The sequence below is a fragment of the Pelobates fuscus genome, chromosome 6 (assembly GCF_036172605.1).
Source record: "Pelobates fuscus isolate aPelFus1 chromosome 6, aPelFus1.pri, whole genome shotgun sequence".
Lineage (NCBI taxonomy): Eukaryota > Metazoa > Chordata > Amphibia > Anura > Pelobatidae > Pelobates > Pelobates fuscus.
In genome coordinates this window covers 244815412-244959590 of record NC_086322.1, presented here as the reverse complement: position 1 = coordinate 244959590, position 144179 = coordinate 244815412, and the positions used below count along the sequence as shown (strand labels likewise).

Genomic DNA, 144179 nt, shown 5'->3' with positions numbered 1-144179 from the left:
GTGTAATAGCGCGACAGGGCCCCTTGAAGAAAAAATAAATGCAGCCGCAATGCAAGTGCTGCTCGGAGGAAGTGACGGCCGGTCACTTCCTCCCAGCTCACTCTGCGCAGGAGGAGAGGCAGCGTGGAGGCCTTGGAGAGGGAGAGCCACGCTGACTCCAATCAGCCCCAGTCACCCTCCTGCAAAGAAATGGTAAGAAACAGGAGGGTGGCTGACAAATGAGCTGTCTGTGTCAGTGTGTATGTCTGTCAGTATGTATGTACGTCTGTCAGTATGTGTATATATGTAGGTCTGTCAGTATGTATATATGTATGTATGAGTATCAATGTATGTCTGTATGAATATATGTTTGTGTGTATGTATGGATGTCAGTGTCTGTATGCATGCATGTCAGTGTCTGTATGCATGCATGTCAGTATGCATATATGTATGTATACCAGTACCAATGTATGTCATTATGAATGTATGTCTGTGTGTGTGTGTATGGATATCAGTGTCTGTATGCATGTATGTCAGTATGCATGTATCTATGTCTGTCAGTATGTATGCATGCCAGTGTCAATGTATGCCAGTATGAATGTATGTATGTCAGTGTCTGTATGTCCTTATGCATGTGTGTCTGTATGTGTCACGATTCGGGGAACCTAACACGCTAACACACACACAGAAAGGGTGCCGTACCGGACCTTAGAGTGGCCGGGCTAAGCACACACAGAATAGTCAGGAGACAAGCCGAGTAAGGGGAACCAGAAGACAGGATAACGAGAAACAAGCCGAGGTCAAAGGGTAGGAGAAAGTCACAAAGTCAGTTTAACAAGCCAGAGAGTACGTAACCAGAAACACATGTTCAGTATCAATACTAGTAAGCAAAGACCACAACAGGGCAGGGAGGAACAGGAAAGGTAAGTATTTAAACCCTGTGGTTAATTCTGATTGGATAACTTCCAATCAGAATTAACAATCACACGTGGGAGATATCTATGTCCCCCACTGTGATTGTCGTACTGTGTCTTTAACGCCGGGTCAGGTGGCTGACCGCGGTGTGTACAAGAGTGGGCGGTCCCCCAGCGTTCAGCGTCATGCATGTGCCGCTGGGGGACGGAGAGGAGGACGCGGGCGGCATCCGAGGCTGGGAGGATGCCGCCCAGCGAGCGTATGCCGGGAAAGGACCCGCGGACGGCTGGAGGGTGAGTGCCGCGAGCGGACTGCAGCCTCCCCTCGCAGCCGCCCGCGGGATCCTGACAGTATGTCTGTTATTATGTGTCTGTCTGTCAATATGTATGCCTGTGTGTCTGTATATGTGTGTCAGTATGTATGCCTATATGCGTGTATGTCTATTTCAGTATGCGTGTCTGTTAGTATGTATCTTTGTGTGTATCTGTGTCCTTTTGTATCAGTGCGTGTGTTTGTGTCTGTGTGTGTATTCCTGTGGGCGGGCTTGGATGCGGGCTCCCAGGGGCCCAGACACGCAGCTAAGTTAGGGGCCTTAAAATTTATGATGGCGGCCCTGTATACAACCTAGAAATTTTGACTTGGGGTGCCCTGGGAAAATACTGAAATATTAAGGGCACCTTTAACCTAAAATGTTTGGGAACAACTGGATTAGCCAATGGAAACAAAACATAGCTCACATAGCTAAACAGCAATGTAACCAAACCACTTATTATTGGTATTTATATAGCTCCAACTTATTTCACAGCGCTTTACAATATTAGAAAAGAAGGAAATTTAATTAAATGAGACAATTATAAAGTCTTACATGAACAATAGGTTGATGAGGATCCTGCTCAGACAAGCTTACAATATAGAGACACTTAAAACAGATGAAGTGATCTGGTTGTCTATAGCAGGCCCGGACTGGCCATCGGGCACACCGGGCAAATGCCCGGTGGGCCGCGATGGCCGTGGGGCCGAGGCCGGCAGGGGAAATCTCCCCTGCCAGCCCCTGCAGGGCCAGCGCTATCCAAGCGCCAACCCTGCTGTGTGTCTCCATGGACCGGTGGGGAGATCAAAGATCTCCCTCACCGGCCCAGAGACACTGAGATGCGGCCGCGGGCTGGGGAGGGAAGGAGGGAGGCAGGAGAGAGTACCGGCGGAGCTCTAGCCAGCATACCCGCCGGGTCCTATCGCGAGGTCTGAGCGTTGCCGCGGTTACCGCAGCAACGCTCAGATCTCGCGAGAGTGAACTCTAGCATGCACGTTAGAGTTCGCACTCTCAACTGTACCACCAGGGAAGGAAGCATGGCTCCCCACCCCCATGGAAGAACGGATCCCCACGCACACAGCACCCCCGAGACGCACACAGCACCCCCAGACGCACACAGCGCCCCCAGACACACACAGCGCCCCCAGACACACACAGCGCACCCTCAGACACACAGCACCCTCGCTCACACACACAGCACACTCCCACACATATATATATATATATATAAAATAACCCTCAGTGAGTTAACAAAGAAAATTAGAAACCTAGAATGTGACTCGCAGAGTATGCCTGCAAAAGATTTACTTGATATGTTTTACGGTTCAGATTCCAAGTCTCATATTGCTTCCCATTATACTCAATGGGCATTCCATTGTATCATTTACCTGTCATTCCATAGAAAAAAAGCTATAATCCCAGTTACTTTTAATTTTACAATCTACTGCTGTACTTGGGGAACACCTGTGGTAAAGATGAATTTGCTACATAACACAGATTTACCTGCAAATGAGTTTATATGTTGCCTCCCATTATACTCTATGGGCATTCCATTGCATCATTTACCTGTCATTCCATAGAAAAAAAGCTATAATCCCAGTTACTTTTAATTTTACAATCTACTGATGTACTTGGGGAACACCTGTGGTAAAGATGAATTTGCTACATTACACAGATTTACCTGCAAATGAGTTTGTGTTGCCTCCCATTATAGTCTATGGGCATTCTCTTTAGTCATTCACCATTGTCATTCCATAGAAAACAATGATAATCCCACTTAATCTCAATTTTAAAAATTGCCACTGATCTCGCAGAGTATGCCTGCAAAATATTTACTTGATATGTTTCACGGTTCAGATTCCAAGTAACATATTGCTTCCCATTATAGTCTATGGGCATTCCATTGTTTCATTTACCTGTCATTCCATAGAAAAGAGCTATAATCCCAGTTACTTTTAATTTTACAATCTACTGCTGTACTTGGGGAACACCTGTGCTAAAGATGAATTTGCTACATTACACAGATTTACCTGCAAATGAGTTAATGTGTTGCCTCCCATTATAGTCTATGGGCATTCTCTTTAGTCATTCACCATTGTCATTCCATAGAAAACAATGATAATCCCACTTAATCTCAATTTCAAAAATTGACACTGAATCTGGAGAGTATTATGGCAAAAGATTTATTTCATATGTGTAATAGTTTTGTCTCTAATTGAAATCTTTTGTTTCCATTATTCTCTATGGGCATTCCTTTTATGTCCACTATTCTCTATGGGCATTCCACTGCCTTGTTAAAGTCTATGGGCATTCCAATCTGTCATTCCTTTTAGTATGTCCCACAAATAACTGCAGATTAATTTCGACCGAATGGTCTGCTTCCAAGTGCATATTGCCAAATAAAACTAGCAACTCTTTAAACCCCTTTAAACTATACAGTACAATAGGACTATTTTGCGTGATTTATGTGATTCTTTTTCCATTTTATTCACTGACCTGCTTATTGGCATCAGTTCTGGTGCTGACTGTCATGATACCTGTCCCTTGTAGTGCAGTGCAATCACAAAAATAATGTCTCTTCTGTGTTCCTATGCACACAAGACATTCCCCACTGGCTTCCTGGTGCCTCATTATGACATCATATATGACATGGAACCCTTTCATTGGTCTCCTTTTATAATGTCAGTTTATGTGGTGCTTTTTAATTATAGGGTACTTCCTGGTTGTCCTTGTTTCCTTGTCCTGTCGTGGTTTCCGGTTACCTAAAAGTATGCTTATACTGTGTATTGGATTTACTGTTTTCTGACCTCCGCTTGTTTGATCATTCTTGCTCTCTGTTATCCTGACCTTGGCCTGACTATTGGTTCGGTGTATCTCTGTTATTCTCTGTCTGTTTGCAGACATTTCATTTATCTGTCTAAGGCAAAACTCTGGCCACAATAAGGACCTGTATGTGTTCCTATAATGTTTCCTCTAGGTTTGCATATTAGGGTATATCCATACCTGACAATAGCGCGCTATTGGGAACCAAAATAGCTATTTATAGTGTGGCTCCTTAATCAGATGGCCAAACGAAATGCAGACGCTAATGTTGCGTCACATCATTGGCTTCAAGACACAGCGATTAGGAAAAGCCAATAGTCAATGATATCAGAAGTCAGGGAAGTTGAAACAAAGCCAAAGTAAAAAAACAGAAATACACGATCAGGAACACACTATCGGATAACCATCTATGGGAAACCACGACAGGGCACTGATCAAAAGGTAATTTGGGTTTTAATAACCCTCCAGGGGGGCGGGGCCGGACCGCCAAGCTGAACGGTCGCACAACAAAGCTGCTCCTACAACCCTGGCTAATTATAGCTCCGAAAAACAACTTAAAACCTACCTGACGACCGACAGCGGTGACCCAGTGCAAGCAGACAGCCTGGTTCCGAGGTGAGGCTTGCTGTTAAGGTTTTAGTCCCTCGGGAGGGTGCCCTCTGACAACCAAGGAGGAGACCGTGCAGGCGGTGAGTGGGGCAGACGGCCGTTGCCCTGCTATCCTGCCTCCCAGTGACATGCCAGCAGCACAGGATTAGGTGGTTCTTGCCCTGTTCCCCCCCCTATGGACCGGCGGGGGTGATCCCGGTCCACTCCAGGGAGGCAAACCTGCTCCACGAGAATGAGCTCCATCCAGCCATAGAGAAGAGGAAAATGGCGGACGCCACGTGCTCTCATATAAGCTGGGACCTCGAAGCTAAAGTAAACAGCCTGTTCGCTGCCTTCTGGAAAAACTGGAACTTGGACAACAACAGGTCCAGATGCCAGACACGACAGAACACCCACCTCGCAAGCCAACTCCACGATCCAGTGGCAAACCCACGGTCCAGTGGCAAACCCACGGTGCGGTACAGAGGGCCCGAAAATGGTGGACCACACGACTCTGCCCGCAACGTTCACACGCTGCCCGACATCCCAGCACGAGAAAGGCGGCAAGCAACACAACAACTAACCTGCCACAACCCGACCGGGCCGCCCCAAAGAGCCTACCTCACAACTCAAGCTGTATTCTGAGACCACACAGGAGAGGCTTCAGCGCCTCCATAGCAAGACCTTACCTTCGACTCATGTATGCGGGTCCCTACCCAGGAAGGCACCAGGGTTCAACAGCGAGACTCTCTGGACAGGGAAGCAGAGTACCCCAGCACGGCATTGGATGACCTCAGGACTGAGCACAAATACCACAGTACCCCAGCAGTGCACCATCGGTACCCACACCATGTGCTTAGATTAACCCATGTTTAACCCACTGCATTAGCATGTCCCCTTTCCTCTCTTACCACAGCGGGACTCAAAACCTGATTTACCTGGGGGGACCTCCCGGGAGAAACACTTCTCAATCACAGTGCCTATAGTTCTCATGCTCATGTCGCAATAGTCAACCCCTCGCTAGCACTGTCCTCATGCTTAAGCTTACACATCATGCTACAATATAAAAATGTGCATTGTATTTTCATTGCTATGCCCTGCTAAGTTACTGTCTGTTATTATGCAAAAGCAAATGTGACTGTTTATTTTCTTTATGCACGCAAAAATAAAGAATATAAAAAAAAAGAAAAAAAATAATAACCCTCCTAAAGTTGTAATTGGCTGTATGTGGCCTTTGACCCCAAAACATGCGTGTACGTCTATGACGTGACGTCGCACGCACGTAAGCGCCATCTTTCATATGGGCAAAGGCTATTGCCCTATTTAAAAAGGAAACGCAGCGGCCAGCGTCTCTAATAACACCGCACACGCTGGGGACCGGGATGGAAGGAGGTCGGGTTGTGATTTGCCACGGGTAAGATAAGTATTTGTTATTTCTGTCGGCGTGACCGCTGTGTGGCCACGCCGACAGAAACCAGCGGCACCGTCACAGTACCCCCCCCTTGAAGACCACTCACCGGGTGTGCAGGACCAGGTTTGAGAGGAAACTTGGTGTGAAAAGAACAAATCTTGTGGCCAGCATGTATGTTGGAAGCCGGAACCAAAGAACGATCGGCAAGCTCATACCCCCTCCAATCAACTAAATACTGTAAGGAACCATGAGAAAACCTGGAATCAATTATGGAGGAAACTTCGTACTCCTCCTGTCCGGAAATTATCAAAGGAGGAGAGGGAACAACGGGGACAGTATACCCTATTGCAAAAAAGTGGTTTGAGTAAGGAAACATTAAATTTATTAGGAATAAGGAAGGAGGCAGGAAGCGCCAGAGAATAGGAAACAGAATTTATTCTCGGAAAAATACGAAATGGACCAAGAAAACTCTGGGCAAACTTCATGCTAGGAACTTTACTTTGATGTTGCACGATGATAACCACACCCTCTCAATTACCTGGTAAACAGTGTTGGCACCCCAACGTTTATCAGCATGAAATTTGAAACGAGCAGCTGCAGTCTCAAGAGCAGAGTGAACTTTGGACCAAGTCTCACGAACAGAAGTAAGGTGATCATCCAGAGCAGGGATACCAGTGTCAGACAATAGAGCCGGTAGAACAGTAGGTAGGCATGGGCATGGGAAAAAAATTCGGTTTGGCTCAGCACTTCAGAAATTCAGTAATTTCAGAACTTCAGGACCTCGACAATTCGGCACTTCGGAACTTCGGCAACTTCGGAACGTCTCTTGCAGCCGCTTGGTAGATAACTCCCTAATTCCCATGGTATTAGGGAGTGTGACAGATCCATCTGTATAGACTTGTATTGCTGGTTCGTCTGTTTGCCTTCATTTCGCTGGATTTCCTGTCCGTATGCCCCTGCTCGTGTGTTTCCCCAAATACCGTTTGAAACTACCGAACGGACGGGCACCCAGGAGAGGAGTGTGCTGCTAGTTAACCTATTGGCCTCAATTAGAATGTTGCGGTTAACCGCAGACACCTCTCCATTCCATTCGTACGGGTGGACGTCGTTCGTATGCTGACCACGAGGCGGCGGCCATTTTGGGACACGAGGAGAATCATCGGTGTTCGGTGCAAATCCTATGGAACTAAAAACGGATACTTTATCTGCCGAACACCGCTGGAAGTCGCCGCCCGCCTTCTATTTCGTCGAGGCGTACGAACACCGGGCAGTTCGGGAGTTTCTAACATTCGTATGGACTTTACCCAGATAGCCGTCCCATGGAGTCATTCGTATACGAAGGACTTGTGAAAGACTTTGACTCCATGGCGATTGAACTATGTACATCGGATCTGAGCGCTATTCGGTAGAAATATACACTCAGATCCAGGCTATCTGGGGATACGTTACACGAACCATATGCATTCGGTATTTCTGAAATTATGTATTTTATTGTATTTTTCCTATTGTATTTTAAAATGGCGATTGTCTCTATCCTGGGAGATAATTAGGTTTCTTCCTAATTATCTCCGGGATAGAGAAGAAGGATTTATGGGTAAGATGGGAAGGGCTTATATTGAAGCCATCGCGATTGGCTACTGTCCAATATGTTGTACAGTCTTCCACAAGGTCCCCTAGGGGAGTGTCCACCTTGTGGAGACCCGCATAAATACCGGGCAGGTAGCCCCCATTAAACACATTCCTGTTTGACCCTCAAGACGGAGCTTGGTCTCGTTTGTGGAGGGATTTATTATTGGGACAGTACTTTCGTTATTTCTAGCTGTGGAAGGAGTTTGACTAAATTGCTGATCGGGAGTTGCCGCGTTCGTATGCTCCGTTCGGGAGTTTGACGATCGGCTGGATTAAAACTGCATTTCTGGAGAAGGGGATTATTCAGTAAACGGCGGCTTTATCTACCTGGCGGTGAGTGTCGTAACAATTGGTGGCAAGCGATGGGATGAATCCCACCGCCCAGAAGGCCAGCTACAAATCCCAGGTTGGAAATGCAGTATGAAGAATTAAGGCATGCTACCCTTAAAGATATATTGGAACGCAGAGGACGATCAGCGAGTAATCTCAAGAAAAGAGAGATTATTGCCATATTATTGGAGATGGATGCAGCACAGGGAATGGAGAGAGCTAATGTGCCTGGCATACTGGATTTAACACCCGAGGAGATACAATTTAACCGGGCAGTCCAGATAAGGCTGGCACACTTTGGCCCCAACCCTGCAGCAGATATTGTGGTTCAAGTGCAAGCCGCAGTAGCAGCACAACAGGCGCTCCAGGGAAGAGGAGCTGCAGCAGCAGAGGTACCCCATAATAATATTGGTCGGAGAAAGGTACCATTTTCTGCTTTTAGAAATTTTGTTGAAACAGAGGGTGAGATAGACGGGTTCCTGGCTGATTTTGAAAGGCAGTGTGCCTTACACCAGGTACCCGCAGAGGAATGGGTCACCATCCTCTCTGGGAAGTTATCCGGCCGGGCCAGTGAGGCATTTCGGGCCATCCCAGAGGAGGAAATTACAAGTTACCGGGCAGTGAAGGATGCCCTTTTGGCCAGATACGCTGTCACCCTTGAGGCGTTTCCGGGACACTAACAAGCAGGCTGGCGATTCCTATGTGGAGTGGGCATGCAGGGTACACCGCACCGCAGCCCACTGGATGGCAGGGTGCCAAGCGGTAACTGGGGAAGAGGTCCTGCAAGTGTTTTTGTTAGAGCACTGCTTTGATCGTTTACCTGCAGGAGTCAGAGAGTGGGTTAGGGACCGCAAACCCGCTACCTTACCTGAAGCTGCTCGTCTGGCCGATGAGTACACAGATGCACGGAAGCTCGACCAGACAGCAGCCAAGGTCCCTACCCGAGTGGAGTACAAACCGACATGACCCTATGTAGGGGGAACAGTCCCTATTCTGCTCTGTGTCAGTGTGTATCATGGTCTCTGTGGACGGTGAACAGTCTCTATTCTGCTCTGTGTCAGTGTGTATCATGGTCTCTGTGGACAGGGAACAGTCTCTATTCTGCTCTGTGTCAGTGTGTATCAGGGGTTTTGAGGACAGGTGTCAATCCATATCTGCCAAGTGACCCTATGTAGGGGTAACAGTCCCTATTCTGCTCTGTGTCAGTGTGTATCAGGGGTTTTGAGGACAGGTGTCAATCCATATCTGCCAAGTGACCCTATGTAGGGGGAACAGTCCCTATTCTGCTCTGTGTCAGTGTGTATCATGGTCTCTGTGGACGGTGAACAGTCTCTATTCTGCTCTGTGTCAGTGTGTATCATGGTCTCTGTGGACAGGGAACAGTCTCTATTCTGCTCTGTGTCAGTGTGTATCAGGGGTTTTGAGGACAGGTGTCAATCCATATCTGCCAAGTGACCCTATGTAGGGGGAACAGTCCCTATTCTGCTCTGTGTCAGTGTGTATCAGCGGTTTTGAGGACAGGTGTCAATCCATATCTGCCAAGTGACCCTATGTAGGGGTAACAGTCCCTATTCTGCTCTGTGTCAGTGTGTATCAGGGGTTTTGAGGACAGGTGTCAATCCATATCTGCCAAGTGACCCTATGTAGGGGGAACAGTCCCTATTCTGCTCTGTGTCAGTGTGTATCATGGTCTCTGTGGACGGTGAACAGTCTCTATTCTGCTCTGTGTCAGTGTGTATCATGGTCTCTGTGGACAGGGAACAGTCTCTATTCTGCTCTGTGTCAGTGTGTATCAGGGGTTTTGAGGACAGGTGTCAATCCATATCTGCCAAGTGACCCTATGTAGGGGGAACAGTCCCTCTTCTGCTCTGTGTCAGTGTGTATCAGGGGTTTTGAGGACAGGTGTCAATCATATCTACCAAGTGACCCTATGTAGGGGGAACAGTCTCTATTCTGCTCTGTGTCAGTGTGTATCAGGGCTGGGCTTTGAGGACAGGTGTCAATGTTAGGTGATTTCTGCCCTTTATGGATTAAAAGCAGACTCTGCATCAACTGTGCAATTTTCCATGGGAGTTTTGCCATGGATCCCCCTCTGGCATGCCACAGTCCAGGTGTTAGTCCCCTTGAAACAACTTTTCCATCACTATTGTGGCCAGAAAGAGTCCCTGTTGTTTTTAAAATTCAATGAAGTCAATGGCGGTTCGCGCGGTTCGCGCGGTTCGCGCGGTTCGCCGGTTCGCGAACATTTGCGGAAGTTCGCGGTCGCCGTTCGCGAACCGAAAATTTCGGGTTCGCGACAACACTACCCATAGAGAAAAATGGAAACAAAAGATTTCAATTAGAGACAAAACTATTACACATTTAAAATAAATCTTTTGCCACAATACTCTCCAGATTCAGTGTCAATTTTTGAAATTGAGATTAAGTGGGATTATCATTGTTTTCTATGGAATGACAATGGTGAATGACTAAAGAGAATGCCCATAGACTATAATGGGAGGCAACACATAAACTCATTTGCAGGTAAATCTGTGTAATGTAGCAAATTCATCTTTAGCACAGGTGTTCCCCAAGTACAAGTACAGCAGTAGATTGTAAAATTAAAAGTAACTGGGATTATAGCTCTTTTCTATGGAATGACAGGTAAATGATACAATGGAATGCCCATAGAGTATAATGGGAAGCAATATGTGACTTGGAATCTGAACCGTGAAACATATCAAGTAAATCTTTTGCAGGCATACTCTGCGAGATCAGTGGCAATTTTTGAAATTGAGATTAAGTGGGATTATCATTGTTTTCTATGGAATGACAATGGTGAATGACTAAAGAGAATGCCCATAGAGTATAATGGGAGGCAACACATAAACTCATTTGCAGGTAAATCTGGGTAATGTAGCAAATTCATCTTTAGCACAGGTGTTCCCCAAGTACAGCAGTAGATTGTAAAATTAAAAGTAACTGGGATTATAGCTCTTTTCTATGGAATGACAGGTAAATGATACAATGGAATGCCCATAGAGTATAATGAGAAGCAATATGTGACTTGGACTCTGAACCGTGAAGGTTCAGTGTAAATTCTTGAAATTGCCCAAGCCACACGTGTAGCGACGGAACTGCCGCCGGTGCAGTTGTACCGGGGCCCGCACGCTAATGGGGCCCATTGGGTGGCCCATGCACTTAGTGCCACCCGATGGGCCCTATATCTTCAGGGGCACTGTCAGCACTGTGACCGTGTAATAGCGCGACAGGGCCCCTTGAAGAAAAAATAAATGCAGCCGCAATGCAAGTGCTGCTCGGAGGAAGTGACGGCCGGTCACTTCCTCCCAGCTCACTCTGCGCAGGAGGAGAGGCAGCGTGGAGGCCTTGGAGAGGGAGAGCCACGCTGACTCCAATCAGCCCCAGTCACCCTCCTGCAAAGAAATGGTAAGAAACAGGAGGGTGGCTGACAAATGAGCTGTCTGTGTCAGTGTGTATGTCTGTCAGTATGTATGTACGTCTGTCAGTATGTGTATATATGTAGGTCTGTCAGTATGTATATATGTATGTATGAGTATCAATGTATGTCTGTATGAATATATGTTTGTGTGTATGTATGGATGTCAGTGTCTGTATGCATGCATGTCAGTGTCTGTATGCATGCATGTCAGTATGCATATATGTATGTATACCAGTACCAATGTATGTCATTATGAATGTATGTCTGTGTGTGTGTGTATGGATATCAGTGTCTGTATGCATGTATGTCAGTATGCATGTATCTATGTCTGTCAGTATGTATGCATGCCAGTGTCAATGTATGCCAGTATGAATGTATGTATGTCAGTGTCTGTATGTCCTTATGCATGTGTGTCTGTATGTGTCACGATTCGGGGAACCTAACACGCTAACACACACACAGAAAGGGTGCCGTACCGGACCTTAGAGTGGCCGGGCTAAGCACACACAGAATAGTCAGGAGACAAGCCGAGTAAGGGGAACCAGAAGACAGGATAACGAGAAACAAGCCGAGGTCAAAGGGTAGGAGAAAGTCACAAAGTCAGTTTAACAAGCCAGAGAGTACGTAACCAGAAACACATGTTCAGTATCAATACTAGTAAGCAAAGACCACAACAGGGCAGGGAGGAACAGGAAAGGTAAGTATTTAAACCCTGTGGTTAATTCTGATTGGATAACTTCCAATCAGAATTAACAATCACACGTGGGAGATATCTATGTCCCCCACTGTGATTGTCGTACTGTGTCTTTAACGCCGGGTCAGGTGGCTGACCGCGGTGTGTACAAGAGTGGGCGGTCCCCCAGCGTTCAGCGTCATGCATGTGCCGCTGGGGGACGGAGAGGAGGACGCGGGCGGCATCCGAGGCTGGGAGGATGCCGCCCAGCGAGCGTATGCCGGGAAAGGACCCGCGGACGGCTGGAGGGTGAGTGCCGCGAGCGGACTGCAGCCTCCCCTCGCAGCCGCCCGCGGGATCCTGACAGTATGTCTGTTATTATGTGTCTGTCTGTCAATATGTATGCCTGTGTGTCTGTATATGTGTGTCAGTATGTATGCCTATATGCGTGTATGTCTATTTCAGTATGCGTGTCTGTTAGTATGTATCTTTGTGTGTATCTGTGTCCTTTTGTATCAGTGCGTGTGTTTGTGTCTGTGTGTGTATTCCTGTGGGCGGGCTTGGATGCGGGCTCCCAGGGGCCCAGACACGCAGCTAAGTTAGGGGCCTTAAAATTTATGATGGCGGCCCTGTATACAACCTAGAAATTTTGACTTGGGGTGCCCTGGGAAAATACTGAAATATTAAGGGCACCTTTAACCTAAAATGTTTGGGAACAACTGGATTAGCCAATGGAAACAAAACATAGCTCACATAGCTAAACAGCAATGTAACCAAACCACTTATTATTGGTATTTATATAGCTCCAACTTATTTCACAGCGCTTTACAATATTAGAAAAGAAGGAAATTTAATTAAATGAGACAATTATAAAGTCTTACATGAACAATAGGTTGATGAGGATCCTGCTCAGACAAGCTTACAATATAGAGACACTTAAAACAGATGAAGTGATCTGGTTGTCTATAGCAGGCCCGGACTGGCCATCGGGCACACCGGGCAAATGCCCGGTGGGCCGCGATGGCCGTGGGGCCGAGGCCGGCAGGGGAAATCTCCCCTGCCAGCCCCTGCAGGGCCAGCGCTATCCAAGCGCCAACCCTGCTGTGTGTCTCCATGGACCGGTGGGGAGATCAAAGATCTCCCTCACCGGCCCAGAGACACTGAGATGCGGCCGCGGGCTGGGGAGGGAAGGAGGGAGGCAGGAGAGAGTACCGGCGGAGCTCTAGCCAGCATACCCGCCGGGTCCTATCGCGAGGTCTGAGCGTTGCCGCGGTTACCGCAGCAACGCTCAGATCTCGCGAGAGTGAACTCTAGCATGCACGTTAGAGTTCGCACTCTCAACTGTACCACCAGGGAAGGAAGCATGGCTCCCCACCCCCATGGAAGAACGGATCCCCACGCACACAGCACCCCCGAGACGCACACAGCACCCCCAGACGCACACAGCGCCCCCAGACACACACAGCGCCCCCAGACACACACAGCGCACCCTCAGACACACAGCACCCTCGCTCACACACACAGCACACTCCCACACATATATATATATATATATAAAATAACCCTCAGTGAGTTAACAAAGAAAATTAGAAACCTAGAATGTGACTCGCAGAGTATGCCTGCAAAAGATTTACTTGATATGTTTTACGGTTCAGATTCCAAGTCTCATATTGCTTCCCATTATACTCAATGGGCATTCCATTGTATCATTTACCTGTCATTCCATAGAAAAAAAGCTATAATCCCAGTTACTTTTAATTTTACAATCTACTGCTGTACTTGGGGAACACCTGTGGTAAAGATGAATTTGCTACATAACACAGATTTACCTGCAAATGAGTTTATATGTTGCCTCCCATTATACTCTATGGGCATTCCATTGCATCATTTACCTGTCATTCCATAGAAAAAAAGCTATAATCCCAGTTACTTTTAATTTTACAATCTACTGATGTACTTGGGGAACACCTGTGGTAAAGATGAATTTGCTACATTACACAGATTTACCTGCAAATGAGTTTGTGTTGCCTCCCATTATAGTCTATGGGCATTCTCTTTAGTCATTCACCATTGTCATTCCATAGAAAACAATGATAATCCCACTTAATCTCAATTTTAAAAATTGCCACTGATCTCGCAGAGTATGCCTGCAAAATATTTACTTGATATGTTTCACGGTTCAGATTCCAAGTAACATATTGCTTCCCATTATAGTCTATGGGCATTCCATTGTTTCATTTACCTGTCATTCCATAGAAAAGAGCTATAATCCCAGTTACTTTTAATTTTACAATCTACTGCTGTACTTGGGGAACACCTGTGCTAAAGATGAATTTGCTACATTACACAGATTTACCTGCAAATGAGTTAATGTGTTGCCTCCCATTATAGTCTATGGGCATTCTCTTTAGTCATTCACCATTGTCATTCCATAGAAAACAATGATAATCCCACTTAATCTCAATTTCAAAAATTGACACTGAATCTGGAGAGTATTATGGCAAAAGATTTATTTCATATGTGTAATAGTTTTGTCTCTAATTGAAATCTTTTGTTTCCATTATTCTCTATGGGCATTCCTTTTATGTCCACTATTCTCTATGGGCATTCCACTGCCTTGTTAAAGTCTATGGGCATTCCAATCTGTCATTCCTTTTAGTATGTCCCACAAATAACTGCAGATTAATTTCGACCGAATGGTCTGCTTCCAAGTGCATATTGCCAAATAAAACTAGCAACTCTTTAAACCCCTTTAAACTATACAGTACAATAGGACTATTTTGCGTGATTTATGTGATTCTTTTTCCATTTTATTCACTGACCTGCTTATTGGCATCAGTTCTGGTGCTGACTGTCATGATACCTGTCCCTTGTAGTGCAGTGCAATCACAAAAATAATGTCTCTTCTGTGTTCCTATGCACACAAGACATTCCCCACTGGCTTCCTGGTGCCTCATTATGACATCATATATGACATGGAACCCTTTCATTGGTCTCCTTTTATAATGTCAGTTTATGTGGTGCTTTTTAATTATAGGGTACTTCCTGGTTGTCCTTGTTTCCTTGTCCTGTCGTGGTTTCCGGTTACCTAAAAGTATGCTTATACTGTGTATTGGATTTACTGTTTTCTGACCTCCGCTTGTTTGATCATTCTTGCTCTCTGTTATCCTGACCTTGGCCTGACTATTGGTTCGGTGTATCTCTGTTATTCTCTGTCTGTTTGCAGACATTTCATTTATCTGTCTAAGGCAAAACTCTGGCCACAATAAGGACCTGTATGTGTTCCTATAATGTTTCCTCTAGGTTTGCATATTAGGGTATATCCATACCTGACAATAGCGCGCTATTGGGAACCAAAATAGCTATTTATAGTGTGGCTCCTTAATCAGATGGCCAAACGAAATGCAGACGCTAATGTTGCGTCACATCATTGGCTTCAAGACACAGCGATTAGGAAAAGCCAATAGTCAATGATATCAGAAGTCAGGGAAGTTGAAACAAAGCCAAAGTAAAAAAACAGAAATACACGATCAGGAACACACTATCGGATAACCATCTATGGGAAACCACGACAGGGCACTGATCAAAAGGTAATTTGGGTTTTAATAACCCTCCAGGGGGGCGGGGCCGGACCGCCAAGCTGAACGGTCGCACAACAAAGCTGCTCCTACAACCCTGGCTAATTATAGCTCCGAAAAACAACTTAAAACCTACCTGACGACCGACAGCGGTGACCCAGTGCAAGCAGACAGCCTGGTTCCGAGGTGAGGCTTGCTGTTAAGGTTTTAGTCCCTCGGGAGGGTGCCCTCTGACAACCAAGGAGGAGACCGTGCAGGCGGTGAGTGGGGCAGACGGCCGTTGCCCTGCTATCCTGCCTCCCAGTGACATGCCAGCAGCACAGGATTAGGTGGTTCTTGCCCTGTTCCCCCCCCTATGGACCGGCGGGGGTGATCCCGGTCCACTCCAGGGAGGCAAACCTGCTCCACGAGAATGAGCTCCATCCAGCCATAGAGAAGAGGAAAATGGCGGACGCCACGTGCTCTCATATAAGCTGGGACCTCGAAGCTAAAGTAAACAGCCTGTTCGCTGCCTTCTGGAAAAACTGGAACTTGGACAACAACAGGTCCAGATGCCAGACACGACAGAACACCCACCTCGCAAGCCAACTCCACGATCCAGTGGCAAACCCACGGTCCAGTGGCAAACCCACGGTGCGGTACAGAGGGCCCGAAAATGGTGGACCACACGACTCTGCCCGCAACGTTCACACGCTGCCCGACATCCCAGCACGAGAAAGGCGGCAAGCAACACAACAACTAACCTGCCACAACCCGACCGGGCCGCCCCAAAGAGCCTACCTCACAACTCAAGCTGTATTCTGAGACCACACAGGAGAGGCTTCAGCGCCTCCATAGCAAGACCTTACCTTCGACTCATGTATGCGGGTCCCTACCCAGGAAGGCACCAGGGTTCAACAGCGAGACTCTCTGGACAGGGAAGCAGAGTACCCCAGCACGGCATTGGATGACCTCAGGACTGAGCACAAATACCACAGTACCCCAGCAGTGCACCATCGGTACCCACACCATGTGCTTAGATTAACCCATGTTTAACCCACTGCATTAGCATGTCCCCTTTCCTCTCTTACCACAGCGGGACTCAAAACCTGATTTACCTGGGGGGACCTCCCGGGAGAAACACTTCTCAATCACAGTGCCTATAGTTCTCATGCTCATGTCGCAATAGTCAACCCCTCGCTAGCACTGTCCTCATGCTTAAGCTTACACATCATGCTACAATATAAAAATGTGCATTGTATTTTCATTGCTATGCCCTGCTAAGTTACTGTCTGTTATTATGCAAAAGCAAATGTGACTGTTTATTTTCTTTATGCACGCAAAAATAAAGAATATAAAAAAAAAGAAAAAAAATAATAACCCTCCTAAAGTTGTAATTGGCTGTATGTGGCCTTTGACCCCAAAACATGCGTGTACGTCTATGACGTGACGTCGCACGCACGTAAGCGCCATCTTTCATATGGGCAAAGGCTATTGCCCTATTTAAAAAGGAAACGCAGCGGCCAGCGTCTCTAATAACACCGCACACGCTGGGGACCGGGATGGAAGGAGGTCGGGTTGTGATTTGCCACGGGTAAGATAAGTATTTGTTATTTCTGTCGGCGTGACCGCTGTGTGGCCACGCCGACAGAAACCAGCGGCACCGTCACAGTACCCCCCCCTTGAAGACCACTCACCGGGTGTGCAGGACCAGGTTTGAGAGGAAACTTGGTGTGAAAAGAACAAATCTTGTGGCCAGCATGTATGTTGGAAGCCGGAACCAAAGAACGATCGGCAAGCTCATACCCCCTCCAATCAACTAAATACTGTAAGGAACCATGAGAAAACCTGGAATCAATTATGGAGGAAACTTCGTACTCCTCCTGTCCGGAAATTATCAAAGGAGGAGAGGGAACAACGGGGACAGTATACCCTATTGCAAAAAAGTGGTTTGAGTAAGGAAACATTAAATTTATTAGGAATAAGGAAGGAGGCAGGAAGCGCCAGAGAATAGGAAACAGAATTTATTCTCGGAAAAATACGAAATGGACCAAGAAAACTCTGGGCAAACTTCATGCTAGGAACTTTACTTTGATGTTGCACGATGATAACCACACCCTCTCAATTACCTGGTAAACAGTGTTGGCACCCCAACGTTTATCAGCATGAAATTTGAAACGAGCAGCTGCAGTCTCAAGAGCAGAGTGAACTTTGGACCAAGTCTCACGAACAGAAGTAAGGTGATCATCCAGAGCAGGGATACCAGTGTCAGACAATAGAGCCGGTAGAACAGTAGGTAGGCATGGGCATGGGAAAAAAATTCGGTTTGGCTCAGCACTTCAGAAATTCAGTAATTTCAGAACTTCAGGACCTCGACAATTCGGCACTTCGGAACTTCGGCAACTTCGGAACGTCTCTTGCAGCCGCTTGGTAGATAACTCCCTAATTCCCATGGTATTAGGGAGTGTGACAGATCCATCTGTATAGACTTGTATTGCTGGTTCGTCTGTTTGCCTTCATTTCGCTGGATTTCCTGTCCGTATGCCCCTGCTCGTGTGTTTCCCCAAATACCGTTTGAAACTACCGAACGGACGGGCACCCAGGAGAGGAGTGTGCTGCTAGTTAACCTATTGGCCTCAATTAGAATGTTGCGGTTAACCGCAGACACCTCTCCATTCCATTCGTACGGGTGGACGTCGTTCGTATGCTGACCACGAGGCGGCGGCCATTTTGGGACACGAGGAGAATCATCGGTGTTCGGTGCAAATCCTATGGAACTAAAAACGGATACTTTATCTGCCGAACACCGCTGGAAGTCGCCGCCCGCCTTCTATTTCGTCGAGGCGTACGAACACCGGGCAGTTCGGGAGTTTCTAACATTCGTATGGACTTTACCCAGATAGCCGTCCCATGGAGTCATTCGTATACGAAGGACTTGTGAAAGACTTTGACTCCATGGCGATTGAACTATGTACATCGGATCTGAGCGCTATTCGGTAGAAATATACACTCAGATCCAGGCTATCTGGGGATACGTTACACGAACCATATGCATTCGGTATTTCTGAAATTATGTATTTTATTGTATTTTTCCTATTGTATTTTAAAATGGCGATTGTCTCTATCCTGGGAGATAATTAGGTTTCTTCCTAATTATCTCCGGGATAGAGAAGAAGGATTTATGGGTAAGATGGGAAGGGCTTATATTGAAGCCATCGCGATTGGCTACTGTCCAATATGTTGTACAGTCTTCCACAAGGTCCCCTAGGGGAGTGTCCACCTTGTGGAGACCCGCATAAATACCGGGCAGGTAGCCCCCATTAAACACATTCCTGTTTGACCCTCAAGACGGAGCTTGGTCTCGTTTGTGGAGGGATTTATTATTGGGACAGTACTTTCGTTATTTCTAGCTGTGGAAGGAGTTTGACTAAATTGCTGATCGGGAGTTGCCGCGTTCGTATGCTCCGTTCGGGAGTTTGACGATCGGCTGGATTAAAACTGCATTTCTGGAGAAGGGGATTATTCAGTAAACGGCGGCTTTATCTACCTGGCGGTGAGTGTCGTAACAATTGGTGGCAAGCGATGGGATGAATCCCACCGCCCAGAAGGCCAGCTACAAATCCCAGGTTGGAAATGCAGTATGAAGAATTAAGGCATGCTACCCTTAAAGATATATTGGAACGCAGAGGACGATCAGCGAGTAATCTCAAGAAAAGAGAGATTATTGCCATATTATTGGAGATGGATGCAGCACAGGGAATGGAGAGAGCTAATGTGCCTGGCATACTGGATTTAACACCCGAGGAGATACAATTTAACCGGGCAGTCCAGATAAGGCTGGCACACTTTGGCCCCAACCCTGCAGCAGATATTGTGGTTCAAGTGCAAGCCGCAGTAGCAGCACAACAGGCGCTCCAGGGAAGAGGAGCTGCAGCAGCAGAGGTACCCCATAATAATATTGGTCGGAGAAAGGTACCATTTTCTGCTTTTAGAAATTTTGTTGAAACAGAGGGTGAGATAGACGGGTTCCTGGCTGATTTTGAAAGGCAGTGTGCCTTACACCAGGTACCCGCAGAGGAATGGGTCACCATCCTCTCTGGGAAGTTATCCGGCCGGGCCAGTGAGGCATTTCGGGCCATCCCAGAGGAGGAAATTACAAGTTACCGGGCAGTGAAGGATGCCCTTTTGGCCAGATACGCTGTCACCCTTGAGGCGTTTCCGGGACACTAACAAGCAGGCTGGCGATTCCTATGTGGAGTGGGCATGCAGGGTACACCGCACCGCAGCCCACTGGATGGCAGGGTGCCAAGCGGTAACTGGGGAAGAGGTCCTGCAAGTGTTTTTGTTAGAGCACTGCTTTGATCGTTTACCTGCAGGAGTCAGAGAGTGGGTTAGGGACCGCAAACCCGCTACCTTACCTGAAGCTGCTCGTCTGGCCGATGAGTACACAGATGCACGGAAGCTCGACCAGACAGCAGCCAAGGTCCCTACCCGAGTGGAGTACAAACCGGCAGCACCTCCAACCACTACTGTATATCACCCCCCAGTGCAACGCACCTCCACCATACCACCAGCGAACAATTATGTTCAGCCAGCCTGGTTCAACACCCGGGATTACTCCCAGCCTATCCGGTGCTATGGGTGCAAACAATTGGGGCACAAGAGACTGGAGTGCCCATTGAACAATGCCAACCAAGCTCAGTCGTGGAGAAGACCAGTCGGCGGAAATCAGCCTTCCGCTCACTGTTTTGAGCAGGAGGAATTTTGGGGTATACTACATGAGGCGGATCCAGTACCAGCAGGATAACCGGCAACAGCACAGGCAGACCGTTAAACTAAATGGCAAAGTGGTCACTGGTCTGAGGGACACCGGAGCCACTATGACCCTGCTCCAAAAGAACCTTGTTTCCGAACACCAGCATACTGGAAATACTGTGGCAGTGAGGGTAGCAGGAGGCGCCGTGTTCTGTCTACCTGTTGCCCGGGTTCATTTCGATTGGGGAGTGGGCTCTGGACATGTGAATGTGGGGGTTATGAAAGACTTGCCTGCTGATGTTTTGCTCGGGAATGACCTGGCCCCTTTGGTTTCTGCTTATGCTCCAATGGGACCTGCTGATGTCAACCCAGTGACTACCCGGGCTCAGACCCGTGCTGCTGGAACCAGCCCACCTGCTGCTGAGACCCAGGTAAGACCCGATTCCCCGACTGATACCCTAGGGCAGACCTTTATTAGCTGGGATTCCCCAGAGGAGTTTGGGAGGGAAACCCAGATAGATCCGACCCTCCAGAAATATAGAGACAGGGCAGATACTGGAGAGGAAGGAGTAGATGGGGAGCGGTATGAGTGGGTGGGGGACAGGTTATATAGGATCCCTAAACCGTCCCAGAAAAGTGTTGCCCATCCGCCGAATCGACAGCTGGTGGTGCCCGCAAAATACCGGCAGGAGATTCTGCGGATAGGGCATGATGTTCCGCTAGCTGGACATCTAGGGTCCCGCCGCACAGCCTATAGGATCATGCAGAACCTCTTTTGGCCAAATTTTAATCAGGCTGTGCGGATATATTGTAGTACGTGTGACACTTGTCAACGGTAGGAAAGCGGGGGGACCACCCAAGAGCTAGGCTTATGTCTTTGCCTATCATTGGGGAGCCCTTTGCCCGCATAGCCGTTGACATTGTGGGTCCACTGGCCAGGGCTAGTCCATCCGGTATGAAATATATTCTCATCGTGGTGGACTATCCCACTCGCTATCCAGAGGCAGTAGCGCTGTCTAACATAGAGGCAGAGACAGTTGCTGATGCCCTGGTTAGGATTTTTACCAGGGTCGGGTTCCCTAAGGAGATCCTCTCTGACCAGGGAACCCAATTTACCGCTGTGCTCACCCAGCAACTGTGGAGGGTATGCGGCATTAAACCGATACTTAGCTCCCCGTACCATTCACAGACTAACGGTCTTTGCGAGCGATTTAATGGCACCCTCAAACAGATGTTGAGGACCTTTTCTGACACTTGCAGAGACTGGGAGCGATTCCTGCCTCATCTGTTGTTTTCTTACAGAGAGGTGCCCCAGGAATCTACTGGGTTATCCCCCTTTGAGTTGCTTTATGGGAGAAGGGTTCGCGGACCCCTAGATCTCATTAGAGGCCACTGGGAGGGGGAGACAGACCAAGAAGCTGACCCCCATAGTACCGTATGTCCTGGAACTCCGGGACCGCATGGAGAAACTGTCTCTGATGGTAAGAGAGAACCTCCAGGTGGCCCAGGGGAGACAGAGGAGATGGTACGATTCATTGGTACGGGGTGGTACGGGGTGCCCGGCAGCGGGTCTTCCAGGTTGGGCAGAAAGTGTTAGTGCTCAAACCTGTGAAGGCGAACAAGATGCAAGCATCTTGGCAGTGTGGTGGAATCTCGGTAAAAATAAATTTAGTAGGGCGAGATTACCACGTGGCATGTGTACGTGCATATACTGGTGTATCGGTCGGTTGGTTGCACGTGGCAAAGATACAATCAGTAGTGTACGGAGCATGTGCGAGAATACAGGATGTAGTATTCCCCTCCTCCATTGTGCTGGGCAAGCCATGTGGTCAAACAGGAAGTTAGTTCTTATTCGATTGATTGGGTAAGAGTATGTGTGGGTGGAGCTTATTATGGGAGGAGTTACATGCCTATGTAAGGAGCCTACACTATTGTTCGGGGCTCAGATCTTGTTGTATTTTGGTGACATTAGTCCCTCTGAGTCCCGGTCGGTGAATCGAATAAAGAATATCTTCCTTCCTGAAGAAACCTGTGTCCATCTCTCTGTGCTTGGCTTCCGTCAGTTTCTCAGGTATCATTTGGTGCATTGGCCACGCTCTCTACGGCTGCACCCCTGAACTTCTGCGTGGACCTCCCTTCGTCTCGGCGCCACTGGTCTGTTGTCCAGGAGATCATCGGCCTCTACGTAGTAAGTGCTGGGGTGTCCCCGTCGATGAGTGTGAACTCAGGTTCAGGAACGAGGAGGTAAGACGACCGCTGTTTTAGACGGTGGACCCACTAGGGGTATTGAATATTGGATGACCCTGTAGTCAGCCCGTTTAATTTTGGTTTGGAGTCAGGCGGGGTTCTGGTGTAAATAGCCCAAGCCGGACACCGGTGTCTTGTCTAGACTAGCGTTCTAGGGTGTATATTTCGTTCGCTAGGTCGGAGGGACCGGGAGACTAAGCGGCGTCTGTGTATATTCGGTCCGCTAGATCTCAACCTATCTTGGCTAAGTGGGAAGGCGTGTAAATTTGGAACCCACTAGATTTTTGATAGAGTAAATAGACTAAAAGGGTGCTGTTGTAAATTCCGCCCTCTAGTTCGCTATATGTGGTTGTATCGGGTAGGCCTGAACTTTACGGCCAGTTTCCATATATTGACTGTTGGAAGCAGGCCGTAAATGACTCGCCAAAATGGATCCGAGTATGCCACGAGGAACACGACCTTTACGGCCAGTTTCCATATATTGTCGCCCCCTTACTCCTCCTCCACCAGAAGAGGAAGAGGAGGTGCTGTTGGAAACGCTCCTCCCCTTGCCCCGTTGTCCCCACCTACCCCTTCCTCTAGCTCAGAGCCCAACCCCCTTGTTTTAAACCCTCCCCTTCCGGTACCTACCTCCGTTAACTCCACCTACCCAGATTTGGCGCCATATCTAGTTTCCGGTCAGGCTCCTCCTAGCCCGGCCCGGAATATTTTACTCACTGACCTCCCCCTCAGTAAAGCTTCCCCATTCCCTTGTCTTACTACCCCTCGACCGGAACCCCTAATGGACGCATCTCTACGAAGCCCCATACTAACCCAACAACTGACCGGTACCCTCCAACCCCGACATTATCAAATGCCTCTTCGATTGACTCCTGGCCCGACACACATTAACGATGACGGCCAGATACAATATGCTGATCCAGTCTACGTCTATGTCCCTTTCACAACCACCGATCTCTTTAATTGGAAGACCCATAACTCCTCTTACACCGAAAAGCCTCAAGCCATGACGGATTTGTTTACCTCAATAGTCCAGACACACAATCCCACTTGGGCTGATTGCCAGCAATTATTAATGACATTGTTTAATAATGAGGAAAGGACTAGGATAAATCAAGCAGCAATTAAAGCGCTGGAAGAAGAGGCACGTACACAAAATCAGGCAAACCCAGCAGCATGCGTCGCAGCCCATTATCCAAACACCGATCCAAATTGGAATGTCAATGGCGCAGACATGGTCCATTTAAAAGCTTAAAAGCTGGAGGAAAGAAGGCGATTAACATGTCTAAGACGGCTGAGGTATTACAGAAATGTGATGAATCGCCCAGTGTCTTTTATGACCGATTATTGGAGGCATACCGTTTGTATACCCCCTTTAATCCAGAGGCTCCTGAGAATTCCCGGATGGTTAACTGCGCCTTTGTCAGCCAAGCCTATGGAGATATAAAGCGCAAGCTACAAAAGTTAGAAGGGTTTGTAGGGATGTCTATAACCCAACTCATGGAGATAGCCAATAAAGTATACATGAATAGGGAGACAGAGACAAAGAAGGAGGAAGAGCGTAAAATGCGTAGGAAAGCAGATATGCTAGCGTTAGCTATCGCAGGCGTAGATAGAAGGGAAAAGGAAGTGTATAGGGGAATGGATAAAGGCGATAGTAAAGGCGAGAGTAAATGGAATGCGGAACCTTTGAGTAGGAATCAATGCGCGTACTGTAGGGAAGAAGGGCATTGGAGAAGTGAGTGTCCGCGAAGGGAACAGTATGAGAGAGACAGACCTAGGGCAGGATATAGTAATTATAGAGGCAGAGCGAGAGGTAGAGGAGGTCCTGGAGGGAATAGTGGTAATAATAGAGGAAGTGTTAGTGGAGATAGGTACTATCCAGCAGCGCAGAGACCCCGCGATAGAGAAGATAGGGACTTTGTAGGTTTGGCGGACACAGTCATGGAGGACTATTGATACCGACCGGGCTCCATCCCCCTAGCCTATGGTCGATGTAGCAATAGGGGGAAAAAGGAGTGCTTTCATGATTGATACTGGTGCTGAACATTCGGTGGTGACTGACCTAGTTGCTCCTCCATCTGGAAGAACTATCACCGTAATAGGAGCAACTGGAAGGAGTGCTGCTAAACCGGTTCTTAAAAGTCGACTCTGTACATTGGGAGGCCACGTAGTGAAACATCAATTCCTTTATATGCCTGAATGTCCAGTCCAACTGCTAGGACATGATTTGTTGTCAAAATTACAAGCACAGATAATGTTTCTACCTAATGGAACAACATCTTTAAAGTTCAATGGACCTTCAGGTATAATGACAATATCTGTACCAAAGGAAGAAGAGTGACGACTTTATACAGTGTTGACCAGCCAAAACCCTAAGAGTGATGAATCCTTGTTCAATATACCAGGAGTGTGGGCAGAGAACAACCCACCAGGACTTGCTCGCAATATTCCACCAATTCGAATTGAACTAAAACTTGGGGTCTATCCAGTGAGCTTAAGACACATCCCACATCCCACAAAAGGCCAAGAAAAATATACAATCCTATCTGGATAAGTTCATAAGGTATGGTATCCTAATGATACCGGAGAAACTGACGGAAGCCAAGCACAGAGAGATGGACACAGGTTTCTTCAGGAAGGAAGAGATTCTTTATTGGATCACCGATCGGGACTCAGAGGGACTAGCGTCACCAAAATACAGCAAAGTCTGAGTACTGAATACATAGAGTACATTCCTTATATAGCACTGTAGCTCCTCCCACAATTAACTACACCCACACATACCCTTAACCTATTTAATAAATAGAGTCTAAACTCATCCATCCGGTCTAACCACGTGGCTCATCTGATACAAAGGAGAGGGACGCGTAATTCCAGTTCTTACATTCCTGCACCTGGTCAGTACAGTGATAACAGTATCTTAGCTACGTGTAATTAACTAACTGATACTACAAACACATATACATACATATGCCTTGTGGCAATCTTAGCCTGCTAAACTTGTATTTTACTGGAATTACATCACATTCCCCCCTTTGATGCCTCTGATATTTCACAATTACTTGAGGCATCACTTAACCTTGGTTTGCATATACCTCAGGTTACCATGAACCAGACCAGACTTATCTTATGATGTGAATCTTTTAACACTCATCTTCCTGCATTGGTTCTCCTTGATCTAGAGCCTTATACTTATATATCGCCATTATCTGTGCAGCAGCCTTCCTCTCTGCTATACTTCCTATCAGGCTTTGCACAGACCTAACTACTAAGGGTATAAGACACGGTAGGAGTAGACACAACAGTAAAATCAGTAGGACTCCACCTACCACTGCCTTAAGCCCTCCAAACCACTCATACCAGCTACCAAACCAACTACTTGGATTGTACCCTTTCCATACCTGAGTAGGCACATGCACTAGTTTAACCATATGGCTAGTAAGCTCAGCTATTGCTTGCCCTTCGTCATCTATTTGAAGACAGCAATTGCTCAGGTTAAACTTCCCACATACACCTCCCTCTACTGCCAAAAGGTAATCCAAGGCTAATCTATTTTGGTACACTGCTGTCCTCATCCTGGTATTATGCTTCGCTAGAAGATTGAGTGCTTGTGAGGTCTCATTAGTAATAATCTCAACCACCGCCTGTAATCTTATAATACGGTTGAGCATATAAATTGGGGTTCTATAACCAAAGGTACCATCTTCTGCCCACGTGGCTGGCCCATAATAATCTATGATACGCTGGGGAGGCCATTCATTATCTTCCCAGGTGCCTATCTCTAAGGGTCCCCTTTTCTTCCTATGATTCACATCATACACTTTAACACCTAAAGTCTCACCTGTTTCAATCGGTAACAAGAAGAAGGATGGTTTGAGCATACCCAACACACATGCCCCTTCCCAGTCCTGTGGCAACTCCGAATAGGCTTTCTTACCACAGATCCAGTACAAATTTGCTGGGGCTCTCCAGGTAGATGTGATGGATAAATCAAACCACACATCCTTTAAACTGGCATATCTAGCAAACGGGTTAGATGGTTCTGAGACATTTGAAGCCGACCACCAAGTTGTATTTTTAGTATCATCATCATAAGCTTTTTGCCCTAGACAAGTTAATTCTCCTACAGAAGTATTATACATTATTCCTTTCCTTGCTATGCAAACATAACCTATGATGGAGGTCTTTAATCTCCACTCAGATTTACCTCTAACACTCAAATGATAATCGGCTTGTGTAGATATTAGTTGGTCAACTGCCTCAGAACCGGACATTACCTCCTTTGCTTCCCAAGGCCATTGGTCTCCCATGTTAGTACCTCCACACACATAGCAGTTGGTAACATTAAGACTACCGGCAATACTTTCAGCTAGGTCAATGAACAGGTTTTTAGCGTTATGGGGGATCTTATTATCTATACTCATCTCTTCATAAAAGGAATGGTATACTTGATGAGTCTGGGAGGATACCGTATCAGTCTCTATTCCTATAAACAATAATGTCCCAGGATCTAAACCCGTCCCGTATATCTGAAACCCAAATAAATTTCCATACTTATCTAGGAACTTGTCGGGGTTATTAATAAGTATATGGACTGGGTTGCATTCCATAGACTTACAATAAGGGCTAGTCGGCAACTTAGTCACTATCATGTCTTTATCTACTGTCTGTCCCCAAGTCGCCCACCCCACACAAGACCAATATGGACAAAAGTTATAGTCTTTATTTGGGCATCTAGGACTCACATATTTATTTTTACTACTGGGACAAATATATTTATCATTAGACCCATACGTCCTCTCCCATCTAAGATCCCCACATACATTCCACGGTTTTCTACCACTTGATATCGCCTTACATGCATCAAATAGCAGAACACCCGAAGAATGTACGGATTCTAACACCGTCTTATTAATTAGGGTCCCCTGAGGATCTCCATTCCTGAGAGTCAACCAAATTGTACGAGGTTGATACTCTGGACTGAAGCACTTAGGTTCTCCTACTCCTAAATGGCACACACTATAGTCTATATTTAGGTATCTACATCTTGATACCTCTCCTTTACATTCGTATTGTGAATGCCAAATTAGGGTTTGGGAAATATGGTTACCTGTTCTCGTAGTCTTAATGCATACCTCACAGCTAGGAGTGTCGGTGCCTCTACCTTCCTGAATATAAAAACACATATAAATAAACACAATCAAAAGCACATCTTTCGCCGTCATCCTCAGTCTTCGTCCGTGCGATGGAACCTCAGCTTCCAGGATGTGAGGGCTGCAGGGAATGGAGTTCTGCTCGTCTTCACAGGTGTCCCTTCGAGACTTTCCTGGCTTATACACTATGTGTTGGTAAGCGGACAGGCTTTATTATGGCCTTCTCACTCACACCTGTAACAATAAAATTTGTAATCCACAATAATTCCTCGTTACTCCGACTGAGTAGTGCGTTTCAACCGGATCTTGCAGGGATTCTCTGGATCTGCTGTAATTTGCCAAGAATCGACTGCTGCTGGTTTAACCCTGGAGTGATGTATCCACGGAGTTACTTCGGCTACTTTTATCGCTGTAGGGGTAGACAAAAGAACAACATAAGGACCTCTCCACTTGGGCCCTAACGGTACATTATTCCACTCTTTAATCCACACTTGGTCTCCTGGATGATAACTATGAACAGGGGGATAAATATTCACAGGTAATCTATCTTGTACCCATTTCTGTACCTCCTCCATAGTCTTACCCAACTCTACAACCTGCTGCCGGGTAATTCCTTCTCCCAACTGACTCAAGTCCCCCCTTAAGTTACCAAGTACGGGAGGTGGTCGCCCATACATGATTTCAAAAGGAGAGAGGCCCATCCTTCTGGTAGGGGTACTGCGGATTCGCAATAAAGCTATGGGTAAGAGAACGTTCCACTTAAGTTGGGTTTCCTGACACATTTTAGCCAACTGGTTCTTTATAGTTCTATTCATTCTCTCTACCTTACCAGAACTCTGGGGTCTATATGCAGTATGAAGCCTCCACTTTATACCAAGCATATGAGTCAGTTGTTGTAGGCACTGATGAACAAAAGCTGGACCATTGTCCGATCCTATAGAACAGGGTAGTCCATATCGGGGTATTATTTCTCGTAGCAGGAATCTTACAACTTCTCCTGCTTTCTCTGTACGAGTAGGACATGCTTCTACCCAGCCTGAATAGGTGCACACAATTACCAACAGGTAACGATGTCCACCCGATTTAGGCATTACTGTAAAGTCTATTTGTAGATCGGACATGGGGAGTCCCCCCATAAACTGGACTCCTGGTGGCTTTACTGGTCCTTGTCTTGCATTATTCTTAGCACACGTTACACATCTGCGTACAATGGCCTGAGTCAAGTTGGACAATCTTGGTATGTAGAAATGTTTCCTGAGAGATTCTTCAGTACTGTCTCTCCCAGAATGTGTCCCGTTGTGATAATTTTGGACAATTTCTACCGCTAGTGATGCTGGTATGACTATTCTTCCATCTTCTAGCTGATACCACTTGTTCTCCAAATACTTTCCCGGTTCAGTCTTTAACCACTCCTCTTCTTGAGCTGTATAAACTGGAGTCCATTGGGACAGTGGAGTTGGTATAAGAGCAGCTATATGCCCCACATACTCCTGTCTTCCTGATTCAGCAGCACGCTTAGCTGCACTATCTGCCATCCGATTTCCCTTGGTTACATCACCATCTCCTCTCAGATGCGCTCGACAATGTATGATACCGACTTCTTTCGGCTCCCACACTGCTTCCAATAGTTGTAGGATTTCAGCTGCGTACTTGATTTCTTTGCCTTCTGAATTCAGTAGTCCTCTTTCTTTATACAAAGCTCCGTGGGCATGAGTGGTTAAAAACGCATACTTAGAGTCCGTATAGATATTTACTCTTAAACCTTCAGCCAATTGTAACGCTCGTGTTAGTGCTATTAATTCTGCCTTTTGTGCTGATGTTCCTTTCGCCAGTGGCCGAGCTTCTATCACCTTGTCTATTGTTGTCACTGCATATCCTGCATAGCGGATCCCTTCTTTCACATAACTACTGCCGTCGGTGTAATATTGAACATCGGGGTTCTGGATGGGAAAATCACGAAGATCTGGTCTACTTGAAAATACTTCATCCATTACTTCCAAACAATCATGTTGACTTTCAGTAGGTTGCGGCAAAAGGGTAGCTGGATTTAAGGTGTTTACAGTCTCTAAATGCACTCTTGGGTTTTCACACAACATTGCTTGATACTTGGTCATACGGCTGTTACTAAACCAATGATTTCCTTTGTAATCCAACAACGTCTGTACTGCATGTGGGACTCGTACATAAAGTTCTTGACCCAGAGTGAGTTTATCGGCTTCAGCTACTAGCAGGGCGGCTGCAGCTACGGCTCTTAGACAAGGTGGAAGTCCGCTGGCCACTGCATCCAGTTGCTTAGACATGTAGGCAACAGGTCTTTGCCATGATCCCAAGTACTGTGTCAATACTCCCACAGCCATTCTTCTTTGCTCGTGTACATATAAGTAGAATGGTCGTGTGTGATCAGGTAGACCTAATGCTGGGGCACTCATCAAAGCCTTCTTCACATCTTCAAATGCCGTTTGCTGTTCTTGGGTCCATAAGAAGGGGTCGTGCTCTGTACCTTTGATGGCTGCGTACAGAGGTTTTGCCAGTATCGCATAGCTGGGAATCCATATCCTACAGAAGCCTGCTGCCCCCAAGAATTCTCGCACTTGTCTTCTATTCTTGGGTATTGGTATTTGGCAGACAGCTTCTTTTCTCTCTGGCCCCATAATCCTTTGACCTTCAGAGATATGGAATCCCAGATACTTGACAGTTGGCAAACACAACTGAGCCTTCTTCCTGGACACCTTGTATCCTGCCTTCCAGAGAATATGTAGTAGATCGTGCGTTGCTTGCTGACATTTTTCTTTTGTAACTGCTGCTATCAACAAGTCATCTACATATTGTAACAATACACATTCTCCTGGGATAGACTCGAAATCCAGTAGATCTTGACTTAGAGCTGAACCAAATAGGGTAGGTGAATTTTTAAACCCTTGGGGCAGTCTTGTCCAAGTCATTTGGCGTTTTGAGCCCGTTACAGCGTTCTCCCATTGGAAAGCGAAAATACATTGGCTTTCTGCGGCAATTCGGAGGCAAAAGAAGGCATCTTTGAGATCTAAGACTGTGAAGTAAGTAGCCCCGCCCGGAATTAAAGCAAGCAGGTTATATGGATTGGGTACAACTGGATGTATGCTAACAACCGCATCATTGACTGCTCTTAAGTCCTGTACAGGTCGATACTCATCTGTACCGGGCTTTTGAACAGGCAGCAATGGGGTGTTCCAGGGGGAAGTACAGAATTTTAGGATACCATACCGTATGAACTTATCCAGATAGGATTGGATGTTCTTCTTAGCCTTCTGCGGAATGTGATATTGTCTTAGGCTCACTGGATAAACCCCATGTTTCAGTTCAATTTTTATTGGTGGAATATTGCGGGCCAGTCCTGGTGGGTTGTTCTCTGCCCAAACTCCTGGTATGTTAAACAATGTCTCATCACTCCTAGGGTTTTGGCTAGTCAACACTGTATAAAGTCGCCACTCTTCTTCCTTTGGTACGGATAAAGTCATAATACCTGAAGGTCCATTAAACTTTAAGGATGTTGTTCCATTTGGTAGGAACGTAATCTGCGCTTGTAATTTTGATAGCATATCACGTCCCAGCAATTGGACTGGACATTCAGGCATATAAAGGAATTGGTGTTTTACTACGTGGCCTCCCAATGTACAGAGTCGACTTTTAAGAACCGGTTTTTCAGCACTTCTTCCAGTTGCTCCTATCACAGTAATAGTCCTTCCAGATGGAGGAGCAACTAGATTAGTCACCACTGAATGTTCAGCACCAGTGTCGATCATGAACGCACTCCTTTTCCCCCCTATTGATACATCGACCATAGGCTCCGCTCGACCAAGGGGGATGGAGCCCGGTCGGTATCAATAGTCCTCCATGACAGTGTCAGCCAATCCTACAAAGTCCCTACCTTCTCTATCGCGGGACCTTTGCGCTGCTGGAATATACCTGTCTTCCCTAACACTTCCTCTGTTCCCATTACTCCCTCTATAACCATTACTCCCTCCGGGGCCTCCTCTACCTCTCGCTCTACCTCTAAAGTTTCTGTAGCCTGCCCTGGGTTGGTCTCTCTCGTACTGCTCTCTTTGCGGACATTCGTTCCTCCAATGCCCTTCTTCCTTGCAATACGCGCATTGATCCCTACTCAAAGGCTCCCTACTCCATCTATTATTGCCTCTATCTGGGCCCCGTTTATCTACGCCTGCGATCGCTACCGCTAGCATATCAGCCTTTTTACGCATCTTGCGCTCTTCCTCTTTCTTACTTTCTGTATCCCTGTTCATATAGACCTTATTTGCTACCTCCATTAGTTGGGTGATGGACATACCTGCAAACCCTTCTAACTTTTGTAGCTTGCGCTTAATATCTCCGTATGCTTGGCTGACAAAGGCGGAGTTAACCATTCGGGAATTGTCTGCGTCTTCCGGATTAAAGGGGGTATACAAGCGGTATGCCTCCAATAATCGGTCATAAAAGACACTGGGCGCTTCATCGCTTTTCTGGATCACCTCAACTGTCTTCGACATGTTAATGGCTTTCTTTCCTCCGGCTTTCATGCCAGCAATTATAGCGTCTCTATAGGCTCTGAGTTGAACCATATCAGCACCATTTACGTTCCAATCGGGATCGGTGTTGGGATAGTGTGTCGCGGCCCATGCTGCTGGATTGGCTTGGTTCAAAGCACGGGCTCTATCCTCTAATGCTTTAATGGCTGCTTGATTTATTCTTGTCCTTTCCTCATTGTTAAATAAAGTCATTAGTAACTTCTGGCAATCAGCCCATGTCGGATTATGCGTCTGTACTATTGAGGTGAACAGATCAGTCATAGCTTGTGGTTTCTCAGTATACGAGGAATTATGGGTCTTCCAGTTTAAAAGATCGGTTGTGGTAAATGGGACATATACGAAGACTGGGTCAGCGTGTGCCATTTGACCTGCGGCATCGATATAAGCTGACCCGGGATTCAGACGAAGAGGCATCTGATAGTGCTTTAATTGTTGGGCACCAGTCAACTGTCGGGTTTGGATGGGGCTACGTAGAGAGGCGTCAGTCATGGGTTCCGGTCGGGGAGAGATAGGGTATGGGGATGTGGGAGGTCGGTTTTGGGAAAAGGTCGTAAATAAAACACTTCGAGCCGAGCTAGATGAAGCTTGACCGGAAGTCTGAAGTGGCGCCAAATCAGGATATTCGTTTCTAATGGGGGTGGATTCTGGTTCCGGAAGGGGAGATTTAGTACGAGGGGGGGTGGATCCTGTACTGGAGGAGGAAGCGGAAGTGGATGAGGGTAATGAGGGGAGGGGTGCAGGACTTCCTGCGTTTGCGTCACTTCTTCTTAACGGAAAGTAAGGGGGCGGCAAAGGGATCTCGGACTCAGGGGGCGTGTCCAAAATGGGCCTAACACCAGTCCTAGTGGACGAGCAAGTCCTAGCTACCATGAGGCGACACTGCTCCTCGTGGCATGTCTGGAGCCATTTTGGCGAGTCATTTACGGCCTGTCTCCAACAGTCAATATAAGGAAACTGGTCGTAAAGTTCAGGCCTACCCGATACAGCCACGTGTAAGCGCTGTACCAGAGTTGGATCCAAACTGCCACGTGGCGGCCATGCCGCAACCAAAGTAGGCCACTCCCTAGTACACAAAGTGACCAAACGTACAGGAGACATCTTTACCCCAAAATCACAAACTTTGAATCCCTTTTTAAAATTCTTAACCATACATCCTAAGGGATCCGGAATCGTTGACTGCGACGCACCCATACTTAACAATGGAACGTCGTCGACAACGAATACTATACACGCGTACTATTCAACAGTCACACCCGTTTCCTCTGGCAACAGCACCACGTGGTACGGTTACCAAGTGAAACGTACACAATAACAATAAACACTCAGGGAATTCCCGTACACACACAGCTGTTACACCAGTCACTATATAATCAATATTATGCCCTTTGGCGTAACTATACAGTCACCCACGCTATAATTCTCTATATACGAATTACCCGTCTATAACACACCCCAGTAACATCGTCTTTTACAAATAGCGGTTACAGTACGGTTAGCATAGGTCAAAGCACAAGTTAAGGTCACAATACAATTATTAGTGGTTATGGTGTTAAACATGCAATGGACGACAATGATTAGTACTTATTATATAATGTCAGTAAATATACAGGGTTATGGTACCGTGCACTATAATACAGCAACACACTATTAACACTCTCGCTAGACGGCTGAGCTCGCGCTATCTAACAAGATATACACTTTACTAAAACAATCGTTAACACATTTACAATTCCCAACTAAACTATTGGCCAGTACCTTGAATGGACTACCTAAAACTATATACACCCGTTTTGGTTAGCCACACTGCCCAATCACCACATATATAGCGAGCTAGAGAACCGAATTTACACAGGCGCCTCTTAGTCGCACTATCAAAAGTCTAGTGGGTTCCAAATTTACACGCCTTCCCACTTAGCCCAGATAGGATGAGAACTAGCGAACCGAATTTACACAGGCGCCGCTTAGTCTCCCGGTCCCTCCGACCTAGCGAACGTAATATACACCCTAGAACGCTAGTCTAGACAAGACACCGGTGTCCGGCTAGGGCTATTTACACCAGGACCCCGCCTGACTAACCAAATCAAACGGTCTGACTAAAGAGCGTTCGATCGAGCGGTGCGCCTTCGCTCCTTCCCTCCGACAGAGGGGGCAGATACACAGATTCAAAACCCCTTTGGGCCTACCGCACAATCGGTATACCCCTAGTGGGTCCTGCCGTCTAAAACAGCAGTTGTCTTACCTCCTCGTTCCTGAACCTGAGTTCACACTCATCGACGGGGACACCCCAGCACTTCTCACGTAGAGGCCGATGATCTCCTGGACAACAGACCAGTGGCGCCGAGACGAAGGGAGGTCCACGCAGAAGTTCAGGGGTGCAGCCGTAGAGAACGTGGGCAAAGATAGACCGTCTCACGCCTCTGCCTCTCAGCTACCGTTGAACGATGAGTTTCCCGGCCAATGCACCAAATGATACCGGAGAAACTGACGGAAGCCAAGCACAGAGAGATGGACACAGGTTTCTTCAGGAAGGAAGAGATTCTTTATTGGATCACCGATCGGGACTCAGAGGGACTAGCGTCACCAAAATACAGCAAAGTCTGAGTACTGAATACATAGAGTACATTCCTTATATAGCACTGTAGCTCCTCCCACAATTAACTACACCCACACATACCCTTAACCTATTTAATAAATAGAGTCTAAACTCATCCATCCGGTCTAACCACGTGGCTCATCTGATACAAAGGAGAGGGACGCGTAATTCCAGTTCTTACATTCCTGCACCTGGTCAGTACAGTGATAACAGTATCTTAGCTACGTGTAATTAACTAACTGATACTACAAACACATATACATACATATGCCTTGTGGCAATCTTAGCCTGCTAAACTTGTATTTTACTGGAATTACATCACACTAAAATTCTGTACTTCCCCCTGGAACACCCCATTACTGCCTGTTCAAAAGCCCGGTACAGATGAGTATCGCCCTGTGCAGGACTTGAGAGCAGTCAATGATGCGGTCGTAAGTATACACCCAGTTGTGCCCAATCCATATAACCTGCTTGCTTTAATTCCGGGCGGGGCTACCTATTTTACTGTCCTAGATCTCAAAGATGCCTTCTTTTGCCTTCGAATTGCTGCGAAAAGTCAGTGTATCTTTGCATTCCAATGGGAAAATGCTGTAACGGGCTCGAAACGCCAGATGACTTGGACAAGACTGCCCCAAGGGTTTAAAAATTCACCTACCCTATTTGGATCAGCTTTAAGTCAAGACTTACTGGATTTCAAGTCCATCCCAGGAGAGTGTGTACTATTACAATACGTAGATCATTTGTTGATAGCGGCAGTTACAAGAGAAATATGTCAGCAAGCAACACATGATTTACTACACATTCTTTGGAAGGCAAGATACAAGGTGTCCAGGAAGAAAGCTCAGTTGTGTCAGCCAACTGTCAAGTATCTGGGATTCCATATCTCTGAAGGTCAAATGATAATGGGGCCAGAGAGAAAAGAAGCTGTAGGCCAAATACCAATACCCAAGAATAGAAGACAAGTGCGGGATTTCTTGGGGGCAGCAGGCTTCTGTAGGATATGGATTCCCAGTTATGCGATATTGGCGAAACCTCTTTATGCAGCTATAAAAGGTACAGAGCACGATCCCTTCCTGTGGACCCCTGAACAGCAAAAGGCATTTGAAGATGTGAAGAAGGCTTTGATGAGTGCCCCAGCATTAGGTCTACCTGATCATACACGCCCATTCTACTTATATGTACACGAGCAAAGAAGAATGGCTGTGGGAGTATTGACACAGTACTTGGGATCATGGCAACGACCTGTTGCATATATGTCCAAACAACTGGATGCAGTGGCCAGTGGTCTTCCACCTTGTCTAAGAGCCGTAGCTGCCACCGCCCTGCTGGTAGCTGAAGCTGATAAACTCACTCTGGGTCAGGAACTCTATGTGCGAGTCCCGCACGCAGTACAAACGTTGCTAGACTATAAAGGCAATCATTGGTTTAGTAACAGCCGCATGACTAAGTATCAAGCTATGTTGTGTGAAAACACAAGAGTGCATCTAGAGACTGTTAATAAATCCAGCTACCCTTTTGCCACAACCTACTGAGAGTCAACATGATTGCCTGGAGGTGATGGATGAAGTGTTCTCAAGTAGACCAGATCTTCGTGATTTTTCCATCCAGAACCCTGATGTCCAGTACTATACGGACGGCAGTAGTTATGTGAAAGAAGGGATTCGCTATGCAGGATATGCAGTAACTACCATAGACAAGGTGATAGAAGCTCGGCCATTGTCAAAAGGAACATCGGCACAGAAGGCAGAACTAATTGCACTCACACGAGCGTTACAATTGGCTGAAGGTTTAAGAGTGAACATCTACACGGACTCCAAGTATGCGTTTTTAACCACTCATGCCCACGGAGCTTTGTATAAAGAAAGAGGACTACTGAATTCAGAGGGTAAAGAAATCAAGTACGCAGCTGAGATATTACAACTACTGGAAGCCGTATGGGAATCGAAAGAAGTTGGTATCATACATTGTCGGGCGTATCTGAAAGGTGATGGTGATGTAACCAAAGGAAATCGAATGGCAGATAATGCAGCTAAGCGTGCCGCTGAATCAGGAAAACAGGAGTATGTGGAACATATAGCTGCTCTTATACCGACCCCACTGTCTCAATGGACTCCAGTTTATACAGCTCAAGAAGAAGAGTGGTTAAAGACTGAAGCTGTGAAGTACCTGGAGAACTATTGGTATCAGTTAGAAGATGGAAGAATAGTCATTCCAGCATCACTAGCTGTAGAAATTGTCCAGAATTATCATAACGGGATACATTCTGGAAGAGATAGTATGGAAGAATCTCTCAGGAAACATTTCTACATACCAAGATTGTCCAACTTGACTCAAGCCATTGTACGAAGATGTGTGATATGTGCTAAGAATAACGCAAGGCAAGGACCAGTGAAACCACCTGGAGTCCAGTATATGGGGGGACTCCCTATGTCCGATCTTCAAATAGACTATACGGTAATGCCTAAATCCGGTGGACATCGCTACCTACTAGTAGTTGTGTGTACCTACTCAGGTTGGGTAGAAGCATGTCCTACTCGTACCGAGAAAGCAGGAGAAGTTGTGCGATTCCTGTTGCGAGAAATAATACCCCGATATGGACTACTATGCTCTATAGGATCGGATAATGGTTCACCAGTGCCTACAACAACTGACTCATATGCTTGGTATTAAGTGGAAGCTTCATACGGCATATAGACCTCAGAGCTCTGGGAAAGTAGAAAGGATGAACAGAACTATTAAAAACCAATTGGCAAAGATGTGTCAAGAGACTCAACTTAAGTGGAATGTTCTTTTGCCCATAGCTCTGTTGCGTATTCGTAGTACACCTACCAGAAGGATGGGTCTCTCACCTTTTGAAATCATGTATGGGCGTCCACCTCCCGTACTTGGTAACTTAAGGGGGGATTTGAGTCAGTTGGGAGAAGGAATTGCCCGGCAGCAGGTTGTAGAGTTGGGTAAAACTATGGAGGAGGTACAGAAATGGGTACAAGATAGATTACCTGTGAATATTTATCCCCCTGTTCATAGTTATCATCCAGGAGATCAAGTATGGATAAAAGAGTGGAACAGTGTACCGTTGGGGCCTAAGTGGAGGGGTCCTTATGTTGTTCTTTTGTCTACCCCTACAGCTATAAAGGTGGCTGAAGTGACTCCGTGGATTCATCACTCCAGGGTTAAACCAGCATCAGTAGTTTCTTGGCAAGCTACACCAGATCCAGAGAATCCCTGCAAGATCCGGTTAAAGCGCACAACTCAGTCGGAGTGACGAGGAGATATTGGGGTTTCAAGTGTAATTAAAGAGATCAGCAAGTAAGTGTTTTGACGGCCATAATAAAGCCTGACCACTTACCCACGTGACATAGCCAGAGTGTCTTGAAGGGACCTCTGTGAAGGGAAGAGAGGACTTGAAGAACTCCATTCCTTGCAGCCCTTACATCCTGGAAGCTGAGGTGCCATCACACGGACGAAGAATGAGGATGAAGACGAGAAATGCACTTGATAATGTATATATTTGTGTTTTTAATTATTCAGGAAGGTAGAGGTACCGACACACCTGGCTGAGAGGTTTGCATTAAGGCTACTAAAACAGGTAATCATATTTCCCAGACCCTTATTTGGCATTCACAATATGAGTGTAAAGGATATGTATCTAGGTGTAGATACTTAGGTATAGATTATAGTGCATGCCATTTAGGAGTAGAAGAACCTAAGTGCTTCAATCCAGAGTATCAACCCCGTACAATTTGGTTGACCCTCCGGAATGGAGACTCACAGGGGACCCTAATAAATAAGACAGTAATAGAAACCGTACATTCTTCGGGTGTTCTGCTATTTGATGCATGTAAGGCGATATCAAGTGGTAGAAAACCGTGGAATGTATGTGGGGATCTTAAGTGGGAGAGAACGTATGGGTCTAATGATAAGTGTATTTGCCCCAGTAGTAAAAACAAGTATGTAAATCCAAAATGCCCAAATAAGGATTATAATTATTGTCCATATTGGTCTTGTGTAGGGTGGGCAACTTGGGGACAGACAGTAGATAAGGATATGATTGTTACTAAGTTGCCTACCAGACCATATTGTAAGTCTATGGAATGTAATCCAGTCCATATACTTATCAATAATCCTGAACAATTTATAGATAGGTTCGGAAACTTATTTGGGTTCCAGATATTTGGGACGGGTTTGGATCCTGGGACAATATTATTTATAGGGATAGAGACCGATACCGTAGCATCCCAAACTCATCAGGTTTTCCATTCTTTTTATGAAGAGATGAGTGTAGAAAATAAGATCCCCCATAATGCTAAGAACCTGTTTATTGATTTAGCTGAAAGTATTGCTGGTAGTCTTAATGTGACCAACTGCTATGTGTGTGGAGGTACTAATATGGGAGACCAATGGCCCTGGGAAGCAAAGGAGGTAATGTATTCTGGTACTGAGACAATTGAACAAATAATATCTTCTCAAGCCGATTATCAAATGAGTGTTAGAGGTAAATCTGAGTGGCGATTAAAGACCTCCATTATAGGTTATGTTTGCATAGCAAGGAAAGGAATAATGTTTAACACATCTGTAGAAGAATTGACTTGTCTAGGGCAAAAAGCTTATGATGATAATACAAAGAATACAACTTGGTGGTCGGCTTCAAATGTCTCAGAACCACCTAACCCGTTTGCAAGTTATACCAATTTAAAGGACGTGTGGTTTGATCTATCTATTACATCTAGTTGAAAAGCCCCAGCAAGTTTTTACTGGATCTGTGGTAAGAAAGCCTATTCGGAGTTACCACAGGACTGGGAAGGGGCATGTGTGTTAGGTATGCTCAAACCATCCTTCTTCTTGTTGCCTATTGAAACAGGAGAGACTTTGGGAGTTAAGGTATATGATGTGAATCATAGGATAAATTTAGTAGGCCGAGATTACCACGTGGCATGTGTACGTGCATATACTGGTGTATCGGTCGGTTGGTTGCACGTGACAAAGATACAATCAGTAGTGTACGGAGCATGTGCGAGAATACAGGATGTAGTATTCCCCTCCTCCATTGTGCTGGGCAAGCCATGTGGTCAAACAGGAAGTTAGTTCTTGTTCGATTGATTCGGTAAGAGTATGTGTGGGTGGAGCTTATTATGGGAGGAGTTACATGCCTATATAAGGAGCCTACACTATTGTTCGGGGCTCAGATCTTGTTGTATTTTGGTGACATTAGTCCCTCTGAGTCCCGGTCGGTGAATCGAATAAAGAATCTCTTCCTTCCTGAAGAAACCTGTGTCCATCTCTCTGTGCTTGGCTTCCGTCAGTTTCTCCGGTATCAGCAGGGCCCGTAGAAGGTGTTAGCTCAGGTGTGCGATACTACCTACCTCATAGCCAGCTGTTCAGATGAAAGGATCCAGCGATCCTTTCATGTGAACATGCTAAAGGAGTATCAGGAGAGACCAGAGAATGTAGCTGCAGTGTGTGCCCCGGCTGCAGACGATACAGAGAGTTTACCCTTGCCTGATTTGTTAGAGAGGGACTCCCAGACTGACCTTACTAGCCTTGTACAGCTAAGGGACAGGTTGAGCCCCACAGAGAAGGGACAGGCAAGACAGCTTCTGTGGGAGAAGCAGGCAACATTCTCCCAAGAGCCCGGCTACACTACCCTAGCTGTACATAAGGTAGAGACCCCTGGACAGAACCCTCTGCGACAGCCCCCTTACCGTATCCCTGAAGCAGTCCGAGAAGGAATGCAGAAGGAGATACAGGAAATGATCCAGCTTGGGGTCATCGAACACTCAGATAGCCCTTGGGCTTAGCCTGTAGTCCTGGTGCCTAAGAAAGATGGGACCACCCGGTTCTGTGTGGACAACAGGCGGCTCAACGAGCGGACCACCACTGACGCCTACCCGATGCCCCGGGTAGACGAATTACTAGACCGCATTGCCAGGGGACGCTATCTGACCACCATAGACCTGTGTAAGGGCTACTGGCAGATTCCCCTGGCCGAGGATGCTATCCGCAAGTCGGCTTTCGTCACCCCATTTGGCTTGTACCAATTTAAGGTCATGCCATTTGGGATGAAGAATGCCCCGGCTACCTTTCAGCGTATGGTGGATAGACTTCTCGATGGATTCCAGGAATTTGCTTGTGCATACCTGGATGACATTGCGATCTACAGTGGGTCCTGGGAGGAACACCTGGTGCATATAGGGGTAGTTTTGGACAAGATTTGGGCCGCTGACCTGACATTGAAGCCAGAGAAGTGCCATCTAGGCATGGCTGAAGTGCAATACCTGGGTCACAGAGTGGGGTGTGGGAGCCAGAGACCGGAGCCAGCCAAGATAGAGACAGTAGCTAACTGGCCCACACCTATCACTAAGACCCAGGTGTTAGCCTTCCTAGGGACTGCAGGGTATTACAGACGCTTTGTCCCAGACTACAGCACTATTGCTAAACCCCTGACTGACTTGACAAAGAAAAATCTCCCTAAGCAGGTCCTGTGGTCTCCAGCTTGTGAAGCTGCGTTTCAAGCCCTTAAACAAGCTCTGGTGAATGTCCCTGTCCTGGCTGCCCCAGTCCCTAACAAACGTTTTCTCGTACACACAGATGCTTCCATGTATGGACTACAGGTATGAGCCAGGTCGGGGAAGATGGAGGAGAACACCCTGTCGCAAATCTCAGTAGAAAGCTGTTACCCCGAGAGGTGAGTTATGCGGCAGTGGAGAAGGAATGCTTGGCCCTGGTCTGGGCATTGAAAAAGTTAAGCCCTTATTTGTATGGACAGGAATTTTCCCTTGTGACGGACCACAATCCCCTTGTCTGGCTTAACCGGGTCTCAGGAGACAATGGTAGACTGCTACGGTGGAGTTTAGCCTTACAACCATATAACTTCACCATCAGCTACCGACCCGGTAAGCAGAATGGGAATGCAGATGGATTGTCTCGGCAAACCGACGTTCTTGCTACCTCCTAGTCCGATCATCCCCAAGTTGACCCGCCAAAGGGTCAAGCCGGGTCTGCCGGAGTGTCCCACAAGGGGGGAGCCGTGTGACAGATCCATCTGTATAGACTTGTATTGCTGGTTTGTCTGTTTGCCTTAATTTCGCTGGATTTCCTGTCCATATGCCCCTGTTCGTGTGTTTCCCCAAATACCAATTGAAACTACCGAAAGGACGGCCACCCAGGAGAGGAGTGTGCTGCTAGTTAACCTATTGGCCTCAATTAGAACATTGCGGTTAACCGCAGACACCTCTCCATTCCATTCGTACAGGTGGTCGTCGTTCGTATGCCGACCACGAGGCGGCGGCCATTTTGGGACACGAGGAGAATCATCGGTGTTCGGTGCAAATCCTATGGAACTAAAAACGGATACTTTATCTGCCGAACACCGCTGGAAGTCGCCTTCTATTTCGTCGAGGCGTACGAACACCGGGCAGTTCAGGAGTTTTTAACATTTGTATGGACTTTACCCAGATAGCCGTCCCATGGAGTCATTCGTATACCGAAGGACTTGTGAAAGACTTTGACTCCATGGCGATTGAACTATGTACATCGGATCTGAGCGCTATTCGGCTATCTGGGGATACGTTACACGAACCATATGCATTCGGTATGTCTGAAATGATGTATTTTATTGTATTTTTCCTATTGTATTTTAAAATGGCGATTGTCTCTATCCTGGGAGATAATTAGGTTTCTTCCTAATTATCTCCGGGATAGAGAAGAAGGATTTATGGGTAAGATGGGAAGGGCTTATATTGAAGCCACTGGCTACTGTCCAATATGTTGTCCAATATGTTATACAGTCTTCCACAAGGTCCCCTAGGGACCAATATGTTGTACAGTCTTCCACAAGGTCACCTTGTGGAGACCCGCATAAATACCGGGCAGGTAGTCCCCATTAAACACATTCCTGTTTGACCTTCAAGATGGAGCTTGGTGCCGTTTGTGGAGGGATTTATTATTGGGACAGTACTTTCGTTATTTCTAGCTGTGGAAGGAGTTCGACTGAATTGCTGATCGGGAGTTGCCGCGTTCGTATGCTCCGTTCAGGAGTTTGACGATCGGCTGGATTAAAACTGCATTTCTGGAGAAGGGGATTATTCACTAAACGGCGGCTTTATCTACCTGGCGGTGAGTGTCGTAACAGGGAGTTATCTACCAAAAGGCTGAAAGACCTAAATTAGTGTTTCAGCCAAATTTACTAATACTAAGTAAAAATTACTTAGTGTTATTAAATTGTGCCCCTAATTGTGCCCCTGAGTGGCGGGTGGGGGCCCTAAAGTAAAATAATGGGGGGGACCTATTGTACCCCCCTCAGCCCCCACCCCTGAGCAGCGGGTGGGGGCCCTAAAGAAAAATAATGGGGGGGACCTATTGTCCTCCCCTCCAGCCCCCACCCCTGAGCGGTGGGGGCCCTAAAGTAAAATAATGGGGTGAGGACCTAATGTCCTCCCCCCTGGCCCCCACCCCTGAGCGGTGGGTGGGGGCCCTAAATACTAATTAGGGGGGGGACCTAATTCCTAAATAAAAAAATACCCCCCTCCCCCGGGTGACTAGGGGTCCGCACAACCCTAGTCACCCCCCTCCCCCAAAAAATTAACCCCTACCTACCCCCCTTACTTGAAAAATAATGAGGGGGGACCATTTTACTAAGTACCTGGGGGAAAAAAAAACCTTACCATTTGATGTTTTCTTTCTTCTAAAATCTTATTTTTTCAGCCCCAAAAAAGGCCAAATAAAAAGCCATAATAACTGACGCACTTATAAAGCCTTGCCCCGCCCTGCAATTAGGCTCAGAGCACTCTGATTGGTGGGTGTAACGGACCGTTTCACTTACAAGAGGATACAAACCGTTTAGGCGATAATCCCCTTTTCCATATACCAGCAGCTACTGCAAGCACCAATCTCCCGAACTGCAAACTGTATGAATTCACCAACTCCCGAACTGGAAACACACGAACCCTGGAATCAGCCGAACAGGAAAAGCATACAATCCGCTTACACTCCTGGCAGTCAGCATACAATCCAATTCCCCCAAAAACGAGACGGCACATCGGTTTGAGGGTCAAGCAGAATCTGAGGTGCTGGCACACCCAGCCTGGTTTTTATTACAGTTGTTGCAAATACAGGTCCGCCCACAGGGAGGTATAAAACAACCAATCACATCACAGTTACATCCCACATATTCCCTCCCCTTATCCTGAGAGGAAACTCAATTACACATACAGTTAAAACATACTTTCTACCCAACTTTCATAACTCTAAAACCATACATCACATTCACATAAAAATACATATCCACAATAAATCCATTCAGGGGAACAACATATAAAAAAATGGCATCAGACCAGGGGTTCAAAAGTTAGTAAAGTATCTTTTAAAACCCCTGCCAGCATGGCTTTCCGGCTCAGACCGGTTTTACAGAGCCCTCTCTCCTGGAGAAGTAATCCAATTACCTCCCAGGACAGAGACAGACTCCATTGAGCACATGGCTGCAAAAAGACATAAAATACAATAAAATACACACGGTTACATTTACTACATAAATTAAAGACATGCAACATATCCCCAGATAGCTTAGGTCTGAGCGCATATTATTGAATGGCGCTCAGACCACACACAGTTCAATTGCCATGGAGCCGAAGTCTTTAACTACACGAATGGGCTCCATGGCATAGCTATCTGGGTTAACACATTCACATAAAGTCGGGTCCATAGTCCAAAGGCAAGAGGCGGGCAAGCAGCCCCCTCCAAGGACACATGGCGGTTTCGCCACACTTCTCCCCTTTACCCCCCAGACTAACAGGGTATCTGACCTCCTGCCGGTCAGTGCCCTGGTTAGTCCAGCAACCCACCCACGAAGCACAAACAGCAGTACCTCCCACCCACAATAAATGTTTACTCCACCTGGATAAAGTAGCAGCTTCCTCACCACGGCTGTGCGGGGAGCTGGTAGACTGCCTTGGTGGGTTGCTGAGTGGGCAGAGACCAGCGGTACTCTGCCCTGGTGCCAGTGCTACCACTGAAGTAGCCTGATTGGAGCCTGGTTGTGGGAGGGGGAGACCGACCGTCTCCCCTCTGGGTACACAGCTCTGGGGCTGGGGGACAGGACCGACCGTCCCTACCCCTTGTGCTGCAAGTGCAGAGACTACGGTCCCATCTGCACTGTTGGGGGGTGTAACATCTCCCCTTGGTGGGTTAGGCTGCCGCTGGAGAGAGGGTGTAACAAGCTTCTGTCTCTGAACTGTAACCTGCCGCTGGGGAGAGGGGGTAGCAGGCTCATCTCCCTGACACTCTCTCTGCTGGTGGAGAGGGGGACCAGCTGTCTCCCCTTTCAATATTTTGTCCTGCTGCTGGGGTGCGAGACTGACGTTCTCTGCTCCCTGCAGGACACTCTGCCGCTGGGGAGGAAGGACGGCACCTTCTGCTCCCTGGGGTACACACTGCCGCTGGGGAGGAAGGACAGCTCCTTCTTCTCCCTGGGGTACACACTGCCGCTGGGGAGGAAGGACGGCACCTTCTGCTCCCTGGGGAACACACTGCCGCTGGGGAGGAGGGACGACACCTTCAGCTCCCTGGGATACACACTGCCACTGGGGAGGAAGGACGGCACCTTCTGCTCCCTGGGGTACACACTGCTGCTGGGGAGGAAGGACGGCACCTTCTGCACCCTGGGGCACTGTCAGGGTACCTGTAGTCTCTACCTCTGAGAGGGGTAGAGACTTAGACATTTCTCCTTCCAGAGGGTCTGGTTCTCCCGTTCCTCGCGGTTCCCTCGGTCGTTTACACGCCGGCCGCGAGGGAGCTACTTCCTTTTATGACGCGACGCTCAATAGCCGACGTCATGACGCTAATCCAGTCCGACCTGCCACTCAAGTCCGGAACACGAATCAGGACTCGTCGGAGGCGTGATTACTCTCTAGAGCCAGGGTATTTAATGGAGCTTTCTGCATTTGCTCATTGCCCTGTCGTGGTTCTAGCCAGTCTAGTCACACAGTGCTCTTGTATCCTGATTGTCTTTTGGTTCTGACCCGGCTTTGTTATTTCTCTCCTGCTTCTCTGTTATCCTTTGACCTCGGCTTGTCTCTCGCTTACCTGTCTTCTCGTTCCCTCGACCTCGGCTTGTCTCTGACCATTCTATACGTAGTTCTTACGTTAAGTCCGGCCATTCTAAGGTCCGGTATACGTATCTCTCTACTCTTTGTACTCTGCGTGTTGGATCCCTGTCCCGATCCTGACATTACGACAGGGCCAATGGATCCTGCAGGTACAAACAGTCAGCTTGGTTCTTCTGATCCTAGGTTTGACGCCATGGAGCACAGAATGGATCAGATGGCACTAGCGCTACAGGCGTTGTTATCTCGTCCTAATAATCCACCAGAGGAGATGCGTAATACTTCTATTTCTCCTGTGGGTTCAGGTCTAGAGGTAGCTACTGTAGGGGCTTCTTCCCGAATTACCCCACCTGTACGTTATGCTGGATCTCCTGAGAGGTGTTGTGGTTTTTTAAACCAAATAAGTATCCACTTCGAATTACAACCCCGCTCCTATCCTACAGATAGAGCGAAAGTGGGATTTATTATCACCTTACTCGTTGAGAAAGCTCTGAGATGGGCTAATCCGTTGTGGGAGAATGATAATCCATTAGTATACAATTATAATGCCTTTGTAGCTGTTTTTAAAAGAACTTTTGACCCTCCTGGCAGAAAGGTCAATGCAGCTAGATTACTGTTGCGCCTTAGACAGGATAACCGAACACTTGTGGATTTCGCACTAGAGTTCAGGTCTTTGGCGGCAGAGGTTAAGTGGAATGAACAGGCTTATATAGACGTGTTTCTAAACGGACTATCTGATATAATACTTGACGAGGTAGCTACTAGAGAGCTTCCTGAGAATTTGGAGGATTTAATTTCGTTTATCTCTCGCATTGATGAACGTCTAAGAGAAAGGCAGAACACTCGAGATAGAACCTGTAGATCTTCTTTTAGACTAGCTCCATCTTTTCAAAGTCCTGAGGTCAAAACACCACCTTTTCCAGGAGCCGGTTTTGTCTTCTATAGTACCCAAGTGTAATATTATCGCTAACACAACTCTCAAAATCCATTCTCCGCTGCTTGCCAAGATCATGAAGTTGCAGCATCTGGCACCTAGACAGACTCCTGCGTTAAGACACTTCGTTCCTCCTGAACTCCAACTGGAGCTCTTACAGTGTCTTCACGAGAGTAAGGTAGCTGGTCATCCGGGCATTCGCAAAACATATTCCTTGATCTCTAAGGATTTCTGGTGGCCTTCTTTACGGAGGGATGTTAAGGATTTCATCGGAGCTTGTGAGGTCTGTACTAAGACCAAACTACTGCATTCGCTTCCATATGGTCTTTTACATTCCTTGGAGATTCCAGACAAACCTTGGACCTGTTTGGCTATGGACTTTATTGTAGATTTGCCTGCTTCTAAAAGACAGACTGTTATCCTCACGGTGGTTGATAGGTTTACCAAGATGGCACATTTCGTACCTTTACCTAAACTTCCGACTTCTCCTGAATTGGCGGAAATATTTGCAAGAGAAATTTTTCGCTTACATGGGATTCCTTCTGAAATTACTTCTGATAGAGGCTCCCAATTTGTTTCACGTTTCTGGAGATCATTCTGTTCTCAACTAGGCATCAAATTGAATTTTTCTTCTGCCTATCATCCTCAGTCTAACGGAGCTGCTGAACGTACCAATCAAAAAATTGAGCAATATCTGCGTTGTTTTGTTTCTGAACACCAGGACGATTGGGTTGGTCTGATTCCTTGGGCAGAGTTCGCACATAATAATCTCGTTTGCGATTCAACTCACTCTAGCCCTTTCTTCATGAATTATGGCTTTCATCCTTCCATTCTTCCTTTGGTCCCCTCTTCCCAGGGGTTACCGTCGGTTGATGTTCATGTTGCCAATCTGAGGAAATTGTGGGATCAGACTCGACAAATTCTCCTACATAATTCCTTACTGTACAAAAAACACGCTGATAAACGCAGAAGGGCGGCTCCAAGTTTTGTGCCTGGGGATAGGGTATGGTTGAGCACTAGAAACATTCGTTTGAAGGTACCTTCTATGAAATTCGCTCCTCGCTACATTGGGCCCTACAGGATTCTGACTCGAATTAATCCAGTTGCGTATCGCTTAGCACTTCCTCCTGCTTTGCGTATCCCTAATTCTTTTCATGTTTCATTGCTGAGGGCCAGGAGGAGTACGAGATCAACTCCATCGTCGATTCTCGTATCTCCCGCGGGAGGGTTCAATACCTGGTGGACTGGAAAGGATATGGTCCTGAGGAGAGGACTTGGGTACCTCAGGAGGATGTCCATGCTCCTCGTCTTCGCAGGGCTTTTCACTCCCGCTTTCCGTCTCGTCCCGGTTCCTTCCGCCCGGTGGGCGTTTCTGAGAGGGGGAGTACTGTCAGGGTACCTGTAGTCTCTACCTCTGAGAGGGGTAGAGACTTAGACGTTTCTCCTTCCAGAGGGTCTGGTTCTCCCGTTCCTCGCGGTTCCCTCGGTCGTTTACACGCCGGCCGCGAGGGAGCTACTTCCTTTTATGACGCGACGCTCAATAGCCGACGTCATGACGCTAATCCAGTCCGACCTGCCACTCAAGTCCGGAACACGAATCAGGACTCGTCGGAGGCGTGATTACTCTCTAGAGCCAGGGTATTTAATGGAGCTTTCTGCATTTGCTCATTGCCCTGTCGTGGTTCTAGCCAGTCTAGTCACACAGTGCTCTTGTATCCTGATTGTCTTTTGGTTCTGACCCGGCTTTGTTATTTCTCTCCTGCTTCTCTGTTATCCTTTGACCTCGGCTTGTCTCTCGCTTACCTGTCTTCTCGTTCCCTCGACCTCGGCTTGTCTCTGACCATTCTATACGTAGTTCTTACGTTAAGTCCGGCCATTCTAAGGTCCGGTATACGTATCTCTCTACTCTTTGTACTCTGCGTGTTGGATCCCTGTCCCGATCCTGACAGGTACACACTGCTGCTGGGGAGGAAGGACAACACCTTCAGCTCCCTGGGATACACACTGCCGCTGGGGAGGAAGGACGGCACCTTCTGCTCCCTGGGGTACACACTGCCGCTGGGAAGGGAGGACGGCACCTTCTGCTCCCTGGGACACACACTGCCGCTGGGGAGGAAGGACGGCACCTTCCGCTCCCTGGGATACACACTGCCGCTGGGGAGGAAGGACGGCACCTTCAGCTCCCTGGGACTTACTCTGCCGCTGGGGAGGAAGGACGGCGCCTTCAACTCCCTGGGGTACACACTGCCGCTGGGGAGGAAGGACGGTACCTTTGGCTCCCTGGGACTCACACTGCCACTGGGGAGGAAGGCCGGCACCTTCAGCTCCCTGGGATACAATCTGCCGCTGGGGAGGAAGGACTGTACCTTCAGCTCCCTGGGGTACACACTGCCACTGGGGAGGAAGGACGGTACCTTTGGCTCCCTGTAACTCACTCTGCTGCTGGGGATCTGGGCCTGCTGCCCACCATCCCGTTGGGCCCGGTGAAGAGACCTCGGTCCCATCTCCACCTGCCTGTTGTGGTTCCTCACAGGACCAATCTATGAGGACCCCTACTTCGGGTTCTTCCTGCCGCCTCAGGGGGAGACAGCTAACCTCCTCGGATGCAGCCTCTACTCTGCTGCTGTAACACTCTTTCCGCTGAGCATACTCTCCGTCCATCCTTGAGTTTCGCTCAGCCATGACCTGGTTCCAGATCACCTGCAATATCTCCATGGATACATCACCCCCATACTGGGCCACTCGCTGCCTCACCTCGGCCAGCCAATCATCTTCAGCGTCAGAGCCTTCCATACTTGTCTGCTCCAAGTCGCTGGATACCACTGCTGCCAGGGGCGCTGCACGAGTGCTAGCGTTGCCCTCAATTTGTAACTCCAAGGAATGGTGTTGCCCTGTAGCTGCCCTCCTGGGCTGTGGGAATGATCCCGCCGCTTGCCACCAATTGTAACGGACCGTTTCACTTACAAGAGGATAAAAACCGTTTAGGCGATAATCTTCTTTTCCATAGACCAGCAGCTACTGCAAGCACCAATCTCCCGAACTGCAAACTGTACGAATTCACCAACTCCCGAACTGGAAACACACGAACCCTGGAATCAGCCGAACAGGAAAAGCATACAATCCGCTTACACTCCTGGCAGTCAGCATACAATCCAATTCCCCCAAAAACGAGACGACACATCGGTTTGAGGGTCAAGCAGAATCTGAGGTGCTGGCACACCCAGCCTGGTTTTTATTACAGTTGTTGCAAATACAGGTCCGCCCACAGGGAGGTATAAAACAACCAATCACATCACAGTTACATCCCACATATTCCCTCCCCTTATCCTGAGAGGAAACTCAATTACACATACAGTTAAAAGATACTTTCTACCCAACTTTCATAACTCTAAAACCATACATCACATTCACATAAAAATACATATCCACAATAAATCCATTCAGGGGAACAACATATAAAAAAATGGCATCAGACCAGGGGTTCAAAAGTTAGTAAAGTATCTTTTAAAACCCCTGCCAGCATGGCTTTCCGGCTCAGACCGGTTTTAGAGAGCTCTGTGCCATTTTACACAGCGAGGGAAAGTTCTTTGGAATTTTCCCACGCTGTGTAATTTGACTCATAACACTCTGATTGGTGGATTAAATAACCAATCAGAGAGTTATGAGTCAAATTACACAGCGTGGGAAAATTCCAAAGAACCTTCCCACGCTGTGTAAAAAGACACAGAGCACTCTGATTGGTGTATTTCAAGCCAACCAATCAGAGTGCTGTTACAGATAAATGTAGAGACTTACCTGTCAGTCTCTTCATTTACCTGTCAGAGCACTCTGATTGGATGGCTTAAACCTGTCATGGGTGGCGGTACAGAAACCTGGACCCCTGAGTGCCTGATGATAAGTGGGAGTCTTCGGCGTGGAAGTGGATTATCTGGGCCTGGTGCAGGGTAACCACACGCCCTCTGGTGTTGAGCACCAGCGTTTGTGCGGCCAAATACCAGAACCCTGGGCAGGGCCGGACTGGGGATTCCAAAGCAGCCCTGGAAAAAAAATCTATGCCAGCCCCATAAGTCATTGCGCCATATATTGTCGCATGTAATATGTAAGGCTATGTCTTGCCACCCTAGATGATTGATATACATATATATATATATATATATATATATATATATTGCTTTTTCCAATATAAAATATTGTTCCTTTCTGTCATGCCTTAACTATGGTATCCTCTTACTTCCTGGTTCCACGGAGCCTAGCCACACCCCTTTATGACACAGTCTCCTTATTTAATCCGACCGCACCAGCTGATCGACGCTGGATTATTGAACTACGTTCCGTACTCACGAACCGGCTACAACATCGTTGTGAAAGCCCTCTGTTACCGGACCGGACTGGAAGACTTCAGGTTCCCTTCACCTCTCCTCATCCACGACTAAAGCTGAACTCTCTTCACTCCTGATAACCGCCTCTGAAGAGATCTCGGGAACCAGTGTTCTATGTGCCGGAAGCTAAGTAAAACCTCTGTGATAAGCGTTGCATCTCAAAGCTGTTATTTCCTGTCTCCAAAGTCCTTCGATAAAACAAACCAGTTACAGCTAACTTCATCTCATACTCTATATCAGTTAGCTGCATCTGTCTTGCTTCAGTTAAATCCTATGGAACAGCTATTGTAACTTCTTATCACCTAATACTACTAAGAGACTCTTTCTGATTCAGTGTCTGCTAATTACTACCGTTTACTACTTAAAGCTACAGTGCCTGTAATTGTGGATTTCAGTTATTGTTTACTACTTAAAGCTACAGTGCCTGTAATTGTGGACTTCAGTTATCGTTTACTACTTAAAGCTACAGTGCCTGTAATTGTGGACTTCAGTTATCGTTTACTACTTAAAGCTACAGTGCCTGTAATTGTGGACTTCAGTTATCGTTTACTACTTAAAGCTACAGTGCCTGTAATTGTGGATTTCAGTTATCGTTTACTACTTAAAGCTACAGTGCCTGTAATTGTGGACTTCAGTTATCGTTTACTACTTAAAGCTACAGTGCCTGTAATTGTGGACTTCAGTTATCGTTTACTACTTAAAGCTACAGTTCCTGTAATTGTGGACTTCAGTTATCGTTTACTACTTAAAGCTACAGTGCCTGTAATTGTGGACTTCAGTTATCGTTTACTACTTAAAGCTACAGTGCCTGTAATTGTGGACTTCAGTTATCGTTTACTAATTAAAGCTACAGTACCTGTAAATTGGACTTAAAGTCAATACCTTTTACTTTTACTTTTACTTTTTATAATAAATATTCAAACTATAAGAAATCTGCAGTAGTTAGACGTGACAGAATAATCCAGCCCTTGTAATGGATCCAGCAGATTTTGATTCTACGATAACTACGCTGAATCAAAGAGTTGATACACTAGCCCAAGGTGTGCAAGACCTGCAAGTTACTAACGAAAGAATTATCCTACAGGGGAAAAAGAATTATTAAGTATCAAAGTGGCTTTAGAAACCTGGAGACACCTTCTTGAAGGTGCTCAGACCCCTTTAATCGTATATACTGACCATAAAAATCTCGAATATCTTCACTCCAATAAAACACTGTCTGCTCGATAAGTAAGATGGAATCTCTTTTTTTCCCGATTCAATTTCCAAATCGTCTTTAGACCTGGGTCTAGAAACAAAAAGGCTGATGCCCTTTCCAGGATCCATAAAGACACTAAAATTGAACCTCCTTCGCCTACAGTCATTGGAATCTTATCTTCTCTTATTGACGACATTAAAGATCTCAGTGAAGATGCTCTTGAACTTCCTAAATCAATTAAATTATCCAAGAAAAACGGTCTCTACTATTTTAAAGACCGGATTTATGTACCTCCTTCTTTCAGAATTAAAGTACTTGAATTTATTCATGATTCTCCTCTGGCAGGTCATCCAGGTATAAAAAAGACCCTTGAATTGTCTAAAAGATACTATTGGTGGCCTCGTCAAGACCAAACTATTGAATCTTATGTCAAATCTTGTTCTATATGTCAAAGATCCAAACATGTCCATCATCAACCATTCGGTCAATTATTGAATTTACCGATTCCTGAACGACCTTGGCAATCCATTTCTATGGACTTCTTGGTGGAACTACCTCCTTCTCACCATCATACCACCATTTTAGTGGTAGTAGACCGCTTCACGAAAATGTCTCATTTTATTCCTTTAAAGAAGTTACCCTCATCCTCTGAACTTTCAAAAATATTCCTTGACAACATAGTTAAACTTCATGGACTGCCAGACGAAATCATTTCAGACCGAGGAACTCAATTTACCTCCAAATTCTGGAATGCATTATGTGCTACTCTTCATATCCAACGTAAACTATCATCTGCATATCATCCTCAAACAGATGGACAAACTGAAAGAGTCAACCAATGCTTAGAGCAATATCTACGATGTTATTGTTCTCACTTACAAGACGATTGGATAACATGGTTACCCATGGCAGAATTCGCATACAATAACTCTTTTCATACCAGCAGCAAAATGACTCAATTTTTATCCAATTATGGATTTCATCCCTCCTCATTTCCTGCTCAGACAGTTTCTTCATCTAACCTCTCCGATTCGAATCAAATCTCTCATATGTCCTCTTTATTCAAGAAATTGCATGAAAATCTAGAATTGGCCTCCTCCAATCAAAAGAAGTTTTTTGATACAAAAAGACAACCTTCACCCTCTTATGAAATCGGTGATCTTGTCTGGCTTTCCTCAAAGAACATCTCTACAAACCGTCCATCAAAGAAGTTAAGTTCCCTTTTTCTTGGTCCTTTTCCAATAATATCGGTTATCAACCGTAATGTTGTTAAATTGAAACTTCCACCTACTTTGAAGCTACATCCTGTTTTTCATGTGTCCTTGCTAAAGCCTCATCATCCTGACCCTTTCCAAAGAAATGTCACTACTTCTCCTGATCCCATATTGGTCCAGGGTGAAGAAGAATACGAAATTCAAAGTATACTGGATTCAAGGATCCATCGTGGCTCTTTACAATACCTCATCAGATGGAAAGGATATGGAATTGATGAAGATACATGGGAAGACTCCTCTGTCGTTCATGCTGACAAATTGATTTCCAAATTTCACAAGCGTTACCCTTCTAAACCCAGTCAATAGCACCCAGAGGTTGCTCATTAAGGAGGGGGTACTGTCATGCCTTAACTATGGTATCCTCTTACTTCCTGGTTCCACGGAGCCTAGCCACACCCCTTTATGACACGGTCTCCTTATTTAATCCGACCGCACCAGCTGATCGACGCCGGATTATTGAACTACGTTCCGTACTCACGAACCGGCTACAACATCGTTGTGAAAGCTCTCTGTTACCGGACCGGACTGGAAGACTTCAGGTTCCCTTCACCTCTCCTCATCCACGACTAAAGCTGAACTCTCTTCACTCCTGATAACCGCCTCTGAGGAGATCTCGGGAACCAGTGTTCTATGTGCCGGAAGCTAAGTAAAACCTCTGTGATAAGCGTTGCCTCTCAAAGCTGTTATTTCCTGTCTCCAAAGTCCTTCGATAAAACAAACCAGTTACAGCTAACTTCAACTCATACTCTATATCAGTTAGCTGCATCTGTCTTGCTTCAGTTAAATCCTATGGAACAGCTATTGTAACTTCTTATCACCTAATACTACTAAGAGACTCTTTCTGATTCAGTGTCTGCTAATTACTACCGTTTACTACTTAAAGCTACAGTGCCTGTAATTGTGGATTTCAGTTATCGTTTACTACTTAAAGCTACAGTGCCTGTAATTGTGGACTTCAGTTATCGTTTACTACTTAAAGCTACAGTGCCTGTAATTGTGGACTTCAGTTATCGTTTACTACTTAAAGCTACAGTGCCTGTAATTGTGGACTTCAGTTATCGTTTACTACTTAAAGCTACAGTGCCTGTAATTGTGGATTTCAGTTATCGTTTACTACTTAAAGCTACAGTGCCTGTAATTGTGGACTTCAGTTATCGTTTACTACTTAAAGCTACAGTGCCTGTAATTGTGGACTTCAGTTATCGTTTACTACTTAAAGCTACAGTGCCTGTAATTGTGGACTTCAGTTATCGTTTACTACTTAAAGCTACAGTGCCTGTAATTGTGGACTACAGTTATCGTTTATTAATTAAAGCTACAGTACCTGTAAATTGGACTTAAAGTCAATACCTTTTACTTTTTATAATAAATATTCAAACTATAAGAAATCTGCAGTTGTGTTCCTTCATAACAAATGTTTAGACGTGACACTTTCAGAGTAAAATTTTTAATTATACAGTAAGCATACTCACATGCAGACACAGACAATCTCACTGACACAAGTTGATTGATACACAGCCTCACAGACAAACAATCTCACTGACATACATATGGTCATTGACATAAAAACACAAGCTCGCTCAGTAGAAGGCACACACACACACACACACACACACACACAAGCAAGCCCACTCACTAGCAGGCGCGCACACACACACACACACAGAGCTTAATGTAGTGGTTCTGGTGTCTATAGCCTGGCTTTTCAATATAAACACTGACTTTTTATAGAAAAGGCAGTGTTCACATTGCTTCCTAGTGACAGACACTCAGACGGTCACTAGAGGTGCTTCCTGTGTCAGTGCGGATTGGCTGAGATCATCAAGCTTGATGATCTCAGCCATAGAGGCAGGGCCAGTCGAGGGGAGGCCAGCGCCACGTGGGGAAAAAAAGGTGAGTAAAAACACACATACACACACACACATACCATGACAGACACACAGCATGACACAGACAGACCGTGACACAGACACACACACACACCATGACACAGACAGAATCACACACACACCGTGACACAGACAGAAACACATACATACCATGACAGACAGACACACCATGACACAGACAGACACACACACCATGACAGAGACACACATACCATGACAGACACACACCTTAAAAAAGACACACACACACCATAACACAGACAGACCGTGACACAAACACACACACACTGTGACACAAACACACATTGCATGACACAGACAGACACACACACCATGACACACAGACACACACACACCGCGACACAGAGAGACCGTGACACAGACACACACACACACACCGTGACACAGACACACATTACATGACACAGATTAGACACACACACCATGACAAACACACACACACCATGACACAGGCAGACCGTGACACAGACAGACCGTGACACACAAGACACAGACACACATTGCATGACACAGACAGGCACACACACCATGACAGATAGAGACACACCATGACAGACAGACAGACACACACACACACCATGACACAGAGACACACACACACACACATCATGACAGACAGAGACACACACACACAGACCGTGACACAAACACACACACACTGTGACACAGACACACATTAAATGACACAGACAGACACACACACCATGACACACAGACACACACACACCACGACACAGAGAGACCGTGACACAGACAAACACACACCGTGACACAGACAGACACACACACACCATGACAAACACACACACACCATGACACAGGCAGACCGTGACACAGACAGACACACACACAATGACACAGACACACATTGCATGACACAGACAGGCACACACACCATGACAGATAGAGACACACACACACCATGACAGACAGACAGACACACACACCATGACACAGAGACACACACACACCATAACAGACAGAGACACACACACACCATGACACAGACAGACACACACAATGACACAGTCAGAAACACACACACCATGACACAGACAGACACACACCATGACACAGACAGACACACACACCATGACACAGACAGACACACACACACAATGTCACAGACAGACACACACACACCATGACACAGACAGACACAAACAATGACACAGACAGACCGTGACACAAACACACACACACTGTGACACAGACACACATTACATGACACAGACAGACACACACACCATGACACACAGACACACACACACCACGACACAGAGAGACCGTGACACAGACAGACACAAACAATGACACAGACAAACCGTGACACAAACACACACACACTGTGACACAGACACACATTACATGACACAGACAGACCCACACACCATGACACACAGACACACACACACCATGACACAGACAGACACACACAATGACACAGACAGACCGTGACACAAACACACACACACTGTGACACAGACACACATTACATGACACAGACAGACACACACACCATGACACACAGACACACACACCACGACACAGAGAGACCGTGACACAGACAAACACACACCGTGACACAGACAGACACACACACACACACACCATGACAGACAGACAGACACACACACCATGACACAGAGACACACACACACCATAACAGACAGAGACACACACACACCATGACACAGACAGACACACACAATGACACAGACAGAAACACACACACCATGACACAGACAGACACACACCATGACACAGACAGACACACACACCATGACACAGACAGACACACACACACAATGTCACAGACAGACAGACACACACCATGACACAGACAGACACAAACAATGACACAGACAGACCGTGACACAAACACACACACACTGTGACACAGACACACATTACATGACACAGACAGACACACACACCATGACACACATACACACACACACCACGACACAGAGAGACCGTGACACAGACAGACACAAACAATGACACAGACAGACCGTGACACAAACACACACACACTGTGACACAGACACACATTACATGACACAGACAGACACACACACCATGACACAGACAGACACACACACCATGACACACAGACACACACACCACGACACAGAGAGACCGTGACACAGACAAACACACACCGTGACACAGACAGACACACACACACACACCATGACAAACACACACACACCATGACACAGGCAGACCGTGACACAGACAGACACACACACAATGACACAGACACACATTGCATGACACAGACAGGCACACACACCATGACAGATAGAGACACACACACCATGACAGACAGACACACACACACACCATGACACAGAGACACACACACACCATAACAGACAGAGACACACACACCATGACACAGACAGACACACACAATGACACAGACAGAAACACACACACCATGACACAGACACACACACACCATAACAGACAGAGACACACACACACCATGACACAGACAGACACACACAATAACACAGATAGAAACACACACACCATGACACAGACAGACACACACCATGACACAGACAGACACACACACCATGACACAGACAGACACACACACACACAATGTCACAGACAGACACACACACACCATGACACAGACAGACACACACAATGACACAGACAGACACACACAATGACACAGACAGACACACACACACCATGACACAGACACACACACTCACACTGACACACAATTTCTACCTGTGTGCTGGCAGCCGCATGGGGGAGCTCAGTCTGATGGTGGCCATGGGGGAGCTGGCTCTTCTGGCGGCCGCTGGGGGAGCAGGCTGTTCTGTCTCTGCTCCCCCTCCCTGGCATGCAGCTTAATGAGACCGGGCCGAAATATGACGTCATATTCCGGCCCCGGTCTCTTTCTAGTGCGCGAGGGAGGGGGAGCAGAGACAGAACAGCCTGCTCCCCCAGCGGCCGCCAGAAGAGCTTCCCCAGCCAGCGGCCGCCAGAAGGGCTCCCTCTACGGCCGCAGGTGAGCCAGCTGCCTACCCGGCCCCAGGTGCCGACGGCCCACCGGGAAATTTCCCGGTATCCCGGTGGGCCAGTCCGGCCCTGACCCTGGGAGACATGGGGACAGTTGTGGACATAGACATGGGGACACTGGGACATATAGGGACACTGGGACACATGGGGATACTAGGCACACTGAGAGACATGTGACACTGACACTGGGAGACTTGGGGACACTGAGACACTAGCGACACTGGATGGGGGACATGGGGATACTGGGAGAAATGTGGACATAGTGTCTCCGTGTCCAAATGTCTCGGTATCTCTCAATGTCCCTATGTCTCACAGCATCCCCATGTGTCTCAGCATCCCCATGTGTCCCAGTGTCCCCTAGTGTCTCAGTGTCCCCATGTTTTCCAGTGTCCCCAAGTGTCTCAGTGTTTCCAGGTCTCCCAGTGTCTGTGTCCCCATGTGTCCTAGTGTCTCAGTCCCCTAGTGTCTGTGTCCCCATGTGTCCACTAGTGTCTCAGTGTCCCCATATGTCCCCTAGTGTCTCAGTGTCCCCTAGTGTCGCAGTGTCCCCATGTGTGTCCCCATCCTTCACTTCCCTGAGCTGTAGTCTGTCTCTGCAGGCTGGGAGCTGCTGTCTGGACTCTGTGCTGTGTAGCTGCTCCCCCACGGATCAGTGAGTAGTAGAGAGAGGCAGGGAGGGATATGTTGTAACTTCCTACCCCTGCCTCTCTCCACACACAGTGACCCCTACTGGCCGGTGCTGGTATTGCATTTTATTTTTTTGAAAATGGGCCTGTTCCATGGGCCTGGTGCTGCAGCTCCATCAGCCCCTATGTTAATCCGGCCCTGGTGAAGAGTAGTTGTTTTTTTTTTTTAGCAATGGGCCTATTTCATGGGCATGGGCCTGGAGCTACAGCTCCATCAGCCCCTGTGTGTGTGTCATTGAGATTATAAATATTTTTTTAATGGTATATTATATATATATATCTATATATTTCCTTTTCCTTGTTTCAGTTCACTATCAAATAGGCTTACATGGGCGTCCGCGTCCCCCCCTCTGGATTTTTGTACTTTCTTTTTTAAAAAAAAGGCAAACTGAGCTGGCTCTCTAATTAAGGTAAGATAAGCGGCCTCGCACCCTCTTTGCTCACCTAAGGGCAGAATAACATGTCGGGCTCTCGGTCTACGACCGAGAGACGGACACCAGGAGGGGGCCCAACGGCTTGCCCTGTATGCCACTGGGTGCGTGTCCCCTCCACTCACTCTTCCCATGTGAAGTGAGTACTGCGCCTCAAGTCTGCAGCTCAGCCAGAGCCAGAGCCAGAGCTGCAGACTGAAGCTAGTGTCTCGCGATCTCAGCCAATCACAGAGTTGCCGCGGGTAACAACGCTCTGACATTTCCAAAGCTTGCGAGACACCTTTCCTGTGGTCCACAGCTCTTCACCTGGTGGAGCTGCAAACCAGATAGCTATGCCACTGGACCACCAGAGAAGTTAGTGCTGGAAAAAAAAAGGAACACTGACCCCTCCACAAAGCCCCGTCTCCATATGCTGCCCCCTCTACAGTGTCATCCCTGCACACACTGCCCCCCCACACTGTCACCCCTCCACACTGTCCCCCTACACTGCTCCCTCTCCAAAGAGTCCCCTCTCCACACACTACCCCCACACTGCTCCCACTCCACACACTGCTCCCTCTCCACACACTGCCCCTGACACTGCTCACTCTCCACAGAACCCCTTCTCCACACACTGCCCTCCCCACACTGCACCCTCTCCACATACTGCCCCCCACATTGTCACTCCTCCACACACTGCCTCCCCACACTGCCCCCTCTCCACACAGCCCCCTCACACTGCCCCCCTGCACACACTTCCCTCCTTTTTAAACATTGCCTTTATTCCACGCACTGCCCCCCCACACTGTCACCCTGCCACACAATTATGACCCCCCCCCCTTGGAAATATTTCTGCAAACTCCCATGTAGGCTTAGTATCAGATTGGCTGTGAATGATAGGTGTAATCTTACTGAGCCCTCTTCTTACTTATACCCTGTTTCAGGTTATACCTCCCTTATTTTAGTTCTATTTAGTTGCAATTATGTTTATCGGTGCACTGTAGCCTGTAGGCAAGGTTGATTAAAGGCTGGATTGTACACCTAAATTTCTCCTTATACTGGTTTGATACATTGTTTTGTGGTGGAATCTCGGTAAAAATAAATTTAGTAGGCCGAGATTACCACGTGGCATGTGTACGTGCATATGCTGACGTATCGATCAGTTGGTTGCACGAGGCAAGATACGATCAGTAGTGTACGGAGCATGTGCAAAAATACAGGATATAGTATTCCCCTCCTCCATTGTGCTGGACAGGCCATGCGGTCAAGCTGGAAGTTAATTCTTATTTTGTATTGATTGGTCAAGAGAATGTGCGGGTGGAGCTTAATATGGGAGGAGTTATGTGCCTATATAAGGAGCCTGCACTATTGTCCGGGGCTCAGAACTTGCTGTATTTTGGTGACACTAGTCCCTCTGAGTCCCGATCGGTGATCCAATAAAGAATCTCTTCCTTCCTGAAGAAACCTGTGTCCATCTCTCTGTGCTTTGCTTCCGTCAGTTTCTCCGGTATCATTTGGCGCATTGGCCGGGAAGCTCATCGTTCAACGGTAGCTGAGAGGCAGAGGCGTGAGACGGTCTATCTTTGCCCACGTTCTCTACGGCTGCACCCCTGAACTTCTGCGTGGACCTCCCTTCGTCTCGGCGCCACTGGTCTGTTGTCCAGGAGATCATCGGCCTCTACGTAAGAAGTGCTGGGGTGTCCCCGTCGATGAGTGTGAACTCAGGTTCAGGAACGAGGAGGTAAGACAACTGCTGTTTTAGACGGCAGACCCACTAGGGGTATACCGATTGTGCGGTAGGCCCAAAAGGGGTTTAAATCTGTGTATGGAATCTGCCCCCTCTGTCGGAGGGAAGGAGCGAAGGCGCACCGCTCAATCGAACGCTCTTTAGTAAGACCGTTTGATTTGGTTTGGAGTCAGGCGGGGTCCTGTGTAAATAGCCCTAGACGGACACCGGTGTCTTGTCTAGACTAGCGTTCTAGGGTGTATATTACGTTCGCTAGGTCGGAGGGACCGGGAGACTAAGCGGCGCCTGTGTAAATTCGGTTCGCTAGCTCTCAACCTATCTTGGCTAAGTGGGAAGGCGTGTAAATTTGGAACCCACTAGATTTTTGATAGAGTAATAGACTAAGCGGCGTCTGTGTAAATTCGGTCCTCTAGTTCGCTATATGTGGTGCTTGGGCAGTGTGGCTAACCAAAACGGGTGTATATAGTTTTAGGTAGTCCATTCAAGGTACTGGCCAATAGTTTAGTTGGGATTGTAAATGTGTTAAAGATTGTTAGTAAAGTGTATATCTTGTTAGATAGCGCGAGCTCAGCCGTCTAGCGAGAGTGTTAATAGTGTGTTGCTGTATCATAGTGCACGGTACCATAACCCTGTATATTTACTGACACTGTATATAAGTACTAATCATTGTCGTCAATTGCATGTTTAACACCATAACCACTAATAATTGTATTGTGACCTTAAATTGTGCTTTGACCTATGCTAACCGTACTGTAACCACTATTTGTAAAAGACGATGTTACTGGGGTGTGTTATAGACGGGTAATTCATATATAGAGAATTATAGCGTGGGTGACTGTATAGTTTCGCCAAAGGGCATAATATTGATTATTTAGTGACTGGTGTAACAGCTGTGTGTGTTCGGGAATTCCCTGAGTGTTTATTGCGTTATTGTGTACGTTTCACTTGGTAACCGTACCACGTGGTGCTGTTGCCAGAGGAAACAGGTGTGACTGTTGAATAGAACGCGTGCATAGTATTCGTTGTCAACGACGTTCCATTGATAAGTATGGCGCGTCGGAGTCAACGATTCCGGATCCCTTAGGTTGTATGGTAAAGAATTTTAAAAAGGGATTCAAAACATGTGATTTTGGGGTTAAAATGTCTCCTGTACGTTTGGTCACTTTGTGCACTAGGGAGTGGCCTACTTTGGTTGTGGCATGGCCGCCACGTGGCAGTTTGGATCCAACTCTGGTACAGCGTGTACACGTGGCTGTATCAGGTAGGCCTGAACTTTACGGGCAGTTTCCATATATTGATTGTTGGAGACAGGCCGTAAACGACTCGCCAAAATGGATTCAGATATGCCACGAGGAGCAATGTCGCCTCATGGTGGCCAGGACTTGTTTGTCCACTAGGACTGTGGTTAGGCCCATTTTGGACAGTCCGAGATCCCTTTGCCGCCCCCTTACTTTCCCTTAAGAGGAAGTGACGCGAATGCAGGAAGTTCTGCACCCCTTCCCCCATTGCCCCCATCCACTTCCGCTTCCTCCTCTAGTACAGAATCCACCCCCTCTCGTATTAAATCTCCCCTTCCGGAACCAGAACCCACCCCCGTTAGATCTGAATATCCTGATTTGGCGCCACTTCAAACTTCCGGTCAAGCTTCTTCTAGCTCGGCTCGGAGTATTCTATTTACCAACTTTTCCCAAAGTCAAGCCCCCACATCCTCATGCTCTATTACCCCCCGACCGGAACCTCTAACTGACGCCCCTTCACGTAGCCCCATACTAACCCGACAACTGACCGGTACCCAACAATTAAAACATTACCAGATGCCTCTTCGTCTGAATCCTGGGTCAGCCTATATCGATGCCGCAGGTCAAATGGCACATGCTGACCCAGTCTTCGTATATGTCCCGTTCATGACTACCGATCTCTTGAATTGGAAGACCCACAACTCCTCGTACACTGAGAAACCACAAGCTATGACCGATCTGTTCACCTCGATAGTTCAGACACATAACCCGATATGGGCTGATTGCCAGCAGTTATTAATGACATTGTTCAATAATGAGGAAAGGACAAGGATTAACCAAGCGGCCATTAAAGCGCTAGAGGATAGAGCCCGTGCTTTGAATCAAGCCAATCCGGCAGCATGGGCCGCAACACATTACCCTAATACCGATCCCGATTGGAATGTTAATGGCGCAGATATGGTTCAACTTAAAGCCTATAGAGACGCTATAATTGCTGGCATGAAAGCCGGAGGAAAGAAAGCTATTAATATGTCGAAGACAGTTGAGGTGATTCAGAAAAGAGATGAAGCTGCCCATTGTCTTTTATGACCGATTATTGGAGGCATACCGCTTGTATACCCCCTTTAATCCGGAAGACGTGATAACTCCCGAATGGTGAACTCCACCTTTGTCAGCCAAGCTTACGGAGATATTAAGCGCAAGCTACAGAAGTTAGAAGGGTTTGCAGGTATGTCTATCACCCAACTAATGGAGGTAGCGAATAAAGTATATATGAACAGGGAAACAGAAAGTAAGAAAGAGGAAGAGCGCAAGATGCGTAAAAAGGCAGATATGCTAGCGGTAGCGATCGCAGGCGTAGATAGACGGGTCCCAGATAGAGGCGATAGTAGATGGAATAGGGAGCCTTTGAGTAGGAATCAGTGCGCGTATTGCAAGGAAGAAGGGCATTGGAGGAACGAGTGTCCGCAAAGAGAGCAGTACGAGAGAGACCAACCCAGGGCAGGTTACGGAAACTTTAGAGGCAGAGCGAGAGGTAGAGGAGGCCCCGGAGGGAGTAATGGTAATAGAGGGAGCAATGGGAACAGAGGAAGTGTTAGGGAAGATAGGTATTATCCAGCAGCGCAAAGGTCCCGCGATAGAGAAGGTAGGGACTTTGTAGGATTGGCTGACACGGTCATGGAGGACTATTGATACCGACCGGGCTCCATCCCCCTTGGTCGAGCGGAGCCTATGGTCGATGTATCAATAGGGGGGAAAAGGAGTGCGTTCATGATCGACACTGGTGCTGAACATTCGGTGGTGACTAACCTAGTTGCTCCTCCATCTGGAAGAACTATTACTGTAATAGGAGCAACTGGGAGAAGTGCTGAAAAACCGGTTCTTAAAAGTCGACTCTGCACATTGGGAGGCCACGTAGTAAAACATCAATTCCTTTATATGCCTGAATGTCCAGTCCAATTGCTGGGACGTGATATGCTATCCAAATTACAAGCGCAGATTACGTTCCTCCCAAATGGAACAACATCCCTAAAGTTTAATGGACCTTCAGGTATTATGACATTATCCGTACCAAAGGAAGAAGAGTGGCGACTTTATACAGCGTTGACTAGCCAAAACCCTAGGAGTGATGAATCCTTATTCAACATACCAGGAGTTTGGGCAGAGAACAACCCACCAGGACTGGCCCGCAATATTCCACCTATTAAAATCGAACTAAAACTTGGGGTTTATCCAGTGAGCCTTAGACAATATCACATCCCGCAGAAGGCTAAGAAGAACATCCAATCTTATCTGGATAAGTTCATACGGTATGGTATCCTAAAATTCTGTACTTCCCCCTGGAACACCCCATTGCTACCTGTTCAAAAGCCCGGTACAGATGAGTATCGACCTGTGCAGGACTTGAGAGCAGTCAATGATGCGGTTGTTAGTATCATCCAGTTGTGCCCAATCCATATAACCTGCTTGCTTTAATTCCGGGCGGGGCTACTTATTTTACAGTTTTAGATCTCAAAGATGCCTTCTGTGACGGTAGTAGAAAATATCCCCGTCAAGCATTCCCTTCTTCCCATAAACCAGGGGTTCAAAAGTTAGTACAAATGTGCATTTGACCTTCTGGAAGCATGGTTTAAGCAGATTTTATAGAGGCCTCTATCCTGGAGACAAAGGGGAAAGTAATTCAATTATCCAGGGCTAGAGGCAGACTCCATTAACCACATGGTTACAAAAAGACATAAAACACTTTAAAATACATTCATTCTTGACATTTGGAACCGAACAATATAGACCTTAAAATAGCAGGGAGAGAATTAAACTGAAGCATATAGGCAATTGCATAAAAGTCCTTCACAATGGCCCCCCTTTTTCTCCCTGCTCCGGCAACTCGGTGACTGGACCAGGCACCTTACCGTGCCTGGTCCAGTAGGGTTGACGGGTTCAGAGCTTTTAGTCCGAGGTTAAATCAGTTTGGCGTGACAATCCATCGGCATTCCCGTTTTGCTTGCCTGGGCGATAATGAATCGTAAAGTCATAGGGCTGTAAGGCCAAGCTCCAGCGTAGCAACCGGGCGTTGTCCCCTGAAACCCGGTTAAGCCACACCAAGGGGTTGTGATCGGTGATGAGAGTGAAAGCCCGGCCATAAAGGTAAGGTGTGAGTTTTTTGAGTGCCCATACTAAGGCCAAACACTCTTTTTCAATGGTGGCATAACTGACCTCCCTTGGTAACAGCTTCCGACTCAGGTATGCCACCGGGTGCTCTCCTCCATCCTCCCCGATCTGGCTTAGTACTGCCCCCAGTCCAAACATTGAAGCGTCTGTGTGGACAATAAATCTTTTGTTAGGATCTGGGGTAACCAACACCGGAGCATTAACCAGAGCAGTCTTTAGTGCTTGGAAAGCCACCTCGCATTCCGGGGACCACAGGACTTGTCGGGGTAGCTTCTTTTTGGTCAAGTCGGTCAGGGGTTTGGCCAGGGTGCTATAGTCGGGTACAAAGCGTCTGTAATAGCCGGCTGTGCCCAGGAAAGCCATGACTTGTGTCTTGGTGTGGGGAGTGGGCCAATTGGCAACGGCCTCGATCTTAGCCGGCTCCGGCCGTTGCTTACCACATCCTACTCGATGGCCCAAATATTGTACCTCCGCCATACCCAAATGACATTTGTTGGGTTTCAGGGTCAGCCCGGCCCCCCTGATCCTATCTAATACTACCCCTACGTGCTCTAAGTGCGCTTCCCATGTATCGCTGTGGATGGCGATGTCATCCAGGTAAGCGCATGCAAAGCTCTGGAGACCCCCAAGTAACTGATCCACCATCCGTTGGAAGGTGGCCGGGCGTTCTTCATCCCGAACGGCATAACCCGGAATTGGTATAGACCGAACGGGGTGATGAAGGCTGACTTGGGTATGGCATCTTCTGCTAGGGGAATCTGCCAATATCCCTTGCATAGGTCTATTGTGGTCAGATACTTCCCTGCAGAGATACGGTCAAGCAGCTCGTCCATCCGTGGCATCGGATAGGCGTCCGTAACTGTCTTGTCGTTGAGGCGCCGGTAGTCTACACAGAAGCGGGTTGTCCCATCCTTCTTTGGCACTAAGACTACCGGCGAGGCCCAAGGACTTTCTGAGGGTTCGATTACGCCTAGCCGAAGCATCTCATCTATTTCCTTCCGCATCCCTTCCCGGACTGCTTCGGGGATACGGTAGGGAGGCTGTCTCAGGGGTGCCTGTCCCTGGAGTCTCTACCTTGTGTATGGCTAGGAGTGTGTATCCAGGCTCCTGAGAGAATGTGACCTGTTTTGTTTTTAGTAAGCGGACAGCTTGAGCCCGCTCTTGCGGCTCCAGCTGTTCACCTAGTTGGACTTTCTCTATCTGGGTCATCCCTTCGTTACTGCCCAATAGGTCGGGGAGGGGTAGGGTCTCTGTGTCTTCTCCTGCTGGTGCACAGATAGCGGCTACCTCCTCTGCCCGTTCCCGATAGGCCTTGAGCATGTTGATGTGAAAGGTTCGTTTCACATCTTCATCCTCGCAGCTGGCTATCGTGTAGGTAGTGTCGCATATCTGCCCTATAACTTTATAGGGGCCCTGCCAGGCAGCCTGGAGCTTGTCTGTTCGGACCGGCCTTAATACCATGACCTTTTGGCCTATCTGAAAGCTCCGGTGCCTAGCCCGTCGGTCATACCATACCTTCTGGCGCTGTTGGGCCGCCTGGAGGTTCTCTCGCACTGTCTGGGCTAATTCCTCCATGCGGTCCCTCAGCTCCAGGACATAAGGTACAACCGGGGTCCCCTCAATCTCTGTCTGCCCCTCCCAGTGATCCTTGATGAGATCTAAGGGCCCCCTCACCCGCCTCCCATAGAGAAGTTCGAAGGGTGAGAATCTGGTCGATTCCTGCGGCACCTCTCGGTAGGCAAAGAGAAGGTGTGGCAGGAATCGCTCCCAATCCTTGTACGCCCCCGTGAACGACTTCAACATTTGCTTTAGCGTTCCGTTGAAGCGCTCGCACAGGCCATTAGTCTGGGGGTGGTATGGGGAGCTAGTCAGGGATTTAACTCCACAGGTTTTCCATATCTGCTGGGTTATCTCGGCCGTGAATTGGGTACCTTGGTCGGACAGAACCTCCTTGGGAAAGCCTACTCGGGAAAATACTTTAACTAGGGCCTCTGCTACGGTCTCAGCCTGTATGTTCGAGAGAGCTACCGCTTCGGGGTAACGGGTGGCGTAGTCTACTATGGTGAGTATATACCGCTTGCCGGAACGGCTAGGTTGGGCCAGAGGCCCTATAATGTCCACGGCTACCCTTGTGAACGGTTCTTCAATAATGGGCATGGAAACTAGTTTAGCCTTTGGGTGGTCTCCCTTTTTACCTATACGTTGGCATACCTCGCACGTTTGACAATACGCCCTGACGTCGTCGGATACGCCAGGCCAGAAGAAGTTCTGGGTTATCCGATACCCTGTCTTGCGTATTCCCAAATGGCCTGCCAAGGGTACGTCGTGCCCAATCCTCAACAACTCCTGCCGGTATTTCCGGGGAACTACCAGCTGGCGTTTTTGCTTAGGCCCTGGTGCATTATCCCGGGTCTCGGTGAGCCTGTACAAGCGGCCTTTCTCCCAGATAAATTGCTCCTTCTCCAACCCCCCTTGGCCCCTCCTTGCTTTCTCTCGATACTTTCTGAGGGAAGGGTCTCTGGTCACCTCCCGCCCAAAGTCTTCTGGGGTGTCCCAGGGTAGGGGTTCTACAGTCAAGGGTAGGTTGGGTTGGCTTACCTGGGTCTCAGTAGGAAGCGAATGGCTCTCGGCAGCGCGACTTTGTGCTCTGGTGGTTACTGCGTGGGCCTCCTGAGCGGGGGTAGAGGCAAACGTCGAAGTCAGGGGGCCAATGTCGTTGCCCAAGATGACTTCAGAAGGTAAGTCTTTCATGACGCCCACATGAACATTGCCAGCTCCCGCACCCCAGTCTAGGTGTACCAGTGCAGTAGGAATACGGTATACTGCCACCCCTGCCACTCTCACAGCAATTGATTTCCCCGGTCTCTCTGATGCCTTAATAAGGTGTCTTTGTACCAACGTGATGGTCGCCCCACTGTCTCTTAATCCCCGGGCGGTTTTTCCGTTAACCATGACCAGCTGACAATGGTGTTTCCTGTTGTCCGTAATAACAGATTGTACCATGAGGGCTTCATAAAGGGTGCCCAATGGTTCTTCCTGACCCAGCTCCTGGGGATCCCAAGCCGAGTCTACACAATGGGCTGCTGCTGGTGGGCGGTAACCAGGTCGAGACCAATTTGACCTGGTGTTGTTGTCCATGGGGCAATTCTGCTTGATGTGACCCAGCTTTTCGCACCGGAAGCAGCGTTGTTCCTTGTCCTCCTTGCGTGGATAGCGAGGGTTAGATGTCACCGGTCTGTTAGGAGGTCGGTATCTAGCGGCTGGTGGGTGGTAGGGCACCGTTGGTCGTGGAGGTTGTACCCGTGGCGTGACTGGGTTTGTCTTGCGGGTATCCGCATATTCATCCACCAACTTAGCGGCCTCTGGTAGAGTCATGGGCCTGCGATCTCTCACCCAGTCTTTGACATCCGTCTGGATGTTATCGTAAAATTGCTCCAGGAGCATTAGTTGCAAAATGTCCTCTGCAGTGGTGGCCTGGCTGCTGTTAACCCAGTTAGAGGCCCACAGGGATAACTGGCATGCCCATTCCACGTAAGAGTCTTTCGTGGTTTTCGTGAGTCCCTGAACTTTTGTCGGTAGGACTCTGGGGTTACTGCATAACGAGCCAGGAGCACTTCTTTAACCCTGGCGTAGCTATGGATCTCCTGCTCTGGCACGGTCCGGAAAGCATCAGAAGCTTTGCCTGACAGTTTGCCGGCCAATATTGAAACCCACTCTCCTCTATCTATTCGGTGCAGGTTACATTGTCGCTCAAAATCTGCCAGGTAATTATCAATTTCACAGTCTTCTTCATTAAAAGCTTTAAAAGCGCTAAACGGAATCTTCCTTGTGTCTGCTGTGCTGTACTCACTGTTTGGAGAACGTGTGGCTGCTTGTTGGACTGCTGCCAGTTCTAACTGTAGCTTTGCGTCTCTTATTTGTTTAGCCTCCTCCGCTAACAGGTTCATCACTTTCAGCACCACATCCGCCGTTGGGTTCGGACCGAACCATGCTAGCTTCTCTCTCATTGCCTTGTTGGCTGGTGATTCCTCCTCCTGAATCACTGGTGTCTCCATCTCTTGTACTGCTGGCGTTGCTGCAACCAAGTTCTCCTGGTCTAGCTCCATTAATTCTGCTATGATGACTTCCAGTAGTTCTTTCAGTGTATTTCTTTTAAGCAGGGTGTACAAGCCTTCCATTCACTGTTCCCAGTGTCTGCTTGGAATCCTGGTGTAAAGGAAAGTAGAAGGGAAAATCCCGCCGCTGCCAACCAGTTGTGACGGTAGTAGAAAATATCCCCGTCAAGCATTCCCTTCTTCCCATAAAAGTAAAATCACCCAATATTCCACAAGTAGAAATATCCCTGGAATCGCCGAATAATCCACACATGAGCCAAAACTTAATGCTGGAACAAGACTAATTTACTGGCACACAGAACTCACAATTTATGCAACACAAAACTCCTCCTCTGGGCCAGGCTAGATAATTGAGTTTTAGCAATATACATAGCTCAATTATCTGCTGGCCAGAACATTTACAGTTTAACATACTTTTTACCTAACATTCATAACTATAAAACCATACATCACATTCACATAAAAATTACATATTCACAATCAATCCATTCGGGGGAACAACATACTCAAAAATCATACGAATTGGACCAGGGGTTCAAAAGTTAGTACAAATGTGCATTTGGTAAAAACCAAAGAAAAGAAAATGTTACTTGCGCTTTCTCCTTTAATCCCTATGTATATTTGGACAAATGGAGGTCATTTAGTTGTCAATGTGCATTTGACCTTCTGGAAGCATGGTTTAAGCAGATTTTATAGAGGCCTCTATCCTGGAGACAAAGGGGAAAGTAATTCAATTATCCAGGGCTAGAGGCAGACTCCATTAACCACATGGTTACAAAAAGACATAAAACACTTTAAAATACATTCATTCTTGACATTTGGAACCGAACAATATAGACCTTAAAATAGCAGGGAGAGAATTAAACTGAAGCATATAGGCAATTGCATAAAAGTCCTTCACACCTTCTTTTGCCTCCGAATTGCCGCAGGAAGCCAATGTATCTTCGCTTTCCAATGGGAAAACGCTGTGACGGGCTCAAAACGCCAAATGACCTGGACAAGACTGCCCCAAGGGTTTAAAAATTCACCTACCCTATTTAGTTCAGCTCTAAGTCAAGATCTACTGGATTTTGAGTCTATCCCAGGAGAGTGTGTATTGTTACAATATGTAGATGACTTGTTGATAGCAGCAGTTACAAAGGAAATATGTCAGCAAGCAACGCACGATCTACTACACATTCTCTGGAAGGCAGGATACAAGGTGTCCAGAAAGAAGGCTCAGTTGTGTTTGCCAACTGTCAAATATCTGGGATTCCATATCTCTGAAGGTCAAAGAATTATGGGGCCAGAGAGAAAAGAAGCTGTGTGCCAAATACCGATACCCAAGAATAGAAGACAAGTGCGAGAATTCTTGGGGGCAGCAGGCTTCTGTAGGATATGGATTCCCAGCTACGCGATACTGGCAAAACCTCTGTATGCAGCTATCAAAGGTACAGAGCACGACCCCTTCTTATGGACTCAAGAACAGCAAACGGCATTTGAAGATGTGAAGAAGGCTTTGATGAGTGCCCCAGCATTAGGTCTACCTGATCACACACGACCATTCTACCTGTATGTACATGAGCAAAGAAGAATGGCTGTGGGAGTATTGACACAGTACTTGGGATCATGGCAAAGACCTGTTGCCTACATGTCTAAGCAACTGGATGCAGTGGCCAGCGGACTTCCACCTTGTCTAAGAGCCGTAGCTGCAGCCGCCCTGCTAGTAGCTGAAGCCGATAAACTCACTCTGGGTCAAGAACTTTATGTACGAGTCCCACATGCAGTACAGACGTTGTTGGATTACAAAGGAAATCATTGGTTTAGTAACAGCCGTATGACCAAGTATCAAGCAATGTTGTGTGAAAACCCAAGAGTGCATTTAGAGACTGTAAACACCTTAAATCCAGCTACCCTTTTGCCACAACCTACTGAAAGTCAACATGATTGTTTGGAAGTAATGGATGAAGTATTTTCAAGTAGGCCAGATCTTCGTGATTTTCCCATCCAGAACCCTGATGTTCAATATTACACCGACGGCAGTTGTTATGTGAAAGAAGGGATCCGCTATGCAGGATATGCAGTAACAACGATAGACAAGGTGATAGAAGCTCGGCCACTGGCAAAAGGAACATCAGCACAAAAGGCAGAATTGATAGCACTGACACGAGCGTTACAATTGGCTGAAGGTTTAAGAGTGAACATCTACACGGACTCCAAGTATGCGTTTTTAACCACTCATGCCCACGGAGCTTTGTATAAAGAAAGGGGACTATTGAATTCAGAAGGCAAAGAAATCAAGTACGCAGCTGAAATCCTACAACTATTGGAAGCAGTGTGGGAGCCGAAAGAAGTCGGTATTATACATTGTCGAGCGCATCTGAGAGGAGATGGTGATGTAACCAAAGGAAATCGGATGGCAGACAGTGCGGCTAAGCGTGCCGCTGAATCAGGAAGACAGGAATATGTGGAGCATATAGCTGCTCTTATACCAACTCTACTGTCTCAATGGACTCCAGTTTATACAACTCAAGAAGAGGAGTGGTTAAAGACTGAACATGGAAAGTATTTGGAGAACAAATGGTATCAGTTAGAAGATGGAAGAATAGTCATTCCAGCATCACTAGCGGTAGAAATTGTCCAGAACTATCACAACGGGACACATTCTGGGAGAGAGAGTACAGAAGAATCTCTCAGAAAACATTTCTACATACCAAGATTGTCCAACTTGACTCAGGCCATTGTACGAAGATGTGTAACGTGTGCTAAAAATAATGCAAGGCAAGGACCAGTAAAGCCACCAGGAGTCCAGTTTACGGGGGGACTCCCCATGTCCGATTTACAAATTGACTATACAGTGATGCCTAAATCTGGTGGACATCGCTACCTATGGACTACCCTGCTCTATAGGATCGGACAATGGTCCAGCTTTTGTGCATCAGTGCCTACAACAACTGACTCATATGCTTGGTATAAAGTGGAGGCTTCATACGGCATATAGACCCCAGAGTTCTGGTAAGGTAGAGAGAATGAATAGAACTATTAAGAATCAGTTGGCTAAAATGTGTCAGGAAACCCAACTTAAGTGGAACGTTCTCTTGCCCATAGCTCTATTGCGAATCCGCAGTACACCTACCAGAAGGATGGGCCTCTCTCCTTTTGAAATCATGTATGGGCGACCACCTCCCGTACTTGGTAACTTAAGGGGGGATTTGAGTCAGTTGGGAGAAGGAATTACCCGGCAGCAGGTTGTAGAGTTGGGTAAGACTATGGAGGAGGTACAGAAATGGGTACAAGATAGATTACCTGTGAATATTTATCCCCCAGTTCATAGTTACCACCCAGGAGACCAAGTGTGGATGAAAGAGTGGAATAATGTACCGTTAGGGCCCAAGTGGAGAGGTCCTTATGTTGTTCTTTTGTCTACTCCTACAGCGATAAAAGTAGCCGAAGTGACTCCGTGGATACATCACTCCAGGGTTAAACCAGCAGCAGTCGATTCTTGCCAAGTTACAGCAGATCCAGAGAATCCCTGCAAGATCCGGTTAAAGCGCACGACTCAGTCGGAGTGACGAGGAACCTTGTGGATTACAAATTTTATTGTTTCAGAGATTTGGTAAGTGAGTGAGAAGGCCATAATAAAGCCTGTCCACTCACCAACGAGTGTATAAGTGAGGAAAAGTCTCGAAGGGACCCCTGTGAAGACGAGCAGAACTCCATTCCCTGCAGCCCTTACATCCTGGAAGCTGAGGTGCCTTCGCAAGGACGAAGACTGAGGATGACGACGAAAGATGTGTTTATGATAATGTTTATTTATGTGTATTTTTATATTCAGGAAGGTAGAGGTACCGACACTCCTAGCTGTGAGGTATGCATTAAGACTACAAGAACAGGTAACCATATATCCCAGACCCTAATTTGGCATTCGCAATATGAGTGTAAAGGAGATGTATCAAGATGTAGATACCTAAATATAGAATATAGTGTGTGCCATTTAGGAGTAGGAGAAACTAAGTGCTTCAGTCCAGAGTATCAACCCCGTACAATTTGGTTGACTCTCAGGAATGGAGATCCTCAGGGGACCCTAATTAATAAGACGGTATTAGAATCCGTATATTCTTCAGGTGTTCTGCTATTTGATGCGTGTAAGGCGATATCAAGTGGTAGAAAGCCGTGGAATGTATGTGGGGATCTTAGATGGGAGAGAACGTATGGGTCAAACGATAAATATATTTGTCCCAGTAGTAAAAATAAATATGTGAGTCCTAGATGCCCAAATAGAGATTATAACTTTTGCCCATATTGGTCTTGTGTGGGGTGGGCAACTTGGGGACAGACAGCAGACAAGGACATGATTGTGACTAAGTTGCCTACCAATCCATATTGTAAGTCTATGGAATGCAATCCAATCCATATATTTATAAATAACCCCGACAAGTTCTTAGATAAATATGGTAATTTATTTGGGTTTCAAATATATGGGACGGGTTTAGATCCTGGGACAATATTGTTTATAGGAATAGAGACTGATACGGTAACTTCCCAAACTCATCAAGTATACCATTCCTTTTATGAAGAGATGAGCATAGATAATAAGATCCCCCATAATGCTAAAAACCTGTTCATAGATTTAGCCGAAAGTATTGCCGGTAGTCTTAATGTTACCAACTGCTATGTGTGTGGAGGTACTAACATGGGAGACCAATGGCCTTGGGAAGCAAAGGAGGTAATGTCCGGTTCTGAGGCAGTTGACCAATTAATATCTACACAAGCCGATTATCATATGAGTGTTAGAGGTAAATCTGAGTGGAGATTAAAGACCTCCATCATAGGTTATGTTTGCATAGCGAGGAAAGGAATGATGTATAATACTTCTGTAGGAGAATTAACTTGTCTAGGGCAAAAAGCTTATGATGATGATACAAAGAATACAACTTGGTGGTCAGCTTCAAATGTCTCAGAACCATCTAACCCGTTTGCTAGATACGCCAATTTAAAGGATGTGTGGTTTGATTTATCCATCACATCTAACAGGAGAGCCCCAGCAAATTTGTACTGGATCTGTGGTAAGAAAGCCTATTCGGAGTTGCCACAGGACTGGGAAGGGGCATGTGTGTTGGGTATGCTCAAACCATCCTTCTTCTTGTTACCTATCGAAACAGGTGAGACTTTAGGTGTTAAAGTGTATGATGTGAATCATAGGAAGAAAAGGGGACCCACAGAGATAGGTACCTGGGAAGATAATGAATGGCCTCCCCAGCGTATTATAGATTATTATGGGCCAGCCACGTGGGCAGAGGATGGTACCTTTGGTTATAGAACCCCAATTTATATGCTCAACCGTATTATAAGATTACAGGCAGTGGTTGAGATCATTACTAACGAGACATCACAAGCGCTCAATCTTCTAGCGAAGCACAATACCAGGATGAGGACACCAGTCTACCAAAATAGATTAGCTTTGGATTACCTTTTGGCAGTAGAGGGAGGTGTATGTGGGAAGTTTAACCTGAGCAATTGCTGTCTTCAAATAGATGACGAAGGGCAAGCAATAGCTGAGCTTACTAGCCATATGGTTAAACTAGCGCATGTGCCTACTCAGGTATGGAAAGGGTACAATCCAAGTAGTTGGTTTGGTAGCTGGTATGAGTGGTTTGGAGGGCTTAAGGCAGTGGTAGGTGGAGTCCTACTGATTTTAATGTTGTGTCTACTCCTGCCGTGTCTTATACCCTTAGTAGGTTAGGTCTGTGCAAAGCCTGATAGAAAATATAGCAGAGAGGAAGGCTGCTGCACAGATAATGGCAATTTATAAATATAAGGCTCTAGATCAGGGAGAACCAATGCAGGAAGATGAGTGTTGAAGATTCACATCATAAGATAAGTCTGGTCTGGTTCAAGGTAACTTGCGGTGTATGCAAACCAAGGTTAAGTGATGCCTCAAGTAATTGTGAAATATCAAGAGGCATCAAAGGGGGGAATGTGGTGGAATCTCGGTAAAAATAAATTTAGTAGGCCGAGATTACCACGTGGCATGTGTACGTGCATATGCTGACGTATCGATCAGTTGGTTGCACGAGGCAAGATACGATCAGTAGTGTACGGAGCATGTGCAAGAATACAGGATATAGTATTCCCCTCCTCCATTGTGCTGGACAGGCCATGCGGTCAAGCAGGAAGTTAATTCTTATTTTGTATTGATTGGTCAAGAGAATGTGCGGGTGGAGCTTAATATGGGAGGAGTTATGTGCCTATATAAGGAGCCTGCACTATTGTCCGGGGCTCAGAACTTGCTGTATTTTGGTGACACTAGTCCCTCTGAGTCCCGATCGGTGATCCAATAAAGAATCTCTTCCTTCCTGAAGAAACCTGTGTCCATCTCTCTGTGCTTTGCTTCCGTCAGTTTCTCCGGTATCAGTTTCACACTGTTTTGATACATTGTTTCACACTGTTTTGATACATTGTTTCACACTGTTTTGCGTCAATTTTGTACCTATTCCTATTGTACATCTATACTGATTTAGTGTAAAAAATGTTTTAGTGTGGTATTTTTCTCTTCAAAATTGGAAATCTTTTCCAGGGGATCGCCCTCTTGTTTGCTGGTTAATATTATTAGGGTTCATGCCCAGAAAAGCCTGGTACTATCCGAACTGACATTTGGCCATATCTGGTCCTATTGATCTCATGGTTATTTTCTTCTTTTGTTTTTTTTCACAGTAGTAGCATACATGAGGTTTATGAAATACACATTACAAAAAACCTTGTTCTATATGTATTAAAAATCAGACTTATTATATACTGTGTAAATCAGGACAAATAAATTAATTAATTTAGAATTACTTTTCGTAAGCTGCACTAAATATGCACACATTATAATTGCCAAACCTGTGAAGAAAAAAAACATTTATTTTATGTTTTTGTGTAATTGTTCTATATGTGTATGTCACATCAAATGAAAGCCCCTTCTGTACGTGAAGAGAAACCGTTAAATTACGGTGAAACAAACCTATAGCTTGAATTCAGAACGTGGACAATTACCGCAGGCCTAAAGAAGGGGTATTGAGAGGTCACTACTGTACTTTATTATTGAGATATATACATATCCATACAGTATTATGCTATGATCTTTTTTCTTTTTCATATGCTTCTTCAATATTCAATATCTACCTGGTATTTTTGATCTACAATTGCTTCTGTACTCTTCTTCTGGCTCATATATCGGCTTTGTTTTAGATATTAGGAAATTGTTTTTTTAAGCCTGAGGAATTCCTATCCTTGTAGCTGCTGCTGCCTTTTATGTACTATTTTACACAGTAATCATGTCACCCTGTGTAGTGCTAGCTAATCAGAATGTAATATCTAGTATAGTGAGCAGCCCTGTTAAAGATTGACATGTTTTAGTGTTTAACAGCAGCCCTACCCTCTTACTATAACCATTCACTAGAGATGGATATACAATCACATGGGCCTGTGGAAGCATCCCCTCCCAGTATAATAGAGCCTTTCTACCAAGCTGGCTGTTGGGCAGTGAGGACTCTGCCCACAGGCTGACACTTGTCTGTGGTTCCCGCCCAGTCATGCTGCCTCCCCACCCCCTCAGCCTCAAGAGCCGCTCCCCTGTCCAGCTCGCTGACGTCACCTCCTGGTTGCCATGGTGAAACTGAGGTCACCGTCTCCCTCCCCCCCTCCTTCTCCTCATCCTTTCCCTTGGAGGGAAGCCATTAGGTCCCACTTCTAACAAGCTGAGGAGGTGGGCGGGGCTTGAGGGAAGCGGAAGTGGCGGCTAGAACGGAAGTCGAACGGCGCAGTGAATCCGCAGGAGAGGGGGCAGTGAGGAAGCAGAGCTTGCCCGAATCTTTAATCTCAAGAGTCATCGTCGGATCGCGGCTATTTCAGGTGAGGATGGCCGGCACGGCACGTCGGTCAGTGGAGAAGGACAGCGAGGCCGGTGTGGGCGGGCGGTGTGCTGTTAGACAGTCCGTGGCCGCTTGGCTGCAAGGCCACCTGGGGCTTGTGCTTGGCAAGGGCGGGGATCCCAGCCGTGCGGCCTCGGCTCCGAACCGTTAGCATAGGATCCCACGCCCGTCTTAACGGCGATCTATCTACCTGACATCGTGCGATGGATCCTCAACCACCGAGCCCAACCCCCTCCCCCATATCTCTCCAGCATTACAGGCCTCAAATGTCCTCCGTGCAGGGCGACAGAGACCGTGTTATAATCACATCGCCATCCATCTACACTGCCGTCAGCGAGCAGATTATAATCGGCACCACAGCCCTGAGAGCGACATGCCAGTGTAATGGCCGGCTCCACGGTTTATTGCACTGCAGCTATGGCGGACTAGGTTTTCTCAGATAAGAGACTGTTAACCTTGGCACCTGTAGGTGTTTCAGAACTACATTTCCCAGGGTGCATCACGAGCCATGGTACCATCCACGGTGACGGTGTTGGCCATCCCTGCCCTATATGCATGGCTGGGGAGCTTTTATGTAGGTCAATTACTGCCCCATTTCACGTTTAATTCGCATTACTGTGCTGATGAATGGAGGAGTGGGGCTTGGATTGGCCATGTGTGAGGCTAAGCTGCATGTGCATCACCTTGTATCCTCGGTATGTGTCCTGATGCTTCTTAGAGAAACCCAGATTCCTATCACACTGCATTTAAACCGCATTATGATGTATAGGAACTGTAACAGGCCTTGCCACACAGCAGAGCACCTCTCTATTTAGACTCCCATCTCTTAATATGAATATTTCATGAGGACAATGAAGAGGGTGCTTTTATCTTTTTAAAACAGTCCTGCTGCACACATTTGTGGTGAGATCATGTCTCGAAAAGGTATTGTTTCAAGTATGTACCATGTGTTACATAAACCTTGAAAAATGTGCTAAAGCAAATTGAGCTTATTTCAGAATGGTGACATGTCACACAGAGATGAGCAACGTTTTAATTATGGACGGGTTGAAAAGCAAAATGACAACTTAGAAAATTAAATCACACTTTTTTTATTATTATTATTTTGGCCAGAGCTGCACGACGGTCAACCTTTTATTAGTTTCTAAATTGTAGGTTAATTTTTTGAAATAAATAACATGCGAGTATAATTGGCATATGGATGCTCTTCTGGTAAACAAACCTAATTTCTGCATATTTATAAAATATGCAGATCTAATGATATTATTGAAAACTGTGGCTTGTCCAGTAATTTGGCCTGCATGTCAAACTAGCATACTCCTGAAGGAACCCTATCCCCTTAAGGACATGATTCCCTTTTTTTTTTTTCAGAAGTTGTCCTCTTAAGGGGCTATAGGGTCAAAAATACAAAGGTGTATTCTTGACACTATAGTGTGAAAAGCACCCCCGCCCCTCTCATTAAATAGAAAATGTACCTTAAAGCGCTATGAAGGTCTCTGAAATTGCAGCAAAAGGCCTGCAGGGACTGACTATACTCATCAGAGCAAACACATAAAGCTGTAGTTGTATATGTGTCCCTTTAATACACTTATTTTCAGCAGTTTTATGTAATTTATTTAACACATTTCCTCAAATTCAAACCTCGAAAATTGACATAGCACATAGTTACATAGGCTGAAAAGAGACGTGTCCAAGTTTAGCCTTCCCCACATTTAGTATTTTGCCGTTGATCCAAAAGAAGGCAAAATAAAACCAATTTACAAAAAAATTCCTTCTTGACCCCAGAATGGCAATCAGATTAATCCTGGGATCTATACGCCTAATAACAGAAATGTAAACTTCTGTTTTAATATAAAGCCTTAAAGACACACTATAGTCACCAGAACAACTACCCCTTATTGTATTTGTTCTAGTGAGTATAATAAGTCCCTTCAGGCTTTTTGCAATAAACAGTCTCTTAAAAAAAAGTGTTTACATTGCAGCCTAGGGATACCTCCAGTGGCTCCTCCTCATATGGCTACTAGAGGTGCTTCCTGGGGCAGTTCTGTGACATTCAGTGTCTCCACCCTCAGCATAGAGAAACTGAACTTTCCTCATAGAGGTGCATTGATTCAATTCATCGCTATGAGGAGATGCTAATTGGCCAGAGCCGTGTTTGGCTTGTGTCTGCCTCCTTGGCAATCTCAGCCAATCCAACTCGAAAGCATTGTGATTGGCTCAGCTCAGGACTTATGATGTTAGCCAAGGAGGCAGAGCCAACAGTAGCAGATTGGAATAAATGTAAGCTTTTACTATATTCAGGGGGGCCAGGTGGTTTTTTTTAAACACTATATAGGGTCAGGAATACATGTTTGTGTTCCTTTAGTCTTCAAAAATAAATAGCTGCTTATTAAGTGATTGATCTTAGACATGAACACCGATAACTAGTCCTTCCTACATTATTTGCAGTGATATCACATTCCTTTTGTATGGAGGTAGTATCCCACAATTTTGAATTGGGTTTTATATATAATTATGCAAAATAAAGGAGAAAATACATGTATTTAAAGTAATTGGCCAGGTAAGTGCAGCAGCAGGCATAATCTTCAAGACCAGGAAATTATTCCACAAGTTGAGAGCCCTATAACTACATTGAGATAGATATATATTTTTTTCCCCTCTTCTCTTTCAAAAATGAATACTTTGATGCAGTGATAGGAAAAAGAATGCAATATAATTGCAATCAGAGTAATAAAGTTTCAAGCACTCCATGTGGTCTTCATCAAATCTTAGATTGTCAACCACATCCCATTCTGGACTGTGATTTCTAGCAATGGTTTATAGTATAGGTTGCAGCTAATGAATAACATGGTTGTATACTAAGACTATCAGTTTGATAACCTTGTTCAGTTTAGTAATGCAGTCTGTGCACTCCACATTCTCTCAACCTCTCAAGTGTGCCTCCTCTGTTTGTGTGGAAGGGACTCGCACAATATCCTCCTTTAATGCGAATCTGTCCTGTCATGATCCAATAAGAGTTCTGACTGCTCTTCTGTTTTTCCTAGTTTGATGTGAAATTAGGAGGGTTCTTGTGTTTTGTCTTCTTTTGGATCACCAGCAAAAACAGATGTGAGAGGCTGAACTTGATGGAAGCATGTTTCTTTCCAGCCTATGTAACCTCCCCTTTTTTTATTTCTTTTTTTTATACCTAAGGAAAGGTTGGGACTATTTTTCCTTATGTAGTATGTGAATAAGGGAGTTTTAGTGAAGCTCAACTGCATTTGGCTTCTTCCTGCATTGTCAATTTCGGGAGTGGCTGGCAAGGGCGTGTTAACTCTTGTGCAATCATGAGTCTACACTGGTCCATTGGTGACCTTCGGCACACGCCCAAAGAAAAGCAGAGTGTAGAATTTCTGGTGCTGCCATTTTGGGAACACAGGCGGCGGCACCGTGAGAGAAGACCTGGTGGAACCAGTCCCAGGGCCTGAGTTGGTTGGGGTGGCTATAGGGAGGCTGTGAACTAGAATTATGACAGAACGCTTTAATGTTAGATGGGAAAAAGGGCAGCCCTTTTAAAATCTATACAGTTGTAAGCAACTGTGTTCATAGACTCCATCATAGAGGAGAGGGCAGCTCTCCTTTGTTTTCAGTGGTCCGACATTCATTACCACAAATCCAGCAATCAATAAGGAGACTTATAAGAGCTTTTCACTAAGCAGTGTAAATCTGAATGCGGTCCTATGTCAAACAATTTACTGCAGTAAAGGATTAAATAAAGACCCTCAATAAAGTTGAGATTTTAGTGACTATTAACCCCTTAACCCCTTAAGGACCAAACTTCGGGAATAAAAGGGAATCATGACCTGTGTCCTTAAGGGGTTAAGGACGGCGGACATACTATGCCGTCCTTGAGGACACTGCTCTAAACGCTGGCGGGCGGCATAGTACGTTCTCGAGGACTTACATGCTCGCTGGCGATTGTGATGGGGGGGGGACTTGCCTGGTGAGAACCTCACGATCACATGGAACAAATAGCTGTCCATAGCAGTGCCATTTAGGGGGAGTGCCTGGAATGAAAGGTAGTCACCCTGCTGCCTGAAATAAAGTTTAATATAAATGTTTAAAATATATATATATATATATATATATATATATATATATATATATATATATATATATATATATATATATATATATATATATATATAAAATCAAACCAGGAATAATTGGGTTGCACTCACGGACTTGGATAAAAAGTTATAAATTTATTCCATAAATTGATGCAAAATCGACGTTTCGGTCCTCTCAGGGACCTTCCTCAGGATCAAATGTCATTTGATCCTGAGGAAGGTCCCTGAGAGGACCGAAACGTCGATTTTGCATCAATTTATGGAATAAATTTATAACTTTTTATCCAAGTCCGTGAGTGCAACCCAATTATTCCTGGTTTGATTCTATCTACAACCCCATGGGAAGTGGCACCCGGCAAGTAACATTTATACTATTTATCTTTTGAGCAAGAGTGCATGGACTATTCCATTTTTTGTGTATATATATATATATATATATATATATATATATATATATACCAGGTGCCAGTCCTGGGATTTGCTGATCCAAAATAAATGAACATATGGGCTGCACTCACGGTCTTCCATATAAAGTTTCCTTAATTCCATAGAACAAATCAACAGATCCTTTCTCAAGATCACTATGCCATTTGATCTTGAGAAAGGTCCCAGAGAGGACCGAAACGTCGATCTGTTGATTTGTTGTATGGAATAAAGGAAACTTTATATGGAAGACAGTGAGTGCAGCCCATATGTTTATATGTGTATATATATATGTGTATATGTGTATATGTGTGTATGTATATATGTGTATATGTGTGTATGTATATATGTGTATATGTGTGTATGTATATATGTGTATATGTGTGTGTATATATATATATATATATATGTGTATGTATATATGTGTATATGTGTGTGTGTATATATATATATATATATATATATATATGTGTATGTATATGTATGTGTGTGTGTGTGTTTATGTATATATATATATATAGTGTGTATTTTAATATTAATTTATATATATTAATATCAAAATACACGTAGAATGATATAAATTAAATATATAAATACTTTAAAGGGACACTCCAGGCACCCAGACCACTTCAGCTCATTGGAGTGGTCTGGGTGCCAACTCCCACTACTCTTAACCCTGCAAGTGTAATTATTGCAGTTTTTCATGAACTGCAATAATTACCTTTCAGGGTTAATTCCACCTCTAGTGGCTGTCTATTAGACAGCCACTAGAGGTCACTTTCTGGGTTCTAGCACAGGTTTCCTGTGCTAGAGCGTCGCTGGACGTCCTCACGCTGTGTGAGGACCTCCAGCGTCGCTCAAAACCCCATAGGAAAGCATTGAAATGATTTTTCAATGCTTTCCTATGGGGAGACGTAATGCGCATGCGCATTAGGTCTCCTCGGCCGGTGGGCGGGATCAGTCTCGCCCACCGGCCGACGCAATGGACAGGAGGAGCGTCGAGGGACATCGCCGCTGCCTCAGGTAAGTGACTGAAGGGGTTTTCACCCCTTCAGTAACCGGGGGTGGGAGGGGGAGGGAGAGGGACGTTTTCCTGGCACTGGAGTTTCCCTTTAAAAATGAAAAATAATTAAAAAAATAAATGTGTAATTTCGTTCTAACTATATTTTGATATATATATCTATATCTAATATATATATAATAAAAATATAATATAAATAAAAATATATAGTACCTTGCACACAAAAGCTGTCCTTTAATCCTTGCAAAAACCGGGTGCATTACCAGGGCTAAAGATATCCAAAATTCAAATAGAATGGCTGCACTCACGGGTATATTCCAGTTAAAATATAACTTTTAATGAGGTTGCATAAAAATCAACGTTTCAGTCCATCATGTGGACTTTCATCAGGACTATCCTGATGAAAGTCCACATGATGGACTGAAACGTCGATTTTTATGCAACCTCATTAAAAGTTATATTTTAACTGGAATATACCCGTGAGTGCAGCCATTCTATTTGAATTTTATATATATATATCTCCTCAAAATACATTTAGAACTATATATATCTATTTACATAAATATATGTGTATATATATTTATGTAATATTTTTACATAATTAAGTGATTTTATTAATTACAATTTGCGGGACCTGCCTGATAACCCAGGCAGAAAGTCCAGAGAATTTAAATTGCTAGCACTCTATTTAACCCTGTAACTTTCCAATACACCAAAAAACATTTACACGGGGGGTATTGTTTTACTCTGGAGACTTCGCTGAGCATAAATATTATTGTTTCAAAATGGTTAAATGTACTACGATGCTATCATCAGTGAAAGGGAAGTTTTTTTAAAATTTGTCACACACAAATGGCACGAACACTGACAATATTGTTGTGATACGTTTTACGGTTTTGAAACACTAATATTTGTGTTCAGCGAAGTCTCCTGGGTAATACAGTACCCCTCATGTACAGGTTTTATGGTATTTTCAAAAGTCAGAGTCAAATATATATGACTTGTTTCAGTTTTTCAACATTAAAATTCGCCAGATTGGTTACGTTGCCTTTGAGACCGTAAGGAAGCTTAGGAATTTGCAATAGTACACAACCCAAGGTATTGCAAATATGATATGTACTGTCTTGTTTAGTAGCCACTTGGTCACAAACACTGGCCAAAGTTAGTGTTAATATTTGTTTGTGTATGAAAAATGCAAAAAACTAATTTGAACGCCAATTTTGACCAGTGTTTGTGACTTAGTGGTCCAGGGGGACCGAAGAGGACGGAGGGGGGACTCCCTGGGCTCCGTGTGATCGCTGGCGACCGGGTAAGTAGAAAGGTCGGTTAGGGTGTTCTATGCCGCTCTCTGGCGTTTAGAGCCGGTTCCCTAAGGACGGCATAGAACACCCACCGTCCTTAAGGGGTTAATTTGATGTGACACATACATAGATAAATTCTCATTATAAAAAATAAAATAAAATGAGAAACCGTTTTTTTTTTCAGTTTTGGCATAAATAAATTGTGCATTATATGTCCAGCTTATAAAAAGTAATTCAAAATAAATAAATTTATGTGTCCTAATTTATAGAGTACATAATATGTATAGGATTCCAGCTTATTTTGAAAGTTACAGGTCACAAAATAAAAGGACTAAAATGTAATTTCAGTTTGGAAAAATTTTAGACGTTGGCATGTTTGTCTTATAGGTTTAGTAGCCATCACAGAAAACAAAATTGCCATACAAAAGTATATATTTATATGAAGTAGACATCACAGGTTATTTTGACCCTTTTTACGAGGCCATTTTATTGCCAGTCTCTGCTAAATATTTGAGTAAAATTGTGTTTTATTCTCTATTTTTGGCATATACACATATAACAAGGTTTTTGTAAAGCTGGTGTGTGCTATTCCTGCACAGAACCCCATATTGTATTCAGCTACATCTGCTGAGTATAACGATACCCCCATTGTATACCGTTTGGCACTATTCTGTGATGCTACAATGCCATATAAGAGACGAGGCTATTTCTGTTTCTATAGTTAGAATTTTGATAGATGGATTTGACAAGCCTGTGTCTTATTTTGGGGTGTTTATATCAGTGTGAGTATTCAAGTAACCTCACAAAGGGCTTCCAGTTGATAAAGCAGACACCCAGGGGTATATCATATGGCGTATATTGTGCCTTAACTTGTCACCATTTGTTTACCAATTTCTCTTTTTGTGTGGGGGGGAGCATTTTTTACATACATGTTGCATTTTTGCTGAGTATTTCTTATCATGATATGTACCATTGTCATAAAATCCCCTAAATTATGCTCAGTTTCATCTTCTGAGTAAAAAAAATATGCCCAATGTATGACCTAGACACTGTTTTGTGAAGTTACAGTGCTGTAAAAGAGACGTGACAAGTTTAGGTTTTAAGTGTGAATTTTCATGGAGGGTTTTTGATGCTTCCTTGTCCCGTTTTGGAGCACTTGAGCAGGCTACATATTCCAGCTACACTATAAAGGCATACCATGTCTTAAAGCCGACATCCCTGGGTGTTTCAAAAGACCTAGTGTGGGATCATTTTTCCGCTAGCTTGTACAAAGTGTAGTGGTAAAAAATTTTCTGCCTTTTTGATACACACTGAGTTTGCACAGTATATTTTGCAAACCTTGTGTGCTACGACTGTATAATACATATGTTGCTCAGCTATGCCGTCTGAGTACAGCAATATCCCGTATGTATCTTTGCCAGGTATATGTGGATATGAAGGGGCACATTTGAGACACAGCCATTCCGTTTTTTTCTAACTCAGTTTTACGTAGTGTCCATGTTTCATTAGCTGGTTGGTTATTCATACTACCCCACAAAAAAAAACTAGTTAAGAACACAACCCGGGGTATTTCAAAAGGTATATTTTGAACCTTGGATCTTTTTTTGCTAGTATGTTTCAGGTGTAGTGGTAATGAGCATTTTTTTTATGTATTTTTACTTTTTTTTACTTTTTAAAACTTGTTTTTAAACTTTTGTTTACTTATTAAAAATGTTTTACCGTACTTTTTAAAACTTTCTTAAAATTTCTTTTACACTTTTAAAATTTTTATTAACTTAAATTAAATTATCAGATCACAAAATGTAGTCCCTGCCAATTGATCACTGTAGTCTGTGATCAATTGGCAGGGAAGGGATTAATTTTATTAGAGCAGGGGAAAAAGGGGGTGGGATTTAACTTTAATTTTAACTTTAATTTTTTTTTTTTTACACTGTGAAGAGGATCATCACTGATCCGTCTCCCTGCATTTCACACGAAAAGAGCAGGTAGGTAGGTGGTTCAGAAGTCCCTGCCTTCCTAAACACTTCTTGTAAAGAGAGATCTAATATTTAGGCTTCCTTTATTGCACATTTTGTTTATCTCCTGCTCTGTTAACAGCCTTCTGGATTCTGCAGGATCCACCTGTGTGTAATTAAAGTTCTATTTACAGAGCAGAAGATAAAAACTTAAAAAGAAAGTTCATATTGGAATGAAAACGATATCATGTTTTTTCATGGGGTCACAGCCAGGAAGGTCTGACTAGGGCTGCATAAGCAAATACAAAAGTTATTTAATTACTTAATAGCAGGAAACTGAAAGTGCATGGACATGATCTATACACTTAAACTGCTTCATTAAGCTAAAGTTATTTCAGTGCATATAGTGTCCATTTTAACTTATGTCCCCTCTAATACAGCACTGGTATATCTGCAGGTTTGTGAGCATTAAACTATTGTAATACCCAATACTGGTCGGCTCAGTCAATGTTTACATTTCGAGACACTTCCCCAAGCATACCTCCTGCATGACGCACACACCGGTGTCACTGCCAGCATATCGACATCGGAACAGAGTGACATCAAACTGTTCCTATACTCCCTATATAACAAGAAGTGCTGTGGTTGCGATGCCTGGAGAGAAGCAGGACTTGCCTCTAGGAGATCTCTCTTGTTCTTGTCTGTCAATTTTTGGCATAGAGGAGTCTGAGAAATTGACAGGTTGTAGGAGGCTGGCTATAATTAAAGATTACTTTTTCAGCACTATATGTTGGCTTGCAAAGCAGGACCATACGTACAAGTGTGGTTTGCAATACAGTGGCTGTAAAAGTTTGACTGACCTTTCCATTGCCATTTTGGTTGCTACTTTTTGAGCACTGTATGTTGGCTTGCAAAGCAGGACTATACGTACAAGTATGATTTGCCATACAGTGGCTGTAAAAGTTTGACTGACCTTTCCATTGCCCTTTTGGTTGCTTTGAATAGTCAAAACAAAGGTGGATGTCAAAATCACAGCAGATGGTTTACAGCTCATGTCCAGTATTTACATGTATATATTTGTTGTCGGAGGGAATAAAAAGCATAGGTTGTTTTTGTGGATGAAGCCAGCACATCAAGCTATAGTCTTAGTGGCATTTGAGTGAAACAGAGGCAAGTTCAAGCACTTCAAACGTCACATCCATTTTTTTTTTTTTTAAATAAAGTTCATGCCATTCCTGTGTTTTTTTTACAGTGGTAAAGATCTTTATTTGTAAATTAAACAGAAATCTGAACCGTACCTTGCTTGTTATATATCTTGTGTTACTTAGTAGCTACTTGCAAAATATGTCCCACAAGCTACACTTCACTCTGTGTTCAAGATCTTGTATCGGGTCTAATGCTTGTATGTAAATGCGTTTCATACACCATGATTACTTTCATTATCTTTCAGGATTCACTATGGACAAGGCTGAATTAATTCAGAAGGCCAAACTGTCAGAACAGGCTGAGCGTTATGATGATATGGCTGCCGCAATGAAGGCCGTGACAGAGCAAGGAGGAGAACTAAGTAATGAAGAAAGGAACCTGCTCTCTGTTGCCTACAAAAATGTGGTTGGTGCCCGCCGCTCTTCCTGGCGTGTGATTTCTAGTATTGAACAAAAAACAGAGGGCAATGAGAAGAAGCAACAGATGGCAAAAGAATACCGTGAAAAAATCGAGGCAGAGCTGTATGATATCTGCATGGATGTTCTGGTAATATATATTTATTTTGTAACCTTTTAAACTTTCTTTTACCCAGCGTAGAGTGCTCAGTCATTGGAGAGTTACTAAATTGGTTCCATTCAGTTAGGGAATCTCTGAACCAGGGGCAAAAATTGTAAACCTGTCTTTATATTTTAATGGGATTTTACAAATTATTTTCTCTTTTTCCGTGTGTGCTTTTGAAGTCAAAGCTGTTCTGGTACTCACAGCTCTTTAACCCCTTAAGGACCAAACTTCTGGAATAAAAGGGAATCATGACATGTCACGCATGTCATGTGTCCTTAAGGGGTTAAAGGTCTAAATAAAGTGTTTATTAGCACCAAGACAGCAACATTTTAGTCCTAAAAAAGAGGGACTTTTTCAAAAGAAACAAACCACATTTAAATTCCTAAAGCGAAAGGTGTACAGAGCAAGTGTGAAACATGATTTAAATAAATAAAAATGGAAGTTTACCAAGTTTCCACCATCATGGAGCAAATGTTGCAACCATGATCGGTACCATGTATATTTTATACATAGAATCCAGTGTTGTGTGGCAACCAGATGAAAAAGAAACAAACTGTTGAAATTAAGTTACACGTTGGATTTTTATTCTTGAATTCTTAGCTTTAGCCAATGCTGTGTTCCAACTAAATTGTGTTGAATACTGCTCACTAATAAAATCTTGTTTTTTTTTTTTTGTTTTTTTTTAACCCCTTAAGAACGCAGGACGTTCTATGCAGTCCTTATTTAGATGGCTCTAAAATCCGCAGGGCGGCATAGAACGTCCTGCGATCTTATGTACTTACCCGGTCGCCGGCGATCCCACGCCGGCGATCGCGGTATGGGGGACTTACCTGGGAGCCCAGGGAGTCCCCCTCCGTCCTCTTCAGCCCCCCAGGGCCATGTGATCGCGAGGTCCTTGCGTGGACCCCGCGATCACATGGACGGCATAGCCGTCCAAGGCAGTGCCAGCAGGGGGAGTGCCTGTAATGACAGGTACTCCCCCTGCTGTCTGAAATTCAAATAAAATCAGTTAAAACAGTGTAAAAATAAGATTATATATACTTAGATCATATATATATTTATTATATATATGATCTAAGTATATATATACACATATACACATAAATATACATACACTGTCTACATGTATTTTAATATTAATATATACATAATTATATATATATATATATTAATATCAAAATACACGTACAATGATATTGATTAAATATATATATAATTTTTATTATATATATATTTATATTATAATAAAAATAAATAAATATATAAATACATAAAAAAAATATAATACAAAATAAATATATAAACATGCGTAATTTCGTTCTAACTGTATTTTAAAATTAATATATATATATATATATATATATATATATATATATATATATATATATATATATAGAGAGAGAGAGAGATATAGATATCAAAATACATGTAGAACGAAATAATATATATATCTATATACATAAGTAGATACGTATATATCACTAAATATATACCTATATATAAATAAAAATAATAAAAAAATTATATACATATATATGCACACATATATATATATATATATAATAATTCTACGCATATATTTATGTAATAATTTTACATAATTAGGTCATTTTATTAATTACAATTAGCGGGACCTGCCTGACAACCCATGCTGAAACCATAGGGAATTTAATTTGCTAGCACTATATTTAACCCTGTAACTTTCCAAGACACCATAAAACCTGTACATGGGGGGTACTGTTTTACTCGGAAGACTTCGCTGAACACAAATATTAGTGTTTCAAAACAGTAAAATATATTACAACGACGATATCGTCAGTGACAGTGACATTTTTTTGCATTTTTCACACACAAATGGCACTTACACTGACGATATAATTGTTGTGATACGTTTTACTGTTTTGAAACACTAATATTTGTGTTCAGCGAAGTCTCCTGAGTATAACAGTACCCCTCATGTACAGGTTTTATGGTGTTTTCAAAAGTTAGTCAAATATAAGGTTTGCGTTTCAGTTTTTTCACATTAAAAAATGTGAGCCCAGGAATGAAAATTATCTCCATGATGGCATACCATTTGCAATAGTAGACAACCCAGGGTATTGCAAATAGGGTATGTTTTTTTTTTTTTTTTTTTTAGTAGCCACTTAGTCACAAACACTGGCCAAAATTTGCGTTCAAATTAGTTTTTTGCATTTTCAAATATTAACACTAACTTTGGCCAGTGTTTGTGACCAAGTGGCTACTAAAAAAGACTGGACATACTCCATTTGCAATACCTTGGGTTGTCTACTTTTGCAAATGGTATGCCATCATGGGGGTAATTCTTATTTCTGGGCTACCATATGGTCTCAAAGGCAACGTAACCAATCTGGCGAATTTCAATGTGAAAAAACTGAAATATGTAACATGCTATATTTGACCCTGTAACTTCCCAAAACACCATAAAACCTGTACATAGGGGGTACTGTTTTACATGTGAGACATCGCTGAATACAAATATGTGTATTTTATTGCAGTAAAAGCAAACAGTATTATGACATTGACAGTTAGAATGTCACGTAGAACTAAAAAAATTTAAAAAAATCTTATTTTCTCTAATTTTTGTAATATTTTTTTCATATTAAATTATGTTCCATACCTAAATATTTGATGTTAAACGAAAGCCCTGTTTCCCCTGAATAAAATGATATATAATAAGTGTGGGTGCATTTAATATGAAAGAGGTGAATTACGGTTGGACAGACATGTAGCGCAAATGCCAGGTTTTGTTTACGTTTTTTTTGGATCACAACTTGTACATTTGGCTGCGGTCTTAAGGGGTTAAGTACTGTTGCTGGACTAAAACCAGGGATCTCTACTGTACATGGCATTGAAGGCTATCGAGCCAAGAGGCTCCTGCATAGTGCATAAGAGCACAGGGACAATTTAAATATCTATGAAATCCCACCAATTAAAGAACTGTGGAGGAAAGTGGGATTTAGTCACCAGTACCACTACAGATTAATGTAGTTACTCTGGTGAGTATAGTCAGTCCCTGCAGGCTTTTGAATGTAAACACTGCCTTTTCTGAGAAAAAGACTGTTTACGTTGCTCCTTAGGGACACCTCCAGTGGCCACTCCTTAGATGGCTAATAGAGGTGCTTCATGCTGCACAGTGTGCAGCACTGACGTTTAGTGTCTCCACAAGAGGATTTTGGAAATGCAGATGGGCCAGGATGGCATTTGGCTCTGCCTCCTTGGCTGAGATTATCAGCACATTGAGGGAATAAATTGTGAATAAAAGGGGGCCCACCTCGTAAATAGTTAAACACTATCAACAGCAAAAAAAAAATTTGGAAGGCGCAACTTAATGGACGCAAGTCTCTTTTCAGCTATGTAACTATAGAGTCAGGAATACAAATGTGTATTTTTGACCCTTTAGTGATAAAATCACCATTTAAAAACACCTTATTTTCAATGCCGGTGCTGGCCCCATTGACGGTCATTAGGATTGATGATCTCAGGAAATCCTGATGCTTTCCCATAGGAGTCATTGGGAGACTATTGCACATGCGAATTAAAATGGCAACAATCCGCATCTCCTCATAGAGATTCATGAAATCGGTGCATCTCTGAGGAATGTTCAGTGTCTCCATTCAGGGTGTGGAGACGCAGGATGACAACAGTGCTGCACACTCTTCAGCCCTAATGGGAAGCACCCGTCTGAGTGACTGCCAAAAGAGGGCTTACTAGGCAGAAATATATACACAGCCTTTTCTCTGAACAGGCTATAGACACCAGAATCACTACATTAAGCTATAGTGCTGCTGGTGGCTAGTGTCCCATTAAAGAAACAGATTCATCTTAAAAATGAATATATGTTGCTGTTTAGGTTCTGACCCCAATTTTTTATTTATTTTTTGTGGGGGGTGTATAGAGCAAGTGTCAAACATGATTTTAAAAAAAGTTACCTAGTTTCCACCATCATGGAGTAAAGGTTGATACCATGATGGGTACAATGTATATTCTATACATATTATTCAGTGCTGTGTGGCAACCAGATGAAAAAGAAAAACTGTTGAAATTAAGTTACCTGTTGGCTATAAAAGGCTCTTTGTGTACACATTGGATTTTTACTCTTGAATTCTTACCTTTAGCCTTTTTTTTTCTCTAGAGGGCCACTATTGTCATTCTTAACAGGCATGATTTCAGACAAATGTTAAAAGGATACTATAAGCACCAAAATAACTTTACCTTAATGCAGGGCTTGACAAATTTGCTGAGTCTAGGAGCCAACTATAAAAGTTAGAAGCCAGAGAAATCAACGCCACAAATACAATTCTTAAAGGGACACATTAGTTACAGGAACCACTATAGCTTAATGTAGTTGTTCTGAAGTCTAAAGCCTGTCCCTGAATGCTTTTCAATGTAAACCTGAGTTTTCAGACAAAAGGCAGTGTTTACAGTGTTGAGACTGCCTCTAGAGGTGCTTTCTGGTTCAGTGCGTCACACTGTGCAGTATGTATTTTAATGTTCCCTATAGGGGTGCATTGGCATTTTGCCGTGCATGCGCAATAGTTTCCAAATGCTTTCCTATGGGGAAGCATTGGATTGGCTGAGATCGTCAAGATTGATCTCCGCCATGGAGGTGGGGCCAGCCACGGCGTGGGAAAAATGGTAAGTAAATCTTTCCCATGTGATTGGAGGGAACACAGTCATTAACCGACACAAACACACACGCACTCTCAAATAACTACTTTTTATTTTTTTTATTTGAATGTAAATCCACCAAGTCTCCACCTTTGGAGAGCTGCAGTGGATAGGCTTGGGGTCCAGTGGGGCTGCTGTCATCTCACTGCTCTGCTCCCTCTTGCACTCTGTTAAAGGGACACTCCAGGCACCCAGACCACTTCTGCTCATTGGAGTGGTCTGGGTGCCAACTCCCACTACCCTTAACCCTGCAAGTGTAATTATTGCAGTTTTTCATAAACTGCAATATTTACATTGCAGGGTTAACTCCACCTCTAGTGGCTGTCTATTAGACAGCCACTAGAGGTCACTTTCTGGGTTCTAGCACAGGTTTCCTGTGCTAGAGCGTCGCTGGACGTCCTCACGCTGTGTGAGGACCTCCAGCGTCGCTCAAAACCCCATAGGAAAGCATTGAAATGATTTTTCAATGCTTTCCTATGGGGAGACGTAATGCGCATGCGCGGCATTTCCGCGCATGCGCATTAGGTCTCCTCGGCCGGTGAGCGAGATTAGTCTCGCCCACCGGCCGACGTAATCATTAGGAGGAGCGTCGCGGAGGCGGAGACAGCGGCGAGGGACATCGCCGCAGTCCCAGTTAAGTGACTGAAGGGGTTTTCACCCCTTCAGTAACCGGGGATTGGTGGGTGGGAGGGAGAGGGACCCTCCAGTGCCAGAAAAACGGATCGTTTTTCTGGCACTGGAGTTTCCCTTTAAGTGAGCCAGGGGCCTGATTGATGTCATAACCCAGCATGACTACAAGGCGCGCAAGGGGGCAAAACAGGGAGATTACAGCTCCCTTGCCACAGCAATAGACCGCCCGCCTCCCTACCTTAGCTCTCAATAAGCCGGTAACCTCTCTCCCTCAACTCAGCCGCCCCCTCAGTCCTCAGTGAGCAGACTGCCCACCTCTGCTCTCAGTCAGCCGGTCACCTCAGGGGCTGAACCGGCTCACAAATCTCAAGCGCCAAGTGACATTTCCTGGTCGCCATGGCGACCTGGCGCCTGGGATTTGTCGAGCCCTGCCTTAATGTAGCAGTTTTTGAATATATGTAACGTTCCTCCAGACGTACTCCTCTGTTCTGTGCCATTAACCCCTTAATGAGGTTTTATAGTGTTTTTGAAAGTTACAGGATCAAATATAAGGTTTGCCCATTTTAGTTTTTTTCATAGAAATTTGCCAGATTGGTTGTTGCATTTGAGACCATGTGGAAGCCCAGGAATAAAAATTACACCAATGATGGCATACTATTTGCATAAGAAGACAACCCAAGGTATTACAAATGGGGGTATGTTCAGTCTTTTTTAGTAGCCACTTAGTCACAAACACTGGCCAAAGTTAGCGTTCAAATGTTTTCTTGCATTTTTCACACACAAATTTAAACGCTAACTGTGGCCAGTGTTTGTGACTAAGTGGCTACTAAAAACTACTGGACATACACCATATTGAATACTCTGAGTTGTCTACTTTAGCAAATGGCGTGCCATCATGGGAGTAATTTTCATTCCTGGGTTACGATACAGTCTCAAAGACAACATAACAAATTTGTCAAATTTCAATGTGTATAAACTGAAAAGGGGAACATGCTATATTTGACCCTGTTACTTTCCAAAACACTATGAATCTGTTAATGGGGGGGGGGGAGGTGGGGGGTAGTGTTGTATTCATGAGACATCACTGAATACAAATATGTATTTTATTGCAGTAAAAGATAACAGTATTATGATATTCACTGTTAAAATACCACGCAGAACTAAAGAAAAAAATTAATCTTGATTTCTCACACTTTTTAAAGATTTTATTCATATTAAATTGTTTCATATATTAAGTTAATTGGAAATTAAAGCCCTATTTTTTCATAAATAAAATCTGTAAGTATGGCTGCACTTTATATGAAAGAAGTGAATTACAGACATATAGCGCAAATTCCAGTATTTGTTTGCAATTTGTTTATGCTCAGAACATGTACAATTGACCCAGTCCTTCATGGGTTAAGGAGTTAAATCATTTTTGTTTATAGCCACACCTCCCCTGGCTGTGACTCACATAGCCTATGTGATTTTTTTTTTTTCCCCCCCAATACAGCGTGTTTTACTTAAGATATTGTGCTCTGTTAACATACATAAGCTATTAGCAGAGTAGCAGTCAAGACATTTTAAATTCAACACATTGTAATAAAGGCATTTTTATAATTGGACTTCTTTATATGATATCTGCAGAAAGGCTACAAATAGAAGAGGTGGGACTAGGGCTGCATTAACAAAGTGATTGGCGGAGAATTGAGCAGTGAGACTGCAAGGATCCTAATTAAATCCCTTCATTGAGTTAGTTGTTTTGGTGATTAGTGTGATTCACAAAATTGCAAATATTTTAAATTGTCCAAAAAAGGGTCTTGGTCTGTGCACTAAAACAAGTTCATTGAGATCTGTCAATAAAATAGTTGAGCTAAAAAAAATCTTTGTATATGGTAATTTGGTAGCAATTTCCTTTTGTATGGAATTTCAAAATTATTTTTATTTTTTATTAAATATCTTGCTATGCAGTATTTACGCATCATAAGGCACATTAAACAAATATACAAATAAAGTCAAACTCTCGCTACTTCTGAGCAGCAGCAATGACTATAGTACACTTCAGCCCCAATACATACAATAAAAAACAAAAGCATTACTTGCGCACTATCCCAAATCCCTATGCACATTTAAATAACTGGAGGTTTTTAGTATCATTCCAGTGGCCACCTGAGTGTAAGCTCACCTGCCATGTCTAGGCAAACCTCTTAGGGGAGTCCTACACCAACAATTCACCTTGCTGCTTTCAGCTTCAGATAAATAAAATCTCTGAGACAGAAATTGTATATTTGTCTAAACCCCATACATACATATTAACCCCTAATCAGGAACACATGGGTTGGGAGGCAGCATTGTAACATGGCTGTGTAATTCAAAAGCAAACACAAAATTAATTCCTGCACTCAAACACCCACTACTCCTTGGCGACTGCAACGACCATAGTACACATAAGCCCCTATACCTGGGTGGATACTGGAGTGATACTAAAAATCTCCACTTATTTAAATGTGCATAGGGATTTGGACATTATACAAAAGGAAACTACTGAGGCTCAAGAATAAAACTCAGTGATGTTGCACCGGCTTTTTGCCTGTTTCGGATATCAAACCTATCACAACAGAAATATGCTTATTTTAATTTTTTTTCTAATTTTCGCAGCAGATATGTCAGGTTTTCATGTCCCCATAAAATTTTATATAAAACATAAATTTGATATTGTAATTCTCATTTATTCTTTATTCAGATGACGTGAGGTGGTTTTATCTGACTCCATACAGACATTTAAACAGCAGTTGGATAAATACTTGCAAAAACATAGCATACAGGGATATAGTTTCTAATTAGTGGGGTAAAGGCTGCTTGATCCAAGGAGACATCTGACTGCTATTTTGGGGTCAAGAAGGAATTTTTTCCTAGTTTGTTGCAAAATTGGAAGTGCTTCAGACTGTTTTTTGCCTTCTTTTTGATCAACAGCAAAAACATGTGAGGAAGTCTGAACTTGATGGACGCAAGTCTCTTTTCAGCTATGTAGCTATAATGTTTATAATTGCAAAGCCTTTTTTTTATTTCTAATAAGAGAACAAAGTTCAAGAGTGATCAGAAAAAAAAGGGGGGCGGGGGAGCCGGAGTGTTGCCTTCCATTAAAAGTTCAACAGCATATTGTATTTGAAAGAGACATATGATCTTGACTTCTAAATTCATTTAAATGTTTTAACTTTTTTTATTTTTTTTAAGGGTCTTCTGGATAAATACTTGATTGCATGTGCCACACCACCGGAAAGCAAGGTTTTCTACTTGAAAATGAAAGGAGATTATTATCGGTACCTTTCAGAAGTCGCATCTGGTGAAAAAAAGCCAGGTTGGTATTTTGAATTTGTGAACTGAATTTGGAGTTTAGGGAGAACAAATTATTGAGCCATTATTATACATTTTAAGTGTTACTTCAGCCCTTATTTAAAAAAAAAAAAAAAAATATATATATATATATATATATATATATATATATATATATATATATATATATATATATATATATTGTTTTAACATTAGACCTGTCCTATTGGGCTTAACTATTAGGTGAGCTCCACCCCATCTAAAACACGGTAAACAAAATGTCTAGTGGGTTTTTTGTTTTTTTAGGTGTGGCTAAGACTGTATAGACAGAAACTATCATTTAACCTCTCAGTGGCAGGGACAAGCTATTTGACAAAACTGCTTAATTAAGCTAAAGTTGTATTGGTGCCTAGTGTTTCCTATGTATAGAACAGAGAATTGCATCTGCATTGGATGAACAGATGAGAGCAAAAAAAAAGAAACCATTATGAATGTAAGGGATGATATAGAGCAAGCGATGGGGAAGGGGGTGTTCAAATACTGTTAAAAGGCCCTGCCTGCCAATCCACGTACCACAAATGAGAAATACATGCCTTTCTAATTAGTGCATATAATTTATTTTTAGAAACTGTAGCTTGCTCTCAACAATCTTACCAGGAAGCTTTTGAAATTAGCAAGACCGAGATGCAGCCAACACACCCCATTCGACTTGGATTGGCTCTAAACTTCTCAGTGTTTTACTATGAAATTCTCAATTCACCTGAGAAAGCATGCAGTCTAGCAAAAGCAGTAAGTCTATTGTATTTTTATTGTTTTCTTCAGCTATAAGCCTACCACATTTGTTTTATACCTTTTTGGGGTGGTGGAGGGAGGAGCTGTATCTCCATGGAAAAGTGTTGTGTGTGGGTGTTTTTTTTTTTTTTTTCTTGATATGCATAAAATGTGTATTGATAACACTCTTGGTATAGATGTTTTCTTAATACTTTATTTGTATTGGTATTTGTGCAAGCAGCAATTTACAGTTTAATGTAATACATTTCCTATTTTGATTGAAGTGCTAAACCTGCTTCTTCAATAACATATTTGGAATGTTTCTGTAAATACAGGCATTTGATGAAGCAATAGCTGAGCTGGACACACTGAATGAGGAGTCTTACAAAGACAGCACTCTTATCATGCAGCTACTAAGGGACAATCTTACAGTAAGTAAATACTTTCACATTTCAAAACCGCTAGGCCGAGTTTTACAAATCATAACCCTTAACGCCGTTACGGCGGTCTATGCCATCCACATTATAATGGGCTTTAAAGCCGTTGTGGCTCTGCGGTACTTACCTCCACCGCAATCCTCTTCGGGAGGACTGCCAGGCAGCCCTCCCCTGGCAAATGATGCCCCCGGGGGTCATGTGATCGCTCTCAAAGAGCAATCGCATGGCGACAATAGCTGGCTGTGGATCTGCCAGCAGGGAGACTGTCTGGACTGTCACAGTCCCCCTGCTGGTGGGTAGTGTAAAAAGAAATATTAAACATGTAAAATAAATTAAGTGTGTGTGTATGTTTGTCTTTCAAATATTAGTGTTTTGCTTTTTTCACACAAAAACAAATGACCGCCTACTTTGGCCAGTGTTTCTGACTAAGAGGCTACTAAAAAAAGACTGGACATATACCCCATTTGCAATACCTTGCATTGTCTACTTTTGCAAATGGCATGCCATCATGGGGGTAATTCTCATTCATGGGCTACCACACAGTCTCAAATGTAAAATTACTAATCTGGCAAATTTCAATGTGAAAAAAACAAAAAAAACGGAATGTGCTATATTTGACTTTCCAAAATACCATTAAACCTGTTAATGGGGGTTATTGTTGTACTCGTGAGACTTTGCTGAATACAGATATGTGCATTTTATTGCAGTAAAAGCTAACCGTATTATGACATTTACAGCTAAAATGTCAGGCGGAACTACAATTTATTTATTTATTTTTTTCATAATAAATTGTTTCATATACGAATAGTAAATGAGAAATGAAAGCCCTGTCTCTCCTGAATAAAATGATATATAAGTAGTGTGGGTGCACTTAATATGAAAGAGGTGAATTACGGCTGGCCAGACATAGAGCAAATTCCAGTTTTTGTTTACATTTTGTTTTGATCAGAACGTGTACTATTGACTTCGTCCTGAAGGGGTTAAATGTTTTCTGCCATCTGTTGAATTTTGTAAACAACTTTTTCTTGTTTGTAATCCTACTAGGAAAACGCTCCTTTTTTATTATTTATTTTAATTTATCATGGGTAGCCAAAAAATTGTAAATCGAAGGATAAAAAGGCATAAAGTGTTATTTCAAAACCACTTGCATAATGTGTGCATGGTAATTGGCACCATAACATTAACTAGTACATTTCTCTTTTCTTGCAGTTATGGACCTCAGAAAACCAGGGAGAAGAGGCTGATAATGTAGAGGGAGACAACTAACTGCCATGCTTCAGTTTTTCCCTTTTTTTTTCTTTTTTTTTTCAATTTTTTTTTTTAATTTGTGTTTTTATTATTTCAGTCACTCTGTATTGTAGACACATATGTTTTTGTGCGACAAGTAAAAGAAAAAAATACATTGACTTTCACAACCTCTGTGTAGCAGAACAATGTGGATTAAGGAAAAAATGGCTAATAGTTACTCAAATAGAGTAATACATTCTAAGTATATAATGGCATTAAAAATGTATCTCAGTTTATTATGAGGCAATTTAAATTTGTAATTATGTCCTTGGGTGGTTGTGTTTTTTTTTTTTTTTGGTGTGTGTTTACTGAACACTGTGATTATGAGCTTTTGTCACTAACATTATAATAGAAATATGTTCTCACAGACAACCTACCTATTTTAAACAGTGCAGTTCTTCTGAATCTGTTTTACAGAATGTTGGCCACCGTACTGTGAAACTTTGGATCAGTTGGATTTGTACCATAATGTTTTGGGCATATTTCTGTAGTAAGGAAACTTTTTGATTGCTACATATATACATTTCCTAGTTTGTAAAGCTGAATACAATCAAGTCTTGTTTTTGAGTATTGACTCAGTGTAGAGTTTTCAACCTGGTTTAATGCTCACACATGCCACTTTAATTTTTACAAAATCAGGGGCTTGTACAGAATACACTGTACAATAATATCTAACTTTTTGCCAGTGTAGTTATGTTGTCCATTTATAGACACGTATTCTTTGGGGCATACACCCTTTTGCAAACCCCCTCTGGTATTTATAACGGTTACAAAGAAGTTGTTAAATATATGAGAAATCTGATCTTTTGGGGATATGTTTTCACAGTATTTTAACTGTTTACATTTCATTTTTTAATTCAAATTACACGTTGTTCTGCTTGCCCTTCCTGATCCTACTATTCTGTTGAAACCGATTTGCACAACCCACTTAGGTTGAACGCTTCCAATATATAAATTCTCTGCAATGCAATTTTTATGTTCCTCTAACGACTCCTTAATCATTATTGGTGATATTGGAACATTAAGTTATTCAGCAATGTGTTCTATATAGTACTTTGGCAGTACCTAAAATAACAATTGGTAAATTGTATTTAACAGTGCTGTACTGTATTCTGTTTGTAATCACTGTCCCAATTTAACCACATCATTCCCCTTTTTACCATTCCACGTGGCTGTATCTTTTCTAGGTGTCTGTCCATCTGTCTGCTTCATAGCAAAATTCATGCACTGATTTTCAAATTTCCCAAGTCGAACAAAACCGTGCAGTTAAGACTTGCGCTTGATAAATGCAGTAGTGAATGTGGAACTGAGCCTGTCTGTATATCTGGTAGCTCTATTTTGCTTTGTTTTTAACTGACCAGTATTCTGCCTAAAGTTTGCTTCTGTGTTGGTTTTATTACCTAGCACACACGTGGTTGTGAAAATAGTCTAGCAAAAAAAAGCAAAGACAAAAAAAAAACTGGTTATTGATGTACTCAAATTTGTGTATGTATTTTCAACAGTTCTAGTTTCACCCTGCACAGAATAATCAGGAACATGTTAAGAATTCAAGAGCAAAATAAATAAACAATGTTATCAGTTCAGTGTTGATTGCATTCTCTTAATGTGTGCATTCCAAGCTATGATGCCTGGCAATAAGTATAATTTATGTTTTCCAACTATATGTGTTTATTGTATCCATTTTCTAACCATAATGGGCATGGTTAAAAGAACACTCTAGTGTTTATAAAATAACTGTAGGAATTCATGGTTATATTCTTAAGACCCACAAATTCTGCAGCACTGTACAGTGGGTGGACTAACAGACATGTATTTGTAACCAGATGGGTTGGATGCACAGGAACCAAGGGGTTTTAGTGTTATCTACATTATATAGGATAAGGGCTACATAAATTAAGTTTTGCTCATCTTTAGTCCCCTGGTTCGCTGATCTCTCTGCCGCTCTTTCTCTGGCTAAAATCAATACTGACGATCAGAGCCCATCTAAATCTCATCTGTAGGGAAGCATTTAGGGGCTCTAGCAAATTTGCTGCAATTGCTGAGCTAATCAGCATTGATATAAGATTTCAGGAACAGATGAAGCCTCTGTAGTACGGTCTTGGATACAGCCACTGAAGGTGATCATAGGTTGCAATGTAAATACTACTACTTTTTTTTTTTTTTTTTTTTTTTTTTTTTTTTATAACTAGGATAGTTGCATTGTCAGGGGCAGCATAGAAGGAAGGGAAGAGACAATTATTCATGCATTAGAAGTTTGATAAAGACAAAGTAAAAAATATCCTAAGAGATTGCAGTAGGACCAGCTGGATGGCAAAAACACTGCTCCTTGTACCTCAAAAGTTATTGGAATAAAAACCAACCACGGACCATGCCAGCAGAGTTAAAACAATGTTTCGAGTGGGGGAAAAGATGGGTTCAATTCTGGCTTTACTGGCAGAGGGATACATGGAGTGGTAGGTTGCTTCCATCTTTTAAAATTTCAATGTCGCCGCTTCAGAAGAACAAAGTCAAGCAGTAAACTTTGGGAGACAACAAAGCCTCGATACCAGCATAGGGCAAAAACTACTGTCCACTGACTGTCATGACCACCAGTAACTAATTTGAATGTCGTTCAGCAACCATAAGATTACATTAGTTGGCCTATAAAAAGAAGGGAAGGTGGAAGGAAGTGCAAGGTGAGGACAGTACAAAAGAAGCTCCGATGGGCATTGGGACTATAGAAGACTGGTGTAAAGTCATCTTCTCTGAAGAGTCCAATTTTCAGCTTTACCCAATATTTGTCTATCTAATGGTCAGATAGAGACCTCTGAGCCACAGCCTCTCGTACCCACTGTGAAATTTGATTGAGAATTGGTGATCTGAGGATACTTCTGCAAAGCTGGAATTGGACAGATTGATCTTTGTGAAAGACTCATTAGTAGGGCCATGTACAAGGCTATCTTGGGGGGCTTCCTTCAGCCTTGACAGTGTTCACCAACTCCTCAGGATTGTTTTTTTTTTTTTCCCAGCAGGATAATGATCAATGCCACCCAGATCAATCAAGGTGTGGATACAGAACCACCAGATCAAGACATGGCCAAGTCAGCCCAATCTCCAGATATGAGGGAGATGGATGGTCACAAGCCATCAAAGCAAAGATGCTTTATTTATTTATTTATTTATTTATATATATATATATATATATATATATATATATATATATTCTCCAAGAATGGCATAAACTCATTCAACAGCAATATGAAAGACTTACGGAGCTTATGCCAAGATTAGAGGCAGTGCACTACAATGGATATCTACAATCTCTTACCTGAAAAACAGGCAGGCAAACTATATAGGAGGAGCTTAACTTTTTTTTTTTTTATATATATCATTCTTTATTTTTATTGTGCAGAGCGCGTACAGTGGTGCAAATGGCCAAAACATACTTATCACATTTTGTGGCATAATACAAAATTGCCTGATAAAAGTGCACATTTTAACATATAAACATGACCATTTGTTAGACATATAGTAAGTTTAAAACTCTTTGCTTACATTGCAGCATCATAGTAAGCCAACAACATTTATCCTGTTGGCATAAATCAGCATTACACGTCACCATTTTGAGTGTTTGTATGGTACATGAGCTGCAAGTACAGTTGCATAAATCTGAACATGTGCCCTGTAGAAGAGGGCCTGAGATGGAAGGAAGCCCGGGGAGGAAGGGGGCGAAGAAGAAGGCCGCGCAAAGGAACGAGAGGAAGGGGACCAGCCTCCCTAGGAGCCCAGTGGGCTACTGTCCCATGGTTTCCACAAATGCCTTAGTAGTTGCCCTCACTTTGGCTGTTAGGTCATCCATCAAATGTATTTCTTTGATTCTAGCTATCACGCTCAGTATGTGGGGTAAGTCTGGTTTTAGCCATGTGTATGCTATAGCCCGTTGTGCAGCTAATGTAATTTTATGTATCAATGTTTGTTCCCGTCGGTTCCATCCATCGATGGATCTATTCAGTAGATTATACCATGGGTCTAGGTCCCACGTCCTGGAGAACACCTTGTTCAATAAATTTTCAACAGTCAATTAAGGATTTTAGGTATGGGGTGAGTCTGTCTGCCTGAATCCTGGCTTAGTATCTTCATGTCATGATTTATCAACGATATGGGCCTATAACTGGCAGGTAACGGGGTCTTTGCCTGGTTTAGGTAGCAGTACTATAGTAGCTAACGCCATGTCTGAGCTCGGTACCCCACTCCCTCGAAGGTCATTAAAAAGTTTGTGTAATTGGGGTGACAGGTCGTCACGGAAGGTTTTATAGTAAGAACCGTCAAATCCGTCAGGTCCAGGTGCCTTGTTCCCCATCAGTCCTGTAATTGCCCTATCAATTTCCTCTTCAGAGATTTCAGCCGCTAGATGGGCTATACACTCCTGCGGCAGTTTGGGCAGTTTTAAGTCACTTAAGAATCTCAGTGTTTGCGCAGTCCTCTGGTCCCTCCCGTATCTATCACCGGAGAGTGGTCGTATAGTAATTTATAAAAGTACGTGAAGACTTCTGCGATTTCGCGGGGGCTTGTTTTTATGGATCTGTCAGTATGCCTAATGGACGTGATTTGGGAGCGTCTCTGTCGGGGCTTTAGGGTCCTAGCCAGTAGGGTATCCATTTTATTCCCTTTCTCTTAGAAAATCCTCTTGGACCAAGTCATGGCTCGGGCCGTATAGTCCAGGAGTAGTTCTTTAATAGCGTGTCTCCCGTCTTCTACCCGTCTTAATGTGTCTCTGTCTGGGCGCGTTTGGTGTTGCTGTTCTAAGTTCTTTCAGAAGTCTTTTTAAGGTTTCTGTTTTCTGTTTCTTCCTCCTAGTCGCTAGTCGGATAAGGGATCCCCGCACCACCACCTTATGGGCTGCCCATATGGTGCTGACTTGGAGATCGGGGGTGGCCTTAGTCATGAAAAATTCCGTTATCGTAGAGTCCCTCACCAGCAATGTTCCCCATGGTCACAGTCACTTTTGCATGATTAGACCACATAATTGACCCCACGGTGGAGCCAGCGGTTCATGAGAGACCGTTATAATTGGCCAAAAATAAGTATATCCTGGAGTATGTACCGTGCGGGGCTGAATAATAGGTGTAGTCTATGTCACTCGGATGATGCGTTCTCCAAATATCCTCAAGCCCCGTGCCCTTCGTGAAGCCATGTGGCAGCTTGTCCTGTCCTCCCCTTCCTCGTGACTTAGGCACACCCTTATGCGCGCTTCTGTCCACTGCAGGGCTCGGTGCTGCGTTGAAGTCACCGTCCGCCAGAACCATGCTGTACGGCAATGCCCGCACTTTACACCCTGTTCCAAATTACTATGTAAATGATATTTTTCTAAATAATTGATGTAAATAACAGTCAGCATAATTCTCATGTTATCAACTATTAAGAGTACAATTCAAATTTTATTGAACAAACCTAATGATAACAGTATTTTCTTTAAACATAAAAAACCTTACAATGCACCATTCCAAATTATTACGCACAGTAAGTTTCAAAACACTTTATAGGTTGTAAAGAACTGAAAATTGTCATTTGTTGTGTTTGCAGAATATTTACTTAAATCAAAAGCTATTTCAATCAAACTTATAACAACATTTTAACTTTTTAAACATTTTAACAGGTCACGTTACATTTTAACATAGGACCCCTTATTTGATAGCAGCTTCACAAGTCTTGCATCCATTGAACTTGTGAGTTTTTGGACAGTTTCTGCTTGAATTTGTTTGCAAGGTGTCAGAATAGCCTCCCAGAGCTGCTGAGGTCAGGGAAGGATGGAGGCCACACCATGACTTTCTCTCCTTTTATCCCCATAGCAGCCATTGATGCAGAGGTATTCTTTGCATGAGATGGTGCATTGTCATGCATGAAGATGATTTTATTACGGAAAGCATAGTGCATAATGTTTCTGTTTTTTTTTTTTTACATTTGTGATATATATAATTTTTTTTTTTTAAAACATACTTTTAATATAAGGTTTCCCTCTCCCTTCCCCCCACATATCTGAGCGCTCTAATCTGTTCCCTTCCCTGTTCAGAGTTTTCCCCTGTCTGCCCCTCCACCCCCCTCGACCAGTGGAGATACATGCGATAGGGAGCTGCCCCCTTCCATCTTAGCTGCTTCCGGTACCCAGGGGATTTGAAATTTCTGAGCATTTATCAGTATACCAGCCCTGTCGTCTCAACTCTGAAACCCCACCCCCCTTGTATCTCTTGTGGGAAAGTATATTAGGCTCGTCTTGCCTGGTGTCCCCTGCAGTATTGCCTGTAACATGTCCTCCTAGGTGCTCTGCGAAACCGCGTGGGGCAATCATCAATCAGACCAACCTTATTGCTGGTCATCCCAGACCATTTCATATGGCCAGTGTGCTTGCTTAGTCAGGGGAGGTTGGGCCAGTTAAATAAAACTTGGGGACAGTAGGAATATAGTCAACCAGAGTGTGGCAAGCAATTTACAAGTGTTACAATTAATATGCATTGCAGAACAATTCACAAGTTTACACAGCTAAGTTTAAACCCCCGCCGTCCCCTGATCGCCTCCCCTGGCTAGGCCTTAACGGTCCCTGCTATGACACACTGGTAGTTTGTGGTAGAGCAGCGGTACAGTATACCCATGGAGTCTGTGTTTGCTTACTTTTGCATTCCCATTTAAGCTGAAGGTCCCGCGTCTCGTAACTGAGGGGGTGTCAGACTCAAGCCCCATCACGGTCGGGAGGTCTGTGCAGCCCCCTAATTCCGTGGCAACAGACATCTGTAGTGGTTGCGCTCAGTGTGCAGTTCCTGGTTCCTGCCCTCTATCTCTCCGTTAGCAGCCACCCAAAGATCAGCCCCATGTCCAGCTCTCTGTCGGCCCTCGCTGGGCTAGGACTTAGAGCCTATATCAGATCTGGATCCACCCTGCAACCGATCCTTCCCTAGATCCCCCTGTTCCAAACAGTCCAGGTGCACCCCCTGTTAAAGACGTGTAGTGTGAGGTGGAACACCCCAATACGATACCATTTGCAGATCTCAGTGTCCACGAGCTCCAGCCTCCTGTCATTCGGTCATAAGGGGTTGTAGTTCCACAGGCGGCCCAGATACAGTAGCAAATTCAGAGGCGGAGCAAGGCCCAGGTCTCACTGCAGGTCTCCTCTGACAGGTAAGGTATACACTCTGCCTTCTCGGAACGCCATGTACCGGATCCCGGCCCAGCGCAAGGCCTCAGTGTTACAAACTGCTATTTGTAACTGGCCCTTTAAATGGAAAATTGCCCTGCTTCCCTGGATTGTGGAGAAGCCTATTTGCCAGCCTCCTTCCTTATGACTATGGCCCTGTGTGAGCGGTGATACCCCAGATAGCTATGCCATGGAGCCTATTCATATAATGAAAGACTATGGGAAAGACTTTAGCTCCATGGCAATTGAACTATGTGAATAGGATCTGCGCGCTATTCAGTAGTTTTGTGCGCTCAGATCCCAGCTATCTGGGGATATGTGAAATGTCTGTGTGTTATGTGTAAAAGGTGACTTTATGTGTTATGTGTAAAAGGTGACTTTAAGTGTTTTACTGTCTTTGTGTCCCCATGTGTTCAATGGAGTCTGTCTCTGTCCTGGGAGGTAATTGCATTACTTCTCCATTGTCTCCAGAAGAGAGGGCTCTGTAAAACCGGTCTGAGCTGGAAAGCCATGCTGGCAGGGGTTTTAAAAGATACTTTACTAACTTTTGAACCCCTGGTCTGATTCATGCCATTTTTTTTTTTTTTTCAATTTGACAATTTTTATTTTGTCGTATATGAGAGGGAAGGGGTACAGAAAGTAAAGAGGGGGGGGGAGGTTTTGATCATGAAATTGCAGTTGTACAGCAATGCTTTTCATTAAATAGGTCATTGACATTGACAATCATAGTATTGCACTTGAACAATATTCCTTCCTAACAAACAGGGCATTGTGATGCTATATTATGTGATTTTACTGTATCCCCCTGTGCCAGTGTTGACGGGAGTGGTCTTGCCCCTGTTGACTGCCTGTCGAAGAGGGTTTCTAGAGGGGGGGAGGGGTAACTGGGATAACAAATTAACTTGTATGTCTTCGTTGGTTTGGTTTGTGTTGTCTATTTGGATCTAATTTGTCCTGTTCAATGGCCCCTCGTTAGTTGCTAGGGTCTCGGCCTACTGTGTACGTGGCCCAGAGTGCTTTCGCCGTGGGGTTTCCTTTACCTATTTTTGTTTGGCTCCACATTATTCCTTCATATTCTAGTGTTGTCGTAACCATTGTTGCTACCTCTGCTGGGGATGGGACCTTTGGGGTTTTCCATTGTTTTGCCAGTGAGGTGGAGGCTGCCGTTAATATTAGGAATATTAGTTTGGTAATACATTGTGGCATGCCTTTGGGTAGAAGTTGGAGTAGAAATGTTTCCGCATTGTGGTCTAGTATGCACCCTGTGGCCCCCTGAATTAGCCCTGCTATTTGCGTCCAGTATGGCTGGACTAGTGCACATGTCCACCAGATGTGGAGCATAGTCCCTTCCTGTGTCCGGCATCTCCAGCATCTGTCACTTATGTCTGGGTATATTTTCTTGAGCCGTGAAGGCACCATGTACCATCTACCATCTGTATATTAATTTGCGCGAGGTCTCAATGTGGGAGGCACATGTTGTGAGTCCTTTGTGGTTTGTGTGAATGCAGTGCCAGTCATCTTGTGTGAGTGACCTACCTATGTCCCTATGCCATTCGGTCTGGTATCTCCACTCCGTCACGTTTTCACTCTCAGTGATTGACTTGTAGCACACAGATAGTGTCTTTTTAGTTGGGATTTGGTGTATACACATCTTTTCGAAAGGAGTTAGGGTGGTGGGGGATGCGAGTGGGGGGCCTTGTCTTGTGGTTTTGCCTATTAGTGCTTTCATCTGCCAATATGAGAACATGAGCTGTGGTGGTATGTTGTATGTAGCTTGGATATCTGGCCACTGATGTAGTCCTTGCGGGGAGCTTATCTGGTGCAAGTGTGTGATACTGGAGGCCTGCCATGTTCTGTATGGGAATGTGTTGTTGCAGAGACTTATTGAGTGTAGTGGCGTTGCCATAGACCATGGTTCTGCGGAGCATAAGTTGGACCTGTGCCTGTCCCATATGCGGTACAGAAGTTTAGTGGTGGGTAGGGCGTTTGGTGGTGTGCGGCACAGTTGTTTGGGTATCCACAGGGCCGCAGGGAGATCCACGACCCCACTGCAGCTAGCCTCTATCGCTATCCATTGGGGGGTGTATGTAGTGGAGTGCATGGCGAGGATGTTCGCCGTTTGTGCAGCATGATGGTAAGCCTTACGGTTCGGGAGACCCAGGCCTCCTTTGTCTATTGGCTTCATGAGCAACGTTCTTCCTCCCCAGCTGAATTTAATCAGGCTAGATTGCAGTCTGTGTAGGAACGATTGCGGTAGGAGTATTTGTAAAGAGCGGAACAAATAGAGGATTTTCGGCAAGATTGTCATTTTGATGGCCGCTATTCTGCCTAGCCAGGAAAGAAACTTGTTTTGCCATGAATGCAGTATGTGCTCCACTTCTTTGGTTAGTTTAATGTAGTTGGCTACAAAGAGGTCAGTATGTCTTTTGGTGAGTTTGATGCCTAAGAAAGTCAAGAAGTCATTCCTCCAGTCATATTGGAATTTGAGTCGGTACCTCTCTTCGTCTGTCTTGGGGATGTTTATGCACATGGCTTGGGTTTTAGTTAGGTTTAACTGGTAGTAAGATTGCCTACTGTAATCTTGAATTTCTCTATGGAGGTTTGGGAGGGAGATTGCTGGATGAGATAGCGTGAGAAGGATATCATCCGCAAATAGATTTAGTTTATATTCCTTGCCACCTATGGAGATCCCTGTGTAAGAAATTGATATGCCAAACTGCAATATTGTATATAACTTTCTCTGTATGTGACTGGTTTCACAAGTTGGGGTCATTTACAGTCTTAACAGTGTGATAAGGATCAAAGCTTTCAATTGCATTTTACAACATCCAGCTAAAACAAAAGCTTACATCCCCCCAGTATTCCATGTATGTTATCAGGAGATCAGAGTAATTAACATCTAGGTGTAACCATGGAATTGTGTGTGTTTTCCCAATTCTGTCTAACCTACCCAGAAACCAAGAGATCAAACCAAGAGATCAAAGGGAAAGACTTGTGTAAAGACAGAACTCTCTGGAGAAAGAGGGCGGGATAAACCACTTTTGGGAGGGAAAAGGAATTCTGGGACTTGTAGTTTATTACTCCAAGAATCAGTCTTTAAAAGGACAACATCCAAGGAGCTCCCTCTCTTTGTCTCTTTGGAGAGGACAGCACAGCAAGCAGGGCCATGGTGAACTGATAGTCTGTCCCAGATTATCCAAGATGAAGGCGCAAGGGGAAGACCTCCATTGAAATGTTTAAGTATTGCCCTTTTATTATGTATCTTTTGGTTTTGGACTGACTATGGTTATAATGTGTAATGTGTATATCCTTTTAAAATCTAACAGTATCCTTAAATTAATATTAACAATACATTTTATTATACACTTGTGTTTGTGTCTTATTTGTCACACATTCCCTAAAAGAATATCCTTGTAAGAGGGTCATAATTTCTTACATAATTGGCGAGCCTAGGTAGGAGGGATTTAGTGTGATTTATAAGCAGATTCATAAGTGTATAGATTGTATATTTACTTTTGGATACTGTTCAGATATTGTGCATAGAAATTTCAGTGAATTGTGCGTTGTCAATGATGGAGAATTTATTGAAAAAGATTGCTAAGGTCTAATCCAGAAGCAATAATTAAATGTATGGATGGTGCATTAGATCCGTGGCTTAATGCTCAGGATTATGTGGCCAGGGCAATTATTGAAAATAAATTGTCCAAATCTAGTGGTAAAGTTGCTTTGATTTATGCTGCCCGTTGGATTGCGGAGAAGTATAGATCTTTAAATAAGCAAAAAGAGAAATTAGAGGCAGATGTTTTGAGTTTAAAGAATGATGTGGAAGCATTTAAACTGTCTGCGCAAAATGCTGCTGCTTTGTGTGTAGGTAGTCAGCAAATGCGTCTGGAAAATGAGGAATTGCGCAGAAGTAATGTGCAGCTTGTAGAAAGGCTGAAGGATGCAGAGGGTGCTATTAGAATCCTTGCTTCCAGAAGCCAGAAAGAGGCTGATCATTCTGCCTGCCTTGAATATATTGATGATTTAAAACATAAACTTAATAATAATGAAAGAGATTGTGAGTGCAGTATTCCTGCTAAAATGGCACCTGTCTCTACAGAGCACATGGTGGATGCACAGGGACTTGTACTACATGAAACTAATGTGACCCATTCCTTAAAACGTACAGAGGTTATTGCACTGAGCAAAGAACTGGGATGTATAAGCTTGGATGATGATCCAGTAGATGTATTGATAAAAATTGATCAATTTGAAAAAATCCACAGAAACTTAAATGAATTGGATATTTTTGATGTGATAATTGCTAGTACAGACCAGTCACTAAGAGCAAGTCTGCCACATGAGATATTTATAGAACCTAGAACCAAGCAACTACTTATTAAAGAGTTATTAAACGTTCTTGGTCTAGAGGAAATAAATCATCATTTTGCTTTTGGTAATTGTGCTCAGCAGAGAGGGGAGTCTGTTCAAGGGTTTGTAAATAGATTATTTGTGTTTTTCAAACTGACTGTTCCACCTGGAGCACATGCTGATCAGAATGAATATGCATATAAGAAAGCATTACTTAACAGGACACTGCCAGATATTCGAGAGTTAATTGGTTTAACTGTGTCCCCACAGGACACCTTTGTAAATATACTGAATTGCTTAAAAAGGGCTGAAGCAATTCTACTAAATCAAGAAAAAGTAAATAAAATACAAGTTTCAATGTTACAAAGTTCCCAACCTCACAGATATATCAATCAGAGAAAGTCCCCACATATAAAAACCATTAAATGTTTTAGGTGTGGTAGGATGGGACATATTGAAAAATTCTGTAAATCAGATGTGCATATTCATCATGAAAGGCCCATGTGTGATAGATGGACTCAGGGAAATAAAAATAATCAAATTAATACTAGATGGAGATCACAGAGAAGAGATAACAACAGTAAACCCCCCACAGACCCTTGGGTCCCCTACAATGTGCTTAAAGCACACAATAGACAATTAAAGGCAGAAAATCTTGCTCTAACATGTGAACGAAATGAGTTCCTTGTAAAACTGGATTGTCTCAAGGCACAATTAAGTACATTGGAGGAGATGGTTAACATAAAGAATCTGATAAGAGATACAGTCTCTCTTGAATGACCTATTCTAGTTGTGTGTTATTAACTTTCCCTTAAAGTTTGTTTTTTAGAAAAAATATGGAGATGAGGCCAATTGTGAAGGAAGAAAAATATAGACCTGTGAGAAGACCAATCATCTAACATGTTTATTTCTTTCAGGAAAAATACAGTTCCAGTTTATAGAGGACCTTAATATGTATTTTTATATATTTTTTCATATTAAGGATAAGCCTCTAAACTCATTCATTACAGTCAGGTGGTCCAAATTCCAAATTATTTTTGTTTTTATTAGTTTAGCACGCCTGCACTGCCAGCTATGTTTTATTTTTGTATTTTGATGCTGGATTACTAATTTTATATATTTCTAGATCAGGTGAATTGTTGCCAAGGTGAGGCTTATACGTTGATCACACTGGAGAGATGTGATAGTGTAACTGTCTGTTGGTTCACAACAGTAAATATTTTTGTTTTTGTCTTTTTTCATTTGGTTACCAACAAAAATAGCCTCAAGCCGATTTTTGATTTTTTTATCTTTGAAAGGCAACAGACCATTGTCAGTTTTCTTTAGATTGCACGCTGCCAAACTTTGTATACAGTTCAATGACTTACGGTGATGGTAGCATTCAATCTACTTTTTTCTCTCTCTCCATTTCCTTTGATTTTGTTGTTTTATTATGCTTTTGATTGTATTTAACACTCTAAAGGGTATATAGTACATTGCCTTGAGTCAAGGTGGGGTGAACAATAGAATGATAGTGGTTATGCTTTGTTTGCTTTTTTTTTATTTTTTTGTTTAATTTATACTCTCAAGGTGGGGTATAGAATATGGGCAAGTTAGAAAATGTTGTGTATTTTGTATTGTCTTGGGTCAGAGTGGGGTGAGTGACAATATATCATTTTGCATTGTCTATTTGCTCTATTTGGTTTTCCACAAGGGGTTAAATATGTATGGTTTTAGTAAGGTAAATAATGTTATATTGTTATGAAGATGTATTACTTAGTACACATTAATACTCGTTGCATTTTGCTCACATTTGTGTTTACAATGTTTTAGATAACCACTTGTGAATCCAGATGGTAATACTGAGACAAGGATGATAATCAAACCACTAGTGATTTGCATAATGTAACACTGCACACTTTCTGTGCTTAGTATCTTTTAATTTCCGGAAGCCAAGGGCCTAATGACATATTATTAAACGTCCTCAAGGGCTCAAACACAAACCCACTCCAGCTATACAATTTTTAAGAAACCTTCAATAAACGTGCACAAACACCTTCACTCAGATCCCCACTGCAAACAATAAACTGTGTTTCTCCCTTGTGTGGTCTCTTCAATACACTATGTAAGTAAACAGCAAATTAACTGCTGCTGGTGTGAAAATACACCTGGTGTCATGGTGGGCAGAGGTCAGGGGCCTAACAGCTCAAAGTAAGCAAGGCCAGGGTTAAAGGAACAGTGTGGTGGAAGCAGTGCTGGTGGCACAGGTAACTGAGCGTGATGGGAGTGAAATCTAATGGTTGCAGTGATGCTGAGCCTATGAGGGTAATGGAAGGTTAAGAATATGGCTGAAGGAGTACAAATTATTGGTAAAATATTATAACTGTGAGTGCCTCAATGATTCGGCTAAATTATGCCTCGCAGTACCCTAAATTATAAATATATGTGGTTGTCAAGTCATTTGTGTCTCAGTAAAACACATAAACATTTTAAAACACACATAATAAAATACTGTATTTCTTTGAGAGGGCTCATTTTCTTTTTGAGTCATTCGCCCTCTAGGTGGGGACTGTAAGAAATTGATATGCCAAACTGCAATATTGTATATAACTTTCTCTGTATGTGACTGGTTTCACAAGTTGGGGTCATTTACAGTCTTAACAGTGTGATAAGGATCAAAGCTTTCAATTGCATTTTACAACATCCAGCTAAAACAAAAGCTTACATCCCCCCAGTATTCCATGTATGTTATCAGGAGATCAGAGTAATTAACATCTAGGTGTAACCATGGAATTGTGTGTGTTTTCCCAATTCTGTCTAACCTACCCAGAAACCAAGAGATCAAACCAAGAGATCAAAGGGAAAGACTTGTGTAAAGACAGAACTCTCTGGAGAAAGAGGGCGGGATAAACCACTTTTGGGAGGGAAAAGGAATTCTGGGACTTGTAGTTTATTACTCCAAGAATCAGTCTTTAAAAGGACAACATCCAAGGAGCTCCCTCTCTTTGTCTCTTTGGAGAGGACAGCACAGCAAGCAGGGCCATGGTGAACTGATAGTCTGTCCCAGATTATCCAAGATGAAGGCGCAAGGGGAAGACCTCCATTGAAATGTTTAAGTATTGCCCTTTTATTATGTATCTTTTGGTTTTGGACTGACTATGGTTATAATGTGTAATGTGTATATCCTTTTAAAATCTAACAGTATCCTTAAATTAATATTAACAATACATTTTATTATACACTTGTGTTTGTGTCTTATTTGTCACACATTCCCTAAAAGAATATCCTTGTAAGAGGGTCATAATTTCTTACACCTGTAATGTCGTGGTTGTTACGGATCGCTATGGCTAGTGGTTCCAGGGCCAGCACATAGAGTAGTGGGGAAAGAGGGCAGCCCTGCCGGGTGCCATTGGTGATTGTTAGGGGGGTGGAGCTAAACCCTGAATTCAACACTGTCGCTGAGGGGGTGCTGTATAGTGCCTTCACCACGTTAAGGAAGCTAGTGGGGAAGCCATACCCGGTGAGCGCTTCTTGCAGGAATTGCCGGTTAAGCCGGTCGAACGCTTTTTCAGCGTCTAGGGATAGGAGTGTGCTCTGTATTTTGGAGCTATTTAGGTAGTGAAGGATGTTAAACACCTTCCTTGAGTTGTCTGGGCCCTGTCTGCCGGACACAAATCCCACTTGGTCCGTTGAGATCAGGTCAGGCAGGATTGTTTTGAGAGCCTTTCTGCATATATTTTGGCGTATAATTTGGCATCTGCACTCAGCAGGGAAATGGGTCTAAAATTTGGGCATGTCGTGGGTGGTTTACCCGGTTTAGGTAGGGTGATAATGTGAGCTGCAAGGAATTCGGTCGGTAGGCTACCCTGTTTCGTAGCCAAGTTAAAGGCTTGTGTTATGTATGGGCTCAGGATGTGTTTGAATGTGCTGTAGTAAAGGTTGGTGAGGCCGTCTGGGCCGGGAGCCTTTCCCTTCGGCATCATGTCTATTAGTTGTAATACTTCTTGTGTTGTGATGGGGTATGTGAGATGCGCTATTTGTTGTTCGTGGAGCTTAGGCAAGTCAAACCTGCGCAAATATTCTGTGATCGATTTTTGGGTGGGTTGGTGTACCTGGGTGTTGTCTTTCAGATTATAGAGGGAACTGTAGTAAGACGCAAACTCATTGCAGATTTGTATGGGTATGTATTTTTGTCCTTGTGGAGAGAGCAGGTAGGGTATTTTTGTTTGGGCCTGTCTATCTCTGAGTCTCTGGGCCAGGGCTTTGCTCGCCTGGTTTCCTAGGACAAATGTGTTGGCTTTCAGTTTTTTCAATGCATAACTCGCTTTTTGGAAGTTTGCTACATTAATCTGGTTTTGCAAGTCCTTTATCTGTTTTTACGTTTTCGTGGAGGGGGTGATTATGTTATTTCTGTGAAGGTCTTGCAGTTTTTTGAGATTTTGGATATATGTGATGTTCTGCTGTTTTTTGAGGTGAGAGGCTCGCTTGATGAAGATACCTCTGATGACCGGTTTGTGGGCCATCCATAGTGTGAGGGCATTTATGTCCTGTGTATCATTAGATTGAAAGTATGTGTGTAGGTCCTGTTCCAGCGTTAGAACAAATTGGGGGTCATTAAGGAGATGTTCATTTAACCTCCATGGGCCCCTGTTCTTATAGTTGTAGTGGTCTGCTAAGTGGAGTGTAAATGGGTTGTGGTCCGACCAGGAGGATGTTCCTATCTCGCAGTCTATCACTCTATTCAGGTGTGCGCTCTGTAGTAAAAACCCGTCTATTCTTGAGTACGTGTTGTGTACCTGGGAATAATGTGTATACTCCTTCCCTTGTGGGTGTAATGTGCGCCATGCGTCGTATAGTCCATATGTGTTTAAGAGTTTGGTTAAGGCTTTGCACTGTCTGTGCAGTATTTTTGACCTACTGGCTGTGTGTTTTGCTGAGGAGTCTAGTGTGGGGTCTTGGAACTGATTGTAGTCCCCACAAATGATTGTGGTACCTGTTTGCAGTTGTGTTATGAGTTTTAGTAGATTACTGAGGTAAGTTCCCTGGTTTACGTTCGCTAGGTATGCGTTGACTAGGGTATAGGTGGAACTGTTGATCGTGCAGATCAGTATAATGTACCTGCCTAACGGGTCCTTCTTCACCAGAATTTCTTCATAGGCTAAGTGACGGCTGAGGAGGATAGAGACTCCCTTCCGTTTTGTGCGTGCGGTGGCATGGTATTGGTGGGGGTACATTGACTTCCCTAGAGTGGGAGTTGCATCTGCAGAAAAGTGGGTCTCTTGTAGGCATATCACATCGGCTTGGTTGCCCTTAAGCTCTTTAAGGAGTGTGTGCCTTTTTTGTGGGGTATTTAACCCTCTGACATTATGGTTGTATATTTTCATACTGTTTGCGTTTTACCTGTGTAGCTTGAGTTGGGGCTTCGTAGGGATTTATGTAGGTTCGATTATCCTTACATGTGATGGTTGGTGCCTCTTGCAAGGGATTGTTGGTAGGACTTCTGGTGAATCGAGTATGGCTCTGGGGCTTAGGACCTTGGTTCGGTTGGGGATGCCACATACTATTGGGATGCTGGTGTTTGGGCACTGTCCTGTGGTACTGGTGTGTTGCAATGGTGAGATCTGTTTGAAGACATACATCAATTAAACAAAACTTAAACATTTTAAACCTAACACTGTATTTGAACACCACTATTGAGGTGTTCAGGATTTCCTGCTGAATTTCGTGAAAATGGCCTTCTTGAGTTGGGGGTAGGTGGTCTGGTCTAACCATATGTGGTCCAGAGTCGGGATCTAGTCATCCGACTGGGCTCTTTGGTAGTAAGCACTTAGTAGTGGATTAACCCTCATATCTATGGGTTCCGCTGGAGCTCAGGTGGGGGGGGCTGCTTCTCAAGTGTTTTATTTTTTTATTTTATTTTTTTCCCCCACCCCCTGGGCTTTTTCGGTGGCCTATGGCGTATTGCCTATGGCGTATTGCCTTTGCGTTGAGTCCTATGGGTCTACCCGTCTGTGGGATTTGAAACTGGGTACAGTTGCGTCTGGTCCGCTATGTGGGCACGCCTGCACCTCCATTTTTTTTTTTCCCCTTAGGACAGGTCGGCTCTTGTGTGGTTCGCCCTATCCGTCGCCATCCAGGGGGGGGGGAGGGAGAGAGGGAAGGCTGTATCTGTCTGTGGGTTGCTTCAGGGGATGCATCCCCTGCTTTCGGAGCCCCTTGAGCAAAGGTTTTGTGGAGTGTCACCTGTCCCCGGGTTTGCTATTTGCCTCTCTAGTGTCCCCTTCTAGCATCCCCTCTCCCCCCGTCCCCCCCGTCCCCCGCACCCCAAACCTCTGCCGACAGGTGGCAATTAGTGAATGTCTCTGGTGCTTCGGTGCTCGGTGCGCGGGGTGGTCCGCCTCGCTCTGGCTGCTCTCCATTCCCCTTGTAGTTTACTGCTTCGAGGCTGACCCGCGCCCTGGTTGTTGTTCACTGCGATGCCCCATGACTGGAGAAGGTCGATGCCCTCTGTGGTGGATGAGATCACGTGCGTTTTACTGTCCTTTGTTAATAAGCAGCTTTACCGGGTATCCCCAGCGGTACTGGAGGTTGCGCTGGCGGAGTGTCTCTGTGATGTCTCGGTACGTCCAACGTCTTCTTAGTGTTTCTGCCGATAGGTCTGTATATATACTGATATCTTTAAACTTTTCTGGGACGCTTCTGTTGGTGCGGTGAGTTTTCATTATCTGCTCTTTTATGTGAAAATAAGGTACTCTCATGAGGACGTCTCGTGGAGTGGAGGGAGGTAAGTGCGCAGGCTTTGCTACTCTGTGTATCCTATCTAGGATCAGCATATCTGCCGGAATGTCAGGCAGCATGGAGCGGAAGAGTTCTGTGGCATAGGCCGTTAGGTCTTGCTGGTGTACTTCTTCCGGTATACCCCTCAGCCTTAAATTGTTGCGGCGGGAGCGGTCCTCCATATCCATGATTTTATTTTCATAGCGCTCCAATCTACTTTCTATGTCCTCCATTTTGTCTGCCATAGAATCATGTGCTGTGGCAAATTCCTCCATTTTGCCCTCTATGTGTGAGGTCCTGCTGCCTAGTTCCATTATGCCCCTTCTCAGCTCTGTTATTGCTGTGTGGAACGTGCTCTGCATTTTCCCTGCTAAATCATCTAGCATGTGCTGCAGTGTGTGTTTGTTAAATCCGGTACCTGCTGCCTGGTCCCTGTCAGACTCAGTTTCGGCGCCATCTTGGATCAGCCGGCCCGCCTTTTTTGCTTGCGGTGTGCGGGCTGCAAAGAATGCTGCTTTGTCTTTGGGTTCCGCCGCTTTTTTCCCCCGTTGTTGGGACATCTCTGGGGTGAGTTTCTCCGTTTTTTGTGCCTTTTTTCAACCGCTTATTTCGCCGTTAGTGAGCCCTGTCGACGGAGCTCCCTCAGTTCGCGTCCATACGGCTTGAGTTCCGGCCACGCCCCCGATTCATGCCATTTTTTAATATGTTGTTCTCCTGAATGGATTGATTGTGGATATGTATTTTTATGTAAATGTTATGTATGGTTTTAGAGTTATGAAAGTTGGGTAGAAAGTATGTTTTAACTGTATGTATAATTGAGTTTCCTCTCAGGATAAGGGGAGGGAATATGTGGGATGTAACTGATGTGTGAGTGGTTGTTTTATACCTCCCTGTGGGCGGACCTGTATTTGTAACAACTGCAATAAAAACCAGGCTGGGTGTGCCAGCACCTCAGACCTCTTCTGAACCTCTAACTTGCAGCCTTGACTCATGTTTGTAGGGGACAGCTATAATCACTACAGGGATTGCTATGCTCTTCATACTCCCTTAGCTACTGAGCTCTTGTAAGAGCTCTTGTTCCTGATCCTGCTTCGCTCTACAGAAGGAAGAGGTTCACCTACTGGAGCCTGGTCGTAGGTCCAGGGTGGAGAGCAGACGGCGAGATACCAGCCCAGCAGCGGTGGTTCGTAGAGTCTGCATTACTTATGGTGGCTACGCAGTAGTTATGGTGTCAACGGTGCTGATGGTCCTTTGGTGAGCGCTAGGAGCATCCTTTCTACGGTCCAACTTCCAGCCAGCCTGGAGGCAACCGTAACACTCAGTGATGGGCTTCCATTCTCTTTGGCGTTGCAGAGTGCCAAGCGCCAGGTCTTGGTAGAAGGTAAGTTCTGCTCCGGGGTGCTTTATGCAGAAAATGCAGGAATTTGATGATAACATTGGGGAGTTGGCTTCAGGCCTCCTTGCCCGCAGAGCCCTATGCGCCCTCTCCATATGTCACGTCCGGTATATCAGGCAATAACGGTTTAAATATGGCAGGCAGCAGGTCTTGAAGGGAGCCTTCCCGTTCCCTCTCCGGTAGGCCTCTAACCCGAATGTTATTGTGTCTTGACCGGCTGGCGATGTCCTCCACCGCAAGCTCATTCTCTGCCATGCGGCTGTTAATCAGTTGACTTGAGCCACAACATCATTATGCGCCCTGGCGGTACCTTCCAGTCGCTCTTCCAGGCGTCCAGGCCTCTCCCTGGGTAGGCTCTTTGCCAACCGCCACACGTGGCAAGGATGGAGACAGGCTAAGGCCTACACAGGTGCCATTTTGGTCCTCCATTGGTCTGGGTCTCTGGGCTGCCAACATCTTCAGTGCCGAGGTTCCAGGCTCGGTGCTTCTTAGGGTTTCTCTTCTCCATTTTAGAAGGAGTGTCAAGTGTTCTTTTCGGCTTATGTGTGCTTTAGACAGCGTTGTAGGAGCGGGGCACTACACAGATGCGTCCAGCTTGCTCCTCAGGCCATGCCCCCAATTATGAGGAGCTTAACTTTTAAATCTAATACTCCTCTCAACATAGTATATAACCCCTACACTTTTACACAAATCACAGTTCTCTGCATGCTTTCTGCAAACCTTTTTTTTTTTTTTTATAAATTATTTATTTTAAAGATTTTGTGTTATGGGGGGATACAGAATAGAAAAAGGGATTGGGGTTAAAGTTTTTAGTACATTCTTTGCATAGCATACATAGAATTCTATTGGCAAACATACATTTTGAGCAAGTATGCAGGCTTATCATCGATGGTTGCAACGTATATTGGTTTCATAGTGTCTTAATTATTATTCACATATTTGTTTCATCGTGGGGGAAAGGGTACAGAATAATATAAGGTCGTTGTTGCAGTGGTATTGGTTACACAGTTCTGAGCTTCCGTTATATAACTGTAACAAGCCCCTACCATGTGGCCTTGGAACCTCTACCTTTTGTTTGCTTTTATCATTATCCACATTGCCTGTACCTAAAGAAAGACTATGTCTGGCCCTTTAACTATTTTTGGACAAAGGATTGGTACATTTGATATGGCACTTCTGATACAGCGGAAGTGCCGAAGTAGTCGAAGTGGCCGCCATTAGACAGTCGAACACATGGCAGCGGCCATTTTAATCCAGTCGAATGCGGTCAGCGGTGTGTGCCGTCAAATTCCTGGAACGGAAATCGGCCACACAATTGCATGAACACCGCTGACCTGTACCTTCCCCTACCCTTCGACACTGCGGCTGGAGACTAAGTCCCGTTCGAAGATTCGAACACCCGTTCGAACGGGACTTAGTCATTTTGGCGTAAATTAGACCTATATTGGACTAAAATGCGACCCCGGTTCCACTTCGACACTTCGACAGAAGTCGAAGTGAGTTTGACGATTCGAACGCCGCCTTCGGATGGGACTTTGTTATTTTCAAGGCAGAAATAGACCGACCGCACAGCCTGAATCTGTGGAACTGTTTTGGGCATGCAAACAGGCGTGCGGTTGGTCCAAAGAGACTTTTTAATATTTATGGAACCACTGGATGGATTTTCACGAATTTTGAATATGTTGTTCCACAAGTTGTGTTGTTCATAAAAAATTAAGTTTTATTCATGTACTATGTAAAATGGGAAAGTTATAAAAATGCATAAAAAGTATAAGTTTTAGCTTGGAGATAATTGAGTAGATACAGTAAGAAACTCCGAAATTATCTCCGAAGCAGAGGGGAGGGAATCTGTGGGTTGTAACCATTGTTTGATTGGTTAACGTCTAATTGGTTGTGGGCGTCTCCCTTGCATGGGTGCACTGCATAAAAGGAGAATCCCTGTCATTAAACCTCAGTTCTCCTTTACCCTTCAAAACGTAGCTTTGTCTCGTTATTGAAAGGGAACCTGCTCAGCTAATCACTAGCTCTTTTAAGAGCTCTACCTCTCTCTCACTACTTGGATCCAGCTGATAGAAAGAAGGCTACTCCATTACTGCACAGCATCTTGCTGGGAAAAAGGACGTCTCCAACAGCTGATACCCCCTCTCCACTGGGGTAGCCATTACAATACCTATTGTTGCAATGCTATGCAGGTGATCGAGATAGTACTATCTTAGTTGATGTGGGTGGATTCGTGAGGGTGTCCTTTGTGGGGTTAGTACCTTTCCGAGCTGGTTCGTATGGGGTCATCTTTCAGTAAGTCTGAGTCATGGGGGGGTATGTATAGCCAATAGGTGTAACATTGTGTGTTGGTGAGGGTATGTGTGGTGCTCCCTTTGGTCCTTTGTGTAGTAAGGGAGCGTGTGTGTGTTATGCTGTTTGTTCATGGGGTCGGGTGTGTCTTTTGCCACAGGGGGTGTGATTTGTCAGTCGCCTCTTTGGGATGGGGGATGTGGGATCCTTGAGATGGTTGTCTGGAGGTGTTGGGGGGGAGTATGCTGTTGTGAGTTAGGGTAGCTTGTCCGTGAGCGTGTGTTATGTAGCCAAAGGGGTTACCAGTGAGTCATGGCGCTCCCGATAGTTTGTTTATGGAGTCCCCACGTCTGTCTAGAGTGTAGAGGAGGAAGCCTCAGTTGGGTTCCTGGTTGGGCTTCCTCTCTGGTTTTGTCTCCCCTTTGTACTCCCGTGAGTACGTGGCAGGCTGAGATTGAGTGCTGAACAATATAATAGTAGATATAATGGGACCAGCGCTTTTTATAAGGTAGTTAAAAGGCAATATCTGATTTATAAATTTTTGCAGCTGCTAAACATTTGAATAATTAAAAAATATATATTATTCACCTTTTGGGGTTTTTGGAGCAAAAATCCACTATCAAATCAACAGATCATGACCTGAGAAAAATAATCATACATAGTGTAAAATCGTATAACATATTACAATTTATATTTGTGTAATTAGCGCACTCACAAACAAAGAGCTATGAACCCAGCTCTGGTGTGGATAGTTTCTGGGTCCGTACAGGCGACCCACCCCTATTTTTGATGTAAACTGGAGGTCTGAAAAATAGTAAAGGTACACCCAATTGCGCAGTATTGCTTGAAATATTTCTGAACATATAATACACTTGTCCCAAGTGAATATACTGACTCACTTTAGCAGCGTTGTGCAGATTAGGGACTGCACTCCCTGATGAATATAACGATACTGGGAACCAGGATCTGTAAAAACAAATCGATTTAATAATGCAATATATGTAACAAATAAATAAAATAGCTTCAATGAGCTTTAAAAAAGCCGGGACGCGTTTCACCACAGCAAACGTGGCTTCTTCAAACTGGGTATAATCGATAAGTGTCCTAAGGTTCCCTATACATGTATAAATAGCTAAAAACTGCGGGCAAACAATTCGTGCACAATAATCGTCACACGTCAGTACCACCCACAGGTACGACGTGTGCGGTCCAAGTCTCTTTTTCATATCAGGTATCCCAAGGGAGACGAAATAGTTAAGTCCATTTTCCTCTTTGCGGCTATATTAGTCACTCCGTGCGATAAGCCGCGTGTGTATATATCAATTCCTGTTCAGCTGACTTCGGGCTTGACATTTCTTCTTTATGTTAGATCTTATATTTAATGTCTACATATGCTCAATTGGCAGGAGGCAATATCCGCATATAAAAAAAAGAAAATAAAACAGAAAAGCAGTATCAATTATCTTATCATTGCCGATGTGTTTTCTATTTTACTCTATAACATTGTATCTCGTAAATCATAGTTTGTGGTACTTGTATATCGTTAAATGTTATTTATTCCAGTTTTAAACGGACAATTCGTTTTTATTAGTAATGATGTTACTTATGAGCCGGATCCAATTTAGATTTACCTCATTGTATTTCATAAGTTACATTAGTAAAGTTAACACATCCGATGTAGATCTGCAACATTGTATCTCTTAATTTGTTAGTGCTATTTATATCTCAGTAAATGTTATTACATTTTTAAACGAACAATTCATTTAAAAAGAAAAATATAAGTTACAATCTCAATAAGAAAAGGAAAAAGAACAAAACAAAAACACAGAACATGATCCATACAACCCTTTTTGTGATTTATGCAATTCCATACTTTCTCTAAGGAATAGTTAAAAACGATTTGATCTAAAAAATAAATAAATAAATGAACCGGACTGTGAATTGGTCCTTGCTTGTTACCCATATTTACGTCAAAATTACAATATGATTTGTCTAATATATAAGATCAGATCTAAAAGATATCACTATTAAGGAGAATGAGTTCTGATGGAACTAATAAACTATTAGTAACTATGCATTTGTAAGTTCATATTTATTTATAAGTTCATATTTCTTTTAATATGTATAGTTGTGCTTAATGTCAACTTCTGCTTTGATCCCCTAAATCGTTTATTCGTTTCATTGCATAGTTTAGTGTCTATTAGTGTCCTAAAACCTACGTTAAAATACCTATAGTCAATACATCCTAAGAAAACTGCAAACTGTAGTACCGGTGGGTATAACCTTAAATAAGCCTAACCATTATCATTAAATACCCATGTAAAATCTTTAAATACATTTATTAAAATTTCTAAATTCCTAAACATATTCTAATAAGTAAAAATGAAAAAAGAAAACTCCTAAACATATTCTAATAGGTGAAAAAAGAAAATGTTCCTAAAAGATAAAAAAAAAAAGAAGAAAAAAAGAGGGGGGGAGGGGTTAGAAAAAGGGAATCACATCATAAAAAATGGCACAGCTCAAAGTCAGCATTAAGGCCATGTGGGATCAGTGTGTTGAGTTTGTAGATCCATTCCATCTCGCGTTTTCCTAGATCCCTTATAAAGTCCCCTCCTCTCCAATTCTTATTAACTTTGTTTATCCCTAAAAACATTAAACCCTCGGGTTTTTGATTATGACATAATTTAAAGTGACTGGAGACGCTATGCTGCTCAAAACCAACTTGAATTTTGTATATGTGTTCCCTAATTCTGATGTGTAGGGGTCTAGTTGTTCTCCCCACGTATTTCAATCCGCATGGGCAGATTAGGAGATATATCACATTCTTAGTGAAGCAGATTATAAATTGTTTTATTTGAATCTTGTTGTCTTTATTTAATTCTATATCTTTTATCACTCTTCGTGTGCAGCCTGATTTCTTACAGGCTGAGCATTGACCGCAGCCATAAAAACCTTTCTCATTTTTTAATATAGTGGAGGGGTAATTCTGTTCTTTTAGGGAACTTCGTACTAAGGTATCTCGTAAATTATTTGCACCCCTATAGATCATTCTAGGTTTCGTAGGGAGGATTTGTTTCAGAGCAGGGTCTTGTAGTAGGATGGGCCAGTACTTTTTGATGATCCTATTAATTTGGTGATTGTTGTTGTTATAGTTAAAGATAAAAGGGATATCCTGCATGTTAGTAGTGGTTTTTGTTTTGTATGTCAATGATTGTTTTCTTTCTTTATTTCTTATTTCACTTCTTGATTTCTTTAGTTTTTCCACATCGTAGCCATTGGTGGCAAAGTCTGTTTTAATGCGTGATGATTGTTCATCATAGGCTGCTAAGTCACTACAATTACGCCTAATCCTAAGAAATTGCCCCTTAGGAGCATTCTCCAACCATGGAGAGTGGTGGCAGCTTATGTGCTCTATAAAGCTATTACAGTTTGAAATGATTCTTGGTCTTGATCCTACCTTCCTCAATAAAGATATCAAGGTCTAAAAATGTGACTATTTCCTTACTCCAATTGCTACTTAGTTTGATACCCCAATTGTTATGGGTGAGAAAGTCCAAAAAAGAAACAAGATCTTTCTCTTCACCCTTCCAAATTAAAAGAATATCATCAATGTAGCGGCCATAGAAGGCCAAGTTCTCCCCCCAGCCATGTCCCTCATAAACAAATTAGTCTTCCCAGAATGACATGAACAAGTTGGCATAGCTGGGGGCGAACTTGGTCCCCATGGCCGTCCCATTGATCTGTAAATAGAAGTTATTATTTAGAATGAGTTTTATTCCTTCCACTATGAATTCTATTTGCTCTTGTTTGAATTCCTTCGATTCTGTTAAAAAATGTTTCGCTGCTCTGCATCCATATGAATGGGGGATGTTGCTATAGAGAGCCGCCACATCACAAGTGACTAGGATACAGTCATTGTCCCAAGGCATATCTTCTAGAATTTGTAATACTTCGATGGTATCTTTAATGTGGGATCTAGTTCTTAAAACTAAAGGTTGTAGCTGGACATCAATGTACTGGGATAGTCTGCTCGAAATAAAATCTCCACCTGCTATAATAGGTCTGCCTGGGTTTTTTTTACATCCTTGTGGACTTTAGGTAAAAAATAAAATACCGGGATTTTAGGAAATTTAAGATTTAAAAACTGGAATTCTTTTAAACTTAAAATATTTTCACTAAGAACTTTCTCTAAAAATGATAGAAATACAGCATGTATACTGTCACTTGGATTCGTTCTTAACTGTTGATATGTATTAGAATCTTTTAAGATATTTTCGGCTTCTGTATTGTAAAACTGTTTTGACATGAGGACTATTCCCCCTCCCTTATCTGCCGGTTTTATAACTAAGTTTTTATCCGTTTGGAGGTCTTTTAATGCCTTTTTCTCCATTATTGTTAAATTATGTTTGAACTTATCTTTAGGGACAATTTTGTTAATTTCCGTCATGACCATAGTTGTGAATGAAATTATTTTTAGGGTAAAAGGAAGATTTGTTTTTTAGTGAGGTGTGTTTAAACTCAGCTTCAGCTTCTGGTTTTACACCATGATTTGGTAGTTCTCTATTAAGTGGGTTTCCAAGAAATAATTTTTTTAGGCATAGACTTCGTTTAAAGCGATTTAAGTCTATGTACATATCGAAATGATTTAATCCTACACTGGGGGCAAATTTTAACCCTTTATTTAACACTGACTTATGGTGATTGTCAAGGGTTTTATCACTTAAATTAAAGATGCCTTTTATTAATTCCTTAGATTTAGGTCCCTCCTTTTTGATCTGTATTCGTTTTCCTCCCCTAGTCCCTCTATATCCGGAACCCTTCTTTTTCTGGAATTCGTTTGAATATCCAATTCCTGATCTAATTTGTGTCGGTCTTTGGCCTTGGGTTGTCGAAAAACCTCTTCTTCCTTATGATCTGACAGAGTTTCATTTCTATTATATATAGGGATTTTTTCTCTATTATCCTGATACTGTTTATAAGGTCTCTGTTCCCTCTGGTTTTGAGAACCCCTCCTGTTGGTATAATGGGTTTCTTCTCCCTTAAAATTTCTTCCTATATATGTTCGATTTTGGTTATCTTTTGTGGAATTTAGTCTTGGTCTCCACCTCTCCCTTACTTCATTATGGTGATATCTTCTGGGATAGTAGGGTTTATAATAATTATTCTTATAAGTTTTTTCTATATATCTTTCATTTGTTCCATCTGTAGTTGTCCGTTTAAAACTGGAATAAATAACATTTAACGATATACAAGTACCACAAACTATGATTTACGAGATACAATGTTATAGAATAAAATAGAAAACACATCGGCAATGATAAGACAATTGATACTGCTTTTCTGTTTTATTTTCTTTCTTTTATATGCGGATATTGCCTCCTGCCAATTGAGCATATGTGGACATTAAATATAAGATCTAACATAAAGAAGAAATGTCAAGCCCGAAGTCAGCTGAACAGGAATTGATATATACACACGCGGCTTATCGCACGGAGTGACTAATATAGCCGCAAAGAGGAAAATGGACTTAACTATTTCGGCTCCCTTGGGATACCTGATATGAAAAACAGACATGGACCGCACACGTCGTACCTGTGGGTGGTATTGACGTGTGACGATTATTGTGCACGAATTGTTTGCGCGCCGTTTTGAGCTATTTATACATGTATAGGGAACCTTAGGACACTTATCGATTATACCGGTTTGAAGAAGCCACGTTTGCTGTGGCGAAACGCGTCCCGGCTTTTTTAAAGCTCATTGAAGCTATTTTATTTATTTGTTACATATTATATTGCATTATTAAATCGATTTGTTTTTACGAATCCTGGTTCCCAGCATCGTTATATTCATCAGGGAGTTCAGTCCCTAATCTGCACAACGCTGCTAAAGTGAGTCAGTATATTCTGACCCCTGACTTGTGAGTATTCACTTGGGACAAGTGTATTATATGTTCAGAAATATTTCAAGCAATACTGCGCAATTGGGTGTACCTTTACTATTTTTCAGACCTCCAGTTTACATCAAAAATAGGGGTGGGTCGCCTGTACGGACCCAGAAACCATCCACACCAGAGCTGGGTTCATAGCTCTTTGTTTGTGAGTGCGCTAATTACACAAATATAAATTGTAATATGTTATACGATTTTACACTATGTATGATTATTTTTCTCAGGTCATGATCTGTTGATTTGATAGTGGATTTTTGCTCCAAAAACCCCAAAAGGTGAATAATAATTTTTCGTTGTATAAGCGCTACATTCTTGATTTGTTGTTACTTTATATGAGATTGAGTGCTGTTGGTTTTGGCGGGGGGGTTTAGTGTACGAGTGTTGGGGCCGGAGTTGCCTGAGAGTGGTGGTTGTTGAGTACCCATGTTGGGTGGTCGGTAATGTTTAGTGTGGTGGTGAGTCGTTGGTCCTGTTGGTGGGTGGAGTCGGGGCCGCCGCGTCCAGCACGGTATGTGGGTGTTAATCTTTTTATTATGCTGTGTGTTTGAATGAGATTGAGTAAGGTGAGGGGATAAGGGTTGATCAGTCAGGTTAAGTTAGTTGGGGTGTGTGAGGTTGGGAAGGGGGATAGATAGAAGGGTGGGAGAGAGGGATGGGAGAAATGGCAGTTTGTCTGGTGGTTTGCTTTGGGGCTCGTATATCCAGGGTTCCCATATTTTGTCGAAGTGTTTGGTTGTGTCGTGTATGAGTGCAGACAGTTTATCCATTTTCCTGGCTTCATTCATTTTGTGTTTGACTTGGTCAAGGGTTGGGATTTTTGGGGTTCCCCATTTCTCCACGATCACCTGTCTAGTGGCTAGGGCTAGTTTTGCTATTAATTTGTTTTGGGCTCGTGGGGAGTCCTGGAGTGGTCTGGAAAGGAGCCACAACCATGGGTCCATCAGGATGTCCGTGTGTAGTATCTGCATCGCTAACTGCGACACTTTGTGCCACAATGCGGATATCTGGGTACATTCCCACCAGAGGTGGATATAGGTGCCTCTGCACCCGCATCCTTTCCAGCAGGAGTCGTGGTCGATCTGTTTCATTTGTTTTAGGCATAGTGGTGTAAGGTACCATCTGAGGAGTGTCTTATAGGCTTGTTCCTTGTGGTTGACACAAATCGAGATCGTCGCTGTGGCTTCCCAGATGGCAGTCCAGTAGTTGGGATCTCCTATGTGGCCCAGATCTCTTTCCCAGGCTGACATGTAGGCTAGGGAGCTTTCCCTGTTTTTGTGGCTAAGGAGGGTATATATTGCGGAAATTTGGTCCTTGTGGAGCGGGCTTTTAGCACATTCGAGTGGGGTGAAGGGGGTGGTGCATACCTGTTTTTGGGTTGGTTCATTCAGGAAACTCAGGATTTGGATATGGCGGAAGAAATCGCGCATCGTGAGGGGAGTGTGTTGTGGTAGTTCCGCAAATGGTATGAGTTGTTGGTCCTTGTAGAAGTGGTGTATGCAGTCTCTGGGTTTCATACCTGGGGTGAATTTTGAGTTGCGAAGGAGAGGCATGAGCGGGGATGGGTGCGAGATGAGGTCGTGTTTTCCTGTGAGCTTGTGCCAGGTTTTGATCGTCGTGAGTAGTGCGGGAGAAGTGGGGGGAATAGGGGGCCTAGCGTGTTTTGGAAGACAGATGAACAAGGATGGGAAGTCCTTGCCAAAGATGGTGTGTTCCAGGTCAACCCAGCGTTTAAGGCCATAGGGAGCATGAAGTTGTACCGTTTGGGCGGGTTGTGCGGAGTATTGAATGAGATTGGGCAGTCCAAGTCCACCAGTTTTGTTCGGGACACATAGCGTTTGTAGTGCGATCCTGGGTCTTTTATTGGCCCATATAAATTTGTCTATGCTGGTTAGGAATTTTTCTAAGTCCGGCTTCCGTATCGCGAATAGGAAGGGCCATAACAGTCTGTCAAAGGTTTTTTCAGCATCAAGGGATAAGATTAGGGTGGGGATTCGTTGGGGATTTGCATACCAGATGTGGTCGAACATGCGCCTCGTGTTGTCACCTGCCTGTCTGTTCGAGATGAACCCTATTTGGTCAGGGTGGATGAGTTTTGAGAGGAGAGGGTTGAGTCTTTCTGCCATTACTTTTGTGAATAGCTTTATGTCTACATTGAGTAAAGATATGGGTCTAAAGTGGTCGGGATTTAAGTGGGATTTGCTGGGTTTGGGGAGGAGGCAGATATTTGCTTAGAGCATGTCTGGGGGTAGATGGTCTCCTGCGAGTATCGAGTTGAATAGATCACTGAGGTGTGTAAGCAGGGGGGCGGTGAAGGTTTTATAGTATAGGCCCGAGAAGCCGTCCGGGCCAGGGCATTTGTTGGGTTTTAGTGTTTTTAGCGTGTTTGCTATTTCTTCTGGGGTGATGCTTGCCGTAAGTCTCCTGCCCTCTTCAGGGGTTAATGTTGGCAGGGAAATGGAGTTCAGGTAGTCATCTATTCATTTAGTGAGGAGGGTAGGGTCGCTACGATAGTGAGGGTTATGATCATAGAGTGCGGAAAAGTATTCTTGGAATACTGTGGCTATCTTTTCAGATGTTTTGTATGTGTCTCCTTCTTTAGATTGGATTTTTGTGATCTGATTGTGGGCTGCTCTGTGGTTGTTTTCGTGCGAGGAGGGTGTCTGCTTTGTTGGACTTTTCGTAGTACAGCTGTTGGGTCCATTGGACAGCCTTAGCTGTATCTGCAGAAATAAAGTCCTTTATGGCGGCCTGGCACCGTGAGATGTTCGTGTTTAGGTCAGGTGTGGGGTTGAGTTTGAATTTTGTTTAGAGGGTGCAGAATTCCATGGGGTGTGGTCGAGTTGTGCTAGACGTTGTTTTTTTGTGGTGTGATGTTAGGCTAATAAGGGTGCCTCTGATGACCGTCTTGTGTGCCGCCCATAAGGTGCCTTTCGAGGTCACTGAGTCTTTATTGAGGGAGTAATAGTCTTTGATTGCCCGTGAGACCGATTCCCAGATAGCAGTGTTGTGTAGCAATGTGGAGTTCAGCTGCCATGACCATTGACGGGGTTCTCCCAGTGGTTCGAGGGTGAGTGATATGTCGGCGTGGTCCGACCATGTGATTGAACCTATGGCCGTGGATTTGAGGATCGGTAGTAAGAACGGGGATATTAAAAACATATCAATGCATGAGTGAGACCTTTGCGGGTGGGAGTAAGAAGTCCCGAGTATTTGGGTGTTGTGCTCTCCACGCGTCATGTGTGGGTGAGGAAGGTTTGAAATAATGTGTTGGTTTTAGCAACAGGGGGGGCGGGGGTTTATCCCAGTGCTTTCCCTTCGTCTGTCGACTGCGGGAAAGGGGGCTGCGTTGTAATCGCCGCCTACCACCAGGTGGTGCGTGGAGAATAGTGCTAGGTGGGCTTGAATCGTTGCCAGAAGGAGCTGGATGGGGCGTAAGGCAAGGAAAAGCGCACTTTTGGGTGCCGATTCTCCCCGCGATCGTGACGTAGTGTCCTAGTGGGTCGGCACTATTTTTTTCCACTATGAGGGGGCAGGAATTGTGCTGCAGGATTGCCACCCCATTGTGCTTGCCAGTCTGTGAGGTGGCCACATAGTGTCTATTGTAGTGTCGGTTCTGTAGGGGGAAAGCCCTGTTGTGTTGGAAATTAGTTTATTGTAGGAAGATAATTTGCGCTCGAGTCCTGCTTGCCCAACGCATTGTCTGATGACGCTTAAGTGGGCTGTTTAGACCCTTGCAATTTATAGAGGTGCAGGTCAGTGGGATCGGCATTGTTGGGGGTCTGCGTTTTGGGTCTACTCTTGCTACCTGGGTGAGTGCGCACCCCTCTGGTAGAGCGAAGGGGGGCTAGGCAGGTGAGGAGGAGGAAAGGGAAGGTTAGATTTGGGGAGAAGAGTTGAGAAGGAGGGTGAAGGGGTGAAGGAGGGAGTGTGTTGTGCAGGGGGGGGGAGAGAGTGTGGTATGTGAGATCCTGGTCTTACGTGTAAATCGCCAGGCAAAGATAGGGCGGAGTTAGCCCCGGTCTGTCTGGGGTGAGAAAGGAGACCGGGTGTCGAGCATGTAGAATTACCTCCAAGTTGTGCGGGGAGGTGTTCTGTGTGAGGGGGTCATGGGAACCGGTTTGTCCCTGTCCCTCCCCTGAGCATGTCGTCTTGTAGTAGTAGTGTGATGTGGTGATTTCGTATTATGTGTGCACGCTGCAGATGGTAACGCTGTTGTTTGGGGTTGATAGTGGGGTTGTTGGTCGTGAAAGGTGTATCTTGTTTCTGGGGTAGGGCTGTGTTACAAATCGCTATTTGTAACTGGCCCTTTAAATGAAAAATTGCCCTGCTTCCCTGGATTGTGGAGAAGCCTATTTGCCAGCCTCCTTCCTTATGACTATGGCCCTGTGTGAGCGGTGATACCCCAGATGGCTATGCCATGGAGCCTATTCATATAATGAAAGACTATGGGAAAGACTTTAGCTCCGTGGCAATTGAACTGTGTGAATAGGATCTGCGCGCTATTCGGTAGTTTTGTGCGCTCAGATCCCAGCTATCTGGGGATATGTGAAATGTCTGTGTGTTATGTGTAAAATGTGACTTTATGTATTTTAAAGTGTTTTATGTTGTTTTGCAACCATGTGGTTAATGGAGTCTGCCTCTAGTCCTGGATAATTGAATTACTTCCCCCCCATTGTCTCCAGGATAGAGGGCCCTGTAAAACCATGCTTCCAGAAGGTCAAATGCACATTTGTACTAACTTCTGAACCCCTGGTCCAATTCGTATGATTTTTGAGTATGTTGTTCCCCTGAATGGATTGATTGTGAATATGTATTTTTATGCGAATGTGATGTATATTTTGGGAGTTATGAATGTTGTGTAAAAACTGTATTTTTACTGTCTGTGATAATTATGTTAATCCCTTGTGTAGCATAATTATATCACAGACATAGGGGAGGATTTTGTGTGTAATTACTGGGAGTGGTTTTAATGATGTACGTGTATGATTGGTTGTTTTGTCCCGCCCTGTGGGTGGTCCTGTATTTTCAAAATGGTAATAAAAACCAGGCTGGGTGTTCCAGCACCTCAGACCTCTTCTGACCCTCTAACTTGCAGCCTCGACTCATGTTTGTAGGGGACAGCTATAATCACTACAGGGATTGCTATGCTCTTCATACTCCCTTAGCTGTTGAGCTCCTGTAAGAGCTCTTGTTCCTGATCCTGCTTCGCTCAACAGAAGGAAGAGGTTCGCCTATTGGAACCTGGAGCCTGGTCGTAGGTCCAGGGCGCAGAGCAGACGGCGAGATACCAGCCCAGCAGCGGTGGTTCGTGGAGTCTGCAGTGCTTATGGTGGCTGCGGTGCTGATGGTCCTTTGGTAAGCGCTAGGAGCATCCATTTCTACGGTCCAACTTCCAGCCAGCCTGGAGGCAACCGTAACATTTGGTGGCAGCGGTGGGATGGCGTCCTAGCGCAAGGAGCAGCACCCCAACAGCACTGGTATCGTATGAGAGTTATTGAGGGCAACGCTAGCCACTGCGCAGCGTCCCTACCTTGAGCAGCATGGAGCCAGCCAGTCCGTGCACAGCAGCCGAAATGGAGGAGAGGTTCCTCAACAGATTGCATGGCTTCCTATCCTGGAGAGATGGGGAAGTCTCAGAAGAGGAGATGTGTGGGTACAGACATGAGGCCAGATTTGAGCTGTGGGAAGAAGCCCTACAGGAAGTTCAACGTTGGCGAGGAGATCGTAGTATCAGCCGAGAGCAACAAATCCAGGCTCGAATGGCAGAGCGGATGCCCTTCCTGGGCAAACAACCCCTTCCAGTGTGGGTAGCTAAACTAGAGAAACTAGTATACAACGAACTGTGGCTCGACACCGCATACCAGGCGCTACAGTGGTACGCAACTCAGCTCGCTCCAGAGATGGCTGAGTATGAATTCCCAGAGTGTGGGGATTACGATGGCCCTGATCTATTCTGGGAGAATATGGACGATGATGACTTTGGTAGGGCTACAGATTCACGCTTCTGGGACCTGTATGATGACCGGGAAGACAAGCTGGGTCTCCCTAGAACTATTAACCTAGAGGCCGATCTGCGGTACCTAGTCACCAACGAATGGGACCTTGAGTGGAAGTACCAGCACCTCATCAATGGGTCCCGGGAAGAGACAACCGGTCCCCTTTCTCCACAGCATCCAGAGGTACCCCAGGAGAGCACAGCAGCAGAGCCAGGTCGAGAGCCCTTCAGCTGGCAGGATATCGTAGAGGTATACTGGGAGGAACCTCTGATGGCAGGTGGAGATGGGACCGCAGTCTCTCTACCGGCCCTACAGGGATGCTGGGCAGGCGGCCCAGATCCCCAACCCCAGGGTGAGTTACAGGGAGAGGAGAGCAACGACCTCCCTCCCCAGCGGCAGCGTGAGTTAAAGGGAGAGGAGAGCAGCGACCTCCCTCCCCAGCGGCAGTGCACTGTACAGAGGGAAGAGACAACCGGTCTCCTTACCCAACCACAACCAGAGGTACCCGAGGCAGCAGGCCTCAAAGACTGGTCCTGGGAGGACCCCCAGCAGGCAGGTGGAGATGGGACCGCAGTCTCTCTACCGGCCCTACAGGGATGCTGGGCAGGCGGCCCCGATCCCCAGCGGCAGACCCAGCTACAGGGAGGGGAGAGCATCGACCACCCTCCCCAGCCGGAGTATGCCTTCCAGGGAGAGGAGACAACCGGTCTCTCTCCCCAGCCGCAGCATGTTCCACAAGAAGCGGAGAGCATCGACCTCCCTTCTCAACGGCCGCAGGAGTATCAGGAGGAGGAGGTAAGCCAATTCCCCCCTCCTCAGCTAACTTCTAACCTGGGCCCAGGGTTAACAGTTCCCTTTGCCCCCGGGCAGGACTATGCCCCAATTCCCCCAGCAGAAGCGCTGGCACCAGGGCAGAGTGCCGCTGGCCTCTGCCCCCCAAGTACTACCAGCTATTTGCCCAGCTGCACCAGGAAGGCAGCGAGTGTTGCATGTTTACCCTACAACCTGGGACCTACAGGCCAGTACTATTTATTGTGGGGGGGCGTCTCTGCCAATGTTTATTTGTGGGTGGGCTGCGAGACTAACTTAGGCACTGACCGACAGAAGGTCAGGTGCCTGGTTAGTCTCCCTCCAAAAGGGGAGATGTGTTACAAATCGCTATTTGTAACTGGCCCTTTAAATGAAAAATTGCCCTGCTTCCCTGGATTGTGGAGAAGCCTATTTGCCAGCCTCCTTCCTTATGACTATGGCCCTGTGTGAGCGGTGATACCCCAGATGGCTATGCCATGGAGCCTATTCATATAATGAAAGACTATGGGAAAGACTTTAGCTCCGTGGCAATTGAACTGTGTGAATAGGATCTGCGCGCTATTCGGTAGTTTTGTGCGCTCAGATCCCAGCTATCTGGGGATATGTGAAATGTCTGTGTGTTATGTGTAAAATGTGACTTTATGTATTTTAAAGTGTTTTATGTTGTTTTGCAACCATGTGGTTAATGGAGTCTGCCTCTAGTCCTGGATAATTGAATTACTTCCCCCCCATTGTCTCCAGGATAGAGGGCCCTGTAAAACCATGCTTCCAGAAGGTCAAATGCACATTTGTACTAACTTCTGAACCCCTGGTCCAATTCGTATGATTTTTGAGTATGTTGTTCCCCTGAATGGTTTGATTGTGAATATGTATTTTTATGCGAATGTGATGTATATTTTGGGAGTTATGAATGTTGTGTAAAAACTGTATTTTTACTGTCTGTGATAATTATGTTAATCCCTTGTGTAGCATAATTATATCACAGACATAGGGGAGGATTTTGTGTGTAATTACTGGGAGTGGTTTTAATGATGTACGTGTATGATTGGTTGTTTTGTCCCGCCCTGTGGGTGGTCCTGTATTTTCAAAATGGTAATAAAAACCAGGCTGGGTGTTCCAGCACCTCAGACCTCTTCTGACCCTCTAACTTGCAGCCTCGACTCATGTTTGTAGGGGACAGCTATAATCACTACAGGGATTGCTATGCTCTTCATACTCCCTTAGCTGTTGAGCTCCTGTAAGAGCTCTTGTTCCTGATCCTGCTTCGCTCAACAGAAGGAAGAGGTTCGCCTATTGGAACCTGGAGCCTGGTCGTAGGTCCAGGGCGCAGAGCAGACGGCGAGATACCAGCCCAGCAGCGGTGGTTCGTGGAGTCTGCAGTGCTTATGGTGGCTGCGGTGCTGATGGTCCTTTGGTAAGCGCTAGGAGCATCCATTTCTACGGTCCAACTTCCAGCCAGCCTGGAGGCAACCGTAACAGGCTGTATATCTTGTCCCGTGTTGGTGTGTTACTCTGTGTCTGTTCTGTCCACGATGGGGCGCCCTTAGGTTGAGGTTCCCTGTGTTAGTTGATGCGTAGCGTGTGGTCTCCCTAGTGGGGGGGACTTGGGTCTGATTAGTTGGTGGGTTGGGGTCCCTTTGTTGTCTCAGTCAGGGTATGAGTCACTTTTCCCTCGCGGTCCCTCACCTGGTGCATAATTGCTGCGCTGTCGAAGGACTGGGTTGGGCTGTTAGTGCTCACAGTCCGTTGTACCTTTTTGTGCCTTGGGTTGTGTGGAGTAGGGCCGTGATGGTTGGTCACCAGGGTCCGGTTGTGGGTGCTACGGTGGGCTGTTCGGGCCCATAATGTTTTGTGGGTGTCTTTCGCCCTTGTCTTCCCTCGGGGGGGAGGGGCATCACCTGTGACCCCATCGTACCAAGTGGTGTCACCTGGCCTATTCCTCTGTGTTGTCCATGAGTGGGTCAACAGGTGCGCTGGGGATTATATAATCCTTGTGGCCCACAATCAGTTATGTGTGTGTGGGGCCCCTCGTATCAGATGATATGATGGGGGCCCTGTAGGTGGGTTACCAGGTTGGGGGCGGTGATCAAGGCTGTGGGGTAACAAATGCCCCCCTTGATTGTAACCAGGTGGTGTTGGGCGTATCTCGCGTTTTTATGGGCGTGGTGTTGGAGGGCGCTCAAGCCTTACTTTGTTATGGTGCCCCTGGCTAATCAGGAGTGCGGGTGGGCTGCTATGGCCTGCTGCACTCTGTATGTTATCCGTGTCTGGGCATAGATAGTAGTAAAGGTGCATCATAGTACATAGTACTCGTTAGAGAAAAGTTCTTATGGTCCCCTGTGACAGTGATTGCTGTCAGTGATGTGTGTGGGCAATGTTGTACCTGGTGTAGTGTGCACAGTTATGCATCATACAATACGGACATAACATTTCAACATATAAGCAATTGAACAATTAAACATTTAGCTGACGAGCCAGGGTGGCTGCAAATTATGCCTTGGTCATGGTTAGGACAAAATACAGGTATTGTTAATTGGGAGTTACAGCTGTAACACTAAACCCCCATGATGGCATTTTATAGGGAGAGTGCAGCTTTTGGTGGGGAGAGTGGGTTAGGTATGTTTCATAAAGCGGCAGTCAAAGGGCCGGAGGCCCTTATTGGGCAAGCGGATCGTCGTTTTCAACGGTGTGTTAGCGGGTTATGTCATATACAATACAGTATGGTCACATCATTTCAAGCCTTGAGCGATTGAAATATTAGACATTTAACAGCCAGTATGGTTGCGTATGTTTCCTTGCTTATGGTTGAGACAATATACAGGTGTATACAATAAGGGCCCATTCATGAAGGGCTAAGGTTAGGCCGCTATAGAGCTGTGCGGGCTAAAATGTGTCACTGGGGGGATTCGCGTGGAGGGGCCGGGGTTCGTTATTTTGTAAGTGTGGCTGTCGGTGGGGGGAGCGGGTTAGATATGCGCCTTGTATCGGCAGCCACGGGGTGGGCGGCCCTTATAGGGTAAACTAATACCCGTTTCCAACTGTGGATTAGCGTGCAAAGACACTTTAGAGTGCGATATAGTCAAAACATTTTAAAACCTGAACAATTGAACATATAACTGACGAGCCAGTGTGGCTGCTAATGGAGTCCTGAGCATGGTCGAGACAATGTTTAGGCGTAATTAATTGGGGTCTGTGGCTGTTACACAAAACCCTGACTGTCCCGGGTGTATCGCAACTTGGCTTCGTTGGGAATCGGGGTAGGTGGGCTTATTTGTGGTAGGCCATGGCTGGGCTGTTGAGGTGCTGTGCGGGCACCCCTGCGTCCCTGGTTGGGCTAGTTTTGGGGGGCCTGGGGCCCGCTACTGTGCATGTGCGGATTTCAGTGGGAAGAGTGGGTTGGGTGTGTTACATGTGGCGGCAGCTCAGAGGCCAATGTCCCATATTGGGCACACGGGTCGCCATTTTTAATGGTGGTTTAGCCCAGCTACTGGTGGGGCAAGGGGGGGGGGGGAGTGGAGGTGGTGTATATTCTCTGTGGGGGTACACCTAGGGCCCAGGGAGGGGGTCCGTTGCCCATTATAATTGGTGGAGGATCATAGAACCTGTTCCACAGTCCAGGTAGGGGATGGCCGTGTCCCGGGGCATTGTCCACATCTTTAGGGTCTTGTTCAGGTGATAGCTGGGATGGAGTTCCTCAGGGTCGGTGGTGGTCTTTTCCTCTAGGGCAGGCAGAGTGTAGAGGAGTCTTCTCTCTGCTTGGGGCGTGTGGCCTCCTGTGGACCGCCGGCGGCGGGAGCCGGTTGATGCAGCAGAGGTATTCCAAGATGGTGGGCAAAGTCCAGCATATCTGCAGGTTGGTGGAGTGTGTAGGTCTGGTTATCGTTCCGCACCATGAGTTTGAATGACATTGAAACTTTGAAACATTGAAACTTTATTAAATACCAAGGAGGCTCAATGGATTTTTAATTTAAATACTTAAAAATTTGGTCTGAATCAAGAAATAGATCTAGCGGGATTAATTTAAAATAATTCTCTGTTTCTAAAAAATTCTCCTTTTTTCTTCTTATTTTTAATTATCTTTATATTATCTGATTAGTATATTGTCTATATTTGATGATTAATTGTTGTTTCTTATTACCGAAATATTTCCCAATTTATTGGATAAGGTTATACAATATATCATTCAAATTTGTAAGATATTGAGCATTTTGAGGCGATCTATATCAATTGTGTATACCTTTAAATATTAAATCCTTTTTCCATATTCAAATTTCTACATTCTTAAACGTCTATCTTCTAAAGATCATTTCAAAGTATTCATATCCATTATAATTAGATTCATTCTAAATTGTCTGTTCTATTATCTTTATTAATCTGCAGACAGTATGATACATTATACTTAATACACAGATGTACATCAATTTAAATATGCCCAATGTCCAGCTATATGTTTACATTTACAAATTTATATAAGATGTTTTTTGGTGGATAAACATGAATTCCATGGTTCTTTTGTTCTATGTCTCTATGTTATCACTATTGCTGTCATCCGAGCTGCCACTTTCAATAGAAACTGTTTTTTCGCTACACTTGTAAAACCGGAAGTGACGTCACGCGGAAGTAACATGCGTTCCACAGTGGAACGCACGCCAACACCGGCGGTCATTTGGAGAATTATCAGACGGATATTTAAGAAGACTCCCATCCCCATCACAGCTACACATCCCTGAGGAAGTCCAGAGAAGGACGAAACGCGTTGGAATTGTTTTATTTGTTTTTTACCGAACTTTTATTTGTATATTGTTTGGTGCTGCTACCACTGTTCCTGATCTTGTATCCTGATTGGTCCAGTTGCTGCTTATGAATACCACCTAGTGTGGAGACAAGCTGTTTTTACTCTGATACACTGTAAGTGCAATATATGCAATAAAATTGTTACTTTTTATACAATCTGCACCATCCATTTTCTTTTCTCTATTTGGAGTGCATTAGAAGATTTGCTGCCACCTTATACTGAGATTCATGCTGGAGGTCTCCCATATTGTCTAGTTCCCTAATACAGAGGGAGATATGCCTGATTTCATCTAACCTTTGTGAGTTCTCTACCACCCATATTTTCTAGTGGTCTTTAACAATATTACCCTATGTATTGTTTATATATTTTTTACAGATACTATTTTAAATTCTTACATTTCTACATATTCCCAGTTTATATTATATTTATTTACATATTATCACTTTGGTGATTCACATTATTTTGTACCTTTGGTTTTCTTCTTTTTTTTTGGACAAGACACTAGGCCTACAAATAGGCACATGTCTTAGGGACCACCCAGACGCCAATACCCCAACGCCGCTAAAGGGGCGGACCCCCCAGACCAGCCCCCAATTCCCCGCCCCGGATGTACCACAGACCCTTTACCTCCCTTCCCCCTCCTAAACCGACGACTGACTGACAGTCAACCAGCCAACCTCACGATTATATCTTTAAATGCGAGAGGTCTGAACAAACCTGAACGGAGGGCAGCTGCCCTACAAGACTTTCACTCCGCCAGTGCGTCCATAGTGTACCTACAAGAAACACATTTCAGAGAAGGGTCGAGACCATGGCGACTACCATGGCGGTAAGGCGCGGGGCACCGCAATACTAATACACAAAAGAGTACCCCTACTGGAGATGGGTGTTCAAACAGACCGGGAGGGTAGATATGTGTTCCTGAAAGGGTCGATAGCGGGACAGACATACACGTTCGCCAACGTATACGCCCCTAACCAGAGGCACCACAGATTTCTCTCACAGACTCTCCGCAAACTGCCAGTATTTACCCAAGGCATATTGGTACTAGGAGGGGACTTTAACCTGGCACTGGACCCGAGCTGGGATACATCCACAGGTGCATCACACGTCCCAGACCAACACCTATCCTCAATTAAAACTCTCCTCACCTTCATATGCGGGGGGATGGACCCCCCCTGGCTCCCTTTAATACCCTTGCGCCCGACAGAACGGGCATTTACCAGCTGAGCATGGAACTGCAATAGGTGTACTAGGGTTGTCAGGCCTAGGGGATAGACCCATGGCCCGGATGTACGGGAGGGGGTGGCCAGATGGTATGGGTTCTGGGGTAGCAATGTATATACCACATCTCTGTTAAGTGTATGTATTCGTTATATATGATTCACCTGCATGGGAGCCTAAATGCGTTGCCTACAAATACACACTGTGTAACCCCGCAGCAGACGAGCGCCCCACCCAAGTGTATAAGGAGGGATGACCCAATACGGTACTCGACTAAATAGTTAATTAATGTTCAAGTGTATATACAGATTGTACAACGCTCCCCCGCTGGAGAGCTGTAAATGTAAAAGTTAATGCTAGGTTAATGTTCCACTTCCCACACATGCGTTCCCTCTCCCTGAGACCCAGTTCATATGCTGAGATTGCCCCCCCCCCCCCCCCGTATCAAAATTACGGCCTCTCGCCTTTTAACCCCACGGAGTCACGCAACCCAGTCCCTCCCTGGGACGCACATACACGTACAAGGGACGCACACACCAAACTGACATATAGCGATTAAAGCGGTGCGGTTCCGCCACGGCTTTGTAACCCGAAGTCCATATAGTACCCGGCTGGGTACAGGCTGTGGACGCGAGGACGACACCCCAAATAGACCTGGCAATTAGTAAGTCCAGTCTTTTTTATTTTTATTTTTCTCTTTCTTTTCTTCTCTCTTTACTCTTATCTCTCTTTCCCCCCCTTACCTTACCCCCTTCCTGCCCCCCCCCCCGGTATGCGATGGTCTCAGAGGCGGAGGCACACATCATAACACCGGTAATCGGTAACTATTATAGCAATAGTGACAATCAGAGAGGGAGCCCACTGACGGGCAACGAGCGACAACCACCGCGACAGATATGGCTCTAAAACTACTTTCCATAAATGTCAAGGGCTTGAACGCCCCTAGAAAGAGACGCCTCATGCTCAGGGAGATCAAACGACACAACCCTGACGTAGCGCTCATTCAGGAGACACACATATCTCAGAACACGACGTTCCGCATTAGAGACCGTACGTACCCTACATCCTATGAGGCTAGATCTCACCGCAAACACAACGGGGTGGCTATCCTTGTACATAGCAGGTGCCCGATACAAATACAATCTAAGGACATAGACACAGACGGCAGGTACGTCATACTGTCAGGGACACTGTACTCCCATCCAGTGCACTTAATCAATGTGTATGCCCCCAACTCACCAGACTCAACATTCTGGGGGACAATGACGGATAAAATTAAGGCCCTTCCATACGGTATGTTAATCATGGGGGGCGACTTCAATGCCGCACCGTGCCCAGCGGTTGACAGAAGCACCAGGACGGGTATCCAGAGGTCGCAGGGCAGGGGGGGTCAGGACAGAATGCTTCATGGTTTTCTCCAAAGCACCGGCCTGATTGACGTGTGGCGGGCCCAGCATCCCGGAGAACTCGATTACACCTTTTACTCCGCACCGCATGGTACCTACTCGAGGATTGACTATTTCCTCGTTAACGACACAAGCATGGCAAAGGTAAAGAGACCGCAATTGGTTCAATCACATGGTCAGACCATGCCGAAGTCACCCTGACGCTGGATCACCTGTGCGCAGCGGCGCCTTGGAACTGGAGGATGAGCCCACACCTGTTACGCGACGAGGGCTCCAAAGCCGAAATACGCACCGACATACAAAACTACTTCAACGAAAACGAAACTGCTGATATTGCCTCAAATACAGTGTGGGCGGCCCATAAAGCTGTGATCAGGGGCACATGCATTAAACTTGCAACGAGAAAGAAAGCTCACAAGACCAAAGAGGTGAACAGACTACTGGGAGAATTGAGGAAAGCAGAGCAGAGACATAAAACCGCTCCAACTCCCCAACTCACGGAGCAAGTACAAGAGATCAGGCGATCCATAACCGCTGTACTGATGGATGATACCATAAGAGCCCTTAATTGGACCAAGAGAACGTATTATGAACACTCAAACAAAATGGACACCTTATTGGCCAGAACCCTAAGACCAAGGCAAAACCGAGCCCCGATCACTGCGATCAAACACTTTACCGACTATTATAAAAAACTTTACAACCACACGCCCCGATCTCAAACGTCTCAAGAAGAAGCTAGCATGCACATGCGCAACTTTGTGCAGGACCTTGACCTGCCAAAACTCTCAACAGCGTCGGCACAGCTCCTAGACGAAGCCGTAACGAGGGAGGAAGTAGATAGGGCTATAGCGGGCCTGAAAGGCAACAAGGCACCGGGACCAGACGGCTTCGATGGGTCGTACTACAAGGCCTTTAAAGAGGAACTATCCCCACACCTAGCGCGAGTATTTAACGACCTCATGGAGGGCGGCGACACAGAAAGCAGTATGTCTCTAGCTAACATAATACTCCTCCAGAAACCTGGCAAGGATCCACTACTCCCTGACAACTATAGACCCATTTCGCTGATTAATCAAGACATTAAGATACTGGCGAAGATATTAGCAGACCGACTAAACCCCGTGTTAAAAACTCTGATCCATCCTGACCAAGTGGGGTTCGTGCCAGATAGACAGCTATTTGAGAATACCCGGAGAAATATAGACCTCATATGGAGACAGAAGGCCTCTAACACTCCCAAATTATTGGTCTCGCTTGACGCGGAGAAGGCCTTTGACAGGGTTGAGTGGCCGTACCTCTTCGACCTCCTGAAACACCTGAACTTCCCCGAACGATACGTGACATCAATCAGGGCCATGTACAACCATGCTTCTGCACAAATCAGGATGACGGGAGCAGGACCCCAACCCTTTTTTCTGAAGAACGGAACCAGACAGGGCTGTCCCCTCTCCCCCCTCCTATTTGTGCTGTCGCTTGAGCCACTCATGCAAGCCATGCGACGACACCCCCTTTACAGGGGTCAAAGTAGCGGGACAAGAGTTTCTCGCCTCCGCCTACGCGGATGACGTTCTGTTGACCCTCACTAATCCCACAGCATCCATGGCAGCACTCAGAGGCCTACTGACACAGTTCGGGGCCTTCTCCGGCTACAAGGCGAACCTGGATAAATCAAGTGCCCTCCCACTCGGTATGACAACAGAGGACATAACGACCATACAGGACACTCACAATATTCCGATAGTACGTGACCATCTAAAGTACCTAGGAGTACGCCTGCCTGCTGACCCTAAAAATTTACACCGCCTGAACTACACCCCCCTGATTAAGACACTCATACATGACATGGACAATTGGCAAGACAAACCCATATCCTGGATAGGGCGCATCCACACAGTAAAAATGAACATCCTACCAAGAATACTGTTCCTCTTTCAGGCACTACCTGTCAGACTGCTCAAATCAGACCTGGCACACCTCCAGAAAGCAATAGGCGATTTCATATGGCACAACCGCAGGCACAGGATCTCCAGGAATGTACTATATAGACAGAAACAAAGAGGGGGGCTGGGCCTGCCACACCTTTACTCCTACTACCTAGCGGCGCAATTGGCACAGATCGCTATGTGGCATTCTCCCCTAGAGGTTAGAAGGTGGGTAGACCTGGAGTCGCTCATGACAGGGACCGACCTCCCGCAGTACCACATGTGGGTACGCAAAGAAGACAGGCCTATCCTGAGGACGACTTGCCCAGCCATACTGAATTCCCTAACCATAT

The 144179-nt window shown here is 44.7% G+C and overlaps 1 protein-coding gene across 1 annotated transcript; it reads left to right on the top strand.

Annotated features, from left to right (window-relative positions):
* The first annotated feature begins 77889 nt into the window (after positions 1-77889).
* YWHAB (tyrosine 3-monooxygenase/tryptophan 5-monooxygenase activation protein beta) lies at positions 77890-101344 on the top strand. The gene is made up of 6 exons (XM_063458912.1): positions 77890-78039; positions 88319-88620; positions 97168-97291; positions 97892-98055; positions 98373-98468; positions 99684-101344. Exons 2-6 carry the CDS (start codon positions 88327-88329, stop codon positions 99738-99740), a joined length of 735 nt encoding a protein of 244 aa, XP_063314982.1. The 5' UTR covers positions 77890-78039; positions 88319-88326; the 3' UTR covers positions 99741-101344.
* The last annotated feature ends 42835 nt before the right edge of the window (positions 101345-144179 follow it).

Coding starts and splice junctions, on each gene's coding strand:
- YWHAB (XM_063458912.1), top strand. CDS start 88,327: ATGGACAAGGCTGAATTAATTCAGAAGGCCAAACTGTCAGAACAGGCT. Junction 88,621..97,167: donor ATATCTGCATGGATGTTCTG/GTAATATATATT, acceptor ATTTTTTTTAAG/GGTCTTCTGGATAAATACTT. Junction 98,469..99,683: donor TACTAAGGGACAATCTTACA/GTAAGTAAATAC, acceptor CTTTTCTTGCAG/TTATGGACCTCAGAAAACCA.